Source organism: Felis catus, chromosome A1, assembly GCF_018350175.1.
Source record: "Felis catus isolate Fca126 chromosome A1, F.catus_Fca126_mat1.0, whole genome shotgun sequence".
NCBI lineage: Eukaryota > Metazoa > Chordata > Mammalia > Carnivora > Felidae > Felis > Felis catus.
Genome location: NC_058368.1, coordinates 1,076,100 through 1,220,278, shown reverse-complemented (window position 1 = coordinate 1,220,278; position 144,179 = coordinate 1,076,100). Strand labels below are relative to the sequence as shown.

At 39.3% G+C, this 144,179-nt stretch overlaps 3 protein-coding genes and 1 long non-coding RNA gene across 9 annotated transcripts in view; 2 read left to right on the top strand and 2 right to left on the bottom strand.

The window, feature by feature from the left end:
- Positions 1 to 18,705, top strand: part of GJA3 (gap junction protein alpha 3) — an 18,760-nt gene extending 55 nt beyond the window's left edge. The window contains exons 1-3 of one of the 2 annotated variants that reach the window (XM_023248653.2): positions 1 to 130; positions 12,242 to 12,425; positions 16,064 to 18,705. The exon at positions 1 to 130 is cut by the window's left edge and continues 55 nt beyond it. In XM_023248653.2, coding sequence (XP_023104421.2) covers positions 16,081 to 17,436 — 1,356 coding nt within the window. In that variant the 5' untranslated portion in view covers positions 1 to 130; positions 12,242 to 12,425; positions 16,064 to 16,080 and the 3' untranslated portion in view covers positions 17,437 to 18,705. The remainder of the gene's footprint in view (positions 131 to 12,241; positions 12,426 to 16,063) is intronic. The other variant, XM_023248644.2, reaches the window with a different exon arrangement.
- A 32,165-nt stretch (positions 18,706 to 50,870) lies between these two features.
- Positions 50,871 to 56,230, bottom strand: LOC111558556 (translation initiation factor IF-2-like). Of its 3 annotated transcripts, none has more exons than XM_023248588.2 (3): positions 53,333 to 55,053; positions 52,189 to 52,295; positions 50,871 to 51,368 (listed from the first exon to the last, which is right to left on the bottom strand). In XM_023248588.2, exons 1-2 carry the CDS (start codon positions 53,609 to 53,611, stop codon positions 52,233 to 52,235), a joined length of 342 nt encoding a protein of 113 aa, XP_023104356.1. In that variant the 5' UTR covers positions 53,612 to 55,053; the 3' UTR covers positions 50,871 to 51,368; positions 52,189 to 52,232. The 3 variants fall into 3 exon arrangements, 1 of the variants encoding a protein (XP_023104356.1); XR_002739577.2 differs by lacking the exon at positions 53,333 to 55,053 and adding an exon at positions 55,659 to 56,230; XR_006585800.1 differs by lacking the exon at positions 53,333 to 55,053 and adding an exon at positions 53,180 to 53,304.
- A 2,460-nt stretch (positions 56,231 to 58,690) lies between these two features.
- LOC123380274 lies at positions 58,691 to 61,230 on the top strand. Its single transcript, XR_006585803.1, has 2 exons — positions 58,691 to 58,846; positions 60,311 to 61,230. It is a non-coding gene; the product is annotated as an uncharacterized LOC123380274 (long non-coding RNA).
- A 6,982-nt stretch (positions 61,231 to 68,212) lies between these two features.
- On the bottom strand, positions 68,213 to 137,596 carry ZMYM2 (zinc finger MYM-type containing 2). 3 transcript variants are annotated; one of them, XM_019815643.2, is made up of 24 exons: positions 137,095 to 137,596; positions 136,740 to 136,833; positions 132,054 to 132,339; positions 130,380 to 130,545; positions 129,435 to 129,647; positions 117,233 to 117,304; positions 113,193 to 113,343; positions 112,371 to 112,486; positions 109,447 to 109,563; positions 107,128 to 107,278; positions 104,424 to 104,596; positions 97,359 to 97,524; positions 96,750 to 96,784; positions 90,106 to 90,235; positions 89,303 to 89,418; positions 88,373 to 88,544; positions 87,008 to 87,133; positions 85,628 to 85,722; positions 84,218 to 84,386; positions 83,815 to 83,966; positions 71,934 to 72,048; positions 70,890 to 71,141; positions 70,507 to 70,627; positions 68,213 to 69,081 (listed from the first exon to the last, which is right to left on the bottom strand). In XM_019815643.2, the coding sequence occupies exons 1-24, from the start codon at positions 137,584 to 137,586 to the stop codon at positions 68,889 to 68,891; spliced, it is 3,873 nt and encodes a 1,290-aa protein (XP_019671202.1). In that variant the 5' UTR covers positions 137,587 to 137,596; the 3' UTR covers positions 68,213 to 68,888. The 3 variants fall into 3 exon arrangements, with proteins under 3 accessions (XP_019671202.1, XP_019671180.1, XP_019671251.1); XM_019815621.3 differs by having other exon boundaries at positions 136,740 to 137,596; XM_019815692.3 differs by lacking the exons at positions 68,213 to 69,081; positions 70,507 to 70,627; positions 70,890 to 71,141; ... (1 more) ...; positions 83,815 to 83,966; positions 84,218 to 84,386 and adding an exon at positions 85,024 to 85,084 and having other exon boundaries at positions 136,740 to 137,596.
- Between the last annotated feature and the right edge of the window lie 6,583 nt (positions 137,597 to 144,179).

Sequence of the window (144,179 nt, the reverse complement as noted above, 5' to 3'; positions counted from 1 at the left end):
GGCCGGGTCCTGGCGCGGGGCGCACGCGTGAAGTTGCACCGCACGTGTAAGAGAAGATTCTCCTTTTCAGAGCGGCCGGGAGCCCTGCTCGAGAGGGAGCGCACCCGGGTCGCCGCCGCGGCACAGCGGGGTAAGCGCGGGGCAGCGCCGGGGCGGAAGGACGGGCGGGACGCCGGCGCCCCCGACCGCCCCGACCTGCCCGGGCGGGCCGGGGCGGAGCGGCCGGAGCGCGAGCCCCGCCGCTCGTGTGCGCCCCCGGCCTCTCCGGATCCCCGGGGGGGATGTCCGGGGAGTTGTGGGAGTGACCGGGTCAGAGACGGGGGCTCGGGAAACTTCGGGAATAGTCGGCGTCCCCGCGCGCCCCGAGAAGTCTGCGGAGTGCCGGTGCGCGGCCGAAGGCCGGCCGGCGGGTGCTTCCCGGCGGCGTTTTCCGCCTCGGGCGAGCAGGCGAGGCTCCGGGGCCTCAGACTGCGGGGCGCCGAGGCCGCTGCGGGCGCTCGAACCGCGTCGGCGGACGCACGGCGCGGGGCTGGGGTGCGGCTGGCGGCCGGGTGCCGCTGTGCAGGGGCGCCGGCGTCTTGTAGGGACGGCGTTGGCTCGCCTACTTCTTCCAAGAAACTTTTCCAGAGTCTTTTTTTTTCTTTTTCCCTAAGAAGTGCTTTAATCGTTAAGTGCCAGGACCTAGGACCTCATTTCTTGGCCCCTCTGCCTGGGATGGTGCGCTTAAGGGGAAAGAACTCACGGAAGAGCGGGGAAACCCTTCTCTGCCTTCTGTAGTAACCCCTTCCTGAAGGCGCTTCTGACAGTGAGTCGCAGTGTGGACGCCCTAGTGAACAGAATCCACCCAGGTTTCTCGGCTCAGGAACATGTGTGACCGAGACTCTAGGGACAAGTGGAGTCCTCCAGTGTTTGTTTTACCAAGAGAGCGTCAAAATATGTCATTTAAGACTGGCCGTGTGAAAACAGCTGAGACGGGAATTATGCTTCGTTCGTATTACTCGGGAATTCAAATTGGTGGTTTATGATACGCGCATCGCTTCACCGACGGCCCGTCGATGTGCTGTGAAATGTACTGCAAAACAAACATTGAAAGATTACAGAGGGAAACGGGGGCTTTGTTTTCCAACGGTCGGTGTGTTCAAAGTAAACGACAGCTAATTTGGCACATATTCCGCTGATGCAGCAGTTTGATTCATGTCGAGATAAGCATCCAGGGGGGGCAGTGCACGTGCTCCTGTAGCATAAAGTAATTCAGGAAAATTTTACTACTGTAACAAATGAGACGGTGCTATTTATATTGACCAGCTTAAAGCCATCTTGAAATAATGAAATGTAAGAAAATGTCACCGTTTGCCAATAAGAAAAAGAATTTGGCGGGTGCTTGGGTGGCCCAGTCAGTTAATTGTCGGACTTCAGCTCGGGTGGTGATCTCACAGCTCCTGGGTTCCAGCCCCGTGTCCGGCTCTGTGCTGACAGCTCAGGGCCTGGAGCCTGCTTGGGATTCTGTGGCTCCCTCTCTCTCTGCCCCTCCCCCGCCCGTAGGCGCGCTCTTTCTCCCTCTTCTCTCTCCCTCTCTTTCTCAAAAATAAACTTAAAAAATTTTTTTTGATTTTTGACACAGTTTCCTTGAATGTTACTTAAATTTTAAGTTGTGTTCATTTCCTTAACAAAAACAACTTTTACATACACACTTCAAACTTTATGTGTATGTATCACTACCATTTTGGCCTCATGTATGTAAAGAATTTAAACTATAATTAGTCTTCCAGATGCTACCATTGCTTGAACATGCCCCTAACACAGGAAATAGGATAGATTAGTTTTTTAGGATTTTACCTCAGTATCATATGTAAACGCACGAATAAACACTTGGTTTTTGTAATGTGCTAAAATATTGTCAGAACGTTCAAGACAGCGGAACGGCCTTTGAGAAGTATTTCGCCCTGTGCAGATAGCATGACTCTCAGGATCTGTGTATTAAGAAACTCAACCAAACCCAAGGTTTGGGGAGTCTCTCCCCGCTCCAATGTGGTGTGGCCGTCACCAGCACCGTGGGACGCTTGTCACACCATATTTCGATTAGTTTTGTCACAAGTCTGTCTCACCCACAGACTGTGAATGAACCGCCTGAGGGTGAGGCCGTGTCTTACTTAGCACACTGCACACACACGACAGGCGTTTGCTAAATGTTCGCCAAATCGAAGACGGAAAAAAGTCCAACGCGTGTGGCCCTAAACAGCATGCGTGGGTCTCTAAAAACACTATGTTTTTGCCATTTCCATATAATGCGTAAAAGGAATAAAATAGCGAGAAAGTTCAATCTGAGTTTTCGTTCTTACGGTGGCAGGAAATTCTTCATCGTAATAACTGGGTTAGTATTCATCCTCTGGTGCTTTTTAAAATCTCGATCTTCAAAAGTATGACTTCATAATGGTTAATGTGAGCAGTTCCTGCACCCTGACATTTCTTTAATTTGAGGAATGAGTGGTCTGCTCTAAACTTAGTGTTAACAAACTAATGATACTAAAATGTAAAAATCACTTAATTTTTTTCATTCACGACACCTGATTATCTCCATGAACTAACACTCATTTTATTCATGAACCTCCATTTTGTATTAGCTTTAAAATGAATCTTTTATTCTAGAACATACATGAGATTTCCGTGTTATATCCTAATAAAAGTAGGTTTGAATAAAAGGGAAATTATATTTATACTATGGAAATTATTATTGCAAAAATAGAAACCATTTTGACAGATGGCATCTGTGCCAGTAATATAAATGTAACCATAAAATACCATGAGTATAAGGCCGAGAGGTTTCGTTCACTAAGCAAGAGTAAAGACAGTTATCTGAATTTGCTTCAAAACGACAATTCCAGGGGTGTCTGGGTGGCTCAGTCCGCTGAGCCTCCGACTTCAGCTCAGGTCATGATCTCACGGCTCGTGAGCTCGAGCCCCGCATTGGGCTCTGTGCTGATGGCTCGCAGCCTGGAGCCTGCTTCAGAGTCTGTGTCTCCCTCTCTCTCTGCCCCTCCCCTGCTCGTGCTCTCTCTCAAAAATAAAAAAATAAAAAACATTAAAAATTTACAGGGTACCTGGGTGGCTCAGTCAGATAAGCGTCTGACTTCAGCTCAGGTCACGATCTCACGGTTTGTGGGTTTGAGCCCCGTGTCGGGCTCTGTGCTAGCAGCTGGGAGCCTGGAGCCCGCTTTGGATTCTGTGTCCTCCTCTCTCTCCGCCCCACCCCTGCTTGTGCTCTGCCTCTCTGTCTGTCAAAAATAAATAAACATTAAAACATTTTTAAATGACAATTCCAATTTATGTGATGGAGTAACGGGACTGTTAGCATGTCAGTAATATTTAGCCAAAATTTTAGCCACTTTGGACTGGGAGAAAAGAGCAAGGGCAGCTGTCGTCAGCTGAACAGTCTGCCTGGTGCATAACCCCGTGAAGTCACGCGGAAGGGGAAGGTGGGCCGGACCCAGAGGCAGAAGTCAGGAGTTTTCGTGCCGGCTTCAGCGAGCTGTGTCGCCCTCGGCAGATCACGGTACCCTCTCGGGGCCCGCGTTTCCCAGTCTGTGAAGTGAGGAGAATAGATAAACCAGACGTTTTCCCAGGTTCTTCTGGCTCCAAGATGCCGTGATTCCGTATCTCCTCGGTGGATGAGTAAGACTCCTGAAGGATGTCGCTTGGATTTATTTAGGGAGACTACCTTTTACTTGACCAGACTCTAGGAAGTCAGTACTTGGTATAGTGTTCACAGTGCCCCATCTTGTGTTTTAGGACAAGAGCCTGCTCAGAGCACTCGCGAAAGCACCCCTGGAATTTTCTTTTTCTTTTTTCAATTTCCATCCAAGTTAGCTAGCATAGAGTGCAACGGTGATTGCAGGGGTAGATTCCTTAGTGCCCCTCCCCCATTTAGCCCATGCCCCCCTCCCACAACCCCTCCAGGGACCCTCTGTTTGTTCTCCATATTTTGGAATCTTCTTTATTGTCATTCACCCGCGCCCCAAGCCACCCTTCAGGAGGTATTGGTAAATTCAGCTTTATTTCAAGAGTAGGACTTTTGTTTTCATTATTCACTAATTAAAAGTTGAGTACTGATGCGGAAATACATCAAAATTGACCCTAAAGGACACCAAAATGTGTACATAAAATGTTTAAATAAGCGAAATTTCAAATGGTATTCTTAGGTCTGTCACAGAAGGGATGTTTAAAACTTTTAATGCCATCTACTAATCGGCAGGAGACACTGGAGGCCTGCACAGGGTGATGGAACAGGGCAGACATTTGGAGGGTTTAAAAAGGAAGCCAGGAAGGCATGAATAGTGCTGGAAGACAGTCGCGTTTCTAATTATGCTCCAGACTTTCTACATTTTTCTGTCAATTGAACTGAAGCTCAACCAGCTGTTAATTTTCTAGCTTAATATTAGAACTCTAATTGTGGAAATGGTGACTTAATACTGGTTTCTGGTAGGGATATTTATTTTATTCACAGTATTTAAAGAAGAAATACTGTGGATAAAAAGTTAAGGGTATTTTTAGTGTTGTCATTCTTGAATATAAAATTCTCCAACATAAAATTCTTGAATATAGGGGCGCCTCGGTGGCTCAGTCGGTTGAGCGTCCGACTTCAGCTCAGGTCATGATCTCACAGCTCGTGAGTTCAAGCCCTTTGTAGGCCTCTGTGCTGACAGCTCGGAACCTGGAGCCTGCTTCCGATTCTGTGTCTCCGCTCTCTTTGCCCCTCCCATGCTCATGCTCTGTCTCTCAATAATAAGTAAACGTTAAAAAAATTATTGAATATAAAATTTGAAGACATTTGTTTTTAAACTAATAACAGTTGCTCCCAACTTAAAATCACCTCTCGCTCAGCTTTTAAATTACAGAATGTCAAAAACAGAAGAAAAACTGAGTTTTTCGCTTGACTAAGGATGAAAAGTATTAACCATATTTACCTTAGCCAAGTAAAGACTTTAGAGCATGTGACTTTTCAGGTGTTTATAAACAATTTAAATCCCTCCCCAAAACAATTAAAATCCCCACATGCAAGAGAAAATATAGAGATAATAGTAATAATACATGGATGGCAGGTGTTTTGCATACATTCTTATTTAATAAATAAAATAAATAAAAGTATAATTTAAGGGGTGCCCGGCTGGCTCAGTCAGTGGCTCTTGGTCTTGGAGTTGTAAGTTCGGGCCCCATGTTGCATGTAGAGATTACTTGAAAAATAAAATCTTTAAAAAAAAAGTATAATTTTATTAAAAAATAATTTTTGAAATGTTTAAAGAGAGAGAGAGAGCACGTGGGCATGTGCGGTGGGGGGCAGGGGTGGCAGAGAGAGGGGGACAAAGGATCTGAAGAGGGCTTTGTGCTGACAGCACAGAGCCTGACGCAGGGCTTAAACTCAGGAACTGCACGACCACGACCTGAGCCAAAGTCAGACGCTTAACTGACTGAGCTACCCAGGCGCCCCTGAAGTATCATTTCAAAACAATTTCATGTTTCTAGAGATTTATTCTCTGACAACAAAAATATATAATTCTAGCGGTGCTTTAAAGTTATTGATAAAGAAGTTGGAAAATCGGTGTTTTACGATTTCATTAAATCAGTCTGTACGATAGTGATGTCTCCTGCCAGAGCATTAAATTAGTGCAAAGTTAAGTAATAGAGCCCATGCACATTTTCCATTTAAAATAAGGAATCCCCTGGAACTGTAGGGTAATAAATAATTTTACACTAAGATAGAGGATACCCTTAAATTATATATGTGTATTTTATACTAATACTAGCAAATCCCCAAATCTACATTCCCTACTTAAAAGATCCATAGGAGATCTTTGGAGATTTGCTCTGTATACTGTACATACAGCATATGTGATAAGACATTGGAAAAAATAACAAAAATAAACTCTCATGCTTTTTCAAGCATATCAAAATTCTGTAAAGAAAAACTTCTAGCAAGACTTATACTTTAAAAACTTCCAATAAACAATATTTGGAACCAAACAAAGGGATCTAAGTACGGATACCATACAGTTTCAAAATCATAAGAAAATACCATAGATAATTTTATGCCAATAAATTTGAAGCTTAGATGAAATGGAAAATTTTCTAAAAGATATAAGCTATCAAAATTGACTTAAGAGTAATAGCAGCCCTATTTATGTCGATAACAGTTAATGAAGCTGAATTTGTGATCTAGGCTTCCTCCTGACCCCCTTAAAAAAAAGACATTAATTCCAGATTCTTTTATAGGACATTCTTATACAAGCTTATTCAGGGAAATGTTTAGTTTTTCAGGCTAAAATAATGTTCTTACCCAAATCCAATGGTAGTACCAAAAAAATGAGACCAATCTTAGGTATGAACAAATAATCCAAAATAAAGTAGCAAATTGAATGTGATAGTATATTAAAAATAAAATGAGTAATACGGTGCTTCACCATCTAAAAAATTCACAACAGTGGGGAAAAGAAGTACCAAATCCGATTTAGTAAATTCATGATTCAGAAACTCATTCATGATTTTCATGATTTAGAAACCAAAACCCAACAAACTTAACAAAGATTACAAGGAAACTTCCTTAGCCTGATAAAAGTTGAAACATCATACTCAATGCTAAAACCTAAGAAGCGTTCATGTTTAAGATAAAAATATCTTTATCTTAAAGATGTCACCATCATCACATTGTGCTAGGAGTGCTGGTCAGTACAAGAAAACAAGACAAGAAAAAGAAATAACGGGAATTAGAATTAGGGGAGGAAGAAACAAATCTATCCTTAATAGCAGATGAAATGGTTATATGTATATGTTACATAGAAAATCCAAAGGAGTCTCGTAACTATTTGAACAAGTAAGAGCTTTCTAACAAGTTTCTGGAGACAAGATCCGTTTATAAAAACAATGTTCCAGGGGCGCCTGGGGGGGCTCAGTCGGTTTAGCATCCAACTTCTGCTCAGGTCATGGTCTCGCGGTTTGTGAGTTCAAGCCCCGCGTCAGGCTCTGTGCTGACAGCTCAGAGCCTGGAGCCTGTTTCAGATTCTGTGTCTTTCTTTCTGCCCCTCCCCTGCTCATGCTCGCTCTCTCTCTCTCTCAATCTCTCAAAAATAAACCTTAAAAAAATTAAGGGGCACCGAGGTGAGTTCGAGTCCCGCATCCGCCTCTGCTGACAGCACAGAGCCTGGAGCCTGCTTCAGATTCTGTCTCCCTGTCTCGCTGCCCCTCCCCTGCTCATTCCGTCTGTCTGTTGCTCTCTCTTTCTCTCTCTCAAATAAATAAACATTAAAGAATTAAAAAAAAAAACTATTTGGAACAACAAATCAAACAAGTATAAATTAGGGATAAAGCTAACAAAAGACGTGTAAGACCTTTAGCTCCAGTGTCCTCAGACACTGTTGAAGGGCATGAAGAAGGTCTATGCGGTGGATCAGTTGTGCTTTATTGGCGGAGAAACTAGTTCACAAAGAGCTACATTTGATGCCACCATAAATTTCGTTTGTCCCAACAAAGTCACGTTTCAGATTTTTGTGGGCCTTGACAAGCTAAATTTCATAGGGAAGAACAAAAAAGCCAACTTTGTGAAGAACGAAGTTGAGGGCTCGTCCTACCAGTCACGTGTATGTAGGACTGTTGCCATTGGTGCCCTGCTGGTTGGTGTGACCGGTTGTCTTCTGGAGATGGAAAACAAGTCACACGTTACTCAGTCTGAAACTTCAGGGGTTCGGTTTCGTCCTCTGTTATGCTTGTCTGTGTGGCTGAACTTCTCCCGTTGCTGTGACACTGAATTGGAAGTGGCACCGAGCCAGCTTTTAAAAGCCTAGTCCCCATCTTGCTCTTTCGTCTTAGGAGCTCAGACAACACTAAGTGTTGGAGGTGAGGCTATAGTGTAAAAGAAGAGGGGGTCTTTTGTTATTTTGGTGAACTTATTTTGAATTCTGTTTCCTTTCTGAAGAGACCAGAATTATGGAAAAACTGTGGTAAGTACTTAATAACGTAGGGGACGGTCCCCATGGCATCTGGAAATTACTGTTTTAAATGTGAAAGCTTGAAATAGGCAGGTAAGGTTTAAGCCTAATGGAAAACAGTTTTTCCACCTGCTAAAAAGATAATTGGATAAGCCACTTTTCATTGCATCATATTCGTGACTGGTTCAGCCTTCCGTGTTCTTTTAAATTTGTGCCAACTCAGGGCTGGCAAAAATTGGCTTTTGGGCCACACTGCCCCATACCAAACCTTAGCAGATATTATTAATCGAACATAGAACTCTTTCCGGCTAAGCCTGTATGTGACCCTCTTGGTCCTACTCAACAATGTTCTAGGCAGTCACAGGTAACACAAAATTAATTTGCCTAGCCATGCTTCATGTTTCATTACCTCTAACTTAAAAACCAAGTAACAATATTTTTAGTGTCAATGTATTGTTACGAAAGGGAATCAAGTAAAAATACAAATGACACCTTTTGGGTGTTAATCTCCCAGAGTCCTAACTAAAAGTTGCATTTCCTAATGAGCAGCTATTCTGTAAGCTTGTCCTTCCGTACTCAACCTCCAAATGCTGGAGCACCCCACGGCTTGGTCTTCAGCCCCCTGTCCTTCTCCCCTGCCCTCAGACGATCTCAGTCCAGTCTTGGGGTTTGGTGATGACTCCCCAGTGTTTATCTCTGGCCTCGACACTTGTATGTCTGATAGATGTCTCACATTTACCATCTCCAAAACAGGACTCCTGATTTCCATGCCTTTCCCAAACCTGTACCTCCTCTGCTCTCCCTATCCTTTCTCCTGTTCGGGGTGGAAACCTTGGCCTCTCCTCGGCACTACCCGATCCTTGACCCATCAGCACATCACGCTGGACCGACCTTCAGAGTCTGTGCAAACTCAGCCATTTGTCACCACTGTCACGTTTCTGGATCATAGCACAGCCTCCTCACTGCACCCTCCGCGATCACCCTCACCCCCTCCGCCCCACAGCCGTTCTCGGCACAGCAACCACGAGGGTCCTGTGAAGATGGAAGCCGGATTACGTCACTCTTCTGCTCAAACCCTCCAGTGCCCTCTCGTCTCACTTGGAGCATAAGCCAAAGTTCTCATCACTGTCTGCCGCGATCTGTCCACCTCCAGACTTCCTCCCTGACCTGTGTCTACCTGTCTGCTCCTCTGGACTCGTCCTCTGCCTGGACTCGTCCCTCATATCTGAGGCCCAGTTCTTCACTGTGATGTCACCCTCTCACCCAGCCCTCAGCAGCCCCTGCACTGCCCTCTGTGCTTCCCCCTGCCCCGCCGCAACTCTCCGTCTACCCACAGCACGCAGCACCCGACCTCTCTTCTCTTCTGTCCCACATCTTTCCCGCCACAGCCTACGTGGCACCAGGCAGTGCTCTGTGTTGCTCAGCACTGAGCACCTCACAGGTAGTGTGGCCTTTGCTCAGTCCTCACTGAGTGGCCGCAACCTGTAGTCTGGCTGTGCGGGGAACTCGGGGAGCCCGGTCCCTTTCTCATCCCCTCTGTTCCCTGGTTATCAAACCTTTTTTCTTCTCAGGGGCTTAAGTCCTGCCCTTGCCTGAGAAGATGACCGCCTGCTCGACCCCGCCGAGAAGAGCCTTGTCATCACCGCGGAGGATGCTCGTCCTGCGTCTGCCCTCGCAGCACCCCCTCCCGTCCTTTGGCCCCGTCCTGCTGCTGGGCAGCCTGACCCTCCCCCCCTCCTCCTGTCCCTGTGACTCCGCCTCTCTGATGCCAAGCACCCACAGGCTTCCCTATCTTGAAAACACCTCCACTGGGCCTTGTTACCCATTTCCTGTCGCCCTTCCTTTAGGTTCTAGACCTACTGAACAGGACTCTCTGTGTCGTGCCTCCATTTCCCTCCCACACTCTGCCTCTTCAGCTCCCAGTCTAGGCTTTTGTTTCTGCCCCAACGCTCCCACTAGACTGGGCACTTAAAGACCATCAGTGGCCTTCTTATTGTGAGATCAAAGCCTTTGCTTTATGCCCATCCTTCTCGAACACACAAAGAATGCTGACACCGGTCGTCACCTCCTTCTTCAAAGTCCTCCTTCGGCCTCCTCGCTTCCGTGTCACCCTCGTTCTCCGGTCGTGTTGACAGCGGTCAGAGAATGTGCCTTCGGAGACATGAACGGCGCTCCAGCAGTGACGTGGGCCGTGCTCGTACTGACGCCCAACGTAATCTTGCATCTTAGTAGCTCAGACAGGGCTCTGTGTTGGGGTCAATTCGGTAAAGAAGGAAGGGTCTTCTGACATTACTCTGAAAGCAAAAGCAACTACAAGCCAGACAAGGTGAACGTGTCTGGCAGAGCTGATCGGGCCCCCGCTGGGGAAGGTCCCTTCCCTCCACACTGTCCGGGCATCGCCGCTCTCCGTCATTGCTTAGTCTCAGGCTCTTACCCAGTTGGCCAGTCCCGCGATCCTTCACCGAACACGGACCACACACGCCGAGGGCGGTGAGTCCTTTCCCATGCTGTCTTCATCCGTTTCGCTGGATTTTCCACAGACGTCCGTCCTTTGTTCTCTGCTCTGTCGTCTTCCCCCGGGAGAGTGGAGCTACACTGCGGACCCTCTCCAGCCTTTTCTGGTTCTGTCTCCAGCTTCCTCCTGGGCAGCTCACCCATCTGTCCCACCGCTGCTTTTGATCCGGAAAGACAAAACCACCAGTCTTCACCTTGTCTCCCAATCCCAAATTAGCAAGCCTCCCTCAATGTTTCTGTCTTCAAACGACCCCCTGATTTTCCCACTCAGGCTCAGAAATGTGAGCTTTGTCTTTAATTCATGCCTCTCCCTTTCACTGACTCTCGGCAGACTCTACATCCTGCTTTATTTTTGTCTCCAGACTGTGTCTCCTTTCTGTCCTTCCTTTTTCCATTTGCTGCTGCTGTCATTCAGCCCAGGCCTTCAGCACTCACTTGGAGATTATCACTCTTCCTGAGTCCCCACTGGCCGTTGTTAGAGGGGCCCCTTCTTTCCTGAACAGCACTTTCGGCCTATCTCCCGCTCTCCAAGTGGTTTGGCGGCCCTCGATGTCCTTCATTCATCTGTCCCACGCGTGTTTACTGAACGCCTACTATGTGCAGGCCACACAGCTCTTCTGTGCAGAAGCAGCCGTTTAAACTCACCGCTTCCTAACACCAGATCACATATATTCCCGCTGCCAAGGGAACGTTGTTCTGGCCTTGAAGTGCACTCCTGTCCCCTGCCCAAAGCCACCTCTCTCAATCCCCGCTCAGATTCCACTCTCCCCTGGCTAGCCTTCCCCGCCTGCATGTCCTCCTATTAATCTCCTTTTTCTCCGAGATCCCTCTGCACCTGTACAGCTCCCCGTTTTCCTGAGTTCTCCCATCTCCACAAACAGATTCCCAGATAGACGCCATGTGTTCACTTCCACTGTATTCAACAGAACCTGTGGCCCAGAGTTGAGCACAAGACGGTCACTGAATAGATAGCCACTGATTGATCCCAAGGGACGCTTAACACCTCCTGAAGGCCGAGGGGAACCTGTATACCTCTGAAAGGGAAAGTAGAACGGTCAGAAGAACGGGGAAGCAGCCACGTATACACTCGGCAGCATCAGCTCTTGTTCTGTGTTGGTGTCAGAACCAAAGTTTCCCTTGAGATAAAAGCAAAAATCAGTTAAATGCCACTTCGTGCAGGTAACTGACGTCCAGGTACTCGAGGACCCCACTGCCGCTGTGGGAGAGCAGTCACCTAGAGTGCACCACGCTCTGCGGTGAGCTCACGGGCACCTCGCGGAGTTAAGCGCTCGGCCCTGGGAGCTGTCAGGAGCTGCTCTGCTTTCGTCCCGAAATGGCCCAACACCGACAGTAAGAATAAACCCGTTTTCTCCTCAAGCAGGAAGCTGTTTCACTCGCTCACCTTGTGTCCGTGTCACTGGCTGGCAATGCTCAGTGGATCGTGAGGCTTCCTCTGGTCCGTTGCTGGTCCTTACTTAGCAGCAGAGGCTTGCTGTTCAGACCGCTTCTTCACTCCTCTGCTCTCGTCTTCTTACTGAACTGGTATGAGGGGTAGGATCCAAAAGTGGTGTTGATAAAACACCTTAAGAACGTCTGCGTGGCATCTGGAGCAGACTGGGGCGACTCTGAAGAGAGGGGATGTCACTTCTACCGTGGAGTCTCCCATCTGGATCTGACCTTGACCCATACTGCAGGCCTTGTCATAGATACTCCTCTGGTTAATGTTTTTATTCACTCATTCATGTATTTTCCAGAAGAAAACCCAAACTGTGAAGCGTGGTAGTGGTAAGACTCAGCAGCGAACATCAGGATACAAAGAGGCCGGCCCTTGCGTTGGGGGAACTCGGCAGACTGCCGTGGCGGGAGAATCCAGTTTAAGCTGTGTGTCATCAGTGACAGCCATTGTCAGGATCTGTGATGCGTCTCAGAGACCCCAGGGTCAGTCTCCAATCTGACATTGGGCTGATGTCCCATGTATCAATTTGTCTTTTGAGCGCTTACCAGGGACATGATTAAAGAGGTCGAAGGAGTAGACACCTTAATGAAAGAACAATGAACAAAGAATCAGGTTTTTTCAAAAACTAGAACTTTGAAACATGAGTCACGGTCATTAATCCTTTATGACCATAAATGTGATAAGTTGTTACAGAAAATGCAAAGAAATGGGAAAAGAGAATAAAAATCACCCAGTTCTAGAAATGCTGTGGTTCACATTTCAGTATCCTTCCGCTCTTCCTTTGCATGTATGAATGTGTGAGAAATAGCGGGTAAAAGGCTATGGTTTTGTATTAGGTTTTTGTCATTTATCAGTATGGCATGAACGTATCTTCAAGTCACTAATGATCTTAAAAGTTATGTCTAATGAATACCTTGTATTTTAGTAGTTATGAATGAGTCACAGCTTTTCATGTGTAGCTGGCCTTAACCTGTAAATAATTTAAGAGAGTGTAGGAATTGTCTGCAAGCAATAGGAAACCTAACTTGAACAAACAGGGTTTTCTCCCTTCACATAAGTCTAGAGCTTGTGTTGCGGTTGATTCAGCAGGTCCACAGTGTCACAACAGGTGCCTTGGGACTTTCTTGACCATTCCCTCATGCTTATTGATACATGCCTGCAAAGTGACTGCCCCACTCCAGGCATCGCATCTGTCCTCACCATAGGCAGATAGGGAAAGTGACGGCAAAGGTAGCCATCTGCCCTTTTATTAGGAAACCAAAAGCTTTCTCAGAAGCTCCCCAGCCAACTTCTTATACCTCATTGGAGACAACAAAAGGAGGTGGGAAAGCAAGAATTTCCCTTCCCCCGATCACATTACGGGCAGGCAAGGGAGAGGGGGATGGGAGCAGGACCGGGGTCAGCCAGATCCCGATACCAGCCTTGGGCACTACTATGTGTTTAATTGCTCATCCTTTAGTGGGCACTTCTGTTTCCAATTATTCCTTCTTATGAATAATTCACAGTCAATATCCATGTTCATCCATTCATCAAAATCTCTTGATTGTTTCCTTGGTATGATGTCCCAGGAGTAGAATTAGAGGTTAGAGGTATCATGATCTTAAGTTTATTTGTTTTTAAGAGAGAGAGAAAGCACGACCGGGGGAGGGACAGAGAGAGAGGAAGGAGAGAATCCCAAGCAGGCTCTGCACTGGCAATGCACAGCCTCATGTGGGGCTCGAACTCATGAGATTGAGATGAGATCACTTATGACAAGATCGTGACCTGAGCCGAAGTCAGACAGTTAACCAACCGAGCCACCCAGGCGCCCCAAGGTATCATGATTTTTATATCTCTTCTTACATATTACTGAACTCCTTTGCAGAAAGACCTTGTCAGTGTGTGCCGTCACGCAGTGCATCAGCAGTGGGCTCTCCCCTGCCCCCCCCACCGGACACATTCTTAGTTGTCCCCTCTTTAGGATTTCCTGAGCTTTGACACATGCCAGAGTACCCACAAAGTATGCAGATGATAACACGTTGTGATTCCGTAGCTGCACCCAGAGGTCACAATTCATTTTAAGGGTACCTGTCTGAAAGTGTTTGCAGCACCTGGACCTAAAGAACTCTGGAGAGGCTGGGCCAGCAAAGGTGAGTAACAAGATGCCACAGTCAGCAGCCGTTACCCCCTCTCGTCTGATTTACTAATTGAAGAAATGTTTCCTTGGCCCCGTGTTTCTCAACAGGTGCACAATGGACATTTGGGGCGGGCCAGCTCTTTACTGTGGGGGACGCCCCAATCATTATGGAACATTTTGCTTTCCTGGCCCTGCAGGGCAATGCCAGCAACACTTCCCAGGCCCTGTGACAAGCAGGCCCTCCCTCGTGGCATTCTGTGCCACCAGCCTTGTGGGAAGAACCCACCAGGCACATCGCATTGACTCCCTTTTAGCACATTATGCTGTGCTGGACAAGGCAGAACCTGCCTGCACATCTGGGAAGGTGGCAGGAAGAAGAATAAATTTCCCGAACTGACCTTTCCTTAGAGACTTCCAGAAATGCTACGGCCCAGCTGTTCTGCCTGCAGACATCAAGGAGGAAAGGGTGCACATGCAAACAAACCCCAACCTCAGAACTAGAATTAGGGAGAAAGTCCACAAGCAGTCAAGGTGCTTAAAGGTGGTTTTCTGTAGAAACTCTGGAGGCTGTGTGTGTCCAGGGACAGCAAGGAGGGAGGATGCCGTTCGCAGCTTAGCAAGGTGGGAGGTGTGGGAGGATGGAGAGAACCTCCTGGAATGCAAAGGGGGCAACAGTCGTTAAGCCAGGCCATGATAAGAGGAAGAGAAAACACAGGGCACCCGTGTCAGCCTGAGTTGGCCCCTCCTGAAGGGAGAGTGGAGGTCAATAGGCCAGTCCCCGCCTGGCCTGGGGCCAAGTCTGAAGTTGAAGAAACAGGACATGCAAAGGCATCAAGGCCGTCTCAGGGATCACAAGAAGCATGTGTCACCAGGGTGTTGGATCAGGGATGCAGGGCTGGGACGCACGGTCAAGGCTTCTGTCCTGTGCCCCAGGGGAAACGCTTCAGTAGAGTGGAGGGAAGGGCCATGGCTATGGGCAGAGAGGGCGGTCAGAGACATCATGACATCCGGGGTTTAGGGTAAGCAGGATGTCATCTAGAACGGTTCCCTGACACCTGACATCCTTCATGCGAGAGTGGGTTGTTTCATGTCCAATAATTCAGTTTCTACATTAAAATATTTTCCCTTGTAAGAACATGCCAAATAGAACAGACGCCAGTCACAACAGGGGCAAGGAGGCTGGTAGGATATGTGAATAGTAACGTTTCTCCAAAGACCTCGAATGACGGAAACAAAGGGTTGGAAGTTTATTCCAAGAGAGCGTTAACATTTGTTTCTTTAGATCATGGTGAGTAAAGTTATGTTTTGTTTGTCTTCACACCAGTTCATAAAAATTAATATTTGTGAACATTTTTAAAATTCAAAATGAGAAGAGTGTCCTTCAGTGCTGCCGGAACTCACCGCGTAGACTGCTCTCCTGACGCAAAGAATGGAGCTGCCTTTCAGTTCCGGTTGGAAGCGTCAGGCCTGTTGGGGCAGCAGCGACACGGAGGACCCCTTCTCATCTTGGGCCCCCGCGTCCGAGGACCACAGCTACCTCCACAGGGGGGTCCACGGGCCCTCCGTCCCTCCTCTAGGAAGCAGCTTACTGCGCATGACCCAATGACCATCGTCCCATCTTAGATGGAGACACAGGGTTTAAGGGCTTCAGTCACCTGTGGGCATCTGGTTCGTGCCGCACTCGTGTCCTGCGACAGTAGTTCCGAGTGACACCGGCGCTGCGGGCGTGGCTGTAACCCGGCTCGGGGCCTACGGTGGGAAGACGCACGCACGTGCACACACGCACACGGGCGCACGCACACTCTGCACGCGCGCGCCGTGGAGGGCTCCGCAGCGCCTCCCTCGTTTGGCAGCGGGAGGACGGCTTCGCAGGGGAGCGATCGCCCAGCGCCGCGTGCCGGCTCCCGCTCCTCCCGCGCCCGCCGGCCCCTGCCCCTGCCCCTGCCCGCCCCCCCCCCCCCCCCCGCGGCCTCCTTCCTACTAACCGGTAATGTTCCCTTGCAGGTTAGCAAGCTGAAGCAATGGGCGACTGGAGCTTTCTGGGGAGACTATTAGAGAACGCGCAGGAGCACTCCACGGTCATTGGCAAGGTTTGGCTGACGGTCCTGTTCATCTTCAGGATCCTGGTGCTGGGCGCCGCGGCCGAGGAGGTCTGGGGGGACGAGCAGTCGGACTTCACGTGTAACACGCAGCAGCCCGGCTGCGAGAACGTCTGCTACGACAAGGCCTTCCCCATCTCCCACATCCGCTTCTGGGTGCTGCAGATCATCTTCGTGTCCACGCCCACGCTCATCTACCTGGGCCACGTGCTGCACATCGTGCGCATGGAAGAGAAGAAGAAGGAGCGCGAGGAGGAGCTGCTGAAGGCCGACGGCCCGCACCCCGGGCCGGCCGCGCGCTGCGGGCCCGGCGGCCACGGCCAGAAGGACCGGCCGCCGGTGCGCGATGACCGGGGCCGGATCCGCATCGCCGGCGCCCTGCTGCGGACCTATGTCTTCAACATCATCTTTAAGACGCTCTTTGAAGTGGGCTTCATCGCCGGCCAGTACTTTCTGTACGGCTTCGAGCTGAAGCCCCTCTACCGCTGTGACCGGTGGCCCTGCCCCAACACGGTGGACTGCTTCATCTCCAGGCCCACGGAGAAGACCATATTCATCATCTTCATGCTGGCAGTGGCCTGCGTGTCGCTGCTACTCAACATGCTGGAGATCTACCACCTGGGCTGGAAGAAGCTCAAACAGGGGATGACCAACCACTACCGCTCAGACTCCCCCGAATCCAGGCTGGGGGCCGCAAAGCCTGGCGGCGCGAGCCCGCTGCCGCTCCCCTCCCCGTCCGCCCTGCCCACGGTCACCATCGGATTCCCGCCTTACTACACCCACTCCGCCTCTTCCCTGGGACCGGCCACCGCCGCGGGCTACCCCGGGGCCCCTCCGCCGGCGACCGACCTCGGCACGGCCGCCCCGTCTGAGGCGCGCGAGAAGGCTCGCCCTGCCAGATTCCACAACGGCAACCACCACCTGCTAGCGGCAGAGCAGAACTGGGCCAACCAGGAGACCGAGCAGCAGGCGGCCGGGAGAAAGGCCTCGCCGCCCGTGTCCGCTTCTGCCTCCCTGAGCCCGGCGGGCAGCACCGGGCAGCTGGCTCAGGACGCAGGCGCGGGCGGCAGCGCCCCCGGCCCGTTGGCGGACGGGACCGGCAGCAGCCTGGGCGACGACGGCAAATCGGCGGGGACCCCCGACCTGGACGGGGAGCAGGCGGGGAGCCCCGAGGTGGAGATGCTCGCGCCTCCTCTGCCCCCCGCAGACCCCGGGCGGTCGAGCAAGGCCAGTAAGTCCAGCGGCGGCCGGGCCAGACCGAATGACTTGGCCATCTAGCGGGCGTCTCTCCAGACAGCTTTATAATAACCGTTTCTTCTCGCAACCAAAACCAAAGTGCAGTTCCAGTCTGCAGGTAGACAGAGCCTGGAAGGGAGAGGGCACTGCAGTGGCGGAAGGGGAAGATCACGAGGAGGAGAGCAGGTTTCTGTGTGTCCATGCTTGCTGTTCTTAACACTGTGAGGTAGAGTGGGGAGAACGTCAGTGCTTGCTGAGAGGGGGAGGTGGGGGCAACGTGGGTGCAGGGGCTTGAAAGATGACCTTGAAAGATGTTCACGGCAACCCAAGAGTCCAACAACCTGGGCCGCCTTTGCAGGTGCTGCTGTCCGGCCTTGGGCTCCCGCCGTCTCTGTGGGTAACTGTTCCGTTGTGGTAAAGCGACAGGTGTCTTTACCTGGGGGCAATTGGCTTTTCCATTCCTACGCTTCCCCAGAGCCTCTGGGCAGCCCACAAAGTCACAGATGCCCTTAGCACTATCTCTGTTTGATACTTTTAACTTAGAGTTGAATTTCATTTGGGATATTTGCCAAACTGCACTAAAAAAAGACCTAGAGCGAGTCCGTAGACTGTCATTTGAGTTTCTGAAATTGCCTGGGAAGCCCAGGATTCCACACTGTACGCTTCGTGACGAGTGACGATGAGCAGGTACCCTCCAGGGGCGGAGATCCAGCAGGCGAGAGCCGCGGAGGTTGCTGGTAAGAGAGCAGGTAGAAACGCAGCGACACTTGGGGTAATTTTTAAACAGTTGAGGAAATTGAAATACAAGTGTGGCAGGTATGCCTTAGGTATTTATTTTTTAAATGATATTTTGTGCTTTGATCTGAATTGTACAGGTATGCCTATCCACCCCCACCCCCCGACTTTCTTTCAGGAAAAATGAAGGAAAAATAGTACCATTAAGATGAATAGTGACCGAGAGAATGCTAATTTGTCCCATTACATACTAGTAAAGATTTGGATTTTCTTTTAAAAGAAATTCTTCGACCTCAGGAGTCAGCTAATGGTTATGAGAATGTACGATACAAAATAAAAGCAGGGGAAATTTTAAGTGCATTTCAAATACTTGAAGTTGTGAAGTTTTTGAATGGGAGGTTAAAAGTTAACCACTCTTGCCAGAAAAATGATTTATACAGATGAATCAATGACCTACATTTTTTTAAGAGTAAAAAAAAAAACAAAACAAAAACAAAACCTCTTAGAGTTTCCTAACCATTGTTTGTGGGCAGCCTGTTTGCTTTCTAAAGTGTAAATAAAAGTATCTGGGTTTTACTTCCTGTGTAAATGCATGTGCTGATTTCGGATGTGCGTGCGCCTCATTTGTCACCCATGCAGATCGCTGCACTGACAGGGCTATTTCTCTGTGGGTTGTGGCTGGAAGGTGGCAGAATTTTCTGTACTGCACACTCTGCTGTCCTGTCTTCATCTCTGTTTATAGACCGATGAACGGGAGTCATGCTGAGCCTGGTCCTTCTCACCCTCCGACTTCCACTGAGTATTGTCAGCCCTTATTCAGCAAAACACCAAACACTTTCCAACTTGATTCCTTTCTCTATATGAATGAACTCCAATTTCCTGACAATTCCTCTGGAGCCACACTCTAAACGCACTTGGTGTTTTATATCATAAAGAGTGACCCACCAGCATCTGATGAAAAAGACTGTGATTCCCATTCTCGGATGAATGGGTGCAGCATGTTCATTAGAGTGTTAACGTTTGCTGCAGACGTGGACAGTCGCCCCTCCACGGCTTGAGAAATGCTAATTTCCCATACGTACGCGTTCAGCCTCTCTCAGATTTGAGCCTTACAGAAAACTGAGTGACTGCTCTCCCAGTTCTCCCTCGGCTGGGCATAGCTAGTGCCATTGTAGACGCAGACATTCGTCACATACAGTGGACGCCTTAGGCTCAGGCAGTAGGGCCCAGCCGGCCTGGCCGAGGAGGGCCACTGGAAAACCCTAGTTTGAAAAAGCATCCCGATAAAAAAAAGCTTTGGTCGCGACTGCAGCTAATGGGGAAAGCACAACTCATTCAGGGGATGTGACCACAGGTTCTTCAAGTCCTACCGTTATAAATGTTAGTAATAACCCTCTGACTTACCCAGGATGGAATTCTGAGTGGGGTTGGAGATGAGAATGAGAACTATAATTATAGTTTTTACATTTCAGTCATCTTTAAAAAGTTTTTAAGTTGCTGCACTTTAAAATTGGATTTTCTTCACCATACGTTGATGAAGATGCCAGTATTATGAATTGACCATAGTCTAATTGGCCCAATTAGTGAATGGGTAGGAGTGTGAAATTAGATTCGTCTCCTTGAAAATCACAAATTTGTTAAGAAGTAGAATTCTGCAATCCAACAGGGCCGATGGTGTTTTTTCAGGGGGCTGTTGTGATTTCCATTCACGTAAAATATCAAAGCATGCGTTACGTTTTGTGGCTATGTGAGGTATCCAGGGCCCTGGACGCTAGAGCCCTTCTCTGCCCTGGGGGCATGAGTAGTAAGTATTTCCATCACCATAAGCATCAGTAAGTGCAATAGGGTAGAAGTCACCTCTCCCTATGGTTAAGAGTCCAGATATATTTTCTCTAGCCTGTTAATTATGTGGAAATGTCACTAAAATTATTTTTTCTTGATTTAAGGAAATAAATTATAATTCCATAAAGCTTATTTTAAAACTCAAATTCTCTACCTAATAATTGTACACACGTTGTTTGTTTTTTAATTTACATCCAAGTTAGAATATAGGGCAATAATGATTTCAGGAGTAGAATCCAGTGATTCATCCCCTACTATAACACCCAGTGCTCATCCCAACAAGTGTCTTCCTTAATGCCCCTCCCCCACGTAGCCCGTCCCCCCTCCCACACGCCCTCCAGCAACCCTCTTTTTGGTCTCTATATTTAAGAGTCTCTTATGTTTTGTCCCCCTCCCTGTTTTTATATTATTTTTGCTTCCCTTCCCTTCTGTTCATTTGTTTTGTATCTTAAATTCCTCATATGAGGGAAGTCATATGATATGTGACTTTCTCTAATTTCGCTTAGCATAATACCCTCTAGTTCCATCCACGTAGTTTCAAATGGCAAGATTTCATTCTTTTTGATTGCCGAGTAGTATTCCATTGTGTATATATACCACATTTTCTTTATCCATTCATCCATCGATGGACATTTGGGCTCTTTCCATACTTTGGCTATTGTCGATAGTGCTGCTATAAACATTGGGGTGCGTGTGTCCCTTTGAGACAGCACACCTGTATCCTTTGGATAATTACCTAGTAGTGCACACATTTTTTTTAAATTTTTTTTAATGTTTATTTATTTTGGGGACAGAGAGAGAGCATGAGCGGGGGAGGGTCAGAGAGAGAGGGAGACACAGAATCTGAAGCAGGCTCCAGGCTCTGAGCCATTAGCACAGAGCCCAACGTGGGGCTCGAACTCACAGACCGTGAGCTCATGACATGAGCTAAAGTCAGAAGCTCAACCGACTGAACCACCAGGCGCCCACAACACATGTTATCTTTTAATCTGCAGCATACAAGACAATTACTTTTTGCATCTGTGTTTGCAGAAGCTCAGTTGTCCGGTTGACGCTACATAATGTGTGATAATTCTAAAATGTCCATCATTACTAATCCATTCCCAGATCCATGTATTAAAATTCTAAAACATTTCTTCTATATAATCATTCACTTTCTCCTCTTTAAACTTCATTTGACTGAATTATTATTTTCCCATGAGATTAACAAAAAAGATACCTTAAGTTTAAAAAGAAAATAGGGGGAAAGAGCAAGCCAGAATATCTCTGATCCATCCTGGCTTTCCTTGATTGTTAAGTAAGTGACTAGGTGGTGGATTTCTTATGCAAGAACATCTAGAATTAGAACTATGAATACAATTCACGCATCCTTTAAAAAAATTAACTTCATGAGATTTAGTCTCTTTTCAGTTTTTTCCTATTAACACTATAATTCCTTTTTTTCAGAAGAATCCTTTTTCTGAATTTCTTTTTCTTGTGAACTTTTTCTTCTGATATTTGTAACATGGATTTGTGGATCTCCACCAAACAAATTCTTATACCAAGTGGTGCATGATTTCAAAGTGTGTTTTTGTAAAGATCAGGAGATTACTGCCTCCTCCCCACCCCCACTTCCATGGAATCCAGGATATTCTCTTAATAACCTTTATGTTTTTTTAAGTTTATTTATTCAATCTCTACATCCAACATGGGGCTCGAACCCATGTCCCAAAGATCAAGAGTCACATGCTCTCCCACCTGAGCCAGCCAGGAGCCCTCTAAATCACTTTTAAATACAGGATAACACGTAGACGTTGTTCATTAAAGTCCGAAAATGTTATTTCTCACTCTAATTTTATATTATTGCACTGCAAAGCTCTAAGATTTCTCATTCCTCAAAATATTTTTCTTCTCTTTGCATTATAGAATGCCTTAGCAAGACTTTTTATGGTCAGTGAGGAATTTAAATAACTCTAAGAGCAGTGCACTGTTTCTAGTATGATATTGGAAGATGTTTGGTATGTAAATGTAATTTAGATCATAATATTTACAAAACTCTTACTAAAATTTTATTTTTTGTGTTATAATAGTATCTTTCGTAGCCTAAATTGTAACTGAAAATAGGCATTTTATAAGCTAAGAAATAAAAAGTGGCCATAAATTTAAATCACCAGCTCCTGGTTAATTGTTTTTATTGATAGAATCCTTGAGCAGGTTTTCAAAGTAAAAATTTTCATCTACATAGAACAAGGAGCAAAAACCTCTTTGTACAAAAGAAGCTTGAGAAATTTCTGCAGTGGCTGTTCAGGCCTCACAGGTACTTAGGAACTTAAAGTAGCGCCTTCCAAGGGTTCTTGTAGCTTTGCTACCGCCTCTTGCTATGTGTTCTGCAGAAGAAATAATGTGCATGCTGACTCTATCCCCTCCACTCTTCCTTCGTGCACGGTCCTGCTAGGCTGTAATGGGGTTCAAGAGCGGAGAGGTCACTTTAGCAAGCCTGGAGTTTATCCTTCTTGGGGAGACTTTTCTGTATTTAAGTAACCGTGTGCTTGCCGTCTGCTTTCATGGCCTCCGGCAATACCTGCAATGTGTCCGACCCTGTCCTTACCCGAGATGCAACGCCCATTTACACGGCTCCCGCTTTATGAATCCACTCTGGGCATGATCTCCAGGGACGCGGTGTAACCAAAACCGGGAGGGGCCTGGCTGCTTTCGAGGCTCTAAAGTAACACGACATTCAAAAGTCAACCCCCCCCAACACGAACTGGTGAAAAGTCTCCCTCCTTCCTCCCCCCCCCCCCCCCCCCCCCCCCTTCCAGGCCGTAGGCGCTAAAGCCTGTTCTGGACGCAGGTTCTGGAAAGAAGGCTCTGCCCTCTGGTGCTGGGGCCCCCGCGGGGCGACCCTAGGGGGAAGGGGCGGGCCTACCGCCCACCCCGGGACCCCACCCGGTGGCACCCCTGCGAGGAGAGGAGGCAGGAAGGCGGGAGGGATGGTGCCCCGGGGATTCCAAGAGGGCGACAACCAGGGGCAGCCTTTGTCCCCTCGCCGGTGCGGGCGGGCTTTCCCGCAGACACGCCGTGTGGACTTGGCTGCCGCCAGGCCTGGGGGACAGGAATGGGACACTGCGCCCGTCAGCTGCGGGCCTCGGTGACGCTTTATAAAGCACATGGTACCTTAATTAGCAGGCAGCCTCCGTCTCCTGTAAGAGGGCCCGTCCCGGGCCCCAGGACCGGGGTCGGCTTCCACACCGCTCCTTTCCAGCCACGTGACTTCAGGGACGCTGGTCAGCCTCTGACGTTGTTGACGGGTGTTCGCCTCCGAAAAATGGAAATAGATTTGTGCGGCGGAAGTGAGAACGGACCACGTGCATCGTTCCTGACCCATGACAACACTTAATCGGCCTCAGCGAGAATAAATAAAAGTCACCCCGCCACAGTGTTCTGGGGCCTGCACACTTTCACCTTCTGCCTTTATTTTAAAACAGAACGGTGTTACACATACCGTGGAATACTATTCAGCCCTAAAAAGGGAAGAAATCCGGGCACAGGCTCCAGCATGGGTGAACCTTGAGGACGTTTTGCTAAGGGAATAAGCCAGTCACAGAAAGACAAATACTGAGTGATTGCACTGATTGCACTGTGATGGGGAGGGAGAACTGGGGACAGCGCAGTTGGAAAGATGACAAATGTCCGGAGATGGATGGTGGGGATACCTGCACAGCAGTTCGAATACACTTAGTACCACTGAGTGGTAAGTTAAGACGGTAAATTTTATGTTATGTGCATTTTGCCATAATTAGAACTTTAGATATATTTTTTCAAAAGCTAAAAATCATTTTAAATGGAACTAAAATAGACACGTACAGGACGCAACACCTAGGTATACAATAAAACACATGCATTTGAACACACGTAGGTAAGCAACATGCAGAGCAAGAAACAGAACATTTCTTTATTCCAGAAGTCTCCCCTTTTTCTTTTTTACATCACCACTTCTCACCCTTTTCTTGTTGTCACTATTCAGCTAAAATTATTCCTTATGGAAACAAAAGAGACCAAGGGAGGGAAAAGGAAGGACAGCCATCCGGTTGAGTGCTGGTTGTAGAAAGAAGTCAACTTGGCAAGCTCTGAGCATACCCCAGAACACTACAATTGCCCCTAATTTGGAACCTTCTTTGAGCCATTTGATGAGTTTTCATTGCCTTTTTAGTGGGAAGAACAAAAGACTTTATTTTTTTAATGATTTATCGTTTTTATTGGATAAGGTCTCAGCAAATACGTGCTAGGTATTGAACAAACCGATATGAATGCTTACCTCACCACACACCACGGGAGCCAAACACATCCAGGCCCTTGGATCAAAACTTACACCTTCTGCGAGAACCTCCTCTCAGTTCTAATAGGTCTAGTGAGTCCCTCAATGAACAGGCTATAGGCCCCACTTTGCCCAGGAAAGTTGGTACTCATCTGTCCACGTGCAGCATTCATGTGTGTGTGTGATGTATCCAGACACGAACTTGGACGTTTTCTGCCTCCCCGCAGAACTGTAAGTTGTATTGCCTACAATACGCCCCAGCACAATACGCCCCACCACCCCCTCCCCGGTCATGATGGACAGGCTCAGAGGGCCTCCACTGGGTTGGAGGCCCCAACTATGGAACCAAATGCTTTTTTGTGGAATACAAGAGGTGCCCTTCTTTCTGATTTCCCCTGAAAGTTTAAAACAAAATAAATGGGAAAAAATAATCCTCAAAAGTCAGCCATGTCTTGCACGAGCTCAGAAGAAGCATATACATTCTTATAGTACACCTTAAGGAAACTCACACTGCCTGCCACAGCCCACGTGGACAGGAGGAAGCGAGCACTCAGGACGACGGTAGACAGGAAACAAAGGCCACCTAACATGGCAGAATTGAGGGCACACAGAGCCCAGAGGCTCAGGGCCCTGCATCTCGTGAGATCATCCCTAGCTTATGGTGTCTGCAGGGAGACAAATGGGGGTGCTGATTACCTGGACAAGGTCCCCTGTGACAGAATAAAGAATGGTCTTAAAAGCATCCCTGAATGAACAATCTTATTTCCAAGATCCTCAAAAGACATTCGGAAAGTACATTATCCCCACCTCTATTTTAGCATTTATCGCAAGTGTGTGTGTGTTTGTGTATCAGTGTGTGAGTGTGTATGTGTGGGCCTGTTCTTCCTCGTTGCACTTCCGGGTTTGTTCTTAAAATATTCAGGGCCAAGCCACACAAAACACGAGGAGGTACACGACCAAATCTATTCGCGTGCCACCCACGGCTGATAGAAGCTGCCGGCAGTCGGCAGTCGCCAGCGTGGGGTGAGCTTCCGTATCTCTTGCTCAAAGGTGCTACGAAAACATCTCTCCCCTAGGGCATCTCCCCCTAGGTGGGGGATGAGGGTATGTGCCGGGAATCAAGACAATGTTCAGAGAAAAGGCAGTGGGTCTGGAAAGGAAGAATTTTTGTTTCTTGTCTTAAGAAAAATCCAACACTGGGGCACCTGGGTGGCTCAGTGGGTTAAGCGTCTGACTCTTGATTTCAGCTCCGGTCATGACCTCACGGGGAGACGGAGCCGGTATCCGGCTCACACTGTCAGTCCCAAGTCTTCTTGGGATTCTCTGTCCCTCCCCCACTTACATTCTCCCTATAAATAAATAAATAAATAAATAAATAAATAAATAAACTAAAAAAGAAAAAGAAAGAAAGAAAAATCCAACACTAATATCATAGATCCAAGCACAAGTATGGAGGTTTCTCTTACGATGTTCACTCAAGTTTAACTTTCAGAGCCGCCCTGTCTTCAGGAGGCAACCCCTTCACCCCCTCCCACCCCCACCTTTGAAGTCTGGGAGAGCTGATGCTCTGTAAAAGAAATCCGAAGGCCTGTATTCAATTACTAATTATGAAGTGTATAAGAATGTCCAGCACTATACAAACTAAAGAAGTGAGAATGGGTCTGTGTGTGATTGGGTTTGTTTGTTTTATTTTATTTTATTTTATTTTATTTTATTTTATTTTATTTTATTTTAATTTTAGAGAGAGTGTGAGAGGGGGAGAGGGGCAGAGGGAGAGAAAGAGAATCTTAAGCAGGCTTAGCACGGAGCCTGACACAGGGCTCGATCCCACGGCCCTGGGATCATGACCTGAGCGGACATTAAGAGCTGGATGCTCAACTGATTGAGTCACCCAGTTGCTCCATCTTAACTGTGGTGGTGGTTACACCGATACACACATTTTTCAAAATTCATTAAACTGCACCCTTAAAACAGATTAATTTCATTGTGTATTACTTATATGCCTACAAAGTTGATTTAAAAGAAAACGTGTACATATATATATACACACACACATACATACACTTATATATACTCAATGAATGTAAACCTGAAATTAACTCCAAAACACTAGATCTTAAGTTTGATTGATTCTATCATCTCTATATTTAATTGGAAATAGTTCTCGTATGGCTAAGGCCTGAGAGGTGAGGCGACAGGGAATCCCAAGCTGAGGAAGCAATCGTGGCCACGGAAGGATCGTGGTTCTTCATCAAGTGTGAAAAAGGCAGAAGCGAAAAGTAAGACTGCGCTTGAATTTCAGCCAGTTTGGGACCAGCTGCCCCATGATGCGCTGGTGGACTAGTCAGAGACCGGGACCGCGCACCCCCGCGTGCCTGGGGGGGGGGGGGATGGGGGGGGACCATCCCTGAAGAGCCAGAGTGGGTGGATTCGTCTCCTGCGGCTGCTGTGACACGTTACCACAAACTCGGTGGCTTAAAACAGTACAGGTTTATCCTCACACGGTTCTGGAGGACAGAGGTCTGAGATCAGTTTCACTGGGACAAAGCCAAGCTGTTGGCGAGGCCGGTCCCTTCCAGAAGGTTCCGGGAGAACCCGCCACTCATCTCTTCCGCTTCTCCAGGCTGTGGCATCCCCGGCTCCTGGCTCTGTCACTGCAGTCAGTATCTGCTTCCATGGGCACGTCACCTGCATTCACCTCAGCGATTGCCAAATCTCCCTGTGTCCCCTCAACCTTACAAGGTAATTACACGGAGGGCACAGCCTGGTAACCCACGATCATCCCCCCATCTCAAGACCCTTAATGTGGTCACCTCTGCCAAGTCCCTTTTTCCTTTTAAGGTAATAGTCTCGAGCCCTGGGGACGGGGGTGTGGACCCATGGAGCACCATCAGCCCACCACAGAGGAGGCAGCGTTTGGGATGAGACTGGCACTTTTCACGGCCTACCTTCAGTGCTGCGTGCCCAGCCCCCATCTTCCCTCACCGTCTGTACCCGGAAGCGGATGAAGGTGCAGAGAGAGTTTATGGAATAGATAGGCAACGAGATGGAAGGGACTGGCTATGAACGGGGTGCTCAGAGTTCCCCGATACCTGGCCGTCCTGGCCCCTCGGGCTGCGTCCAACTACGTGAGTCTGCGAAGAGATCGAGGTACGAGCTGGTCTTGGCTCCCGAATCCAGCTGCGTAAGAGAGACTCCGGGCAGGAGCCCGTGTGAGCAGCTGGAACACAGCTCCCGGGAGCCAGCAGTGCGACGGGCCTGGCGCGATCAGCGACAGCCCCCGAGGCCTCCCACCTCTCCTCGGTTCCGGCGGGACCTCCCGAGATGGCCGTGAGGGTCAGTGGGGGACATTCGGCCGGGGCGATGCCAGTGTAGAGCTACTCTAGAGAGGCCTGGAAACCATAGAGGAAACTGGTGAAGGAGCTGAGAAGTCAGGCTGCAGAGGAAAGATGATCGCCATCCTGTGTGCGCTCGTGTCGGAGGTTCTGGCGTGGAAGGTGACACTCACCCGTTTGACCCCAAATGGGAGGAGACTCGAGGGAGCGAGGAGGGTCTTTGTAACAAGCACAGCCGTCCAGAGGGGACGCCGCTTCCCACTTCACCCGGGGCGGAAAGTCGCCTGCCACCTGCTGGGTTGGGGCCGCTCTGCCCGGCCTGCTGCGCGTGCTCCGCACACAGGTGCCTTCGCCGCCGCTGGCACCGCCTCCCTCGACCCCCCGCATCAGCCCCGGCGACAGACCGGCAGGCCCCGCCGCCTGGTCAGGGGACACCTGTGAGGGCGACGTTCCTACTCGGCCCACGGGACCCCGACTCAGCCTCCGGCCCCGCCGTCAGCCGTGTCACACAGACCCCGGACACAGGATTCCGGACGCTTCAAACCAAACACGGGGCTGCTTTACTGACCCCAAAGCCCTGACCTTTTTTATCTGGTTTTTTACATTCTAACATCCTTCGGGTGTCTGTGACTTAAAGGTGACTTCTTTATATTTGTCTCTATTTTCTAATTTTTCTGAGTTTATGTTGCTTTCGTAGTTTTCAAAAGGCTATTTTCATTTCTGAAAACTTCTTAAAAAAAACTTTTTTTGGGGCGCCTGGGTGGCTCAGTCGGTTAGGCGTCCGACTTCAGCTCAGGTCACGATCTCGAGGTCCGTGGGTCCGAGCCCTGCGTCGGGCTCTGTGCTGACAGCTCAGAGCCTGGAGCCTGCTTCATATTCTGTGTCTCCCTCTCTCTGACCCTCCCCTGTTCATGCTCTGTCTCTCCCTGTCTCAAAAATAAATAAACGTTAAAAAAAAATTTAAAAAAACCTTTTTTTACATTTATTTATTTTTGAGAGACATAGAGAGACAGAGAACAGTGGGGTAGGGTGGAGAGAGAGAGACAGGCTCCAGGCTCTGAGCTGTCGGCACAGGCCCCAACCAGGGCTCAAACCCAGGAACCGTGAGATCTTGACCTGAGCCGAAGTCGGGCGCTTAACCGACTGAGCCACCCAGGCGCCCTCGTTTTTGAAAATTTCTTTTTTTTTTTTTAATTATTTTTTTATTTATTTTATTTTTTTTTTTAATTTACATCCAAGTTAGCATATAGTGCAACAGTGATTTCAGGAGTAGATTCCTTAATGCCCCTCACCCGTTTAGCCCATCCCCCTGCCACACCCCCTCCAGTAACCCTCTGTTTGTTCTCCGTATTTAAGAGTCTCTTCTGTTTTGTCCCCCTCCCTGTTTTTATGTTATTTTTGCTTCCTTTCCCTCGTGTCCACCTGTTCTGTGTCTTAAAGTCCTCATATGAGTGAGGTCATATGATATTTGTCTTTCTCTGACTAATTTCGCTTAGCATCATACCCTCCAGTTCCACCCACGTAGCTGCAAATGGCAAGACTTCATTCTTTTTGATTGTCGAGTAATACTCCATTGGTAATATATACACCACATCTTCTTTCTCCATTCATCCATCAATGGACCTTTGGGCTCTTTCCATACTTTGGCTGTTGATAGAGCTGCTATAAACATGGGGTGCATGTGCCCCTTCGAAACAGCACACCTGTATCCCTTGGATAAATACCTAGTAGTGCAATTTCTGGGTTGTAGGGCATTTCTGAAAATTTCTAAGAGAAATCTATTTTGAGGTCACATTTAAAAACAGAAAAACCCTGGGGTGCCTGGGTGGCTCAGTCAGTTAAGCATCTGACTTAGGCTCGGGTCATGATCTTGCAGTTTGTGAGTTCAAGCCCTACATCAGGCTCTGTGCTGACAGCTCAGAGCCTGGAGCCTGCTTCGGATTCTGTGTCTCCCTCTCTCTCGCTCTCTGCCCCTCCCCCACTCATGCTCTGTCTCTGTCTCAGAAATAAACATTAAAAAAACTTTTAAAAAAACAGAAAAACCCAAACACTATATATATATATATATACATATATATATACATACATATATATATATGTATATATATATATATATAACTTTTTTAAAGTTTCTAATGACTTTATTAGATTTGTGCATCCATATCACACTTCAATAAAAAGTTTACTTAAAAAAAAAAAACAGAGATCACAAACTGAAGGCTCACGGGCTACACCCATCCTCAGGGGGCTTGCTGTGGCCATTCTGGATTAGAAGCCAGTATTAAAATTTCAAATCCTGGGACACAAGGAGAGTGCCTGTGTCCCACTCACTCCATTGGAATGGTCCCTGCCCTAGCCTTCCAGCTTTGGGTTCACCCTTCCCTTGCAAGAGAGAAAGACCGTGTCCGGGCGGCAACGGCCCCAAAGGGAACTGGGCCTCCCTTTTTTTTTTGCTGCGGCACTCTGGGCCACCAGGCCTCGTGGGCTTTGTAGTTTGATGCTCTATCAAGCATCAGCCTCGCTTTCTGGTGAAATGTCCACACTTCAGTGACCAATGCCAAGCTCTACAACTGCACTACCCATCAGCTCGGAGTCCCCCTCCCTTGGGGAGCCCGGTCTAGCGTCCAGCCCTGAGGCTGTCTGCTGAGAAGGAGTGCCTTTCCAGAAGGCCCTGCCTCAGCTTGTGAGCTTGTAGGACAAATCCAAGTAAGTCTGAATGAAACGGCAATGTTTATAAATTGTACGTCTTAAAGAAAGACTAGAAGGAAATAACAGTGATTGTTTCTGGGATTACAGATGAATTTGGCTTCCCTTTTCTACAGTTTTATAATAAACTAAGTACTTGTGACATCAGATATAAAGGGCAGATACTAGGATACATATTTGTGATATAAAATTCAGTGGCCAAGAGGGAGCATCCTGTGAGAAAGAGTGTGATTTTAATGCACGGATGTTGTGACATCTGTTACAGGAGACCCCAGGTACCTCTTCAAACTTCCGGGGCCATCAAGTCATTATTATTAATAACCATTACAATTAACTAGCTATATATTTTTATATATAATTATAATGAATTACGGTACCCAATTATGATTTTTCCCTTTTCCTGAGAAGTAGGCGGGTTAACAGAGGTGAACCTCACCCACAGTTCTTAAGCAAGCCAACCACGAGGCTCAGGGCCCGTTGAGAAAAGAAGTGTTGCATATCCACATTGTCACAGAACTTCTAACATTGCAAATCTCCTGCTTATATTTGCTTTGTCTAGAAAACCTGTGTCCTTGAATATATTCTCATATATACTTGAGAATTTTCTATGCCCCCCCCCAAAATAATACATTGTAATTGTCGGTCTCTATGGGACCCCAAGGGACTGACAGGGTCAGAACAACCTCCTAACCACCACCTCCCACCACACTTCCTCCCACCCTCTACGAGAAGGATTTGCCCTGCAGCTCTAATCAAGCATGCACCTCAGGCCTCTCCCATGCCTGGGTTCCCTCCAAGGCCTTCTAAGAGGAAGTGGCAATCTGTTTACATAGTCAGATGTTTTGTAAAATTCACAAAAGTGCTTAACCACAGTTGGCTCAGCCTCCAATTCTCTTTCCACTCAACTGCCAGCACGCTTCCCTCCCTCGCGCATGGAGTGCTGGAGGGCATTCCAAAGGCACTCCTCATTGAATCCATTTCTAAAGAAATACTTATTCTCGTACCTAACTTCTTTTTTTAGTTTAGGTTTTACCTATTTTTGTTTTATTTTATTATTTTGAGAGAGAGAGAAAAACACCCATACGCACAAGAGGGAGGGAGACGCCCAGTGCAGGGCCCAACAAGGGGCTTGATCTCACGACCTGAGCCAAAAGCAAGAGTCGGAGGCTTAACTGGCTGAGCCACCCAGGTGATACTTAATACCTAACTTCCTATTTGCACTTTTGCAAATACAAGTGGTGGCCAAGGGAACCAACTCTGAGGCCAGATCCATGCTGGATTCCTGGCTCTATGACCTTGGACAAGTGACTTCACACCGTGCGCCTAGCTCCTCTCTGTAAAATGGAGGTATCAGTGGGACCCCCCTCGTGGGACTGTTGTAAAGGACTCAGAGCAGTGGGGGCCGCTTAACGGTAGTGTCAGCATGAATGCTTTTGCACGTGGTCTAATTTGCACTTTGTCCCGTGTACGTTGGCGACGATACTATCATCTTGCGTGGCTGTCGTGAGGATTCAGAGATGATTCACACGAGGTACCTGACATGTCCAATAAGTAAAAGTTATTTATGTGGGAAGTTTATGAGCATATAAATGTGAAAATAATTACTTTGGGGTGATTTTTTGAAACCCAAAATTATATATTATTTCCCCATTTTCAATTTGGTTACAGTCATTTTACATATTCTCTGAGTCTCACCACAACCTTGCGAAGGAAGGATCGCTGTTTCATTGAAAGAAAGGAAGCTTGGGAAGTTTCAGTGACTCGGCAATATTCCTGTCAGAAAATAAAGGGAGAGTAAAATTTGGGAGTTCTGAAATATATTCTTCCCATTGCCGCCCGAATGCATTTTCTGTTGCTACCACAACAAATTACCACAAATTTCATGGCTTAAGGCAACACAAATTTATTATCGTTCTGGAGATTAGAAGTCCAAAGTGAGTCTCACTGAGCCAGTATCAAGGTGCTGGCAGGACTGGTTCCTTCCAGAAGCTCTGGGGAAGAATCTGTCTCCTTGCCTTTTCCAGCTTCTCTAGATGCCCTCGTTCTTTGACCTGTGGCTCTTCCACCATCTTGAAAGTCAGAATAGTTGAGTCCATCTGGGACCAGATCATTCCAACCTCCTCTCCCGCCTCCCTCGTTCACTTTTAAGAACACTTGTGATTACATCGGGCTCACCAGATAACCTACCTATCCTAAAGTCAGCTTGTTAGAAACCTTAATTGCACTAGCATCCTTAATTCTCCCTTTGCTGTTTCAGCTAACATATCTACAAGTTCTGGGGGTCAGGATGTGGACATCTTTGGGGGGACATGTTTCTACCTACCGCATCATCCAAAGAACCAAAGTAAGGGTGGGCTCAAAAGGGGGTAAGGGAGGTAGCCTTAATTTCTATAGGCCAAATGCAATATAACTTCTCAGAAAGTTGGCTTTCTGTTTTGTTGTATTTTGTTTCGCTTGCTTCAGTCTGGTTCTCGTTTATGTTCTGGATTATTAGTTGTCATATAAGCCACCTCCAGGTGTAGGAAGCGGCATCATTGTTGATATAGACGTTTAACACTTTTTAAAAATTCCAGCAGGGTTAACATACAGTGTTGTGTTAGTTTCAGGTGTACGACATAGTGATTCAACAATTCTATACATCACTCAGTGCTCATCACAGTAAGTGTCCTCTTAATCCCCTTCACCAATTCACCCATCCCCTCACCCACCTCCCCTCCGGTAACCATCAGTTTGTTCTCCCTAGTTAAAAGTCTTTTGTTTCTTGCCTCTCTTTCTTTTTTTTCCTTTGCTCATTTGTTTTCTTTCTTAAATTCCACATATGAGTGAAATCATGTTGTATTTGTCTCTCTATGACTAACTTCACTTAGCATTATATTCTCATCCATGTTGTTGCAAATAACAAGATTTCATGCTTTTTATGACTAATATTCCATTTTAAATATATATATATATATAATGGAATATGTTAATGGAATGTATATATAATGGAATATTATAATGGAATATTTCATGCTTTTTATGACTGAGCAATATTCCGTGACATGTATGTATGTATGTATGTGACTTCTTCTTCATCCATTCATCTGTTATGGACATTTAGGCTGCTTCCATAATTTAAGCTATTGTAGATAATGCTGCAACAGACATAGGGGTGCATACGTCTTTTCAAATCAGTGTTTTTGTATTATTTGTGTAAATACCCAGTAGTGGAATTACTGGATCATGTGGTAGCTCTACTTTTAATTTTTTGAGGAACCTCCATGCTGTTTTCCACAGCGGCTGCACCAGTTTGCACTCCCACCAACAGTGCACAAGGGTGCCTTTTTCTCCACATCCTCTCTAGCACTTGTTGTTTCTTGCATTTTTTATTTTAGCCATTCTGACAGGTGTGAGGTGATATCTCTTGTGGTTTTAATTTGCATTTCCCTGATGGTTAGTGATGTTGGGCATCTTTTCATGTGTCTGTTGGCTATCTGGATGTCTTCTTTGGAGAAATGTCTATTCGTCTCTTCTGCCTATTTTAATTGAATTATTTGGGTTTTTTGGTATTGGGTTGTATAAATGCTTTCTATATTTTGGATACTAACCCTTTATCAGATATGTTATTTGCAAGTATCTTCTCCCATTCAGTAGGTTGTCTTTTAGTTTTTGTTAATTGTTCCCTTCATTGTGTGGAAACTTTTTATTTTGATATAGTCCCAATATTTTGGTTTTGCTTTTGTTTCCTTTGACTTAGAAGACATATCTAGAAAAATGATGCTACAGCTGACGTAGAAATTACTGCCTGTGCTCTCTTCTAGGACTTTTATGGTTTCAAGTCTCACATTTAAGTCCTTAATCCATTTTGAGTTTATTTTTGTGTAGACTAAGAAACTGATTCTTTTGCGTGTCACTGTCCGGTTTTCCCAACACCATTTCTGGAAGAGACTGTCTTTTTCTCATTGTGTATTCTTGCCTCTTTTGTTGAAGATCCACTGATCATACAATTGTGGGTTTATTTCTGGACTCTGTATCCTGTTCCATTGATCTATGTGTCTATATTTATCCACACTACCCAACGCAATCTATAGATTCAATGCAATCCCTGTGAAAACACCAACAGCATATTTCACACAGCTAGAACAAATAACCCTAAAACTTGTATGGAACCACAGAAGTAATCTTGAAAAAGAAGAACAAAACTGGAGGTTTCACAAGCCCAGACTTCAAGATATACCACAAACCTATAGCAACCCAGTGTGGGTAATGTTGAACGCTTTTTGATGATCAGAGCCACTTGCTACACTGACTCCTAAGTGTGCTCAGACAAGAACGCGAATTCTAATCTCCTCTCCACCCGTGGCGTCAGTTTACAAGCCCACTCTGCGCCCCAGGTTGACGCAGGCAGCTGTGAGGGGAGCGGTGTATCTCTGGCTTCACCTTTTCCGCTTCTTTCCTCTCTCCCTTTCTCTCCTTGCTCCTCCCCACCCTCTCTCCTTGGTCTTGTCTCTAGCTTTTCGTCAACCCTTCTATCCTCATCCTAGCCGAAACAGCCAGGCAGGGCTGAGTAACTTGGGCATCAGAACCGGAAAGGCCTGAGTTTGCATCTGAATTCCACCTCCGGCCAGCTGCAGGCCTCGGACAAGCCATCTGACAACTCTGGGTTTTCACTGTCCACGTAGAAACATGGGAGTGATGTGGAAGCGGACCGGCCTCCCATCTAAGGACCCAGGTTTGGGAAGGCTGACCCGGCCGCCCTTCGGGCCCTGCTCGCCACTACCCACCATGTGTCCTTGGACAAGGTATTTATTTATTTTTCTTAATTATTTTTTTTTCAACGTTTATTTATTTTTGGGATAGAGAGAGACAGAGCATGAACGGGGGAGGGGTAGAGAGAGAGGGAGACACAGAATCGGAAACAGGCTCCAGGCTCTGAGCCATCAGCCCAGAGCCTGACACAGGGCTCGAACTCACGGACCGCGAGATCGTGACCTGGCTGAAGTCGGACGCCTAACCGACTGCGCCACCCAGGCGCCCCTGGACAAGGTATTTAAACCTCTTGAGCTTCCCTCCCTCAGCTGTGAGAGACCCTTACTTCGTGCGATTGCGGTGAAATTGACAGAACATGTAAAACCCAAGTGTGACCATCTCCATGAGGCGCCTGGGTGGCTCAGACGGTTGAGTGTCCGACTTCGGCTGGGGTCGTGATCTCACGGTTCATGGTTTGAGCCCCGCGTCGGGCTCTGTGCTGACAGCTCAGACCCTGGAGGCTGCTTCGGATTCTGCGTCACCCTCCCTCTCTCTGCGTCTCCCACACTCATGCTCTGTTTGTCTCTCAAGAATGAATAAACGTGGGGCCCCTGGGTGGCGCAGTCGGTTAAGCGTCCAACTTCAGCCAGGTCACGATCTCGCGGTCTGTGAGTTCGAGCCCCGCGTCAGGCTCTGGGCTGATGGCTCAGAGCCTGGAGCCTGTTTCCGATTCTGTGTCTCCCTCTCTCTCTGGCCCTCCCCCCGTTCATGCTCTGTCTCTCTCTGTCCCAAAAATAAATAAATGTTGAAAAAAAAAAAAAGAATGAATAAACATTAAAAAAAAAGTTTTTTAAAAAACAAATGTCTCTATCTCCAAATTGAAAATAGTCCAATATATAATTTTAGGTTTAAAGTGACCACCCCCAATTATTTTTACAAGTATATACTTAGCTATAAACTTCCCAAATAAATAACTTTTATTCAATGAATGTGTCAGGCACTTTACATGAATCATGTCACTTACGCCTCACAACAACCATTCGAGAAAGACAGTGTCATCGCCTATGTACCCGGGAGAAGCTGCAAATTAGACCACGTGTAAAGACATTAGTACTAACACTACCACTTAAGTGTCACTGCTCTGAGTCCTTTTCACGGCCCTATAAGGAGGGTCCTACAGGTACTTCCACTTCACGGATAGGAGCTGAGGCACAGAGACCTGAAGTCAGGAGGACACTTGCCAGGACTCCAGTGAGACGATCTGCTTCAGAGCTGGTTCTCTTGACCACCCGCCGTGTCTGTCTGAGCCCACAGGTGCCTTTCAGATCTCGTAGGAAAGTGTCCCATCTTTGGCATGTGAGTTGTACACTCCGGTGGGGCTTGGCCTCTTTCATACCATAGGGTGCAACATAAAGCCCTCACCAAAAAAATACATTTCTATTCAAAGTGAATTTTAGGGGCGCCTGGGTGGCTCACTCGGTTAATCATCTGATTTTTTATTTCAGCTCAGGTCATGATCTCATGGTTCTTGAGTTTGAGCCCCACATCGGACTGTGCACTGTCAGTGTGGAGCCTGCTTGGGATTTTCTCCCTCTCCCTCTCACTCTGCGCCTCCCCTGCTCGGGTTCTGTCTGTCTCTGTCTCTCAAAAATAAAGTAAAAACATGAAAAAAGTTTTAAGAAAAATTAAAAAAAAAAACGAATTTTAAATACAGTGTTTTTGACAAAAATCAGATTACTAATGTTATCATATGTTCCTTTGAATGAGTTCTCAACTCTGGGAAGCATTTTTAATATCACTGAAAGAATTGTTGAAAAACTATTTCTTTAACTACAAAAACAAGATCACTATCAAACTTTGGCTGCAAGACTATGTCTTTTATTACTGCCTTTAGTAGGCAGAGATGTGGCTGGTTTGGGTAAGACACAAAGCAGCTGACAGAATACTAAAAATTTGGAGTTTATCCATTTGGCAAATCCAGCTAAGATGGAAAATAGTTGCTTCTTATTTTTTTTATTCAAGACCTCATAAAATTTGGTTTTTTAATGTCTATTTATTTTTGAGAGAAAGGGAGAGATTACATGAGTATGAGTAGGGGTGGGGTAGAGTGGGGGACAGAAGATCTGAAGCAGGGTCTGCACAGACAGGAAACAGTTCCACTGGTGCAGGGGGGCAGCAGACTCATGAACACTGGTGGGGGGCAGCTAACTCATGAAGACTGGTGGTGGGGGGCAGCAGACTCATGAACACTGGTGAGGGGGGGCACTGCAAACTCATGAAGACTGGTGGGGGGGCAGCAGACTCATGAACACTGGTGGGGGGCAGCAAACTCATGAAGACTGGTGGTGGGGGGGCAACAGACTCATGAAGACTGGTGGTGGAGGGGCAGCAGACCCATGAAGACTAGTGATGGGGGGCACTGCAGACTCATGAAGACTGGTGGCGGGGAGGGGGCGGGTGGGCAGCAAACTCATGAGCCACAAGATCACGACCTGAGCTAAAGTTGGGAAACATTCTCTAATGAAAACCTGCTTGGAGGTTTCAGCTGCTTTTCCAGGTACAAACCTACTTGTCCACACTGAAACGGTGTCCTCCAGAGTTTGTATTTCTATAGACACCTGACTGAACTCAGACATCCAGGCGATTTTGTGTATGTAAGTATGGCGCTGACTGGTAGAAGACCAAAAGGTAAGTACTGGCCAGTTTCTGATTCCAGCCCAACCTCTAACTTTCCCTATGCCTCTAGAATGAGTCATTGAGGAGGGTAAGAACTTTGGGTTACAGCCTAGAAGTGGACCCAGTGAGGATAGCTCCTCCTCGCCCCCCTGTGCTGGGCTGGGACCGTGTCTGCCTGCACCATGGCTTGGCACATAGTAGGCCCTTAACAGTGACCCAATGAGTGAATGACTGAATGAAAACTTGGGTTCTAAACTTAAACTGACACAGAACAGATATCAGAGAAGCTTATTCCCTTGCCAGAGCTAATTCTTTTTCTAAATCCAGCTTCATTGAGATATAATTTGTGTTCACCACATGTATATGCCAAATGTATACTGCCACACTCAAGAACATTTCTGTCACCCCAAAAGTTTCCCTTGAGCTCCTTCTAGTCAATTCTTCTTCACCACCAACTTTGGGCAATCACTGATCTGCTTTTTGACATCATAGAATAGTCTTTTCTGGAGTTGCACATAAATGGAATTATACAGTGGGAATCAACTCTCTATGTCTGTCTTATTTTATACAACATAACATTTTCAAGATTCATCTCTGTTGTAGGTTTCAATAGCTTGTTCCTTTTTTGCTGAGAATTCCTTTATCTGTTGACTCTCCTGTTAATGAACTTTTGGGTAGTGTGTTAGGGTTCTCCGGGGAGAGGGGGGATTTATGCACGTATGTATGTGTGTATCACGAGGAATTGCCTCACATGATTATAGAGGCTGACAAGTCCCAATCTGCAGTTGGCAAGTTGGAGACCCCAGAGAGGTCTGAGGTGTGAATTTTAGTTCCAAGGCCAGTAGACTTTGAGACCCAGGAACAGCCAATGTTCCAGTTCAAGTCTGAGGGCAAGGAAAAACAACAATGTTCCAATTGAAAGCTGTCAGGCAGGAGAATTCTCTCTTACTCACAGGAGGGTCAGCGTTTTTGTTCTCTTCAGGGCTTCAACTGGTTGAATGAGGCCCACCCACATTGGGAAGAGCAATCTGCTTCCCTCAGTCTACCAATCTAAATGTTAATCTCATCCAGAAACTCCCTCATAGAAAAACACCTAGAGTAATGTTTGACCAGATATCTGGACATCCTGTGGCCCGGTCCAGTTGACTTATAAAATTAACCATCATGAATAGTTCATTTTTCAACCCAGTTTGAACCAAGTTTGGGGCTATTATGATGAACATTTGTGTACAAACCTTTATGGAGACATATTTTTAGTTCTAAGAGTGCCATGGCTGGGCTGTATGGTGAGTGTATATTTAACTTTTAAAATAAGCTTTCAAGTGTTTGCCAAAGTGGTTGTACAACTTTATATCTGTGCCAACAGGGTAGGAGAGTTTCAGGTAGAGTTGCCACATTCTTGGTAACTTAACATGGAAGATAACTATTTTCCTTGCAAATAGAGAAATCATGAAATGTATACAAATACATTTCAGATTTTTCATATGCTTTTTTTAAATGTTTATTTTTGAGAGAGAGACAGACAGAGCATGAGCAGGGGAGGGGCAGAGAGAGGGAGACACCGAAGCCAAAGCAGGCTGCAGGCTCTGAGCTGTCAGCACAGAGCCTGACCCGGGGCTGGAACCCACGAACCGTGAGATCATGACCTTAACTGAAGTCGGACGCTTAACCGACTGATCCACCCAGGTGCCCCTCATCTGCTTTTTTAATATCATTACTTAGTTGATTACATCCTTGGCAGTTGAATCAGTGGAAAAGGAAAATCCAGAGTTACCTTTTAGGAACCTGGGTGTGTCAGTTATTTATTGCCACAATAATGCTGCCTAACAAACAGTGACATAGGACAAGAAACATTTGTTTCATTTATGAGACCGCAGGTTTCACTTTATCTGGGCTGGACTGTTGGTGTCAATCAGGCTAGCCAGTAGGGCCAGAAAGCGTTCTTATCGCTGCCGGGGCCACTCGGATGGTTGACAGTCGCTGGCTGTTGGCTGACGTAGGACACGTTTGCTGGCAGAAACTTGGGTGGCTCTGCTGTGTTCTGCGTGCCCCAGGTCCCAGTAGGCTAACCGAGGCATGCCCTTGAGGGCACGTGAGGAGTAAGAGTGGAAATAGAGACACACAAGCGTTTCCTTAAGCCTCGCTTGTGTCACACCTGCTCACTTTCCGCGGCCAAAGCAAGTGACACAGCCGAACTCAGAACCAGGGAGAGGGAGAGCTGCGTCCTCTCTTTAGCGAGAACCAAAGGCTCGCGTGGGAAGGAACACAGCTGCAGGCAGGGTCCTTAAGGCAATCAATCTTTCACACGCAGTGTATCACATTTACTGCAACTGGAGAATCAGAGACCCTTCGAGAAAACAAAGTCATCAAGAGGCCCGGGACTGGGATGCAGAAGCACGCCCTTGTGCCCCAGTGTCGTCGATCTCGGCGCAGCTGATTGCTCCGAGAACTGAATCCACAGTTCAGCAATTTAGCCTGCGCTGGAGTCGCGGGAGCCGCTTTTCTTCCCCTCGGTGTTTGTATTGCCAAATGTTTTACACGCAGAGAAGAGGGGGTATAAATTCCGTCTATCCAGCGTAAAGAATCATAAAAGCTGAACACTCGAGCATCCACCCTCAGAGTAAGGAATGCAATATTACTAAGACCTAGGGAGCTCTCATTTGCCTCTTTGTGATCACCACGCCCTCCCTCCCCACAAGAGGTAACTTCTATCCTAAATTTCATGTTAATAATTCCCTTGCTTTTCTTTATGGTTCTACAGCGTTTGTAGCTATCCCTAGACAATAAACATTGCTTAATTTTCCTTTACTTTGGACTTCATATAAATAGAATCAGTGTACATATATTGCTTTGAACGTCGCTTTTTGTTCCTTAAAATTGTTTCTGAGATTTATCCATATCGTTTATCCATTAAGCTCATTTTCATCGCTGCGTATTATATTGCTGTATCCACTGTATTTACTATCTAATCTACTGTTGGTGGGCATTCAGGTTGTTTTCTGCTGTAGGCTAATTTAAGCAATGATGCTACAAACGTATTTGCACATGTCTCTTGAGCTCAAGTGCAAGAGTATGTCTACTTTATATATCTGAGAGTGAACTTGCTTGGCATTTACACGTTCAGTTTCATTAGGCAATACCAACTTGTTTTACAAAATGAGACAAGCTACAAATGAGCAGTATTGGTAATGAAGATTAAAAGCTATTTAAGAAAAATAAAAACTCATTTAAGAAATTAAAAATAAAACTTAAAAATTCCTAGAAAAATACAGATTACTAAAATAGACTCCAGAAGAAAAAGAAAACCTGAATGCTTTTATAACCATTAAAATCATTGATGGGGCGCCTGGGTGGCGCAGTCGGTTAAGCGTCCAACTTCAGCTCAGGTCACGATCTCACGGTCCGTGGGTTCAATCCCCGCGTCGGGCTCTGTGCTGACAGCTCAGAGCCTGGAGCCTGTTTCCGATTCTGTGTCTCCCTCTCTCTCTGCCCCTCCCCCGTTCATGCTCTGTCTCTCTCTGTCTCAAAAATAAATAAACGTTAAAAAAAAATTAAAAAAAAAAAATCATTGAACCAGTAGTTAAAATCTCGCCGCAAAGAAAATACCGGTTTTCTAGTTAGGTTCATAGGATGGCTCCATAGGAAAATTCTACCATTTATGGAAGAGATTCTTTTAATCATACAGTAACTTTTTGGATTAATCGTATTTATCATTTCTTTACTAACCATTCTTTCTTGAATCTCAGACATTTTCCCGCTTCCTGAAGGAAGCACTGAAATTCCTTAAGGGAAGACTTAATGCTGGTAAACTCTCAGTTTTTATTTACCCAAAATATCTTCATTCCCCCCTTCTAATTAAAAACAGTTTCAATGTATGCAGAAACTTAGGCTAACGTACTTTTGAAAATGTCGTCCCGCTGTCTTCTGCCCCCATTACTGTGGGAAAAGTGACTTGCTCTAAGCATAACTGTTCTTTCTTCCCTGAAGTTCCTCTTTCTTCACAACTGCTGTTAAGGCTTGTTCTCCCTTCCCAGTGCAGTGTCAGGAAGTCAAAGAAAAGGCCACTTTTTAGTGCTATACATTTTTTTAATGTTTATTTATTTATTTTTGAGACAGAGTGCAAGCAGAGGAGGGGCAGAGAGAGAAGGGGAGAGAGAATCCAAAGCAGGCTCCAGGCTCCGAGCTGTCAGCCCAGAGCCCGACGCGGGGCTCGAGCTCACAAACCACGAGATCACGACCTGAGCCGAAGTCGGACGCCCAACCGACTGAGCCACCCAGGAGCCCCAGTGCTATACGAAATTGTTTTAAAAACTTCTTACCTCACTTCTCCAAGGATTCTCTTGAAACCCACTTTGAGGAAAGTGTAGACTTTGGCAGATAAGCACAAGACCGTTCTCTAGTGTTTCTACAGAGGAGTTATGGACATTTTCTCATTGTATGTTTCTAAGGGGCACATGAATATCACTTGAAGCAAATTGTAATTTGGGGCAGTTAAGCACAGGTCATTCCCCATTTTTGTAAAGAGGCCTTTAAGAACACCTCTTACCGCATGTATTTTAAAAGAATTTTTTCTCTTTGGTGTTCAGCATATTTATTATAATGAATGGATTTCCCTTTAAGATTTCTGCTTCCTGAGTTGTGAGGATTGCTGTCCCTTGTTGACTTTGGAAAATTCTCAGCCATTATCTCTTCAAACATTGCCTCTTGACTTCTGGAACTCCAGTTAAACTTCTATCAGACATCTTCTTTGTAACTCCTTGTCTTATTTTCATCTCTTTTTCTCTGTCAATGGCTTTCTGCGTAGTTTCCCCTGGTACACTTTTAGCTGTGTCTAATCTGCTGTTTAACCCATCCACTGAGTTCTAACTTCAATCATTATGGTTTTCAGTCCTAAAGGGTTTTAAAAATTTATTTTCTGGTCTTATAAGTCCATCTTTTTATTTACTTTGAGAGAGAGAGAGAGAGAGAGAGAGAGAGAGAAAGCACGTGCATGAGCAGGAGAAGGGGGCACGCAGAGAGGGAGAGAGAGAATCCCAAGCAGGTGCTACACTGTCAGTGTGGAGCCTGACCCAGGCCTCGAACTCACAAACTGCGAGATCATGACCTGAGCTGAAATCAAGAGTCGGACGCTTAACCGACTGAACCACCCAGGCGCTCCTTATAACTCCATTTTGATTGCCATATATTAACTTTCTCTTTTATTTCTTTAAACATTCATTTTATGATTTCATATGATAATTCCAGTCTCTTCAGTTTTCATGGGTCTGCTTCAGGAATTTCATTCCGCTGACTCTCACTCGTATTCCGCGCATTTAGCGACATGAGTTTGTGAGCTTTTGTTGTTTAGAATTTTTTTCTGTTGGAATAGTTTGAGGTCTAGTTTTGAGTTCTGGGGTCATTATTAACTCAGGAACGTTTTGTTCTGTTTGCTGTCGTTGGGGGTGGTGGTCGTGGTGTCTCAGGTGGCTCAGGTTTTCTCAAACCACTCAAATAGTGTAGATTCTGACCACACACCATGTGAATGAGGGTTTGTGGTTTATATTTCTCAGCAAAGAGTGATTCTTGCCTGCGTGAAGCAACTTGAAATCTAATAAGGTAATATGGATAATAAAAAATAAACACGAACACGAGAAAATGACAATACTTAGAATCTGACAAGCGCATGCAAAGAAAAAGGAAACTTAGATCAGAATAAAGCAACTGGAGGGGCGCCTGGGTGGCTCAGTCGGTTAAGCGTCCGACTTCAGCCAGGTCACGATCTCGCGGTCCGTGAGTTCGAGCCCCGCGTCAGGCTCTGGGCTGATGGCTCAGAGCCTGGAGCCTGTTTCCGATTCTGTGTCTCCCTCTCTCTCTGCCCCTCCCCCGCTCATGCTCTGTCTCTCTCTGTCCCAAAAATAAACATTGAAAAAAAAAATTTTTTAAAAAATCTTTAAAAAAAATAAAAATAAATAAAAATAAATAAAGAATAAAGCAACTGGATGTCCGGTGGTGTTGCTAAGTTCACAATTATTAATGGATTCAACAGGGTAGGCCTCACTGGAAAACTAACACTTGAGAAAATCCTTAAACGAGGTGAGGAACAGCTGAGTGAAGAGCGAGTTTGCACGGCCAAGGAAACCCCAGAGGGGTCGTGTACCTTGAACGACATGGGGGAGGGGACAGTGGCAGTTAATGACGTTGGAGAGGCAAGATGTCTAATTGGAACTTTGTAAAAACTTGCTTTGCTCTAAGGGAAGTGAGCCATTTCAGGGTTTGGGTCAGGGAAGCAATATGATCTGACCTGTAACAGGTCACTCTTGCCACCGTGTTGAGACTAGACTGCTAGAGTGCAAGGGCAGAAGCAGGAGGTTCAGGCAACCCAGGCTAGGGGTGACGGTGGCTCAGACCAGAGGTAACAGTCGCGGAGGTGTGAAGTAGTAAGATCTTATTTATAATTAAAGATAAAGCCGTTATGATATCCTGCCAGATTCATCGTGCAAAATGGTGAGAAAGAAAGGGGTCAAGGATTCATCTGAGCCTCAATTTCTATGGCCTGATGGGGAACACAAGGGCTAAGGACAAAGTCCATCCAAGGGATCTGATGGGTACCCAAAATTTGGCACCCCAAACGACTACAGATTAAAAACTAGAAGAGAAAAAAAAAGAATTAAAAATCCCTCCCCTCTTCAAAGACCACAAGAAACTTTGTCTGCTTTGGTCCTTGGAGCTCAGTGGACAGGGCATCATGCCCCAGATGACTTACAGTCACAGCTAGTTCTCATGCAATTTGCAGCCTGAATTCACAATAGCAGTTTGAAAAAACCTCTTCACACTGAGAATTGGGTTTACGGTGTCTTCAAACTGGGAAAAACATCTTCAAATCCTTTGTAGAGGAATCTCTCTATCTTCATCCTACGTCTCAAAGAAACCCTTGAATGATTTTCCCGTGAGTAGCTACTGGAGAAGTAATCATCCCTTTCCCTTTCATCAGCACAAAAATCTGTTTTTTAATGTACCTTTATACAGCACACAGATAAAACTCATTACATGCACAAAAGAAATGTGACAATAAACAGAAACAACAGATGGCAGAAACAGACCTACAAAGACTGGAGATTTTAGAATTATCAGACACAGGATGTAAAATAACTATATTTACTATTTTAAACAACTAAAAGACAAGATAAAAATAGGTGCAGAGGGGCTCCTGGGTGGCTCAGTCAGTTAAGCATCTGACTCTTAATTTTGGCTCAGGTCATGACCTCACAGTTCATGAGTTTGAGCCCCACATCTGGCATCATGCTGATGGTGTGGAGCCTGCCTGGTATTCTCTCTCTTCCTCTTTCTCTGCCCTTCCCCCCACTCATGCTCTTTCTCAAAAATAAATAAACTTTAAAAAATATATGTGCAGAGAACAAGAAATTATAATGACCAAATAGAAGTTCTAGAAATTAAAAATATAATAATAATAATTGAAATTTAAAACTCAGTAGATAGATTTAACACAAAACTGAAGAAAGAATTGCTGATCTGAACAATATGGATATAGCTGAAGAAATCATCCAGGATGCTGCATGGTGAGCCAAAGAAATGGAAAGTATGAAAAGGAGGTTCAGAGAGAGGAAGAATAGGGAAGGTCTTATATGTAACCAATATACTAGAAGGAAAGGAAATGGAGAAGGAGCAGAGAAAATAACTGAAAAGATTACAGCTAAGAATTTGCCAGAATTAATGAAAGATCTGATCTGTAGATCAAAATCCCAATAAATCCCAAGTCCAAAAAAAAAAAAAATCTTCACATTATACTGAAACTACAAACACCAAATTATTAAGAAAAATATAAAAGACATTTAAAATCTCACTACCTAGGGGCATCTGGGTGGCTCAGTTTGTTGAGTGTCCAACTTCAGCTCAGGTCATGATGTCACAGTTCGTGGGTTTGAGCCCTGCTCTGGGCTCTGTGCTGACAGCTCAGAGCCTAGAGCCTGCTTCAGATTCTGTGTCTCCTTCTCTCTCTGCCCCTCCCCCATTCACACTCTGTCTCTCAAAAATAAATACATGTAAAAAATAAAAATAAATTTTTAAATCTCACTACCTAGAGATAAACTTCGCTAACATTCATTAATGGTTTTTTTGGGGGGTGCCTGGGTGGCTCAGTTGGTTGAGCATCCAATTTCAGCTCAGGTCATGATCTCTTAGGTTGTGGGTTAGAGCCCCGCGTCGGGCTCTGTGCTGACAGCTCAGAGCCTGGAGCCTGCTTCAGATTCTGTGTCTCCCTCGCTCTCTGCCCCTCCCCTGCTGGTGCTCTGTCTCTGTCTCTCTCTCTTTCTCAAATATAAATAAACATTAAAACAAAAAAAAATACTTTTTTTCTTAATATATTATGAACATTTCTCCATGTTAATGCATTTTCTTCAAAACCCTAATTTTAAGGTTCCATGATATTCCACCATATAAATAAATGTATGACAATTTGTTTAAGTAGAATCTAATTGTTGGACATTTAAATTATTTCCAATTTTTGTTTATTTTAAAGAATGCATATTATATGTAAATATCTTCCACATCACTATTTTTTTCTTTATTTTTTTTACTTTTATTTTTTTTTAATTTTTTTCAACGTTTTTATTTATTTTTGGGACAGAGAGAGACAGAGCATGAACGGGGGAGGGGCAGAGAGAGAAGGAGACACAGAATCGGAAACAGGTTCCAGGCTCCGAGCCATCAGCCCAGAGCCTGACGCGGGGCTCGAATTCACGGACCGCGAGATCGTGACCTGGCTGAAGTCGGACGCTTAACCGACTGCGCCACCCAGGCGCCTCATATTTTTTTTTTTTTACTTTTTTAAAAATTTGTTTTTGAGAGAAAGAGCAAGAGCATGAGCAGGGGAGGGGCAGAGAGAGAGGAAGACATATAATCCTAAGCAGGTTCTGTGCCATCAGCACAGAGCCCGACTCAGGGCTCAAACTCACGAAACCATGAGATCATGATCTGGACTGAAATCAAGAGTCTGACGCTTAACCGTCTGAGCCACCCAGGTGCCCCTACACCACTATTTCTTTAGGACAAATTCCTAGAAGTGGGATTGCTGGGTTGATGGATATAAACTTGATTATGACTTTTTGATTCATAGAAGACATCCAGATGGCCAACAGACACATGAAAAAATGCTCAACATCACTAACCATCAGGGAAATACAAATCAAAACTACAATGAGATACCACCTCACACCTGTCAGAATGGCTAAAATCAAAAACACAAGAAACAGCACGTGTTGGTGAGGATGTGGAGAAAAAGGAATCCTTTTGCACTGTTGGTAGGAATGCAAACTGGTGCAGCCACTCTGGAAAACAGTATGGAGGTTCCTCGAAAAACTAAAAATAGAACTACCCTATGACCCAGTAATTGCACTACTGGCTGTTTACCCCCCAAAATACAAAAACACTAATTCCAAAGAATACATGCACCCTTATGTTTATTGCAGCATTGTTTACAATAGCCAAATTATGGAAGCAGCCAAGTGTTGATCAGTAGAAGAATGAATAAAGAAGATGTGGTATGTATATATAATGGAATATTATTCGGCCTTAAAAAGAATGTAATCTTGCCATTTGCAACAACATGGATAGAGCTAGAGAATATAATGCTAAGAGAAATAAGTCAGTCAGAGAAAGACAAATACCATGCTTTCACTCATATGTGGAATTGAAGAAACAAAACAAATGAGCAAAGGAAAACAGAGAGAGAGAAACAACTCAAGAAACAGACTCTTAACTGTTGAGAACAAACTGAGGGTTACCAGAGGGGAGGTGGGTGGGGGGATGGGTGAAATAAGGGGTGGGAACTAAAGAGTACATTTATCCTGATGAAAAAAATAATGATAATAAAATAAAACAAATAAAAATTATAAAATTAATATGTGCTCATAAAATATTACCTGTTTAAAGTAAAAAAAAAAAAGATTTTTGATTCATATTGTCAAACTGCTTCCCCAAAACACCATAACGAATTATTCCCCTCTCGGCAGCCCAGGAGCACACATGTCTCACCACATGGGAGGACTTCTCCTGACTTTATTCAAGTAAATTCAGAATAGTTCGGTGAACTTAATCCCCAAAAGTTAACGGGCTTTCATTTTTCCATCTGTCCAAAACCAAAAGACCCTGGTGCTTGTGAACTGGTGTGAGAGCATCATTTCACATGCCGCTTGAGAACTAGAAGAACCAAAATCCCCAAGAACACAAAAATATGGACATTTGAAAACATTTTCAGCTGTTTTGAAACTTTGCTTCCCTGTTTTCCAAAATGACTATTCATTTACTTGCACAAAACATTTTAAAATGCAGTTGTCATCTATTCCATGCCTCCAAGAGCTGGGCAGTTTGTTTTATAATAAATGGTGGCCTTAGTTCGGACCATGTGATTGAAGGGCATTCAGCACACGTCGGAGCCTCTAATCACAGCCTGTAATCTCGTGTTCACATTTCTCTCTGGTATATCCTACTTGACCCTGCTTATTGAAGCACTTTTATTGTGCTGGTTAAAAGGACAAGGGATTGAGCAGAAACAAAAGTGAGGTCTGAGAATTGTTTTTATGCCATGTGCCCCAGTCCAGCTCTACCGCCGGATGAATAGAAACTATCTGGAATCTAGCCAAAGCCACTTGATGGAAAACTCTGACTTCCAAAAAGTGTTCCTGGTGCTTTTTAGAAGCATCACAATTTTCCCAGGTTGAAAGAGAGAGGTCTGTCCGCTCACAATGAGAGCACAGCTAGCTAGGTAGCCAGCCCTATAATCCAGCGTTCGTCAAACTTTCTGTACAGAGCTAAACAGTAAACACTTTAGATTTTGCCAGCCAGACGGTCTCTATGCAGCGGCTCAATTCTGCCACTGTTGCGAGAAAGCACCCATAGATACTATGGGACCCAATGGGTGTGGCTGTGTACCAATAAAACTTTACCCAAAAGGGCCATGGCAGGATTCGACCACCAGGCAGTAGTTTACAACCTACTACTTATCTCTGAAGTCTTTCCTACTCTGAAATTCTTCGAATCTGTCACTGGGCTCGGACTTCTGGGGCATGTGGCATTTTGGATTTGGGTTGTCCAATGTGGGCTGCTGTTTGGGATGAGGGTGGAGAAGAGGGAAGTTCTGCTAATCTCCAGATGCAAATGGATTCGGTACACCGGCCAGTAAAAACCACCAGTTGGAAGAGGCCAAACATAGGGTTTTCTCCCTTTCTCTTTTGGCTCAGATGTTACCATTTGAATTTGTTTTTCATTCAATTCCTGTTAAATTTCTTCAGTCACGGGTGCATCTTCCAGTTCTACAGGTGTGCTGAATGTGTTCCTAGACTGTGTTGTGATGAGAAGTGGCCAGTGGAACCTTTCAGCTCTTCAGACGACAGGCAGAAGGCCAAAGTGCGCAGAGGGCTGGGAACCCAAGGGGGGCGGGGGCGCGGCTGAAGTCCGGCCCCACCTCTCGGATTCTTCTACAGGGAATATGAGTCAGGATGAATCACCCTCTGACAACTGAAGTGCCTACTTCCAGGGCAGCCTCAGAAGGGAAACCGAGCTCCAATATCTCCTCTTCCTTTTCACTAGCAAAATTCTCTGGAGGGGGCAGTGGAACTTTTTCAAGTACCTAGTCTGTGTTTTTAATTCAACGTCTGTGTTTGCCCCAGTGCTTCTGACATCCTAGACATCCCCATCTTTTTTAATCCCCACCCCTGCCTTACAACAGTGTATTTACTGACCGCCAGGCTCCTGGTTGTGCCCTATAGTCTCTTTCTATTAACCTTAAATATGGTCATTCCCCAAATTTCTGTCCTTTGTTCCTTTCCGTGTATACAGTTCCCCTTTTGAGATCTCGTTCATTTCTAGGTCTGTATGTCTTTGTGATCAACCCCCGTCTCTTCCTGCCTTTCGCTTGAGCTTCAATATTTCATCTAGACCCCAAACTCAACGTGTCCAAAGCTGGATTTAGGAACTGCCTCAAACTGAGTACTAAGGGTCTTAAGGGTCCTAAGGGTCCTTTCAGTTTGTGGCATCTTTCACCATCCCAAACTCAAAACCCCAGAATAATCGTTTATTTCTCCCTCTTCTTCAGTCCAAATTGTATCCATTCTCCTGTTCCCAGCTCCTCTGCCTGGCAACCCTCACCTTCTATTTCTGCCACTCATTTCCTGGCCATTTAACTGTATTCTCTGCCTGCAGATGGCCCCTGTTCAGCCCATCTTGAGCGAAACCACCCAGATTAACATTTTAAAGCTGCATGTTGAAGTCATTTACCTATTGAAAACCAATCTGTGGCTTTTCATTTAGACAAATCCTCAAGACCCTCCATAACCCAGAGCCACGCTGCTGTTGGCTTTTTCAGCACCATTTCCCCATGTGAACTCTACACTTCAACAAATGTGGACCACTCGTTATTCTTCTGACATGCCTAGTGGTCCTTTCTTTAGTGACTGCTTTTATTTATCTCTGATACTAAAATGTCTTCTGTCTAGGGGTGCCTGGATGGCTCAGTTGGTTAAGTGTCCGACTCTCAGGACATGATCTCACAGTTCATGAGATCAAGCCCCACATTAGGCTCTATGTTGACAGCCCTGGAGCCTGATTCAGATTCTCTCTCTCCCTCTCTCTCGGCCCCTCCCTGACTTGCACTCTCTCTCTCTCTCTCTCTCTCTCTCTCTCTCTCTCTTCCTTTGCTCATTTGTTTTGTTTCTTCAATTCCACATATGAGTGAAAGCATGGTATTTGAGACACATCACTATAAGACAGTCAGTTACCTCTCCTGTAGATAATGAACTCACCGAGGGCAGAAACTGACTTGCCCATTGTGTGTATCCAATTAAGAGTATTGATCAAATACATAAGCATTAATGAGAGAAGAGTATTGTTTTTGCCATTTCTGGAGAAAAGATCCACAAAAGTCTTTGGGGGGTTAAGTTTTTTGTATCTTTTAACTTATTTCAAAGACTAGCACAGACATGAATTTCATTGGTGGGCCTTAATAAATATGAAATTCACCTTGACAACAGCAACAAGTAAAACAGAATGGCAGCCTCTTCCCAATGACCTTATGCTTAAAAACATTTTTAAGTGTGTAACTACAGCAATATTGTACATAATGAAAAACCATCAAAGGAACTATATAAAAACACATATTTCAATGAAAATGTGGAACATAAACATAATTGTATTTATATACAAAGAATATGAATACACAGATAAGGACCGGATGGGGAAATCACACGCTAAAAGATCAAATTTCAGATCTATTTGTTGTGTTAAGATGTTTCTCCCTCCTGGTTACAATTTAATATTCTTTACTGCTCTTACAAAATAATCTGATCCCCACAATTAAAAAGTCCAAAGCAGAGTATTTTACCCAGAAGAATATGAATTGTCCAGAAAGCCGTTATGCAAGAATCCTACCTCTAAAAGGTAATCAATCATTTTCTACTATCTCTGACACAGAAAGTCTTTAATGTCTTTTTCCTTCATGTCCTCGACTTCCTGCAGTTCCCAGAATGCGTTTCCATCAGCCTTTCATTACACAGTGTCAGTGCGTGGCCTGCAGTTCTTTGTTGTGTATTAGCTGAAAGCTTGACCACATGAGGGTCTCAGACATTTAATTCAGTAGGATGGAGAAGCTTCTGGTCAACATCATCAGACTGGGGGGAGAGAAGAAGAAAGAAGAAGGAAATTTAAACAATTACCTCTTCTTTCAGATGGCGTGGTTTTTCATAGAAAAAGCTTTGAAAAAAACTCGGCTAGGTCTTGAGGGCTTCTACGAAGCTACCACAGAGACTTCAGTTATAAAATAAATGCAATTCTTTCTTTAGTGACGCTCGTCCTCATCACTAGCTGAAACGTCCCTCAAACAGCGCGATCCCACACACACTGCCAAAGAGAAAACTCTCCTTCGTGTACACCTTGAGGAAAAAAATAGTTGTACGTGATGCCTGACCAACACATACAAGCTATTCAAGATGTGAAGATCTGAAGCTCTTTGAATTACCCACCAACTTAAGTCAACACATGCTGTTTTCTTACCCAAAGGAACAAATTCAAGTATACCCAGCTGGGCTCAGGTGACAACAGATAACACTTAAATATAGATCCTTTTCCTTCAGGTTCAGAAAAAATGGACATGGTTTTACCCTTGCTTTTCTTTCTTTCTTTTTTAATGTTTATTTGGGGGGGGGGGACAGGGGCAGAGAGACAGAGCATGAGAGGGGGAGGGGCAGAGAGAGAGGGAGACACAGAATCCGAAGCCGGCTCCAGGCTCTGAGTTGTCAGTACAGAGCCCAGTGCGGGGCTTGAACCCACAAACCGTGAGATCATGACCCGAGCCGAGGTCAGACGCTTAACCGAGCCCCCCAGATGCCCTTACTCTTGCTTTTCAACTGAAGAATTTTGTAAGCCTAGTCAACTTCCAATAATTAATAATAATAATAATAATAATAATAATTGCTCTTACCAACTACTTACCATGAGCCAGACATCGAGGCCTGCCGCACGGCCCATCCTCACCACTACAACTGGAGACGAGGTAGGCCAGGCGGCCTCTTGTTGGGATGCCAGTCCAGTAAAGGGCACTAAAACATGACCAGAAATGTAACTGTTACCGGAAGCTGCATTTGGTGCTTGGTGAGTGTCAGGCCAAGAGACACAACCAGGCCAAAGAATCGGAAAAGGAAGGGTTTTACTTGCAACAGGTAAAGGAAAGCCCCAGGGATCTTTCCCAAAGCAGTGTCTCCTCCAATAATAAAACAGGGGAAGTTTTAGGCTAAGGGGCATACATATTCACGGAGGGGGCGGTGCGGGGAGGGGGGGGCATGGAAGTCATCCCAAGGTGAGAGAATACAGGTCAAAGTCAGGAGGGCCAGCAAGGGTCAATGTCAACGAGTCTCTGGCTCCAGTCGCTCCATTATCTGAGTGCTCACAGGGGGTTAGATCTTGCGGAGATAACTCAAGGATGTGCGTCAGGTCAGTCTCCACTTTGGAATCAGCACTGGGAGTTTTACCACGGATTTCTTGTCCCCGGCGTGATTAGGGTTTCTCCTGGCCCGATAGGGGCTATTTATTCTTACGTTCTTTCACGAGATGGCCGGGGCCTAAAATGCCTTCTTCTTGTATCACCAAAAAGCTAAGTCTGTCTTTTTTTTGGGGGGGGGGACCCCTAACTCTCTCTCTGCTTACACCACCGCACAGAGAACTGGTGTTTGCAGACCGCCTCTCAGCAAGAGCAGCAAGGGTGGTGGGAGGATGGGCTTTGGTCAGCCGTTCGATCGCCTTGAGGCCATCCCCCAAGGACATACCCAAACCACAACAGATGGCCCCCACACTGCCTCCTCTGGAGGGCGCCTCCAGGTGACCCCTGGCCTGCCGAGTGGGGTGTGTGAATCGGAGGCCCGAGCGGACTCCCGGAGGACCTTCGGCGAGAGGCCGAGTCCTTCCTCCCGGCCTCCTTCCTACCCACCACCACTCCCAGGGCAGCGTCTCTATTCAATCCTGTTTGAAGAGCGTTATTTTCAAGGGGTCCCAGATCGTGAAGCCACCCGGCGCCGCTCGCCTGACTCCCACACCGGCTCCGTTTCCGGGGCCAGCGCCACGGCCCTCCCTCCGCCCCCACCTCCCGCCTCCTGCCGGCGGGCGGGAGAGGCAGCCCTCCGTCCGTCTCCTCCTCAAGTGCAGCCGCCGCCAGAGGTCGGAGCGCGAGGCCGGCCCGAGGCCGGGGCTCCCTTCCCTCAGTCCCCGGGCGCACGCGCCCTCCGGCACCCGCGTGAGGCTTCGCCCCTCTTGGCTCCGGCCCCGCCGCTGGGTTTAGTCTCCCCGGTGACTCTGTGACTCCGTTTTGAACGCTTCCGGAGACCGACTCGCGGTGCTCCCCACAGCCTGCCGCCGCGGCCATGACCCGAGGGCCAGCGATTCACAGCCCTCGTGCAAGTGAACCGGGTGGCTCGGAAGTGCAGTGTAGGGATCGGCCGATCTGCGGCCGTGACGGACTCGAAGCAGAGCGAAGGACGGTGCTCCAGGCGTCTCAGGCCTGACGCACCCACGAGGCCGCTTCTCCCTGGTTCCCGCGGCCGCAGGACAAACTCCCTTTCGCCTTGGAAGGCCCGACTCCAGCCCTCTGCCGCGCTGTCCCTGGTCTTCTCTCACGTTGTGTCACAGGCCCTTTTTTCTCCTTGTCCGTCCTGTTAGATTATGAGGAAGATTTTGAGGGAATACTATTCATCTCTGTTTACACAGTGCCCGGCAGGCCCGAAACCGTCGTAGGTCTTTCAATACTTCTTGAAAGAGGTAGAAATGCCCGTTCAGCGAGTCATGGAACGCCATGTTGAACACGGCTCTTTGATACACGTGTTTTTCTCAGGAGTGAAATAATGACTGAGGTCAAAGAAACAAGGTGGTGGCCATTTAATATGGAAGACAGAGACAAGATAACTTTGCGTGGTGAATGATTACATAAAATTCCCAAAATACCTCATTCTCCAACCAACGTGTAATTATCTCCTCAGAGGTGTTAATATTCCAAGTCATCAGGTATGAATTAATGTTCTACCTCTTCAAGACATGTTCCCATATCTTGAACGTGCCAATTTTATGAAATTGAAACTTTCTTGATATGATAAAATAGACACCATGAAGTTTACCATTTTAACCATTTTTAAATGGGCGGTTCAGTGGCATTAAGTCCGTTCGCATAGATGCGCAACCATCGTCGCTGTCCATTTTCAGAACTTCTTCACCTTTCCAAGCTGAAACTCTGTACCCGTTAAACAATAATCCCCTGCCCTCCTCTCCCCCCTCCCCTGGCAACCCCCATTCTACTTTCTGTCTCTATGAATTTGCCTATTCTAGGTACTTCATATAAGTGGAAGCACACGATATTTGCCCTTCTGTGTCTGGTTTGTTCCACCATAACATTTTCAAGGCTCATCCATGTTATAGCATGTGTCAGTATTTTGCTTTTCCTTTTAAGGTTGAATAATATTCCTTTGTATCTGTAGATTACATTTTTTTTATCCATTCACCTGTTGACAGACAATTGGAGAGTTTCCACCTTTTGGCTATTGTGAATAAATTTAAAATGTTTAAGTAACACATTTAAATAATTTAAAAATGGAGCAGTACTAAAAGCCGTATAACGAAAACTAGCAGTCTCCCGTCTGCCATCCTGTTGCTCTCCAAAGGGAATAACTTTCATGTCGTTAAGCTCCATTTTCTGGTCGTTTCAGCCATATTTCTAAATGCACTTGTAGTGTATTTTTTTGTTTTTAACTTTTAAAAAAATTTTTTTAACATTTATTTTTGAGACAGAGAGAGACACAGCATGAACAGGGGAGGGTCAGAGAGAGAGGGAGACACAGAATCTGAAACAGGCTCCAGGCTCTGAGCCGTCAGCCCAGAGCCCGACGCGGGGCTCGAACTCACGGACCGCGAGATCGTGACCTGAGCCGAAGTCGGACGCTTAACTGACTGAGCCACCCAGGCGCCCCCGTTTTTAACTTTTTAATGTAATCTGCTGACCACCACCCCTCCATCATAGAAAAGCTGACTCTCCTATTGCACACACCCTTCTTGTAACTATAGCTATCTCCCCTCTACCGTTGTGCCAATACAACTACATCACACATTTTGATAAAATACATTGATAGTACTATATGTGCCAATCGGGGTCCAGCTGGGAGACAGAAACCATACCAGTAATACGAACAGAGAAACTTTAACAGGAAGAATGATTAACTAGCAACTAGGGAAATACCTGAGATAGAGAGAACCCTAAAGAATACAGAAATATCAGGTGTACAGAGAAACTAATATTTCCAGGATGGAAGGGGAGTGCCCACAGAAGGGCCTGCTCAGAAAAGCCCTCTCCCCAAGGTGGACAGGGTGTGGTTGTGGCAGAGAAGTGTGATGAGGTGCTGAGGCTGGGCTAATACCCAGGAACCCACCGATGAGGTGCCGGTGAATCTCACTGGGAAGCTTCCTACTGAGAATCTGTTGGGCAGCCTTACCATGAACACGAGGAAACCAAATCCTGAAACCCAAGAGAAGCCCCTTCCTCTTTCAGTGTCCACCAGTGCCTCTTACTGACGAGGTTTGACATTGTGACATCAGCAAAAGAAATCATAGAGTCCAGCTCCAATATCACAAAGGAGGGCAAAGACGGGTGGGTATAGAGCTGAGATGTGATATAATGACAAACAGCACACCATGTTTCTGAGACATAGGTAATCGGAAACCCCCTTCACCACGCTTCATTGCCTCCCATCTAGGTTGGTGTCCTATTTCCTGGATCCATATCTTCCCTCTTTCTCCATTTATAATCTCATTTTAGTAGAAGTGTCACTTCTTGACAGCTACCTAAGAGGTAAACTTTCTGAGAACATGCATCCTGAAAATGTCCTTACAGTACCTGATAGTTTGGCTAGTTACAGAATTCTAAACTCACTTTCCCTCAGAATTTTAAAGGCATTGCACCATTATTTTCTAACTTCCAGCACTGCTGTTAAAAATCCTGATGAGGGGCGCCTGGGTGGCTCAGTCAGTTGAGCGTCCGACTTCGGCTCAGGTCTCGATCTCGAGCCCCGCGTCAGGCTCTGGGCTGATGGCTCGGAGCCTGGAGCCTGCTTCCGATTCTGTGTCTCCCTCTCTCTCTGCCCCTCCCCCGTTCATGCTCTGTCTCTCTCTGTCTTAAAAATAAATGTTAAAAAAAATTTTTTTTTAATTAAAAAAAATTAAAAAAAAAATCCTGATGACATTCTGATTCCTGATCTTTTGTACGTGATCCGTTTTTTGGATTGTTTTTCTTCCTCTGCGAAAGCGTTATAGGATCCTTTTTTCCTATATAGATTTTTGAAATTTCACAATGATGTGTCTTGGTCTGAGTCATTTTAAATTAATCTCTCTGGCCATTCTGTGCCTTTTCAATATGGGTAATCCTGTTCTCTAATTCTGGGAACTTTTCCCATATTATATCTCTGCCATTTTCCACACCTGCACTTTCTCTGTTTTCTTTCTGAAACATCTAGTTGTTTGATGTCAGACCCCCTGGTTTGAACCTCTGGGAAGCTGCCCACTGACAATCTGTTGCACTCTGAGCACTGAAAACAAGAAAACCAAAGCCTGAAATCCAGAAGCCCCTTCCTCTTGCAATGTCCTCCAGTGCCCTCTACTGACAAGGCTCGACATTGTTACATGGGCAAAGTGAGTTTCAGCTCCAATAGCATTTAGAGATGAGAGGCAATATATTTTCCTTTCTCACACTTTCCCTTTTTCCATTTTTTTCTTGGCTTTATGAAATTTTTCTCAACCTTGTTATCCAGTTTTCCTACTGAATATTTTATTTCTGCTATTGTAAATTTTTTAGTCTTTTTTGAGTGTTCTAATTTTTTTTAAGGTTTTTGTTTTGTTTTGTTTTTTGCTTCCTACACTGTGGCTTTTTCTTCCACCTTCTTCATTTTGATCTCCATATTTCGTTGAAGCTTTCCTCAAATGTTTAGTCCATCTTTCTCAAAAATGTAAAAGCACCTGAGAGGAAGCTCTGTGGGTGTGGGTAAGTTTCCCGACTTTTGGAGTTCAGTATATGTTCACTATAGATTGTGATGTCAGCGACTGTAGGTATCTGTCTTTTGTCTTGGGATGAGTGTTTCCCAGGAGGAATCCTCAGATCTTCTTGAGACCAGATAGGCTAGAAGCCTGGTCTCAAGCATCCTGGGCACCAAAGACCAGGACTCTCGCTTTCAATCCTGTTTCCAGAAAAGCCTTTCGCTCCTGCCTCAGTTATGCCTGGTTTAGTCCCAGGTCTTTCAGTCTCACCCTCCACTAAACCCCCAGACTTCTACAGGCGTAGGGAAAGGCTGCATAGATTGAGGAGAGGATTTTGCAAAGGGCTAAATGACTTCTTTTGTAGACTTTAATTATTTTAATTATTGTCATTTCTACACCCAACATGGGGCTCGAACTCATGACCCCCACAGATCAAGAGTTGCATGCTCTTCTGACTGGGCCACCAGGCGTCCCTCTTTTGTAGACTTTTAAACAATCTCCTGTATCCTATCTTCAGAGTAACTGGTGTCTCCAGTTCCTGAGACTTTTGCAGGTTCTGGGCATAAATCACTAGCATTTTGTTAGCTTATCTTTTTGCAGACATACGTTTCACTTTCTAGAAACTGTAGTGTAGTGAATAAGCACACAGTCTCCGGAGCCATCATTGCTTACTGGAACCCTGGTTTCATCACCAGCTGGTGAGCTTGGACAAGTTATTTAGGCTCTTTGTACCTCAGTTTCTCCATCTGTAAAGTGGGGATAATACAACTACTGTATAATAGCTTATATCAAGGGTTAACACACTACAATCCTCAAACCAAATCTGGCCCACAACCCATTTTTGTTTGTTTTTTTAATGTGAACTAAGAACGGTTTTACATATTTAAAGGGTTGCAAAAAACAAAAACAAAAACAAAAAAACCTGAACTCACAGAACATGTGACAAAACCTTAAGAGGACCACAGAGCCTAAAATAACCTATTTGGCCTTTTACAGAAAAAGTTTTCTGTCCCCTGGCTTATAGCGTAGTTGTATTAACTGAATTAATACAGCTGAAGCATAAGGATAAAGTCATTCATTCATTTATTCCCAAGGTAGTTTTCAGCATGTCAGTGGCATTTAAAGCCATTGAGACCACATGAGAATCCCAAAGGATTAAGTTAGACAAAAGAGGCTCAAGACCTGACCTCTGGGCACCCCAACTTTAAAGAAATCAGAGGATAAGGAGGATAGCAAAAAAACACTGAGAAGAGGAGCTCTATGAAATAGGAGAAAAATCATAATGTAGAACACTGTGAACTAAGTTTTAAATTTTTTTTTCAACGTTTATTTATTTTTGGGACAGAGACACAGAGCATGAACAGGGGAGGGGCAGAGAGAGAGGGAGACACAGAATCGGAAACAGGCTCCAGGCTCTGAGCCATCAGCCCAGAGCCTGACGCAGGGCTCGAACTCCTGGACCGCGAGATTGTGACCTGGCTGAAGTCGGACGCTTAACCGACTGCGCCACCCAGGCGCCCCATGGGAACTAAGTTTTAAAAAGCATTTCAAAAAGGAGGAAGTGGTCTACAGTTTCAAATGCTTCTGATATGTAAGTAATACGATGAATTAGAATTGCCCGTTGGATTTCACCACAAAGGTCATGGGTGACATTAGTGAGCACAATTAGTGGAATGATGGGACAAAAACCTTCTTAAGAGGAAACAGAAGAGAAATTAAAGACCATGAGAATATAAAACGATTTTGAGGAATTCTTTTAAAAAGAGGGGTGGAGAAATGAGGCAGAAAAGTAGTTAAGAGGTTTTAAAGATGAGATCCACAAGAGATAGTATGCTAATAGAAACAATCCATATGCACTTGGTGGGTAAAGGTGATGGTGGGATCAGTGGAAGTCTCTTGACTGCTTTAACATTGCATTAACTATTTTTGTTGAATTAGGAGTCAAGGTAAACGACTTAAGCAGGGGTTGGCGAACTACAGACTAGCAGGCCGAGTCTTACCCACAGCCTGTTTTTGCATGGCACACTAGCCCAACACTAGTTGGGAAATTAATTTTAAAATATTTTGTGACACATGAAAACCACATGAAATTAAGATTTCAGTGTCCACAAAGCTTTACTGGAATATAGTCACGCTTTTCATCTACATATTGTTATGGCTGCTTCTGCAATACTAGGGCAGTTGAACTGCAAGAGTATTATGTGGTGCTTTCCTAGGTTCAGGCTGCTACTCAGTGACTTAGTTATAAGAAAACAGTGTCTCAAGTGCCATGTGCATTGCCATACACCAATATTTAATTTTGGGGCTTTTTTTACCAGTACAAACCCATCGTGTCAAAACGTTTTTTGAATGTCACACTCCTAAAGCACAGTGGAGTGTGCATTAATTTATCAAATTAGAAAGCATTGCCTTTTTATGCAATGATACTATGGCCGTGCTAAAAGAATGCAACAGCCACAGACATGACCAGATGGGGCATTCATCACAGTATTTTCAACTCAGAGGAAAGCAATGGTCAGAAAAATAAGAAAACTTAATATGGAATTCCAGCAGAATTTCCTCACAAAAAAAACATTCACAAACTGCAACCAAAATAAGTTTCCAAGTGGTTCATCTGTTAGCCAAGCAAACCATTTACCAATGGCAAATTAAATCCTATCTGATTGCAGCAATGTATCCAGATAAAATAAGCTTAGTCTTTTGTCATTTAAAAATTTAAAAACAAGCTAAATGATTTCAAGTGGCTTTTCTTAGCCCTTGAGGAGTCAAAAGATTTTTTTTAAAACCAGTATTGCTTAGTTGTCTTTCCAAGCAGTCAATGCCAAGTTTGAAATGACTTAAGAATTAGCCTCTATGAACAGTATGTAGGTAACTACAGGCAAGAACATTTTCAAAGAAGTTGGGAAAACCCTAATTTAGTAAAACCCGAAAAAGTAAGATGGATGCAATTGTGGCAAAAACAAAAAAAAAACGTATATGGAGTATAAACACTCTTAGTTGAGATGTAAATGTTTAAAGCCCATGGTTGGTTGTTCACGGTATTGTTCTCCAGCAGGTACTTCAGTTGAATCTGTCATGTGTTAATGAACCTGTCCTATCAAGGGTGAACTTCATTCATTCTCATGGACTCAACCATCATCCATCAGTTCTGTGAATACGTCAGATAAGAAGCTGAATATCCTGAATATCCTGACAGCAGTCTGATGGCTTATCAATAAGGTGGTATTGTGAGGTTTTGAGTTCAGGGCCTTTCCATTGAGAAGAACCATACTCAACCACTCATATTGAACACTGAGTAACTTTGGACATTAGGTTTTGTTAGACTTGATAATGGGTCCTTAATAAATTCAACCTCGTATTACAAGGCGAAACAGTGCTTTTATAAAAAACACATTGCTGTAATTTCCAACAACTAATGTTGCTTGAACCATCCAGCTGCTTACACTTCTCATACCGTTGGAAGTTAACAGCAGCACGTTCACTCCCACATGTATCTATAGCAGGTGCGTCTTCCAAGCACAAACTACAGCTCCAGCAGTGTTATTTCAAAGATCAATGCAAGCGTAAAGGAAAATTCCAGATTTAAAAACTTATTTAACTGTGCAACTGACGATATTCCATCTAAGTTTCAATTAGAAGTGATTCATCTGCAACATGACATGCTAAAAGGCCACCATCAAGAATCTTAATTGTATAAATGCCTCCATGTGATGAAGATGCTTGGTCAAAATCATACAGTCGTGGACTCATCAGTATTTGGCAGTACTTATGTTTGAAAAGCTATTTTCAAAGCTGAAATGCACAAAATCTAACAGATGAACATCTGCAATCAACTTTGATAGCAAACTTTGAATTCCAATTAAGCAAAATACTGCCCCCAAAAGCATTCCACCCTTCTCAATAGATCTGTATTAGAAAAAGTTGTACTCTAAATTACTAGATTTTGAATTTCGTCAATAAATTTGTGGAAACGTATTTTCTCTACATAATAGTATCTACATAATAACTTCCATGTTGCCCAAAATGTAGATTCTCTGGCCTTTTACAGAGTTTGTCAGCTTTTAAGGATGGGGGATGGGAGATTTGAGAAGAGGGAAAGGTATGAAATAGTAACCTAGGAGAGTGAGACAATGAATGGACTAGAACAGTGCCGGTCATGGCCGCGTCTCTCTCTCAGGTATACCAACCTGCAGACCTGCAGGTGAGGGCAGGCGAAGTGAAGTGTTGTAGGTGCGGCAATTACTAGCCTTGCGTGGTCTACCCATTTAGCCATCTGGTTTCTATCTTCCAAAATGTTGCTGTATCCTCACCTATCACTTTTGTCTTGGCATACGCTTACTAAACGCTTGTTCTATCACTGAAAAGCAGTTCATGGATGACTGGCGTAGACCGAGGATTACCCACTTTCATGTCTGTAACAGTAAACAGACAGCAAAAGGTTAAGGAGCACATATGAGCTTTCCCATATAAAATCCTCAATTTGGATCACAGCCCCAGCACTGTTTTTGTGGCCCTAAGCACTTAACTGATCTGTGAATTGGAGAGAATACAAACAAACCTCATGGGTTATCACACAAAAAGCACACCAATAACTATTGATTTTATTCCCACTCTTCCAAAAAAAAAAAAAAAAAAGCCCCAAATTTATAGAAAAGAGGCAGAGAAATAGGTCTCAGTCCACATTAGTTTACTTATTTCAAAATGAAAAGCATGTGTCTCCATAGCTCACAATTCTCTGGAGCTCAATGTGGATAAAGTTAAGTGCCATTTGAAAACAAAACGGGAGGCTCGGAGATCAATACATCCTTCCGTAAATGTGGAGTTTCCCTTACTGAGTTTCCTAGAGGGCTTTCAAACTTTGACTGAAAAGCATTAAGAAATAGATTTTATATCTGTCACCCAATACCCAAATATACAACAAGTTTCATGAGGAAAATACCTTTATTGTGTTCTATTCCACTCAATTGTTTTAAAAAATGCTTGTGGGCCATTTTTTTTGACTGTAGGCCTTCGGGTTTTTAACCCAGGAATTAAAGATGCTCTGTGGGGCACCTGGGGGGCTCGGTCAGTTAAGCAAGCCTCTGACTCCGGCTCAGGTCATGATCTCGCGGTTCTTGAGTCTGAGCCCTGCATCAGGCTCTCTGCTGTCAGTACCTGGTCCGCTTCAGATCCCCTGTCCCCCTCTCTGCCCATCCCCTCCTTCTCGCTCTGAAAAATAAATTTTAGAAAATGCAGCTCTGAGACCCACTGTAAATCTGTTTCAATCTCCAGAGACAGGTCAGAAATCTGCATTTTAACAAACTTCACAGGTGACTTTTAAGTGTCTATATTTTGAACACTACTGCAAGTTGAGCCCTACTTCCCAATCCCCTTGGCCCTCATAAATGGAAGGTTATAGAAGCTCAAGCAGTACTAGTATACACAGCATAAATTAAAGACACACACGCCCACAGAAACACAAGCAAGTGTTCAAAGGCACACCAAAAATCAGGTGTGACTTTATGGATCGCAGGCCCTGTTTGAATGGTTCCTTTATTTTGTAAGTTAATGAATTTCAAAGTACTTATAATCAATCATTAATTCATTCAACAGACATTTGTTAACACCTAGCTTAAGCTAGGAACTTTTATAGGTGCTTGGGATACAGCAGGGAACAAAAAACTCCCTACCTTCAAGAACTTACATTCTAATAAGATATATTCTGCTGCTGCAGCATGATCATAAAAAAACGAATTGAAAAACACTGATAACCTTTGAGAAATTTCAATGTGGTAGATGTTCACTGCTATTTTTCAGTTTGCATCTTCCTCTTCACCCTAAAAGTAGCTGGCACCTCTCCCTTTCCAGAATGGGAAACAGATTGGTGTAATAGGGAAACCTGGAACTGCGGTCAAGAGGTAAAGAGTTGAGCTAAGAGTAGGATATTGATAAATGACTTGACTATTAGTTTGCTTTCTAATACAAGTGATTGTTCTTAATAAGGCCTGAGACCCTTGCTTATTCTGACATACCATCACACTTTCATTTCTCCCCAGCTATACTGTCATTAAGAGGAGGGGGTGGGTCTTATATCTTATTGTATTCTCAGCACCTGGCTTAATGCAACTAAAAAAATAATCACTCAAGTTTTTGTTGAATGAATAAATGACTGGCTCCATCACATGACTGCAGCTATTCATAAAGGTGTATCACCTATGAAGATTAATTATGCTACAAATACAAATGCAAAATGGAAAGTAAAAGTAGTTATTTTTTAAGTTTCAGAATTCAATAATGGTTCTAGAACTGCCATTTATAGTTATGCTTATTCTAAGCATTCCTTGCATGTTTTCTTTAAATCTAATATGCAAATTTTACAGAAAGCCTTCAGTTACTTCTATCAAAACTAAGCAATAAAACATAACAGATGTTTTATTAAAAGGAAAACACTAGATAGAACATTAGTTTTATTACAGGCCTGCAGGTCCTTGTTAGCAATTTTGAGATCTGAAAAAAAAAATCTAAAAATCTAGTTTTTCCTGTTTGTGACAAAAACTGACCTGAACCATGTAAAGCTTTCTATAGCCATAGTTTATTCTAGTTACTGTGAATATCTGACCTACTGCTGTAGACACTGATTATGGGGTGCTGCCCCTGGCTCCACTGAGGGTGTTATGTAATCTACGTATTTTTGAAAAGGGGAAATTTCTCAATTCTAAAACTCCCAAAGGTTTCTGATCAAGGGTCATTTTACTCATAGTAGCATTAACAAAGGGGGAGGGAAAAAAAAAAAAGGCAATTGAAACTCTGTGCTGTATACTATTGCCATCTGCTGACATCACTTTAGAACTACAAATATGTAATTGAAATGGAAAGGCTTAATTTTGCTTATAGGTTTAAGAATAGTACATCCAAGATTTAGAAAATATTTGAGAGGTTTTATTTCCAAAAGCATTTACTATGAAAAAAAATCCTTAGTGGATGAAGTTTTAAAAAAATATCCTTAATATATTGCACCTTGTGTGTTCCTTCCATCCATATAACATAACCTACAAGTTGAATTACTCACCTTGATTCAATGTGGTTTAACACCTTTTAGAATCCTCTCTAATGCATGATGAAGGTACTCTAAGCTTTTCCTTTGGGTGCTATATTTAACTACTCTTGTAATGAGTTGGCCTGAAAGCCAGAGATGAAGACTGGGGTCATCAAAATAGTCAGAAATTGTGCCACTGGCCATTTTAAACAGAGCTAAAAGCACCATCAAGAACGTTACAGGAATCCAATGTTTTATATAATTACAGGTGGTGGTAATGCTATGAAACCTACTCTAGAACATAAAAGCTTTTTAGGGTTTCTGAGTGTACACAGTGTTCTGTGTTGTAAACTATCATGACTATATTCTATATTCCCTAGGAGTTAAATATACATACAATAGTACATCTTGTTCACAACCCATAATCGCAACACTAATGTCTTTTTAATCTTTTACTTTCTCTTCCTCCTTAACTACCATGGTTGACAATAGTTCTTTGGCACAAAGGAAATATGTAATGGAAGATCCACTGTTTAAGTTTTATAACAAAACTTAAGTTTCATTACGCTGAGTTTTCTTCTGAGGAGTTACTTGAATAGGACTTATAAAAATCAGGTATGACACAGCCTGTGTTAAGTCTATTTTAGGAAAGATCTTTCCCCTCCAAGAAAATGTGTTTCTAAATAAATCATAAGGCTTCAAACATAAATCTGTAAGATTTACTACTAAGCCTCTTAAGCCATGTATCAACTATGCTTAATTTGAAACTCCAGAATCAGAAATTAAGGCAATACCTTCAGTTTACAGATAAAGAAACTGAGGTCCAATCAGAATCAAGTATGCAGCTGAAAGTCTCAGAAAGAGCTGTAATTATTCTTTTCACTGCACTACAATAGAAAATAAAATACGCTCAGTTAGGATTTACACCTGCCTTCCTTCAAAGATACAAAGACCTCCAATTCTAGACCCAACGGTCTGTGGCCCTCTCTTTGGTTCTATTCTTAATTCTTTATTTACAGAATAAATCTTAGCTTCTCTTTGGTTCTTTTTCCTCCAAAGGCCTAAATTCATGACCTTGTTTAACTCAGTAATTAATTAGGACACCATCTGCCCAGATTTTAAGAACGACTTTCTCTTGTCCAGTTCACTATAAGGCAAGGAATCACAGTAACGTATTTGGGGTGTCTAACATGTAGCTTCTAAGAAAAAAAAAAAATAGTACAAATTGAAACATCACTTTAAATGCCTCTACTCTCAAACCCAGACCAATGCAGTTAACCTGTTCTAGACATCAACTGCTATATTTATAAGATATTGTGAGTAGTATCATTTTCAAGTATGATAAACCCAGAAACAATAAAAAGTACTTAACACTGGAAAACAGTATTAAAAATGGTCTATTCCTAAAAACATAGTAAAATGGAATAACTAAATTCAAATAACTTCTCTAAAAATGAGAAAGGGGCTTATTAAGGGGGGAAATCCAAAAGTATTATAATTTAGTTAAAGAAATTTATTCTTTAAAAATATTTTAATGTACACTTTCATGACTATTTTGTTTGAGGGGAACAAGGACATTATCCTACAGTCAGTGGTAACTTAGAACAGAAGTGACATATGTAAAACAATACATTTTGGAAATAACTGGCAAAATAAAAGTGTAAATTTTTATAGTGATTTAAGACTGCATGGTATTTAAGATTTCAGACAAAATGAACCCACATTAGAGTAGTACAAACCAAAAATTTGCAATTTTGACTTCTCCATTACTGTAAACCTTCATGCTATGCATAAATGAGTTTATCTCATTTCCAGATTATCCCATAAATGAGTCACCCATTCCATATTGGCCACGACAAAGGGAAATTCCATCAGAAAAACAGTGACAAAAGTTTGAATGCACAGTACAATATGCATCTTCTTCTTTCCTGTCTCAAGATGTTTAACACACTGGTGACAACTTGTGTAATATTTTTATGCCCAAAAAAAAAAAAAAAAAAAGTTGAGCTTCTTGCCTAGAAAAATCTTTTAATGTCTTATATTACCTAATACAGTTTAAAACCTAAAAACTGTGTTAATGAAGATTCAATTTGCATGGGAAATTCACTTTTCTCAATAGGAATAAAAACTTTGATTCATTTTAAATGGTAAAACCTTCAGAACAAAAAAATATAGCATCTCCAATAGACATCTAAAGACAATAAAGTTATATTTACAGGATGCTATAAACAGAAATCACTAAGAAGCAAAAAGAAACTGCTACCATTTCACTGTCCTTTTTCTCAGCAGTCAGCTATGACCACACAAACTAAGGACATCCAGGAACCAATGAAATGTATTCTAGGTGAAATAAGTTTCACAGAACAAACAATTCTTATAAAGTTTTGTTTTTCTTTTCCCCCTGAGAGTCAAGTTAATCCTTGGATTGCATTCAAGACAAAAACAAGAGCTCTAAATCCTCAATCATGTCGAGATCAAAATTATGTAGACATTTCTGTTTTAGAAAAGCTAGTGTACAATAAAGGAGATGTAAATAGCCAGACAAGGTGCTTAACAGCACCGCGGCAGAAATGTATGGTATTTGGGAGAATAAACACTAAGTGACATTTGGGGAAAACGTTATTGCTCTTGATGGAATATAGCACCACTGTGAAGAATAAAAGATGGCTAGGATTAACCACCTTTTAATCAACAATATGCATTTATAGGAAAAGTGCTTAAAGTACTTCTGGAAAAAGGTTAAGTGTGAGGAAATTTTTATAGTATATATTTTAAATGTTACCCAGTTTTCTTAATTAAATAGACAATGAGCACTCTATTTTAGTAAAGTAACATCAGATTTGCTGTGTGATTATGAAATCAACAAATATAAAATTAAGGGACAGGTATGTTATTCAAACTTATAAAACAAATTAGGACATTATAAAGTAATTTTATGCCAAAACCATTTCTGATAATTATTGCTTTAAAATACAGTGATTATACTTGTGAATTTTTCTATATCATGATTGAGAAAATTTCTTCTGAATACTAACATTTATCCTAAGCAAAGGAGAAATACCTAAGGGATGTGTAGACGTTGCCTAATCACTGTGGAAAATAGCCCAAATTCCACCCCCCCACCCCCCGCAACAATTTTAAAAACCTAATGTCACCATGGTGAGTCAGGAATTAGAAACAAAACAATATGATTACATACATGCTCTATGAAGTCAGCCAAATGGTTTCTTTATAATAATTTGCAGCCAGCATTTTGCTCAGTCTCTATCAAGTAGGATTTTAAGTAAACTTCCTTATTCTAAAAGAAAAGGTCTAAACAGATAAATTGCTATGCAGAAGCACAAAGTTTTAAAATGCTTTTATCTTCTATAAGAAGTAATTTTAAAAGCCAAACAATCTAACATTAAATGTGATTTCCTTTGAGATAGACTTTATCCATCAGTTTCTTTCTTTGTTCTTCAATCATCTGAAATATCAGAATCACTACACTGGTAATCTTCATAGTAAAAATGTGATACTCTCTTATTTAAACTTGATCGACCTTCTGTAACAACTATTTTAGGAGCGGCATCTCTAAAAATAATTTTATCCAATGTATCCATCAGTCATATTTGAAGGCAATATAAAAATCCTAATAAAGTTGGTAAAGTTTTAGAGTACTACTCAGATACTGCAACATGATCTGTATCTTTAAGGGGAAAAAAGAAAAATCAAACTTCTATAAATGAATGGGATTTTGGATACTTATGGTTGGCACAGAAAACAGAATTTTGTACTTTCATTGGACATTTTTACAAAGAAAATGTCTCAATGATCATGTTTTCAACATCATTCTTCATATATATATATATACACACACATATATACATACATATATATATATACACACACATATATATATATATATTATTGACTGGGGTGATGCAGAAAGCCACAAATGAGAAAAGGACACTAAGGTTTTAATAAGGGGAACAAAAAGTTGTTTTCACCAGTATAGATTCACATTACAGTACACCAATATCGACAGCATTCTCTTGTCTATTTTTGGTACAGAAGATGGTATCTCTCTACATAACCTTGTAAGGCTTCAGTAACTAAAACGTAAAACAAACAAACAAAACCCCCAAAAAACAAAACAAAAAACCCAGCCTATTAGTTTACAGTTTATTTTAAAAATTCGGAAAGACACTGCAAGTTCTAAACTTTTAGTAGTGCTACCCATACACAACCATCTGGTAAAGAACCCAGTAAAAGAGCCTCCTTTCAAGGAAGCTTTGCAACAGTAGAGTTGTGCAATATGGATGTTTCTTACTACAAGAAAAAAATTATACATGGCACATTCTCATTCGTATTTTGTAATGTAAAAAGTTACAAACATACCTAATCAAATAAATAATAAAAAAAGAATTTGAATGTATTTGTTAAGTATCCTAAAACCACTACATAGAATAATGGCAACTTTCACTCACAGATTATTTACATGGTAATACCCAGTGTGGGTACACTGCTACAAAACTCAAAACAGAAGGAGTAAACTTGAAATGTTTTCCATAATAAAGATCTAGCAGCATGACTATCTAATGCTGTTTTATCCCGATTGCTTCTGAAACGTTCCTTTTTAGTCTGTGTCTTCGTCCAGTTCATAATTGTCTTTATCATAAATATCTTTTACTAAAAGAACCCGTACAAGCATATTTTCCAAGGTGTTTCGGTCCAGTGAAGTAGATGTGTACCAGACAGGGCTATCTGTAGAACTAGAGCATTCTGGTTGCAAATAAAAAACATCCATTCTCTGATTAAGATTCTGTGGACTTTGGGAGAAAGGAGAAAGTCAATTTCACAGTATATATACAAAATTCCCCACAACTTTCTTTTCGTCTTCCAAGAACAATGCTGTTACTACTAACCATATTATGTGGTCAGATCATGTCATTACTTATATTAATTTTTTTTATCATTAAGATATTTTCAAAGTTAATTTCTGTGATAAAAGATTATTTTCCCACCATTTGAATTCCGTTATTTCACTGAATCCAAAACACCATCAAAAGAAATAATATTTTTAATCATTATTTTAATGTTGCCACTAAACAAGTAGAACACTGTCAATTATAATTTTAAGTTGTATCAATTATAACATGCATCCCAGTTTCAGCGATAGTAAAATTTGAAAAGTGTGTCTTAAAATTGATGAAATATAGTAGCCCATAAAATAAAAATACCTAATAGCATTATACAATAGAAATTTAACTTTTAAAATACCAACAATACTGAGATAGGGATTTCCAAATAAGAGTTACCACCACTGGAAGATCTAACACTGTTGCAGCCGAACAGGGCTACCCCAAACCAGTCAAAAATATTACTATTATCTGTAGATGACATCATTAGTTCTTAAGAACTCATTTGGGGACCTATCTATAATTTATACAACTTAACATAAGGAAATGAACTCTTAGTTCATACTAAGCCTTCGAAAATTAAAGAGTACATATATATAAAGCAATGGACAAGCATAAAATAGTTTATGATCTCTAAACATCTCAATGGTTTAACATTTTCTAAAATGCCTGTTGGTATTAGATTGAGGGAACAAAGTGGTGGTATAGTTGAAAAGTATAGTTACTTTCAGAACACTATGTAAGACCTTCTTAAAGGAACGTTTTCTCTTACATGTAAAGATTTCATTTTCATCTCCATCTATCTATTCTACCTTTGAACATACCTTTTCACCAGGGGGTGGGTAAACTATAGCCCATCACTTGTTTGTCTCAGGTTTTAGAACACAATAAAACTGTATACTACAAGTACTATAAAAATACTGTAGGGCCATTTATTTATAATAGTATATGGCTGGTTTCTGGCTATAACAACAGAATGGATTAACTTCAATAGAGACTCTATAGCCTAAAAAGCCTAAAATATTTACTATCTGACCCTTTACAAAAAAAAGTTTGTGTCCTATGCTTTATTATTGGAATTGCTGTAATTTAAAAGATGACAATAATAGTAGCAACTTCACTAAACAACAATTTCTTAACATATGCTTGAACCTTAAAGTATGAAGTATAAGCTAGGTATTTTACAATAATGAGACTTACAAACATTAGATGTGAGTGAGAAGTGAGAGAAAAATCTAAGAAAGATTAGCGAAAAATGTCACCTCTTGGTAGTGTTAAATTCAAGGAAACTAACCTATACTACCATTTAAAAAGTTAAATATCATTAACACTTACCTTTTAGACAAGTAGCATTCAAACATTTTCACAGGACATCTAGAAGGATTGGCTGTATTTTCAATTTGTTCAAATACTGGCTCATCATCTTCATGTTTTCTTTTTCCAGTAGTAATTTTATCTTAAAAAATAAAAATTACATGAACTTCCTGAGACTAATCTTGAAGAAAGAATAGTACTATTCACTCCTTGTATCTGTTATACCAAATATGTGGCTTTTTCAAACAAAATGAACTAAGATGTCTTAAGAAGATAGAGGTTGTCTTACTTTATGAAAATGGCAGTCCTTAGAGTCTTAACAAGTGACCCAGGTGGTCTTTACTAAGGCAAAGTTTGGCCATCCCTGCCACAGACAATACAAAAATAAAAATACGTTACACTACCTTCATTATCTGTTCCACATAAGGAAGACACTTGGTATCGAAGACATGCTTTGTTTTCCATTGTTAAAGGATTTTTTTTCCAGTGCCTAAACACAGTGCCAAAGGAAAGTCTTAAGTGTTGTTCCACTGTTTTCAGACCAAAATACTTAGTGTTAAAGTAGAACAGGGTATTCAGAAGAGCTACTGGAGAGTGTGATCCCAGTTGTTTTATCCTCCAGAGATAATCTTCTTCGACTCGAGAAAATATTGACCCTTAAACAGAAATATTTTTTAAAAATTACAACAAATAAAATAATGATCATTTAACCATCTAAAAAAAAAAGTTAATTCAAGAACAAACCTATTTCAATCCTCCATTCACACCAGGTCAAAACACACTTTCAGAATTACCTATACAGCTCTATGACAAAAGAAGCTAGGGAATACACAAGACTATGGTGCTAGCATCTCTGGAATAAGAGACTAGATGTTTGCTTCTGGTCTTCTATAGGACAAGCACACAACGGTCAGAAAGGAACTTAAATCTGCATGATTGCTGGGGAAAAAAAATAGGTGATTTCCATTCACAAACACATTTTCTTCACACATCTAAAACAGATTTCTTAGAGAAATTTGTATCACAATATCCACAGCAGGGCTTAAGAATACACACCCAGTTTCTTGCTCCAGAGAAAGCAGGTCACATTTATTACAAAGTTCTTTACAAACACTAGTTATCAACTACATTCATTTCTAATTCAACAAAAGATGAACAGATGAGTTCATGAATAAGTACTCTGAAAAATACACTAATTTAAATTATTTCCTAATTATTTTTAACATACTTTCTGTAAAAATAAAAATCCCAGTAGCAAGTCAGCAACACTTTTATTTAAGAGAGGATTACCTCAAGAACCAGAATACTCATAGGAGACAGATACAATAGTACAGAAGTTACATTAAAAACTCTCAATCCTGAAAAATTTTACATATATACATATGTATATATGTAAATATACATATGTATCTCTTATATATATAAGAGAGACAGCAAGCGAGCATTACCATCTGGAAGTATACTTGGTTGCCAACTTCGAAGTATTTTATTCAATTCTTGCTCAAATGTCTGGTATCCTGGATCAATGAATATGTTGTCTTTTCGATTACTACCACACAAGTACTACAATAAAAAAAAAAAAAGTTTCTTGAAGGAAAACCAGATTATAAAGAGTGAATATATACTTATACAATATGTCTTAAGAAAGAAAGCTTTTATCTAAAAAAAAAAAAAACAACCAAAAATCAAAAACCAAAAAACCAGGCACACTAACATAATACAACAGGAGAGATTACTGGCTTTATCTATATACCTAGAAATCATAAAGAATCAAAGTTGCCAATTACTCTTTGACTTAAAAAACTCAAAGCTGAAATACAAACCCAAGAATCCAGAATGTAAGAACTAGCAGAAATCTTCAGTCTGTCAGATAAAAACAGAATATCTGGTTCCAATGTTCATTATATAGAACATGGAGAAAACAAAATTAGATTTTCAAGTAAGAGTAATTAAATTATAAATTATTACAGAAAAATTCTGAATTGGATGAAATGTTATTCTGCAGTGGTCTGAGGGTCTCTTCTAGCACTCAATTGTTAAGGAATGCTTTTTTACTTACTGCTCCTAACTCCTGTGAGTCAGTACAAACTTGACTCTAATAACTCACTATGACAAATCTTAACAATGAGAGTTGTTAAGGAATGATTTAAAAACTAAAGTTTGCAAAGTCCATCTCCAGTGGAATCTGGAATAAAATAATGTAAAAGTTAAATGTATGGCAACAACAGCACAAAGGGGCAGGCGATGAGAAACGGACATTGTTATAAGGTTCATACGTAATACATAAAGTGGTACAATAATATTTGAGGGTAGATAATGAACTGAAGACCCGTATTATAAATCCTAGGGCAACCACAACAAAACTATTTAAGAGGCAAAAAATAAACCAACAGTAGAGACAAAACAGAATCACAGAAAAATAACTAATTCAAAAGAAAGCAGAGGAAAAAAAAAACCAATAATGAACAGATAAAACAAATACAAAACAACCAATGGCAGATTCTCATCCAACGGCAGCCGTGATTATACTAAGCATAAAAGATCTAAACCAGGGTGGCAAATGAGAGCCAAAACTGGTTCAGTGCCTATTTTTGTCAATAAAGTTTCCTTGAAACACAGACACAAGTGACATCTGCATATTGCCAAAGTCTGTTTTCATACTGCAATGGCAGAGCTGAATGGGTGCATGATATATCAGTGTGGCCTGCAAAGACAAATAAAACATTTACTATCTGGTTCTTTATATACAGGGGAAAAAAAGGTTTGTTGGTCTAAACATACCAAGACAAAGATTGGTCAATTGGACTTAAAAAAAAAAAAAAAAAAGCCAGGCCCAACAATATGCTGCTTAACAAGAAACCTACTTTTTTTAAGTTTTATTTTCTTTAAAATAATCTCTATACCCAGCACGGGTTTGAACTTACAACCCCAAGATCAAGAGTTGCATGCTCTTCCAACTTAGCCAGGTGCTCCAAGACACCTAACTTTAAATATGCAGACACAGATAAATGAAAAGAATGGAAAAAAAAAAACACCATATAATAATCAAATATCAGACTAGCATATCATCATCTGAACTGATCATTATAATGTTAGTCCTGCTAGTCAGAAGGGAGACAGCATAATTTCAAAATGGCAGAACAAAAATTCGTAACTGATACCTTGCGAATAGGATGACAAACCAGGTGCCTGGCAATCAATGAAGTGACAGTGTCAGATCCCTTCCCTACTGATGAGTTAGAGGGCAGAAATTCTATAAAAATACCTGGAAATTCTCAGTGTTAGGACTGTAGCATTAATTGGTTAAAATACAATGTCACAATTCAATCTGTTTAATGTTTTTTAATGTAAAGTTGATGCCCATTATACAAAACAACTGCAGAAGTGAAATCCTCATGTTCAGAACAGCAATTTTTCTTTTGTTCTTACCATTTAAAGCAGCAATCATAATGAGAGAAATGATCCTGAAGTAATTTTCAGCTATAAGTCAAGCAATAAGGGGGAAATAACTTTTTTTTTAATGTTTATTCACTTTTGAGAGAGTGCGAATGGGGGAGGGGCAGAGAGAGAGGGGGAGACAGAAACCAAAGCAGGCTCCAGGCTCTGAGCTGTCAGCACAGAGCCCGAAACGGGGCTTTCAATTCACAGAGAGATCATGACCTGAGCTAAAGTCGGACGCTTAATTGAGCCACCCAGGCACCCCAAGGGGGAAATAATTTCTATGTACATTCAGAACCTTAACAACAAGCCAAAAACTACCATGCTTCCAACTCCACTTTACTGCAAGTAGCTCCTAAAAGATGTGCTTTTTTTGGCAATCCCTGATAAATCAAAAGATCTGCTGCTCTTATTGTTACAGAGGAATGACGATAAGCTTTATTAGTCATTGCTGTAGTATTCAAAGCAATACTATATTATGGTATAGCTGTTATTTTCCATTAAGGCAGTCCCAATTTACAAACACCCAATCTACACAACTTATGAACACCTAATCTGCCCCATCACCAAAGCGCAGTAACTTTTGCTTTTCAGAAGCAAAGGAGAAGCCATCAACACCTCCTAGGAAGTAACCCTGGAAAAAACACGGTGATGGGTCAGGCTTGTCTAAAGAGTATCAATCTTTTTTTCTTTTTTAAGTTAATTTATTTTGAGAGAGAGAGAGAGAGAGAGAGAGAGAGAGAGAGAGGAGGAGAAGAAGAAGAAGAAGAAGAAGAAAGGAGGAGGAGGAGGAGGAGGAGGAGGGGGAGGAGGAGGGGGAGGAGGAGGAGGAGGAGAGAGAGAATCCCAAGCAGGCTCCTCACTGCCAGCGCTGAGCCTGACACATGGCTTGATCTCATGAACCATGAGATCATGACCTGAGCCGAAATCAAGAGTCAGACACTTAACCAACTGAGCCACCCAAGTGCCCCAAGAGTAGCAACCTTAATAAAAATTTTTACTAAAAAATAATTACTAAATAATTACAGAATTATTTAAATTAATAAGTATTCTCTTTCCAAAATATAAATTCCTTTATAAGGGTTCTGGTTTCTCATTGCATTTAGAATGCTTTGGAACAATATTTGAGAGAACTAGAGATCCAGAGATAATTTTGGAACCACTGCACAGAGTATCATTGAGCAACAAAACATAGTGTGATCTACACATATAATTTTAAATTTTCTAAAACTTCTAAAATTTTTTTAGAAGTTATAGTTAAATATTTTATTTAACCCAATATATCTAAAACATTACTTTAAACATACAAAACTTAATCAGATATTTTACATTTTTATTTATTATATATATTTTTTAGGTTTATTTATTTATTTTGAGACAGAGACAGTGTGAGTGGGAGAAGGGCAGAAAGAGAAGGAGACAGAGAATCCCAAATAGGCTCTGCACCATCAGCACAGAGGAGCTCAACTTGGGGCTCAAACCCATGAAACCGTGAGATCATGACCTGAGCCAAAACCAGGAGTCAGATGCTTAACTTACTGAGCCACCCAGGCGCCCCTTCCTAGAAATCTTTTTTTTTTTTTTAATTTTTAAAGTTTATTTATTTATTTTGACAGAGACAGAGATAATGCGAGTGGGGAGGGGCAGAAAGAGAAGGAGACAGAATACATTTTACATTTTTAAAATATAAATTCTTTGAAATCTTATGTGTATTTTACACGTAGAGAACTTATTTCAGATGAGCTAAGTTTCAAGGGCTCTGTTCTCTTTTGGATTAAAAATGCAAAGCAGCACATTGGTAACTATCTATCTACTTAAGCAGAAATTCTGGCACTGGTATTTGAGAAGTAGAATATAAGTCTACTAACATAGTTGAAAATCATATGTTTTAGAAAATGTTCAGTCAGTAACATGTTTGTTTAGACATGAATTGTCACTAATATATATGTAATGAGAATGTTTTTAGAAAATTAGCTAAGCAAAACCTATTATACGTAACAATATGCATAACAATTTATAAATAGTATGTTGAGAATATAAGACACTCATCATTTAAGGGTTATTAGATATATTTAAGAGATTGTACTTATAGGTGTCTAAAATTGATGGTTTTATAAAATGCTACTTGCATAAAGCTTCATTAAAAACAATGTAAACACAACCCACCATTAATTTAGCTACAAATCAGCAGCTCTGCACAATAATTTGTGTTTCAGTAATATTATTCCAACCCTCAGCTGCCTACCTCCAAAGCAAAAAAAAAAAAAAAAAAAAATCAAGTGTGATCTTTAAAAAATGCTTAAAACCTTTTCCTGTTTCAACCTGGATAAAAGATGTCTAAACATTTTAACAATAAATACAGGCCCTTTGCTGCATGACTGTTACCTACTTCATATCCCACCTGCACCCAAAGCTCTCTACACTTCATATTCTACATTCCAGCCATGCCAAGCAGTTCCTGGAAACCTGTGCCCTGTATATATTTTTCTCTGTTCTTGAAATGCCATTGTTCTTCCCTCATCCCTCCTGCCTAGAATTTCTAGATTTACTTCAAAGTTCAATTTAAAGATCTTCCCCACTATTTTCTCAGATTACATCCTTATAGAACCAATTAGTCCCACCTCTGTGCCACCGACATACCATACCATGAGAACAACACTGTTTAAATATTATTTTTGTATGTGTTCCAAATCCTTGGGCAGAACATATTACAGCTTTTAAGTCAGACTGCTTACCAGATTCAAAATATATGAGCTATATAAACTCAGGTGAGCTACTTAATTTTCCTTCATCATTAAAAAATGGTGAGAAGAATAGTAAGGTTGTTGAGAGGATTAAATGACATGTCAAGCAGTTAGTACAGTGCATGGAAATCAGTAAATAGTGTAAAAAAAAAAAAAGTAATCTCTAATATCTACTCCAATGTTCAGTGTTCAGCATACAATAAACAGTTAACTAATGTCTCCTGAAGAAACCAATGAAAGAAGGTTAGCAAAACTCTGAATGCATTACACCACTGCTGTGAAAAATAAGGCAAATTCTTAAGGCCCTTCTGAATCAAAGATTAAATACATTTTAAAATGTTATACATATTTTAAGAGAATTTTTAAAAGTTCTATATAATAGAACTCAAATTAACAAGCTCAAATTAATAAGTGAGTTTACTCTAGTTTTTAATATAGTAAATGGAGATCTAACTCTTCTCGAAAAAAGCATTTTTCAAGATAAGAAATTTTGGGAAAATTTTTGGAAAATGAGAATAACTATCTAGAATAAACAAAGAATTCTCACAAATGGAAAGAGATAAACAACCCAACAAAGCAAAACTTCACAGAAAAGCTAACTCAAATGGCCAAATAAAAGATCCTCAGCACTTTTGGGAAGCAGTATCGTGATAGCTTTTACAATAAAAAGTATGTTTGGGCACCTGGGTGGCTAGTCGGTTAAGTGTCAGACTTTGGCTCAGGTCATGATCTCACAATTTCGTGAGTTCGAGCCCTGTGTCACGCTCCGCACTTAACAGCACAGAGCCTGCTTGAGATTCTCCCCTTCTCTCTCTCTGCCCCTCCCCCGCTTGCATGTGCACGTTCTAAGTAAATAAACTTAAAAAATAAAATAAAACATATGCTTTTTTTATGGTCTAATAATACCCTTTCAGAAATCTAATCTCATAGAAATAAGATCTTTAAGATCTTTAGGATCAGGGCACCTGGGTGGCTCGTTGGTTAAGCATCGGACTTTGGCTCAGGTCATGATCTCACAGTTTGTGGGTTCGAGCCCCGCATCGGGCTCTGTGCTGATGGCTCAGAGCCTGGAGCCTGCTTCAGATTCTCTGTCTCCCTCTCTCTCTGCTCACACTATGTCTCCCACTCACTCCCCCCCTCTCACTATGTCTCTTGCTCTCAAAAATAAAACATAAAAAAAAAAATTTTTTTTTTTTTGAAAAAGATCTTTAGGATCATTATGTAATATCTGGGAAAGGAGGGGAAAGAAGGTGTACACTGTTTATCTATAATAGCAAAATTTTATGAAACAAAGGGAATGCGTATCATTGTTGAAATGACTAAATTAAATGTAGTATGAAATACACAGTTAAGTCTGTTCCAGCTGACTTAGAGGGACTGCCACAATGTGCTGAGAAACAGAAGGAAGGAAACTATAGTACAAAAGTTTAATATGGCTCCATGTTCTCAGCTGACAAACTATTATATCTTTTGCCGTGTTCATAAAAAAATACAGAGAAGCATACACATTTAGCTAACCATGATGAAGTGGGGAAGGTTCAGGAAAACGGTATCCACAATTCCACTGACAATGCATTTGGTGTGCAGGGCGTGTGTTCACATGTGTAAGGTAAGAGTGGATGAGAGGAAAGAATGATCATGATTGTAGGAGTTCACATAATTTTCTTTTTTAACAATAACCGTTATCCTTGTAAAATCAGGGGGGAAAATCAGCTATTCTGTTTGTGAGCTAGAAAAAAAAATGCTGTGCACCCCCTTCACACAGTACTAATTAAACATCCATAATTATACCTAATTTCTCAATATGCAGTACAGAAGCGGCTACCTATTTACTACCTACATTCACAACACCTGGTCCTCACAACTAAAGATGTTATTCCTTCAATAAACAAATATAAAAAAAGTCCTACTTCTTTGACATTATTTTATTCCCAGATGCAAACAAAATCAATAAATGCAACAGAAAAATATGCACTCTTCCAAAAATAGCTTCTATTTCTGTACACATCCTTGAAGTAACATTAAACAGCAATGATTTCTGTAAAGTATATTTTAGATAGCTTATCTTTACACTGAGGTTTAAGATTATTTTTAAAGCTGCTTACAAATACCATACAGCCTTTTACAAAATTAAATCCAGTCTGTGAAAATATGTCCAATGATGAGAATAGTAAAAAAAAAAAACTTCTTTCAATTATGGTATAAAAACAAAAAAAGAAAAGAAAAATTTACTATCTTAACCATTCTAAAGTGTATAGTTCAGTAGCAAAAAAAATTTCTGAGGAAACAGTTTTAGTCAAATGTAAAGACCCTGTTTAAAAAGGGAGGAAATTCAGACATATGCTATGATATGGGTAAGGTTTGAAGATATTATGCTTAGTGCAAAAAGCCAGTCACAAAAAGAGTAATATTGTATGATTTCACTTATACAAGATACCGTAAGTAGTCAAACTTATGGAGACAGAAAATAGAATGATGGCTGCCAAGGGTGGAGTGAGGAGAGAATGAGTTACTGTTTAATGGGTACAGAGTTTCAGTTATGCTATATGGGGATGGATGGTGGTCATGTTTGCACAGGATTACAAATGTACTTAATATCCCTGACTTGTACATTAAAAACAGTTAAAATGGGTAAGTTATATGTTACGTGTATTTTACCACAATAAAAAAAAAATTAGAAAAAAAGACCAACTTAAAGACATAATTTATAATTCCTTCTTATGCAATCCATTTAGATCTCAAACCTCTAATAGTATTTGGAGTTCTAATATTTAAATAACCCACTCAGTAAAAAGCAATCCAGAGATTCAACTTCCTATAATAGAGTTATAGGGTAGCCAGCCAATTCTCTTTACTTAAGGAAAATGAAAATATTTTTAAAAATTTATGGAACGCAAGTAAACTAGTTGATAGAAGAAAATGTATACCTTTAAATGCTTTACTAGAAAAGAAAAAAGGTCTAAGATCAATGGTCTTAAGTTGGAAAAAAGAAAACAAATTAAGGAAACAAATGGAGGTCAGAGACTCCAAAAAAGAGAAAAGAGAAAAACAGAAAAATCAATGAAACCAAAAGCTGGCTCTCCGAATAAATCAATAAAAGAAAACTGATAAACTTTTAGCTACATCAGCAAATACAGGCAAACCAGAACCCTAGCCCCATTAGGCCCAATCCCACTAGCCATTTGTTTTTCACAATGTATAAACTAAGGGCTATGTTTTTTATCATTATAAACCATTACATTTTTAAGCTGCTATCTACCTATCAACATCAACCCATGCTAACAAATATGTGACAACTTTGATCACATGCACAAATTTCTTTAAAGACAAAACTGCTAAAATGAACTCAAAATAAAGAGTGAACTTAAATAATCGTATAAAAATTAAATGAATTGACTTAGTAATTTAAACTACCTCAAACCCCACAAAAATAAAATAAAAAAAACAAAAAAAACCAGGCCCACATAGCTTCACTGGATTCTGTCAAACACTTAAGAAAGGAATAATACCAATTCTCACAAATTCTTTCAGAAAAGAGAAGAAAGGTGGCGGGGGGGGGGGGGGGGGGGGGTCCTGGGTGGCTCAGTTGGTTGAATATACGACTCTTGATTTCAGCTCAGGTCATGATCCCAGGGTTCTGGGATCGAGCCCCACACCAGTGTGGAACCTGCTTAAGATTGACTCTCCCTCTCTCTCACTCCAGCTGATGGATGGATGGATGGATGGAAGGAAGGAAGGAAGGAAGGAAGGAAGGAAGGAAGGAAGGAAGGAAGGAAGGAAGGAAGGAAAAGCAAGCAAGCTTTAAAAAAAAAAAAAAAAAAAGTAGGAGAAAGGAACACCTCCCAATTTATTTTATGAGGCCAGTGGTATCACCAAAGCCAGGGAAAGATCTCTAGAAAACTATGGACTAGTATCCTCCATGAACCTCTGCAAAGTCATTAACAGTAAATTAGCAAGTTTAATCAGCAGTATATAAAAAAGTTAATATATCATTATCAAATGCAGTATCTCTCAGAAATTCAAGGTTGATTTAATATCTGAAAATTAATTCTCTTAAGAGAATAAGAGAGAAAAACCATATGATTGTCTCCATAGATGCAGAAAAAGCAGTTGACAAAATTCAGTAACCGATTATGATAAAAACCCTCAGTAACAAAATAAAAGGTTAAGAAAAATTCTCAGCCAATTAGGGATAGAAGTTCTCTTCCTTGGCCTGGTAACAAACAAGAAACTACAAAAAACCTATAGGCAACATCATACTTAATGGTGAAGCATCTCTCCTCAAGAATTAGAAACAAGGTGAGGGTTTCTGCTCTCATCATTTGCTTTCAATGTTGGGAGGGGGAAGGAGGCCTGACATCCCTAACCAATGTAATAAGACAAGAAAAAGAAGATATGCAGGTCGGAAAGAAAGAGGCAAAACTGTCTTTAACGCCACCTAACAAAACTAATAATGAATTGGTACATAGAGAATATAAGATGAATATACAAAAATCCATTATATTTCTATATGCAAAGTAATGTCTGAGGAAAGGAAAGAGCCAACAGAGAGTATTTGACTTCAGGGAGGTGAACTAAGTGGAACAGAGATGGGTAAGACAGAGACTGCTCATTGTGTTGTCTTTTATTACACTGTGATTTAAAATTTTATTATTCAGGTACTAGTTTTTTAAGGTGAATTTCTAGAAGCCATTTTTAAATGAAATTTTATACAGAACCCCAAAACATATCAAAAAGTAGAGCTGCATTAAAACAACACAAATAAGAGCCTAGAACTCAATCTCTTTCCTTCCTGCTGAGTTAACTTGGGAGAACCCTAATATCCTCTTCTACACTTTTACAAATGATTGATCTGAACAACTGAACTACTTCCAAGATGATGATATAAATGTTCTTTTTCAAAAAAGATTGTTCCACCATCTTAAATACATACACACAATAAAAAGCAGCAGAAAAACTGGACAATACAGGTCTATTGTGTACTAGCTGTTGACAATTATCCAGGTTAATGAGTGCCTACAATAGGGCCTGCATGGTGTAAGACACAAAGAGTAAAACCCAAATCCTATTTGCTCTGAAGAAGAGTCTTTATTATGTAACAAGTAACTTATTTTGAAACCAGACAGTTGAGATGGTTTTGCCTGCTATTCCTACTCTTTTTTACTCCTAGGTATGATGAAAACGGGGGGGTGGGGGAACACACACAGGTCTATAAACCTTGAACCAGAACCACTGAGGCCAGATATGTTTTGGAATTCATAACTTTTTTGGATTTTACAGAGGAAATTCAGGGCATGTACATATTTACATAATATTCCTAAAGTGATCTACGAAAGTACACTTTATTCCTTTAGAAACATTAACTATTCTATAGTGAATTATGTAGTTAATATTCTGTAGATGATCAAACAGAAAGTACACTAAATAGTCAAAAACTTCACAACTCTTCAACTCAGGTTTTACTACCAAATGAGTGTTTCTGAAAAACTAAAGAGTAAAATCTCTAGTTTTCAGGGATTTTGAGATCTGGAATGGTGGATGACCTATTGCCACCATCTAAATATGAGGCTAAGGTACGTATAAATCTATCAAAGAAGAATAAGGAAAAGTAAAACCTACTATATATTTTTTAGGTTGCTACTGCAAAATATATGATGGCCCTTGAACATACAATAATTTACAGCCATGTGCTACCTTCCCACTACCACTTATGTAATCTTGGGCAAATTTCTACCCTGAAGAGAACACAACTTAAAATACAAATTAAGACTGTTCTAGTTTTCTGAATAATTTCAGTGACTACATCAGTTGGCAACATAACATTAAATTCTCGGGCTATAAACAAAACTCGACGTAAAAAGAGCTCCTTCTATCATTTATCACAGCTAAAAAATACATAGGATGTTAAGCTAAGATACTTTCTGACCTCTGGGCTCAAACCTGAACAATTTGTTCAGAATTACAAGCCAACACCTAAAGTTGGTATTTATGTCTATCACGGAAAGTAGACTCAATCAAGGTTCACAGATATGTGGCTTATTTAAACCCCTAAAGAATGATCTTCTTTTATAAGATGATTCCAAAAAAATAAAGAGTAATTTACCTATATAACAAATTAGAAACATCAGGAGTGTACAATTGAAACAGATCCACTATCTGCAAAGGAACACATTTTTCTGTTTACATGTATACCAGCATGGATCTATATATACATATATAGGATCACACCTCAGGATGTTAATTCATTTATTTGCAATTTTAAGGAAGAAATGAAGCCATCCTGATTATCATATATATGGCAACAAATATACAGCTTTGCTAACTGTAACAAAAGATACATGCAGGAGTTTCAAGTGACTTGTCCCTGACACCATTTTTCTATGTTTTTTTTTTTAATCTTAATGTTTATTTTTGAGAGAGAGAGAGAGAAAGAGAGCGCGCGCACACACGAGAAGGTGTGGGGGAGGGGCAGAGATAGAGGGAGACAGAATCTGAAGCAGGCTCCAAGCTCCGAGCCGTCAGCACAGAGCCTGATGCGGGGATCGAACCCACAAACCGTTAGATCATGACCTGAGCTGAAGTTCAACGCTTAACCAACTGAGCCACCCAGGTGCCCCTAAACATGAATTCTTTTCGGTTTTGGTATGACAGTTTTCAAGAATTTGAGGATTTTGAGCAACAGATCTCATTATGAAACAACTATATACAAAGTAACTAAGAAAATCCTTTAGAATATCCTAGTATTATATATTCAAATAGATTAATTCTTTTTTCTTTCTTGGCAAGCCAAGAAATCATTATGTTCCATAAAGCCACCCTTAATATTCTTGAAACGTAACATTTTTCTCTTCCAAAACTACCACAACGACCTTTTTTGTTTTTCTTTTAAGGTTTATTTATTTTTGAGAGAGAGAGAGAGACAGAGTGCAAGCAGGGGAGAGGCACAGAGAGGGAGACACAGAATTCAAAGCAGGCTCCAGGTTCTGAGATGTCAGCACAAAGCCCAACACGGGACTCGAACCCATGAACTGCAAGAACATGACCTGAGCTGAATTCGGATGCTTAACCAACTGAGCCACCTGGCACCCCTACCACAACAACCTTTCTTATTAACATTATATCCAAAAATAGCCATCAAATTACTAACCTCCTGTATTCCAAGGCAAAGATAATAGATGCTGTCAGGTGCATAACTCTCTCCATTTGGCCGTCGGATCTCATTCACAAAATGAGCTAACCCATAGTTAAGCTCAGCCGTGGTGTGAGAGAGCAGATCCTCTTTCAACTTTACTGATTTAGCTAAAAAGAAGTAAAACATTAGTAATTATTATTATTTATTCTTAAGATTAAGAAACTTTCTCTTTTTTAAGATTAAGAAACTTTCTGAAATTGATTTAGACTATATTAGAATTTAAAAGTAAAATGAAAGCTACATTTAAATGTACTTAAAATATTTTAAGCTACATTTATGTTTTTTTAAGTAAAGGTAGTTAATAACAAAAATCTTGATTTGAAATAGGGTGTAGAGGAAACAAAATCAGAACACTTACGAGATTTTAGCTCATCTAATACAAGAAGATCTTCATCAAGTTGCCTAGTTTTGACCCAGTGTTTCCATGCGTTTACACCATACGTATATTTGAAAGGAAAGCTGCATTCTGAATTGTCAGAACTATCATCATGAGACTGGTATCCTGATACAGCCTTTCTCTTGGCTCCCTAATAGTAAAATACCATTGTAAAATCTTTTTTTAAAAAAATACCTACATTATTTCACGACTTTATGTAAGCCATCCCTCAACAAATGAAAATTAAAAGAGAAATAACATCTATTTATATGCTTAGAATTGACTGGTATTCTGAAATCTGAGAATAGCTACCTATAACATTACTTGAAATATATCTCCAGAAATGCCATACTTCGACATAATCCACTTTGTATATCAAAATCATAATAACTCCTGCTGTGAGAGTCACTGGTAAGAAAATTAAGACATAATCAATAAATAATCTGAAAAGGGTTCTAAATCTTAAGAGAGAAATTGAACTTTTCAATTTCAATTTCACTCAGCTCCTTTGACTTCCATGATGGCATTATTTACTATATAAAAGTTTTAAATTTTGATGTAGTATACCTAATTCACCTATTTTTTCCTTTTGTTCCTTGTACTTTCGGTATCCTGTCAAAGAACTATGCCTAAGCCAAGGCAGTGACGATTTAGGCCTGTTTTCTTTTAAGAGTTTTATATTTTAGTTCTTACATTTAGGTCTATAACCCATTTTGAGTTAATTTTTGTGTGTGGTGTCAAATAGGAGTCCAACTTCATTCTACTGCAGGTACTCACTCCTTTTTCAGTTTTTTTCTTTCTTTGTGGGAAAATTTGTGCAAGTCATCCTTTTTGTTTCTTTTGATCTTGCTTTATGTTGAAAATCAGAAATAAGTAAAGTTGTTGATAAAGTATTTTTTTAAATCACATCTGTTAACAACATTAAGATTTGGTCTGCCTAAACAATTAAACTGTCCAGCATGCCCTTCTATGTACTAGCTTGCGTAAAAAAGACCAGATATTACACACTGTAACTTAACCTCATAGATTAGTCTCATCAGAAATAACAGTGGAAAAAACAGATCCCTAGAAAATAGTCTCAATTCTTGGCAAAGAATGGAGTTTACTTTTTGAGCAACTATGTCAACCTTTTGTCAGGATAAAATTAAAAAGAAAAATTAAATGGCAAAAATACTTGCTCTTCTATGAAGTTACAAATATGAGACATTTTTATTACTTGGAAAATTATTACTTTCACATTAACTCTTGAAGTCTTTTTACATCTAAGGGAAAAAAGTCTTCCCATATTCTCAGCACAACTGTGGGTCACTCACTGTATCCTTGCTCTATAACTAAAGAGGTTATCACTACAAAGAGATAGTGGCTGAATGCAAGAATACTATTAATTTATACCTTTTTTTTAGATCGAGGTCTAGGCTGTTCCTCATATTCTTCTCCAAAAACAGGTGGTAATAAAAATTCATTTTCCATATCAAGTTCCTCAGCAGCTAACAATCAAATCAGAAGAACTTTTATTTCCAAATATAACAGCACAGGCTTATGTTACATAAATACAGCCAGCAACAAAGAACTAATCACAGAATATAAACAAACACCTATATACAGGGGGTAACCTGTGCTACAGGAGAGGGTGAATAGAGAATTGTCTTGAGTTCTGATAAACCCTATTCAGACTCATAAAACACATGTATACTGAATACCAATATGACATTTTCATGAAAATGTATAATATCAGAAAAATATTACAACCTGAAATTCAATTCTAAGATCTAAATGGTCTCAGTACAGGGGCACCTGGGTGGGTGAGTCGGTTAAGTGTCCAAGTCTTGGTTTTGGCTCAGGTCGTGATCTCACGATTCACGGAACTGAGCCCCTATGGGGCTCTGAGCTGACAGTGTGGAGCCTACTTGGGATTCTCTCCCTTTCTCTCTGCCCCTCCCCTGCTATGTTCTCTCTCTCTCAAAATAAATAAACATTTAAAAAAATTAAGAAGTAACAAATGATCTCAGTACAAATCTGTTTCAACATACCAAATCTTTCTCAAAATAAAATGCTTTGCATTCTTTTTTTTTTTTTTTTTTAATGCTTATTTATTTTGAGAGAGAGAGAACTCTCCACTGCCAGGGAAGAAGTCCAAGTTGGACACTTAACCAACTGAGCCACCAGGTGCCCCAAAATGCTTTACATTCTATTTAGTGTGCTTATTAGCCATCAATAGATTATTTAAATTTTTTTAAAAACAAACAATCATTTTTTTAAAAAAGAGGTGCCTGGGTGGCTCAGATGGTTAAGCATCCAACTTCAGCTCAGGTCATGATCTCACAGTTCGTGAGTTCAAGCCCCACGTCAGGCTCTGTGCTGACAGCCCAGAGCCTGGAGCCTGCTTCGAATTCTGTGTCTCCCTCTCTTTTGGTCCCTCCCATGCTTGTGCTCTGTCTCTGTCTCAAAAATAAATAAACATTTAAAAAAAAAAAAAGAAACAGTCACTTCTTTAACTTTTCTCTATTTTCAAAGTAATCTTACTTTGCGAAAGATTTTTTTTTTTTTTTGGCTCTAAGAAATTTTCTTTAAGTCCTGTGCCTCATCTCAGAAGTTAACTGTTGAGTTTTGTTTGGTAAAAAAAAACCAGACAAAACCAAATATAAACAGTAAAGGCAATAACATGAACATTAAATGGTTAATGATCATAACCACAATTATGACTCCATAACTAAATTCCATAACCAAAGTTCACATTGAAAGAATAAAACAGCATAATAGCATTTTGAGTACCTCTAGGGAAATCTATTTCGATATCCAAATCTGGTTCATATGGTACATCAGGCATACTGGACTGTGTCTCTGGGTCAGAGTTCTTCAAGAGATCTGAACCAATTATGTCTGTTTCAATAATTACACCTGTAATCAATTCATGATATAATTACAAATCAAAACACCTATATTTAGTCTGTATTTAATCTGGCAAACAGTACTTATATTTAGTCTGGAAACATATATGAACAATATATAAACAAGAATAAACACATGTATTAATAGTCATAAAAGGAAAAGTTATACAGCCATCTTGAAATGTAAAATACTATACAATTGTTACATGATCATGAGTACACGGAAACTTTTAATCCTTTAAGTTTCTGACTGCCCCTCTTCAAAAGTTAATGATAGTAAAGCAATTCCAGTATGTATGCATGATACTTCTAAAAGCAATCTCTTGTCAAAAATAAACTAATGAGGGTGGATCACTGCAATTTTCAGCACTCTTTACGAACTGTGACCTAGCTTATCCATATCATTCAATTACAACAGCTTTCTAATGTTCTGATCAGTTGCTTTCAAACATTTTTGTATTGTAAGCCACAGTAAGATATGCATTTTATCCATTTTGGTGACAGCAGACAGAAAGACACACACACACACACACACACACACACACACACACACTACCCTTTCTATGAGATTAACAGTGACATTTTTCCCATTTCACTTCCTTAAAAAACAAAACCACTGTAACCAAGTCTTTCACAAACAAGGTCACATTATGAAATAGAGAGAATTTATAGTGTTTCTATTGTACACTAGGGTAAAGTGAATTAGGCAGCGTATGGTTGAAACAGGACTCTACGTGTTACCAGAGGAGTAAGGGTAGGAATAAATATTCTAAGAGAATCATCCATGGCATACTCATCATATATACCATTTGGCAAGCACTGCCCTAACAGAAGTTGGGATAAACCCTCGTTTAGATAATGCAAGTTACTAAGTACAGCCCACAAACAAATTGGGGATAACCATTACAATATAAGAGTTTGGATCATTATTAAAGCCGACTACAAGTTGTTTTTGTGTCTGAGGTAGTCCACTAAAACAGGAAAAATTCTGAGTTAGTTAATTTTAGAAGTCAAATCCTATTATCATTAAAACATGGACCATTCGAATTCCTGCTTGAAACTGGGCTTGACAGAAGAGAACTTGTGGCTAGAGTATGGGTCTCTTCAAATACATCTTTGCTGCAATGCCTCCCCCATTCCCGTATCAAGTTGAAACTTAAGGATATGCTCTGGAACATACTTTAACAATTACAACCCTCTGAAAACCAATAATACACTTATTCACAAAGTGAAATACAGAGCAGCTCACTGTTGATGTTGGCAGCTTCCGTCTTCCCCTCGTCCTCAGTCATCATATCTGTCATTGTAAGCAGCTCTGCATCAAGAGGATCTGAGGAAACTTTGCTTTTTAGCTCCTCAACTGCTGCAGGGATCTTCTCACTGTTGTCCAAGGAGGCAGGCAGAAAAACAGGAACCGGCACCTAGTTAACCAAAGTATTTACTGTTAAGTTTACTCCATGTTAAAACATGATTTTCCAGGGGCACCTGGTTGGCATAGCTGGTGGAGCATGCAACTCTTGATCTCAGGGTCATGAGTTTGTGCACCACGCTGGGTGCAGAGATCACTTAAAAATAAAATCTTTTCTTTAAAAAAAAAAAAAGATAATTTTCCAAATTAAAAATTATTCTAACACAGGATGGATAAAAGCTTTGGGGGAGAAAACACATATCAAAACTAAGATATCAACTATAACAGAGTAAGCCCAGAATATAGGCCAGCTACTTTCTGAAATAAACATTAAAGAAAAATAAGTGAGGTACTTCTGCCCCCCCCCCCTCCCCGCAGAGGACTGGGACAGCCAAGCCGTGGAATAGTGTCTTAAGTACCACAAGTGTTTCAGGACAAAATAATGTAATTATAATATATACAAAATTCTCTTCCGTGTTTCAGTTTTAAACCTGACAACTTTACAAATGTTTTTCTCTACAATGAACTCGAATATAAAACATCATGTGCATAAAGCAGATGCAGACACTTGCTAAACTTCACCTTTAAGGATCTACTCGATTAAACACAAATCAAACACTGACAGTCAACCAAACCTAAGTTAACTGGTGAAGCTGAAGACTCAACCCTCTGTTCTACTAGCTTCACTGAGATAGTAATTACAACAACACTGTTCTCCCACTTAATGCCTGATAAACCTCATAATGAAAAAGAACCTAAAGTCCGACTTACAGGAACAGGAACTGTAGTAGGAACAGGAATATTCTGACTGTACATGTGCATAGGTACTGGAATATACACAGGCACAGGGATAGGCACTGGAACATATTCTGTCTTCCAATTATCATCTAAAAATACAAAATGTGTTTAAAAAGCACTTATATATCATTACTCAGTGTTAAAATAATTTGGTAACAAAGAAATATTTAAGCGCCTCTGTTCCCATTTAAAAGAAATTCTCAGTTTTCACAAAATTAGGTGATGTAAAAACAACAAAACTAAATATAGCAGCTGTATTAACCTAAAGAGAATAAAAATAGAATTTAGGTCTTTTTTTTTCTTAATACAAAGAAAATATCCCTTAAAAATGTTACATAGTTCCAGATAGCCTAGATTCCCCTCATAACCCCTGCAAAAATATGTATCTAATCAATTAAGATACATTTAAATCTCATAAAAACACATATTTGAATTATTTCATCGCATTCTGACAAGGAAATAGAATTGTTAACATTACAGGTCACTCTTATAGAGGTGATCTCTGAGGCAACACTAGCTTTAGTGAATTTTAGCCCCAAGGAAATTTTTAATATAGCTTTTCACCTGTGACATAATTTTTATTCTAGACCTTTAACACAGCTTTTCATTAATGATTTTAAATATTATGCTGTATTCTCAAGGCAATATCTAAAATTGGATAAGCAAAATCAACAGGGAATGACAAAGTGACCAAGCAGACACATTTTGTAGCCTATTATTTGAGACAAGCATGAATTTCGGTGAGTGAGGTGTTAAGTCAAATTTTCCTAAGTTACCTGTCTGACAAGATTTGGTCTGCATGTGAGGTTTACAGTAAGTAGCTTTCGTCATTGTTAAAGGTTTGCAGAGAACGGCTTTGTTCTTCATCTCTTTGTTAGGTGTTGGAGAAGGGGGTGGAGCTGAACCCTACAGAGAAGCAAAGGGAAACATTTTTATTTTTGCCTCTAATTTTCTTACTTCCTGGTGTTAATGAATATCTAGGTCATGTGGAGGGAACACACAAAAGTATAAGAGTATAACCAAATTATGTTATTATTACTATGTTTACCATAGTCTTAATCTGAAAGGATCAGTATGAATCTGTCCTAACTACAGACAAAGCAGTAGTAATCATTCATTCTACAGAACTTTGTGACCTTCAATGGATACCACCAGCACATTTTTTAAAAAGCCATAAAAAGACAATTGCCATTTTTAAATAAAAAGGAAAAAAAAAGCAAGGTTGTTAACCTGAATTTTGCAAATAATTAGGCTTTTTAAAATTTATTTGAGAAAGAAAAAAGTTCTTAGTTATTATGGCCATCTGATACATACTAGTTCCCTGTACTGGATATATAGTTTGTATATTTATATACTAAATTTTAAAAGTTAAAAAAAAAAAAACGATGAAAAGAATTACCAAAAATATTATCAAGCTTCCAACTATATATTCTTATACCCCAACAATTACAATTTCAGAAACTTATTCTAGATAATAGTCTCAGATGTTTTCACCATGTTAACTGTAGCATTATTTACAATTGAAAACGCTTCCCCCTTCCCCCGCCCACATACACACACATAAAATCTAAAATAAGCTAATGATCTGTCCATAAGGGACAAAACATAAGGTGCTCTCCATACCACCTATTGATCTAGGAAAAAAGGTACAGAATATCTGAGGTACTTAAGTTCTAGACGGTCACCATGAACACTACTGAACCATTACTCCAAAAGGAAATATAAGGTTAGGTTCCTGCAAGCCTCAAGCCTCTGGTCACATCAATGCATAACCTTGTTTCTGCTGAAAACACCCTTGATTTCATATATACTTCTTACAAATAATTATATGTAGATTCTTTATAACACATGATTATAGCATTTTGCGTACTGTACTAGGATTACGGACGCACTCAGGTATGTGCGCACACACACACACACACACACACACACACACACAGAGTACACAGATACAATACACACATACCATACAGTACTCATACTCAGTCCTGTTAACACACACTATATATTGTACACTAATGCAAATAAAGTCCTAGGAAAAAAACCAAAGATTAAACATTTAAAGTTTTATAAAAACATTAACGTCTTACTCTTAGTGGACCTGCAGGATGTACAATGGGGCAGTGCACTGTGTGGTTAAACCTCTCAACCTTTGGCGTGCCCATAAAAACCAAGGGAAAGGTTGTTGACAATTATTCTGCAGAAGAGGAAGAAGTCGATGAGGGTGACATGGTGACACCTGGCAGTTCTACCTCAAGAGTTTGGTTCTTGCAACTTGTGGACAATATCAGCAACTTTCCCTCCCAAACTGGCTTCAAAGAATTAAGTCAGCCTTGTCTGCTTAACTTCTCACCTCAAATCTTTTAAGCGTCTTGACGTAAGGGGCAAACACAGTGGTGTTAAATTTGAGGCTTTGTTCAAGCACAGAGTCACATTCTTCCATGTGTGTCACTGACAATTTTTCCCAAGGCAGAATTCCATTCCAGTATTTTGGCCACTGTTAGAAGAGCAATTCTTGGGAGTCTTAGGCTGACTTGCATCACTGAATCTGATGCCTTTTTTGGTCATCTTGTCCAGGTCTTCTTCGGTGGCTCTACTGCCTTCTCTACCAAAATTTCCTCCACATCTTCTTCCTGCATGGCCCCAAAGCCTTCTTCACTTACTTGGTGCAACACACATTATGTTTTTAACACTGTTCTTTTTATTTTCTGTAACACCTTCAAAGCCTCTGAAACTTTTCAACGCAGTCTGGTCAAACATTTCCCCAACAATTATTCACAGTAGCCTGCTCGATGCTGTCCTACGCTGTGCCAAAACAATCACATTGCGTATGGTGACTGACTTCCAGTAATCTATCAGGGTGGCTTCCTTGTTGGTGTTGAGAGCCTCAAAAGCTTTCTCATGAAGTAGGCCTTGAAAGCTTTAAGTGTGCCCTGATCGAGGGGGTGGATGGGAGACACAGTGTTTGGGGGCATAAAAGGAACTACACTGAGATAGGCATTTTTGAGTTCTTCAAGGCAATGGATATTATCCAGGAATAAAATCTCAAAGGCAAGGTTTTCATTCTGAAAACCATGTTCAACCTCTAGGATGAAGCAGTTGGGAGAACCAATCCCAGAATATTTTAGATAACCATTCATGCATTCTGTCCCACCTCCAATGGGCTGGCACACAGTTCAGTTTTTCCCTGTAAGCGCTCATGGATTTGGGGCTCTATGCACCACGAAGGATTTACACATAAAACCACTCTTGGCACTGGCACACTCTAGCAAGGTTGTATGGTCTCTAAATGACCTAAAGGTCAGGGGCTTTGGACACCACTTGTATTATATGGGTTCATCTGCCACTGACCTTGTGAAAGCAAGCCAGTCTCATCAGTGTGGAAAACCTGCTTGTCTGGATATCCCTTCTTCCTGTGTTATCACTTAGCTGGTATTCTTCCACAGCATCCTGGTTCTGATCTGCAGAACCCACCTTGCCTGCAAGTTTAACATTTTTCACACCATTTTTCCTTAAAATGCGTGAGCCAGCCAGCGGGAGGCAAGGAGCGTTTAACATTGCCCTGATCCTGGGAAACGTGTTGTAAGCTCAAAGTCTCACCACAATGCTATTTCATTGTTTTTTGGTTTTCTTTTTAATTAGTCCTAAGTCCATGAATCCATAAATAGAGTCACTATTCCTTCTTTTCCACAGCTTCACCATGCACTATAGGTTTTATTTTAGCACTTGGAGTTGCCTCATCTACAGATTGGTGAATTTCTTATTCCTTTTTTCTGGGTATACCATATTGTTGATTCACGAACATTAAACTCACTGTAAACTGAATGAAGCTCACCTAACACACCTTATTTCCTCTGTAAGGCAAAAAGCAGCCTTCTTGTGCTTAGGAACACTAGCCAGCACTTTAATACTATGTTTAGGGGATCTTTTATGAAGCAAAATCACCAATAAAAAGGACAAAATATGATAAAGGTGGTACACTAATTAGACTATGAAAAGGAGACCTGTTTACAAGATGAGCTGACAAGAAGGGAAAGCTCTGCCTTGTTCCACACCTCAGTAGGAAGATGCACTTCAGGAAATTCACATTTTTTTTTACCACTCTGCACATGTCTGCACATGTCTTTGAAAAGTGTCATGGGCATTGATTTAGGGGTTACAAATAAATTTTAGAGAAGAGGCAAATTTGCAAATATGAATGATGATCAATTGTACTTAAAACATTATCACTGTTTAATAAATTTATCTGTGCATATTTTAAGATATGGAAAGATATAAATTTTTAAAAACTAATACATATGGCCACAGGGCTGGTACTAGTATGAGCTTATTCTAGATTCATCAGGATTTCAAACCACATAATTAATCAGCTAAGAAAAAGAGCTGTGAACAAGAACCTAGGGAATTTATTTCTAACACTACTGCTGTGTTAACATCAGGCAACTGACTCAATCTCATGTCTCAATTTCCTCAACTGTAAAATGGAAAGAATAATTTAACATAGAGTTATTGTGTATCTATTATATACTAAGACTAGGTAAGTTCGGTCCAAACTGCAAAATACTCTAGAATCCCCACATAAGAATAAGGGGTCCAAAATCATGTATGTCCTAGATTACTCCATGTTTTACTTCCTGTCATTCTAGAAACATTACATCATGTCAATTAAACTATGTCACCTGGGGCACCTGGGTGGCTCAGTCAGCTAAGGGTCTGACTCCTGATTTTGACTGGGTCATGATCTCACAGTCTCGTGAGTTCGAGCCTTACGTTGGGCTCTGTGCTGACTCTGCGGAGCCTGCTTGGGATTCTCTCTCTCTCTGCCCCTTCCCAGCTGACGCGCTCTCTCTCTCAACATAAATAAATAAAAACTCAAAAAAATAAATACTGAAGGAGGACCCAAAACAATGAAAATTATAATGACAAAAGCTACCAATTGTTGAGTATTTGCTTCATGACAAGGACTATGTGCTATAATGTTTGTATCCTCCTAAAATTCATATGTTGAAATCTAATACCCAATGTGATGGCATGTGAAGGTGTGGTCATTAGGTGGTGATTATGTCATGAAAGCAGAGCCCTCATGAATGGATTAATGCCCTCATAAAAGAAATTCTGGGGTGCCTGGGGGCTCAGTCTGTTAAGCATCCGACTCCTGATTTTGGCACAGGTCATGATCTCATGGTTCGTGAGATCAAGCCCTGCCTTGGGCTCCGCACTGAGAATGTGGAGCCTGCTTGGGATTCTCTCTCTCTCCCTTTCAAAATAAATAAACTTAAAAAAACCCAAAAAATCCTAGAGATTCCTCACCCCTTTCCACCATATGAAGACACGGTGAAAAGATAATTGTTCATAAACCTGGAAGCGAGCCTTCACCAGACACTAGCAACTTGATTTTAGACTTCCCAGCCTTCAGAGCTGTGAGAATTTCTGTTACTCGTAAGTCATCTCATCTAGGGCATTGTGTTACAACAGCTCAAATGGGCTAAGACATTATGTAATGCACCAAATTTACATAACTCATGAAATGGGTTATTTAATTCTTGTAACATTACAAGAAGTAAGTCACTTAATCACTCCCACTTTACAGATGAGAAAACTAAGGCTCGGAAATTAACAACCTGGTAACAATGACAGAGCTAAAAATTCTGAAGTCAGGACTCAAGTAAATTCATCTAACAACAAAGCCCATGTTCTTAACTACCATACATACCGCCTTTATGAGGTCTGGAACATAGCAGCTATCATGTGTTTAATACTTACTATGTGATAACCCTGAAGCAGGCACTATCTTCATCCCCATTTTACAAATAAGGAAATTCACAGAGAACTTCTGTGAAGGGACTTGTCCAAAATTATACAGCTAGGCTCTCACCCTTTGAAGTTCATGGGTGAGGAATTAAGATTCCAAAAGCTTACAAGGAAAAAATGGGAGAGGGCTTTAGTAAGACAAAAGGTAATAGCTGCGGCGGCACACTGACTTACTCTCCCCTAGACCATCCTGTCTGTCATAATAATGTGGCTCAAGTGCTCTGAGAGGAAAAAAGTATTTAATACTGTGCTGGTAGAAGGGGTGCCTTACAGCCTTTGAAACAAGGCTAGAAACTGCCTTATGGCTGTACAAAGTTAACAAAATAGGGAGTGGCCATCCTTATATTCCTCATTTCGGATAAAAGTGCCTGGTATTGAAATCAGAGGATTCAGCCGAAGTCTTCAAAGTATTTACGAATTATCTGATTTTAAATATAATTTTCCACAAGGCAGAGGGAATGACGTATAGGGGAGGAAAGCAAAGGAGAAAGCACTCGTACTTTCTAGGATTCTAACTATTAACATCACAAGCAAAAACTGAATGGAATAATGTAAAATCACCAATTTTTCATCAATGTCAGTGATCCTAAATTGTGGTTACATATTAAAATCACCTCAAGAACTTTCTAAAAATGCAGAATTTCTGAGTTGGGGCGTAGGCATTGGAAAGTTCTGAAAACTCCTCAAGTGATTCTAATGTGTAGCCAGAGCTAAGAACCACTGATTTATTCTTTCTTACCAAGATAAAAACTACCTCAGAGGGTTAACATAATGCCAATAAATGACTCCTATAGAGGTTCCCTTGGGTAAGCATACCAGAAATACCTGCATTCCAACACTGGTGATTATTGTTACTCAGCATACAAAAGGGTATCTCAATGTGCTTCAAAGTATAGCAAAACTTTGCTTCCTCTCTTTATTCATTACTCAAATGGCCGCCACTTTCAAACTACAAAAGTCTTAAAATGCTAACATAAAGCAGAATTTGATGTATTACACCAAAAGGCTAAAGAAAAAAGAAAAAAAGTCCACAGGACATGTTATGAAAGTTATTTCTCATATTTAAAAACTCACAAGTTCTGGGCCCCAACATAGATCTTCAGATACCTATTGGAGAAATATATGCTCAAAGCCATTAATAATCTGGCCCAGCCCATCTTTTTACCCTCATTTCCCTTGAGTTCACCACAGGTCCCCCTTAAGTTTGGCCCTAATGAATAGTTACGCAGGCCCTTAGCACATTTCTCCTACTTTTCATCCCTTTCTACCTGGCAACCTTCTACTAAATTGTTGAGAAGTTTTTTCACAGCCACCAGGAACAGACACAATCATTCAGTCAATCATTTCAAACATACTATTGCTACTGCCTTAAAGATTACAGGCACTTCAACTTCAATACCATTTATATGTCTATCTCCTCCAATGTGGGTAGAGACCATAAGTAATTCAAAGTATCTGTGTTAATGCTGGGTACTTCAGCTGAATACTTCAACTGTCCCAACAGGGGAAAGTAAAATTATTTTATTATTATGATCAGATTAAATTGGACTCTTTATTTATACCCACATTAAAAAATCAACACTTAGTACTTTACTTAAATGATACTTACTGTCATTTTGGTTCGGGACGTCTGACAACCCTGATCTAAAAACAAACAAATTAAAAATAAGACAAGTAACACTTTCTGCACAATGTTCTAAATCTGTATTTCTCATTAAATGTTACTGATTTTTAAAAAGAGTTAATGAAGAAAATATTTTAAGCTATTTTAAGTAAAGAATATCAAATGTGAGAGCTGCGACACAAAGCTAAATAAGTGGAATTAACCCTTTTCCCATTTTGTCCTCTCAAAAAGTATTCGCTGCTTTGGGGTCAATACTATGTTCTTATGTTTAACTCTTCAATAAGTCACAACTTGTAAAGAGTTTTTATTGTTCCTCCGAACCGAGTTTCAGCATATACGATGTGCTAAAAAATGGTTTTCATTCAGAATTGCATTGCTTTTAACTAGCACTAAAGTTTTAAAAGAGGATAAAATAAAAAGCAATAAATCTACAGAAATATCACGTGGGGCACTTCCACCCAGAAAAACTATGAAATCTGCTAGTAAACTATGTCAAAAATCAACTATTCATTATCATTACTTTGAATTCAGATCAGTTAGAAACTAAACACTGCTGTACAGGTTTTTCAAGTTACCACCTAAATTATTACATACCATAATGTAAGTTTTCAGGTCCTTTCTGAGTTGTCATGTTGGGCTCATTTTGCTGACAGTAGAAACGTAGTAAGCAGTGTTGATCACAGAAATGTTTCATCTCCCCACGCCACTGCACTCTCTCTTTAAGTGTTCCTTGAGATTTACAACAGTCACACCTTGCAGCCTTAATTAAAAAAAAAAAAAAAGGAAGGTATCAGACATTTCAAATTAGAAAAATTTTAAAGTCAGATATATATTTTAAAAGATTTCTAAAAGTTTATCAGTAATTCTGCCAAATGTGATAAAACAATTTCTGATAAAAAATGGTATGAATCATAAACATACAATAAAATCCACAATAAAAGTGAAAAAACTGTAGCAATTTACCTAATTATCAAAATCCTTTCTATACTTACCAGAAGTTAAAGACCAGCATTACAAAGATAGGATAACCTAAAAAAGTGAACATTGGTAGACCAAATAGGTACAGTATATTTTAATATTTTAAAATAATTTTGAGGACTCTAATGACATACTGTAGAAGTTTTCTACAATCATTACACTGAAAATCTCTGAGTAATAAACAGATTTCCTGCGTTCAACTGATAGCTCATGAAAAATCAATTTAAAGAAGTTGTGTAAGACCAGAAAAACTCTGAAACAAGCTCTTATGAGAAAATCATGCGTGTTAAGTTGAAGTGTATTCAACAGTTTAATAAATTTAAAGAGCTTTATTAAATACACTGATTTAACTATTAACAAGAACTTCAAGTTCATGTTTCAAATACTCAAAATATTTAATTGATTGAAAAATAATTATACTTTAAGACAACAAATTTGACCTACCTCTAGGAACACAATTCACCCTCAACTAGTCTAACAACTTCACAGGCAAAAAAAAAGAAAAGAAAAAAAGAAAAAAGAAAGAGGAAAAAAAAACCCACAAAACAAAAATAAAATCCATACATAAAAAGTTAAACCTTATGATGGTGAATCCATAATAGAGAGACAGATTTTTATTTTTTAGTGATCCCCTAAATTTTGCCTATTTTCACTAATTCTTAACAACTTGATCAATGAGTGGACCAAAGGATATGAATGGTTAATTTCAAATACAGTTCTTTTCATAATTAAGTATTTGATCCAGTTAAAGTAGAAATAAATTACCATATTTCTTAAATCACCCTTTGGTTTAACAACTTATAAGTTTTGATAAAGCAATACATATTACGTTCATAATAATCACGTGGTTTTTCCTCGTTACTCTACGTAATCTATGGTTCTATACTGTGGGTTTTGAAATCTCTCATTTTATGTTTCAATAGGAGTTCTATGAATAAATACTGTATCAAAATTCCTAGTCAGGAATATTACAAATGATTTTGTTGATAAACAGGTCTTATATAACAAACATACCCCAAGGTTAGAACACAGGCTCTTTTTTTTCTCCAGGTCAGGTATTTCTCCTGCTGAATAAATGTTAAATGAATGAAGATTTGTAGTATAAATTATGACTATTAAGTGATGCCAATATCACATCTCTTGTCCAAAAAACTGTGACCTCAAATTTTATATTGCTGGTAAGACTATGTGGTAACTTCAGTATAATTAGCACTTACTATCACCCAGGTCATATTTTACTCAATAAAGAAAAAGGTCCCCGGTCACCACCCAAAAGCTGTTCTTTAAAATAACCTCTGAAGTATTAAAAGCTTCAGTGTTTGGTTCCCTTTTCACATTTTACACTAAAAGACAAAGCTCAAAGGAAGAAATCAAAAGCTTAACCTTCTAACCATTGAGTCTAAACAGTGTAAGAACATAGCATAAGTGAAGTTGTTGCCTTACTACCTCATTCGAGAACCTGAAAAATAAAAGCCCCGCATGTCGTATCTACTCCCTGGAATCCTCAACACAATGCTGGAAACTAAAGTCCAAACAGATCAAGTGACTTGTGTAAGGTCAAACATTAAAAATGCAGAGACAGGATTCAAGGCAGACAATCCAAATCAAACAAGTTACAAAGACAATGGAAAGACAAAATGAATTAATATGAGTTAACCAGAGAATACAAATCCTAACACAAGTAAAATGCTGCAAGGTTCTCCATGTAATATCTAAAACCCAAATCAATCTGTGTAAAACTTACTCAAATCACTACCTATACTATGCTAACTCTTAAAATACTTCCATTTCCACAGTAATTTAGAAGGTCAAGGACATAAAGCCCAGCACATTATATTCAAAGAATCTGAACAATGAAATCACTTCATGATTACTATAGACATTTGGATTTTGTGCTTGAAGCTCCTTTCTTCCAGAAAGATTCAAAACAATTTGAATTTGTTTGAATTAATTTGATTTCTCTGTATCTGAAGAGGAGCAAAATTAATGCCAATGTGCAAATGGAAACAAAACGTGTATACACATTTTCAGATGGAAGGATAATAGCAGTACTCAATCCTAATCCCAAATTTAATGCCATAATCTGTTTTAAAAGTTGTAAACCTTTTTTCCATTTGGTTTTTTTCTTTTACAACCACTCATGCAAATTCTGGATGCAAGTGTTTGGAATTGAGCTTCAAATACAATGACTAATTGGGAAACATGGTTAAAAATGACCATCATTCCTTTACCAAAACCACTTCTTCCCAACCACAGAAGAGAACTCTTAGAAAAGCTGAACATTTCTATGCAAAAGAACTGAAGTATGACTTAATTGCTGGTTTAAAAAAATACCACTTCATCATCTACTTAGTGGTTTCCCTGTCACTGTGGAAAATCAGGGATTGTCTGTTATAAGGGGTCGGGGTTGGGGGGGGGGGGGGAAAGTGGGTAACAGTCAACAGTTCAAACAACCTAAATACGCAGGTGCTAAATTCTTTTTTTTTTTTTAATTTTTTTTCAACGTTTATTTATTTTTGGGACAGAGAGAGACAGAGCATGAACGGGGGAGGGGCAGAGAGAGAGGGAGACACAGAATCGGAAACAGGCTCCAGGCTCTGAGCCATCAGCCCAGAGCCCGACGCGGGGCTCGAACTCACGGACGGCGAGATCGTGACCTGGCTGAAGTCGGACGCTTAACTGACTGCGCCACCCAGGCGCCCCCGCAGGTGCTAAATTCTTAATTCAAAACTCTTAATCCAACATCTCAGCTAATACAGGAATTTCTCCTTCAGTAACTGACAAAGGGTTATTCATTCAGCCTGTACTGATGCAGTCCCTATTATTTGGCCATTTCAAATTCTCATTTTTGGGTGATATATATACATCTTTGTAACTTTCGTATCTACTTGTTTCCTATTTTATCAATCAGATCTAAAGTGCTAGGAATTCTTCAGTTATCCAAAAAGCGTATCTAAAGTAAGAATATTAGATATTCCCTTTCTAAAATTATTTCAAAAACAAATAATCTTTTAAAATCAGTACTTACAGCAATTTTTTTTTTACAAAAGACAAAATTTTTAAAGCCCAATCTTTTTTACTGAGCTCCTTTTATGACTCAGATTTACTAAAACAGAAGTATTAATTTGATCAAAACCCATAAATCATACTTTTATACTATCAGAGGGTATTCACATTAAAGCCTTTAATACCCCTACCATTTACTACTGGTTTGGACAACAAGTCAAAACCTGTGTTAAAACACTGTAATTTGAAGTAATAACATTTAAATCAAGATTATTAGTTCTACTAAGTACTGTGAAGTATTCTGAAGAAACAGTAGGTCTTTTAAATTAACTTTACATTAAACATATCACACTCCATTATAATACTAACTCCTTTCTCTCCCCAAATTTTTAACTTATAGAGATCGAAGAACTATCTTCCCACCTGGTTTCACAATATGCCTGGAAACATTTATTTTGAGGAAAAGTAAAATCTACTTCCTTCTAAAGAATTATCTGGGAGAAGAAAAAAATGTTTGTTAATTTTATTCTCAACATCTTTTGGTTGCATGTGTTCCAATTTAGAAGAGAAGAGTATTTAATAAGCCTCTATTTAAATCCAAATGTAAACCATTATAATGCCAAAAACAGATCATTCAAAACATCTTGTCCAGTAAAACAAACATAAGCCAAAAAATGTTAAGGCGTAAGAATTATAAATATTTAATTTAAATAAATAAAAACATAAAGTTACTTGTACTCTAGATAGTCTCTCCAGCTGAAGCACAAAGCTAAGAGAAGGTGGAAACTGCAATGTATGTGCTCCTCTGGTTAGGTAGCAATGCTCATGACTAAAGGTGAAGTTAAACTGGGTTGGCTAGCCGTTGCTTTCAAAGTTTCCTTGATGCCACACTTTTTAAAAAATGATTTTTCTAATAAAAGCTGGATGGACTGTACAAAGGGTCTCATGTTTTAAAGAACTAAAAATGTAAAACTTTTGAGTTCTTAAATTTCAAAAGTGGAAGAGGAAAGAAGGTCAAAATAATCAAAATTTGGTGGTGACTCAACTTACTATGTTTTTGAGAGGATGACAGGATGCTAGCAGTGAACAGAAGAGACTCATGGGAGGTGTAAGAAAATACAACGTGACTCAAGTAGAAAGCACACAGAGCAAACGTATTCCCTGATTACAGTGTTGGCTGCCTTCACAGAGAAGCCTATGATGAATGAGGGGGGCAACTCTTCATCTCAAAGCTGGTATTCCTACTGATTACACAGAAAAATCGTCATTACTTGCTTTAAAAATCCCTACCACATGACAAAAATGTTCTTACCTTTATTCCTCAGATTAGTATAGTATATGATAATGTTATAGTGCATATTATACAAACATTTGTTGGGCTTAAAATAAGACAAATAATAAATATGTGTTTAAGGTATAGAATACTGACATTAAACCAACAGATAATAACTGGTTATTAAACTAACATGTTCTTATATGTTCTGAAATGCACTGCCTCACCAAAATTTCCTCATTAAACAGTGCATAAATAAAAACATTAGATACAATTATCCTTTAAAATAAATAGCAAAATGGAACAAATGGCAACATCTAGAATAATGTGGTCATTTGCCAAAGAACACTTCTTTGCTTTCCCAAAAAAAGGGGGAGAACCCACCAGAAGATTTCTCTATTTTAATATAAAAGGAAAACAAGAATTCATTCAAAGAAAGAAGCCAAACAGAGAAATACTGTCAGTGTCCTTTGAACAAAAAACAAAATCCTCCAAAAAAAAAATTTTTTTTTTAATTAAAGGTTTGGATTCACAATTAAGCAGAAATTTATACAGTGAAATAACAGAGAAATCATCATTATCACATGGTAACAAGTTTGCCTCTCAAACTATGAAATAAATTATCAAAAAGGTAACCGTAAGAATAAAATGGAATTCTCCCATCTGTAGCCACTTTACTGTTTTGAGGTTACCCAAAACGAATTTTCAAAAATAAAACCTCCTAAACAGTGGACAGTGTTCACGTGTGCTAAACTAAAATTGAGGTTTTAAAGGTACTAAAGTAACATTACGAGCGATTGTTCTCAAAGTTGCCACTGTCTATAACAAAATAAGAGGTTGGTTTAGACTAAAAGAAATGCATGTTAGAGGGTGTTAGTATGTTTGTCCTGTATGTTTCTTTTTTTTTTTAATGTTTAAAAAATGTTTGTTTATTTTTGAGAACGAGAGCGAGAGAGAGAGCGAGAGACCATAAGCAGGGGAGGGCAAAGAGAGAGGGACACACAGAATCCGAAGCAGAATCCAGGCTCTGAGCTGTCAGCACAGAGCCCGATGCAGGGCTCAAGCTCACAAACCCAGAGATCATGACCTGAGCCGAAGTCGGACACTCAACTTACTGAGCCACCTTTGCGCCCGTCCTGTGTGTTTCTAAAATTTGAACCTTAACTGTAAGACTTAAATTAGTCAGAAGCAACAGTGAAATAATGAAGTGCACCAAAACTCTTAGCCTCCACAACTCTTACAACTTGGAAAGTATCTTCTTTTTATTTAAAAAATGTTACTTAATATGTTGAGCTGTAGACATTCAAGAACTACACCAAGAATTCTCCTAAATAGTATCATTTAACAATAATCACTTGCACTAAGTGAACTAAATAATATTCTATATGTTTCAGCCATTTTACTCTATATTTCTTTTAGCAATATTTCAGTTTTGAAGTTATGATGATGTCTGTCTTCACATGCTTTAGAAGTGCAACTATAATGAAGTTTTAACATTGACATGGTTTTCCTTGTTACGGACATATGAACTAATAACATTTTCTTGGGTAATATCTGACTAAACAAAGCTCAAATATACACTCATTTTTCTTATATAGAAAAAATACAGCGGACAACAAGTGACTTATCTTCACTCTTCTAGAAGTAGATTTTAATAAGACAGACAGACACACACACACACACACACTTATTCACAGTTTCAAATTAAATATTTTTGGTCTCTATTCATATAGTGTCTTTTCAATTTGACAATTTAAAAGGTAAAAAAGAACAAAGTGTTTCAAAACACATCATAAGTGCCTAAAACAATTACCTGCTACTGTTCAACACTGATCATGTTCATCAAAAATACTTCTATTTGTGGGGTGCCTGGGCGGCTCAGTTGGTTAAGTGTCTGACTTCGGCTCAGCTCATGATATCACGGTTTGTGAGTTCAAGCCCCACATCAGGCTGTCTGCTGACAGCACAGAGCCTGCTTCAGATCCTCTGTCCCCCCCCCCCCTTTCTCTGCCCCTCCCCTGTTCTCTCTCTCAAAAATAAACATTAAAAAAAAAAAAAGTTTCTATTTGGTGAAATAAAAACCCAACAAATTTTAAAGAAATAATCTATTTTGTTTAAGCAATATAGTTTAAAATGAAAACAAAGATTCTGTTTTGCTGAAAACAAAGCTATATCCTAGTTTTGGGGAATAGCTAAGTTATAAAACAAGTAAAAATGCTATTCAAGTTATAAAGAAAAACTGAAATGATAAAAATTTTAATGAATTTCATAATCTGGATTAAGCTTAATGTGTGCACATTTTTTAAATACATAAGCTACCATAAGTGTAATGATAATAACTGTAATGTCTTATCAACGATTGGTTAAAGCAGCTGCTGTAATAAAAAATTTTAGTTACTTGCCTTGTAGTACCAATCCTGAAATTTCTTACAGCAGTCTTCACTACAGAAATCTCTCACAACACCATCAAGTTCTTTAGTTGCTCCCTTCTTACACAGCTGAGAGCAATAGTTGCAAGTAACACATCTCAGTCCTAAACGTCGTGCAAAATCTTGTTTATACAATAGTTTGCAGCCTGAAAAACACAAGGTTTTCATATTCAAACAAACAAACAAAAACACATTAAGAAAGTACTTAGAGGTCAAATAGTTCATTAGCTTTATAGAAGAGTCTATAAGTTTGCATATAAAGTTCTCTTTTCTCCTGACCAAAACTGAAATCTAGTATGATCAGCAACCTGTAAATATTGAAACAGAATATGGAATACTTTATTAGATCTCATGTGAATTCAAATAATTAATGTTCTAAGACTTTCAAATCTAGCAATGCCTCATAACTATTTTGTTTGCTCTATTTAAATAGAAGTATCATACAGCAAACACACCACAAATAGGCATTAGAGAAATGAAACAATGTAGACTGTTGAGAAGCACTGAGTAAACATAAAGATATACTCAGCTAAGTAGGCATTTTAGCCAAAATTTCTAGCCTTACCTTTCTGTCAACCTACAAGGACCTTCAGAAAAAAAAAAGTGGTATATAGACTTGTTTAGAGAAAACGTTGTTATTCTTATTAATAAGTATTTCCTTTGTCTATTATATGAATGCAGCAGTTTAAGTGTTTTCACGTATCAGCCTTAATCTCTATAATATCTCTGTTAAAGTTTTGGGGCGCCTGGATGGCTCAGTCAGTCAAGTGTCTGACTCTTAATTTCAGCTCAGGTCATGATCTCATGGTTCGTGGGTCAAGCCCTGCATCAGGCTCTATGCTGGAAATGTAGAGCCTACTTGGGATTCTCCTCCCTCTCTCTCTCTGCCTCTCCCCCACTCATACTCTCTCTCTCTCAAAAATACACTTAAAAAAAAAAGAATTAAAAAAGTTTCCATACTTTTACTCATGCTGTGCCACATAAGAATGCCCATGCACTCATATCTACTGAAATCCTACCCATACTAATAAGGAGCTCAAATTACGCCTTCTCCACAAACTCTGTACTCTAACTTAGTTTTAAGGGATCCTACTTATCTGTGAACTCAAACTGTTAATTGTTTTTCTATTACTTTATTTGGCAATTATTTATGTACTGTCCTATGACTTCTTTTCTGTTATCTTGAAATTTAAGTCTTTTTAATATTTTACCTTATTAAAGCTTTATCTTTCTAATTAGATTTTGATGGTAGTATCAGGTATTACATGTTTTGTTATTTCTGCCAAGTTCCAGCAGAGAACTAGGTGTAGTCAGAGAAAGCACAAAATAGATTACTGAACAGGAAAAAGACACACATCCTTTTGAAACTTTTATTGCCTAAAGATAGAAGTCCCTCTAATTGAAAATTTTCTTTAATGTCAATTCTCTATCCGCTGCTATTGTCTATTCATTTTAGTAAAATCTACATTACCTAAAGGATACAAGATCACGTATGGGTATATTAGCCATCAACACCAGTATGTTCAGACTTAATGAATCACTAAAGATTGTCAATGCATACAAATTCAGGTATAATGAGCAAAATAAAGAATCAATCTTTTCAGTGAAACATTATGTCACTTTTCATCACAGCTGTGATCTTAACAGTAAACATGTTTACCTTTCTCATTCCAGGTGAAATGTACTCAATTAAACCTATAAAAACAGGAATGCCTTGTTTTATAAGCAATACCCTCTTTTATACATAATCTTATTATGTGAAATGTATAACATATTAGATGAAGACACTAACTGAATGGACAGATAATCTTCTGGGCTTTTGGTCATTCACTACTGCTGGCACTTAGAGGACTCTCCAACCTTTTTCTTGCCCCTAACAGTAGAAAACCATATAAAACATGGATCAGGGGGGGAGGAGTTGAATCTAACTAGGAAACACAGATGAGGACAGCAGATAGAACAGCTGCGAGAGTTCAGTGCCTAGGACCAAAGAAAGAATAGAAAGTGAAAGCCAGTGTAGAGCAAGAATGTGTCACTTGGGGGGGAAAGTAATAATAACCAAGAACCCCAAATCCATAGTTACAATACTGGTTCCTATCTCTGAACAATCAGAATCAAGAACAGGAGTTCATTTCTATAATCAGCTGCCTGGCACCAGAGCAGCAAAGGTGCAAATGAGAAGAAAAAGAATTCTTGAATATACAATAGTAAGAGCCAGTGTTTGCCTGTTTAAAACCTAAAAGTATTTTTCCACTGTAGTAATGCCACATATGGTTTTCTTTCTGGTATACAGAAAATCTCTGTAGGCTAGGCAGTAAGCTGGGCAGGAAAACAAACCCAAAGGAAAATAATTCTATTCCACTTGGAAAATCAACTTTCAGATCACATTGTCTATGCTTAGATTTGACATATGATAATGTTTTTATTTTCAAGACTTCCTTTTAATGGAAAAAAGGTTATCAAATTTTTAGAGAGAAAACACCTTGAGGCCCAGAGGTCTACAAATAAAAATAACAAAACAAGTCAGTAGAAAATCAAATTCAATTTTTTTGTTCAGCTACACTAAAATTGCACAGCTACCCTGGACATATGTAGTTAATATATTTGAGAATATTTTGGCACAAAATTAACATTAAATATTAATAAAAGTTATGAACAACACTGTATATACACTTGCCTTCACTACAGAAAGGTCTCTTAACGCCAGAGAAATTTACTGTTTCATGAAGAGTCTTCTCCTCTTGACAGTATTCGCAATATGTAACTATGCAATGCAACTTCTTATAGTCATCTGAACAAGTTTTGCTGCAGAATTGATGCACTTTGTTCTAAATGCACAATGGGAACCTTGGTAAGTATATGACAACCACCTCAAGAACAAGTTTAAGAAATAAACAAGCCACTTTTACAGAAATAAACTTAAATCATTTACCTAGTTAATGTGATTGATAATCCCTGGGGATACATTTTCAATAGGCCACAGACAGCTAATTTAACTAATTCACTGCTATATTTAGACATAATTCCACAAACTTCAATACCATTAACTACCCCAAAATTACTCAGTAAAATAGTAAAGGTACCACTAAAACAAGATGGCAGTCTGGTGTTGCTAAGGGAACTGGATTAATGGGTAGAAAACAATGAAAGATAAAACATGGGTAAACTAAGAAAAGATGAGAAATATGACATTAACACCAGTTTCACTCAAAAAGAAATATTCTTCATAGGTACAGCCAAGCAGACTCAATCACATTCCTATCACAGACCTATGATGGATAAAGTATTCATTTGGGGCCATCGTAAGTATGCTGCTAAACTTGAGACTCAGTTGGTTCCCTTGAATGGAGCTAGGTTAGTATTATTAGTTACTTCTCCTGGCCCCAAACCTATAAAGCCAGAGCTACACTCTCCAAATATGCAGCCAAACACAATCAAGTTAAAATTTACAGGGCAGCACCTTTTCCCCTTTGTTATTATGAAGGATACAGACTAGGTCTAATCTATCTACCTAACGCTTGGCAAAGATAGCTGAAGACCAAGATAAGGAAGGTGAAAGAGTCTAGGAAGCAACTCAAGTAGTAAGGCAATCATCAGTGGAAAATTGCCCCATCATGGACATCTAACTTATAAGAGGAAAAACAGCAACAAAGAAACCACAACTGCCAACCATGGAATGAGAAGAACAAAGCCTCTGAATTCTCAATCACCTGAGGGAATGGCTCAACTCTAATTCAGTTTGATAGACAATGTTTATTAACTCCTCCTAATACTTAACCTTCATGTAAATAAAATCAACACCAAGACTACAAAAGCCAGGTAGTTCTAACATGGAGATCGACAGAAAGGACCTCCATTTCATCTAGTATGATCAAAATTCAGTTTAGGCAGGATCTTTATTCCCTATATGATATTATTCCATGTGCTTGCTTATGGATTTCTTTCCTCATTCCCCACCATTCCTTTATTCTTACTAGGCCTTCAACATTTTTCCTGTTATGATTTAGAGAGAGTTACAGTCACTAAAAGTCATCACTGGGTACCAACAACAGTCTCCAAGAATTGGTTTAAGTGCTCTTGAGAAAGCACCAAACAAATTAACAAACTAAACAATTTTCTAGGGACTAAATTTAAAACAATGAAATTCCAGATTCCCAGAATACTTTAGTATTCATGTAGTCACGTTCTGGTTACACCTTTCTCCTAAGACTCAGATACTGAGTGACTGCCAATAGCCACTAACAAATTTTGGTTCAAGAGCAATTTATTGTTAATACTAATGTCTTATACACCATTTTATTACATATTCCATGCCATCAAAAAAGGAGAAAAGAAAGAATGGCCAAGGGTGAACACTGATCAAGAAAGCAATGTTCAGCCAGGTCCACCTGTCTGTTAATCCTTCCGTCCGTCCGTCCACCCACCCATCCATCCATCCATCCATCCATCACTGTTCCCTTATTTAAATAAACAATAACGATAGGACTTTACTAATGGCAAAAGTGTATGTCAAACTGGTAAAAGCAAGAGTGATGAGAAGGGAAAATAAAATAAATTTATATTAGGATTCTTTTATTAAGACAATTATATAATGTTAAATGACAATATGTTAAGTGACTAAGAAATTTTAATTTATACAGGTAGCAGGCAATACAAGATATTACAGTTCAAAGACAATATTTATAAGGATGAGAGTAAAAATGAAAAAACACGGTAAAACAGATGTTCCAGATATGTAGCTAAACAGAGTAACATTCCATACACTATCACAAACATAATGTCAATATATGAATATGACTTCAATAATTTTTGTTTGACCTAAAAATAAACATGTCCTTTGTCGATGCTATTCCCATAAGAAAGTAAAGAATTCAATCATCACAAATTCTGAAGAATCCCTATACACTAAGAAATAGATCCTCAAATTGAAACACCATTATTAGTTGACTATACTCTCATTTAAGCAAGATAATATACATAACAAAATTGAACTTACCTCCCATTCCAGGATTTCTGGCTTTGAACAAAAGGAATTTTTGCAATAGTTGCATTTCAACTGAATATCACTTGGAGCTACAAACTGGCCATTGGAAGATGACTGCATACTTAGAGCCTAAAACAAAGAATAAAAACATTCTGAGCCTGACACAGATTTTAGAATTTTTATTTGTAACTACTGTCAAATATTGACTATGTCCAGAAAACAGTATTTTGCTTAAATATTTCCTCAACACATAAAATTACATTTCTCAATTTTGTCTTTAAAAATGACACTAGTGAGGCACCTGGGAGGCTTAGTAGGTTGAGCATCGACTTCAGCTCAGGTCATGAGCTCACAGTTCATGAGTTCAAGCTCCCCATCAGGCTCTCTGCTGTCAGCGCAAAGCCTGCTTCAGATCCTCTGTCCCTCCCCCACTTGTGTTCTCTCTCTCAAAAATAAAACATTATAACCAAATAAATAAAAACTACACTAGTAAAGTTTTATGAAACAAATTCTTTTACTACAGGATTACTAGTACTTATTTAAAATAATATGAAAAAGGACAAAATACCATACAGTTCAAGTATGATTTTTTTCTCTTTAAGAAAACGTAAGCAAATAAGAGTTAAGTTCACCAAGTTCTGAACTAGTAATTAAATCTTTAAAAAAGCCTAGCTCCTAGTTTAAGTAGTAATTTGTCCTACATGCAATATTGCTATCATTTTTACTCCAATTCCATCAGGGAAAACAGCCTATAATACCTTTTTAAATTGGTCATTTCTTTTACAAAGTTAGGCAGGGGGGAAAGATGAACAGACTGGTATTGATAACAATAGTCTTAATTTTACGGCATTTTTAAAAGTTCAAACAACTTACAGAATAGGAAAAGATATAAGCATAGATGGGTTTTAAAAGTTTTGTTTGAGTTTCTAACGTGAGTGGTGAGGATGCTGTAATCTTTATTCTCTAATATATTACATGGCATATATAATCTTCAGAATATATTAAAGTTAAATTTTTTTCAGGGTGGCAGTTAGGAGAGGAAAAAAAAATTATTTAAAAAAAATTTGGGGCATGTGGGTGACTAGGTTTAGCATCTGACTCTTGGTTTCGGCTCATGTCATGATCTCAGTTTGTGAAATCAAGCCCCGTGACAGGCTTGGGATTCTCTCTCTCACCCTCTCTCTCTGTCTCTTCCCTGCTCGCACGCACGCGTGTGCACTCTCTCAAAATAAATAAGTAAACATCTAAAAAAAGATGTTTTTTAAACATTTCTTAAAACTTCTGCATACAACATACAACACAATCAAGATTTGTGAAAAAACAAAACATGCAGAATTAAGACAGTAACCATCAGGTGAATACATTTTTTAAATAAAAACCAGCAAGTGTCCTTATACTTCAAAAAAACTGCAAGTCCATTAAAGTTAAGTATTCTTTCAAAACAAATGAAATACTATCCTATTACCTTATTTTGAAATGGAAAAACATCTAATAAAGACATAAAGCTCAAAATCTATGGTTTGCTTTAAGATACAGAGAAAGGAAAAAAAATGCTGCTTGTCTATTTGTCAACTTTGTATTACTTTTACGCCGTTATAGTGAGGAGGCTGCTTACAGGCTTATCTGGCTATAAGAATCCACATTAAGTATTTACAAGATACAGTGTACATACAATGCACATATACGAGTGGTCTCATCAAATCATGGGCAATACAAGTTTCAGTTACATGAAAAAAGTAGTGAAAACATTTTTTAAAAAACATTTTCCACTAACACTTCAAACATCAAAAAGTAATACATAAAGGTGAAGTCTGAGAAGCAGCATGTCAAAGACTCTGTCATTCTCTCATCTAATTAATCCTTCCTTATTCCTTAATTTCTAGTTTTGGAAAAGCCAAGTCAGAAGCAGTATTTTACCACTCTAAAGGATTTCTCAATTGCCACGATCCCAGCTTCCAAAATAAAAGTTTAGTTATGAATATGGCTTATTAACTTAACCCAGTGGAGGATATAACTATTAACAAAAACAACATTTACCTGGTTGAATTAAAAACCACCTGAATTTAAGTGATAATAATGGTTACAACTACTGTCACATACTTAAGAGACTACATTTTCAGGCTATATAATGCAGAATACAGTACCTACAACATTGTGGAACTGCTGGAAGATTCACTATCATGAAGCATCACTTTATGTACTGGATTGAATCTTTGAATTTTTCACATAGGTATTTCATACATATTTCAAGTATTCACAAGTATTTCAAAAACATTTTGAATTTTTCACATAAGTAAACCTACTCATGCCACTTAACTAGTGCTGAATCCCATTTTCAACTATTCCCTCCCAGTGGTCAGTTTAAGTCTGAACACTTCCAGTAACACATCTTCTGAAATTATCCATAACCCCAACTTTGAAGAAGTATGCCAGAAAGTTCTTTACCTTTACAAAAATGAAAAAGGTCTCCCTAAACTGATTTTGTATTAAATTAGGGCCCACTGTAACAAGTCCAATCCCCTTTTTAACTGGCAGATTTCTGACAAATAGTTGTCGTATGTTTTGTTCATGTTGGTCATAGTTTTGTCATAGTTTTTTGTTTTATCATAAAACAGAAGTCTCCTTCAGAGTCACATGTTATTGAAACCACTAAGAAAATAGTACACATCAGGCATCGCGCTCAATTATACTAAAACTTATTTTCCTTCAAGTCTGTTCTATAAATAACAGCTGAAAAGTCAATCAGAGTCTCCATGCCACACAGTAAGCATCTGCAGCCATGTCTATTACCGTGACCCTATGACCTCCGCCTGCAGTCTGGCCCTCAACAAACAACACGCAAGTTAACATATTAAATAAAGATGAAGCATATTACACTGTTTATTTCCCGTGTGTATTTTGTTGGGAGTGGGAAAGATCCAAAATAAATAACAAACCTGAAATTTAGCCACACAACTGGAATTGCAGAAGTTATACAGTTTCCCATCAGGCATTGTGGCTTGATATTGAGGTAAGGAGTTTCGCTTACAAAAATGGCAAATAATTCCCAAACCTAGGAGAGAAAAAGTACATATCTGATTTCTTTATAAAGTAATAAAAGCCTAAAAACAAATCCTACTTGACCTCTGAGAGTAATTTTTAATGGAACCTTCTGTAAACTATTCTTTTATTAAAATAAATTTCCAAGATCATGTCCACCTTAAAATATACTGTTATAAAGAGTCCAATATCATATCTCTAAAACAAACATGAATATATGAAACAATCTCAGTTTTAATCTCTGAGGGAAAAACAATTTTGCTAAGAATGCAGCCATGGACAGAACTTCACCAATCACTTTAAATTAAAGAAAATGAAAGATATATGGAATGGTTAAAAACCACTAAAAAAGTCTGCAGTGGGAGCATGTGGGTGGCTCAGTCAGTTAAGCATCTGACTTCAGCTCAGGTCATGTTCTCGCAGTTCGTGAATTCGAGCCCCGATGTGGGCTCTGTGCTGACAGCTCAGAGCTTGGAGCCTGCTTAAGAGTCTGTGTCTCCCTCTCTCTGCCCCTCCCTTGTCACACTCTGTCTCTCTCTCAAAAATAAATATTAAAAAAAAATTTTTTAAGAAGTCTGCAGTAAGAAAGTTTAATGTGATGAATAAAAATAGTTTATGCAGTTAAAAACAAGTATAAAAACAAAGTTAAAGGGAAAGTGCAGTTAAGAAATTAGTCATGTTATTGAAGTTTTTTAACTTTCCAAATACCTGAAACTTACTTTGTGATTTTGCATATTTTGTCTTGTGACTGTTCATGCAAGCAGTTGAACAATATGGCTCCATATATCCATTAGGACCTATACACTGAGTCATATCAAAAAACCTGCACTGTGTTCGGCAACCAGTACAAGTGGTCAGTTTTCCATATTTCTAAAATTTGAAACAAAAAAGAAAATTAAGAAAATCACAATTTAATTAGAAAAAAATTCTATTTTTCAGTACACCTTTTCTCTCTGCAAAATAATTCTGTTAATCTCTAATCAGGTTTAGTGGGTCAGAAATCTTCATCTGGATGCAAACTGTTAACTGCAATGCATCTAAATTAGGTTCAAACAAAAGTAATGATCTCAGCTAAGTCTCTTTCAAAAACTGGATTTTTCCCCTATTAATTAGTTTAACAGAATCCCTATATATACTTAAGTAAAAACTGAAAACAACAAAGACACAGTGTTTTCTATTGACCATGACACACTTCTTTGTCATCTGACAGAAGAAATTAAATGTGTCTATAAAATGTAAGCCTTAATAATCAAATGACTATGGTCCTTCAGAGAAAAGTCTGATGTTAAATACTTTTTGCACTGAGCTGTGCTGCTGTCTCAAAAACTTATGGAACTTCTCTTAAAACCAATTAACCATACCTTTGTATTCTACATTTAAAACCTCATTCAACCACAAAACACCGTATTTAAAAATTTTTTTAACTAAAACAAAGTCATTCAACATGATTTTGGGCTATTAACTAAAGCTAATAATTAGTCCACAGATAAGAATAGTCAATCCTTCTGGCAAGAGTGAATATTTGCCAACACTAATTCAAAGCAACAAGGTAAAATACATGATGGTAAGACTAAAGGAGGTACACGTTGAAAATTACTAGACAAAAGCAGTATTACTGAAATATAGAGTCTTACAAAAATACAATTCGGATGAACTGGTATGTGTATATGAAAAACACAAATAGTCACATTAGAAATCAAACATACGGAAAAGTGATAGGTGCAACTTGTATTTGAGCTGTCTTCTGAGTGGTTATACAATCATCATAACTACTTAGATCAAGTATCACGTATCATGTTGCAAAATAATTGTATCCACCTTTCTACCTGGTGTTGAGATTATTTCTCCTCATCATACCCCAAAGCATTCAGTACAATATGATATTAAAAGGCCTTAAAATAGATGACTGATAAATAGACATCGGAGAAGATAACAAGCAGGCCAAAAATAAGAAAATGGGTAAATTGCATGGACAAATTTCATGAGCGCCACAGGGTTTTAGGAAATAAAGGTAGTAAGTTGAAGGGAAAATAACCAAAACAAATAACTAACATCCACATCAAATAAAGAAAAAAACTTTCTTAGCATGCAACAAACAGAAGAGGTATTAAAAAAAGCAGAGCTGTTTATGTGCCAGGAATGTATGTTATATGCATTCTGGTACTGTGAGAAAGTAACCAACGCTGTCTACTCCTCATTTACTTAAGTCTCATATTACTTCAACATAAGTCCTAAGTTTTACTTTTCAAAGTAGAAATCAACTCCTTCTTCAACATCTGACAGACTGCAAAAGGAAATACTTATCAACAGCAAAAGAATGGTAACAAGGAACAAAAAAGAATAGCTGCAAACCTATGAAATCTAATTATGACTCTCCCAATGTTACAAAGAGGAGAATGCTGGTTTTTGTTTGAAATGACAAAATATTTTCCTGAGGCCTATATGATAATTTAAATTTTTATAATGGGGAAAGGATAAAAGAAAACATCAATAAAACAATGAAAGAAAAAAAGAATGTTTAAAATCTGGCACCACAGTACAAATTAGGAATACTAAAATTATCAGGACACTTGCCATTAGATCACAGGATTATAGAGAGATAAAGCCAAGTAGCTCTCAGTAGATGTTTGTACAAGACCTGCATGTAGCAGCACTCATAAAGATTTCTTTTCCCAATATAAATGAAGTACAACCATCTAATCTAATCTCAGATTAGATTTTTGTTTTAACTTATTAGAAACATCCTTTAAGTTGACAATAATTTTATTGGCAGAATGGTTAAGTAATTAGTAAGTTTTAAGACGTACCAATAAAAAGTAGACCAGTTGAATTGGGTCAAGTAAACAAGGAGCTAAGCAACTGGTCCACACTGACAAATACTTTTATCTGAAGAGAATGAGAAAGTACTATCAGAAAGATAGAATCATTAATATTGAAAATATTTTAACACAGCCACTTTCACAGCCACCACTACATCAAAAATAAAAGGACTCACTTAATGAAAGAACATCAGCAAAAAAAAGGACATCCGTTCATGCCATGTTTTCTGTTTTATATGTAAACAATCAAAATAATCATATTTAAGTTTCATTCATCCTATAAATTATACATTGAGTGATTTTTAAAACAAAATTAACTGTAACAAATTCACCATTATTATATTCCTCATTCGGGCATGGGAGAAAATAAACCTACTTATAAATTCAGTGTAAAAGAATTAAGGTAGAACTAATTAAAACGAGATACTGGTAAGGCAAAAGGTAAATATGATGGGGAGTTTATGGCAGGTTGGTTCATTTTCAGTATACTCATTGAAAAATGGTGCCTTACATTTCAAGTTTAACCAATTCCATATGCACACCAAAATTAATCATCACATGATTTTAAAACTTCCCTTTAATTTTTCCTTTTACATGTTAATTAATACATTTCTTTGACTACATTTTGACCAAGTCGGTGAACCACGTGGGAAGGTACTCAAGAGATAAAGGTTTAATCTACTTGACACTGAGGGCACTCTATGAAATGTCCTACAGGATTCAAAAATGTCAATGTCATGAAAGACAAAGACTAGGGAACTACTTCAGATTAAAGCAGACGGGACTTCCACTCCAGCCACGATGGGAGTATCCGAGGCTGGATTTAACCTCCCACTTTTAAAAACTAGAAAACTATACCAAATATATGAAACAATGGCTTTTAAACATTCCACAAAACAGAAAATAACTCATTATGTAGAAATTAAAAAAAAAAATCAAGCTGTGGAAACAGATCTAGAAATGACAGCTATGAAAATAGTAGGCAAAATGTTAAAAGCGCTATGATAAATATGCTGATATATTCAAGAAATCGGTAGAGGAAAACACGAACATAATGAGGCAAGAAAAAGAAGATATAAAAAAGACCCATATGGAACTTCCAGAGATGAGAAATACAAGAGCTAAGATGTAAAACACACCACATGGGACTCACAGTTGATTAGAAAAGATTAGTAAAATTAAAGACACAGTAAACACTGTCCAAAATGAAGAAGAAAAAAAAGAAAGAAAACCAATAAATACAAGAGCCACACGGACCATGGAACAATAGCAGGAAATCTAATATATCTGGAAGTCGGGTCTCAGAAGAAGAGGGAGGGAAAAAGATACACATTTTTAGAGAAATAATGAATGGCCTATGATCCTAGACTTGATCCTAAACAAGAAATAATTGTTTTTCATTTACATAAGGGACATCAATATTTTAAAATTCAAATAAGGTCTACAGATTAATCATATAGCAGCATTATCTCAATATGAAATTCCTTGTACTACAGTTACTATTAGTTGTATACATTTATCATTCACATATTAATTTATACACCAACTTATTCATCTGGATTAAGGAATGTGAATTTGGAAATTTTTATGAAATAAAGGGTTTGTAATATCTTTGAAGTAGGCACAAAAGGGCCTTTTATACCTTAAATTTAAGTGCCTATTGTAGACAAGGTACTGTGCCTAAATTTTATCTGGAAATAATTTTTCATAACAAATACCTAAAAGCAAACAAGCATACCACAAGAAAATACATGTAAAGTTTAGTGAAATAAAGTTTGCCTAGAATAACATAAGAAAACAATCATCATCTGACATATTTTAAGTTCATAAATTTTAACATAATACTTTAAAATGCCCGTGATTTTTCAGATACGTAATAAAGACAGTAAAGCAGTATAGGGAATTCTCAAGGGCTTAACCAGAGACACATTCCTGCTTACCTCAGGCTGCATTAAGAAAGAGTCCTGCATGTGATCTCGAACCTCCTTCAGGAAGCTTGGATGGCTACCTACCTGAAAAAAGATTTTAAGACTTTATAGGAAAAAAACCTCATTTGATAATAAAATAATACAACAACAGGTAACAAATTATCCACAGACCCTTAGACTTGACTTGCCTCTATTCTGACATAGCCAAAAAGAAAAATTACTTATTTCTCTTAGGCGACAATGTATTGTAAGATCTCATTACAGCCTCTGGTACCTCAAAGCATTCTAAATGAAGTGATTTGGAAAGTATGTAGTTACAGTTTTCATTATCGGCAAATGGGTTGTTTTGGAAACTTTTCAGAACACGTGACAGCTTACAGCACATACGAATTTACACCTTTATTCCTTGCTGAAAAGCATCCTGCTTTCCATTAAAATCAAAATACTATGCAAGAAAATGGAAAATAAAATACTGGAAGAGAAGTGGTAAGTATCATACAATCTCCGCTGCCAGGATCTAAATTATTAATTACCTGTATCAGTATATCCCAGAAACTAATTCACCAAGGGGGGGCATAAACAACAATGGTAGCCAAGTTAAAATGTTAGAGACAAAGGTCAAAAGGGGAGGGGAAGGCAAGGATAAGATCACCACTCAATTTCAGTTTCCCCAGGCTATAGGAAGAGACATTCACTACAGCATCATGTGTAGGGCTCTCCAAAAATGTCTGTGTCCTTTTATCAAGTAACACAGTATGCATGGATTTCCATTTGCTTACTTGTAAATTATCAACATGCAATATATGAATTAAACATGAAAATGATATTTTATAGAATGAAAGATGAAACATTTTTAAAATAATTTTTATTTTATTTAACGACAGTATAAAGAGTATTTTCTATACCCACTAGAATAGGATCATTTGGTGTCAATAGAGGCTAGGTGAGGAGCAGTGAGAAGATATTCCTACTCCTCCCAGTTAGGGTGGGTCCGTCAAAGCCCAGAGGGGAACCAGAACTCCTACCCTCCTCTCCAAGGTAACAAGGAGCTCTTCCCACCTCATGGGTGTCAACAGAGGCCAAGTGGAGAGCCTGGATTTCTACCTGCACCTGGCAATACTGAGGCCTTCAGACTCCTGCCACAGCAGTGTCAAATAAAGCCAGCTAAAGCAGAAGGTTTAAATAAGATCCAGAATATAACAACATAATACCCCAAATTTCCAGGCTTCTAACAAAATCAATCAATCAATCAATAGATCGATCAATCATGAATCCTACCAAAAACCACAAAAACAACAATTTAAATGGAAAAGGATAATTAGTAGATGCTAACATAGAAAGTACAGAAATGTTAGAATTATATGACAAAGATTTTTTAAATATTTATTTTGAGAGAGAGAGGGAGAATCTCAAGCAGATTCGGTGCTGTCAGCACAGAGCCCAATGCAGGGCTTGATCATATGAACCACAAGATCAGGAAATCAGGAAATCAGGAAATCAGCTGAAATCAGGAGTCAGACACTCAACCCACTGAGCCACCAAGGTGCCCCAACAGCCATGATAAAAATGCTTCAATAAAGAATAAAAATATTTAGCAATGAAAAATAGAAATTCTCATCAAAAGAGAAGAAAAGAAGACATAAAGAACCAAATGGAAATTCTAGACCGAAAAAAACTATTAACAGACATTTTAAAAATCAATGGATATATAAGATATGTCAAAAGAACATAGGAATCAAGTGAAAATGCTCCCAATGGCCAAAGCTAGAAAATTTTGATTAACAAAAGAAACCTGTATTTTATTATAGCCCCAAATTATAAAATACCCATTGATGTGATAACGTTGGGGTTTAGCAGCAAACAGTCAAGAAAGAATTCTTGAGGTGTCTTTGGTGCAAAAGGGGTGTTTCTGTTTGTTTGTTTTTTTAATGTTTATTTATTTTGAGAGAGAGAGAGAGAGAGAGAGAGAGAGAAAGCAAGAGCAGGAACAGGGAACAGTAAAGACAGAGGGAGAGAAGAATCCCAAGCAGACAACGCTCTGTCAGCTTAGAGCCTGAAACAGGGCTCAATTTCACAAACCACGAGATCATGACCTGAGCCAAAATCAAGAGTTCAGATGCTTAACCAACTGAGCTGCCCAAGCACCCCTATAAAGTTGGTTTTATTAAAGCACAGGGATAGGACCCGAGGGCAGAAAGAGCTGCACTGGGGTTGTGAGGAGTGGCTGATTATACACTTTCAAGCTGGGAGGGAGTTAGGGATAACATAAGACTCTAAGTTTGGAAGCAAGGTTTCTGGAACCTTGAGGGGCTAGTAGCCAGCTGTTGTTAGGAAAAGGTCATTTACTATGGTCTAGTAAAACCTTAGTCAGGAGACCTTTCAGATAAATATCATGGAGACATAAGCTTGGAGGATGATTACTAACATACATCTTGGGGGTAGAGATAAAAGGAAGCTTCCAAAGGAATTTTTACATGTTAAAGGAGACTTCTAGGATCCTGGAGGCAAGCTAATGTTAAGCTAAAGTATTAATATTGAGTCAATTGAATTCCTAGAGGAAGGTCACTCTGCCTGTCTCAAGGACTTGTCAATGGGCTGTAAACTGTAAATAAACTGAATTGTTTTTCTTTTGCCTTTTGTTGCCATGTGACCCAGGAGTCCCTACTGATATTAATAAATGACTGAATAAAGTAATAAATGTAAGAGAAAAGACAAATCTCTTATGCAGAAAAAGCCCTAGTAACTGTATACTCCACCCTAAAGGAGACAGTGACTTCATTTTCAAGAATACAACATGGAAATGGGAGGAGGCGGGCTTTACAATGGAGAATCCTGACAAATGCTACTGCAGCAAGGTGATAAACATCAACTTCAGTCATTTTAAATCATGTTGATAGGAGCACCCTTATGATATGCTGAAAACGTCAAAACTGTAAAAGGTAAACACATCTGTGACATTCCTCCTAAAAACTTACAGCTACAATCTAGTGATGAGAAAACATCAAATTCCAATAGAAAGGCATTTTACAATATACCTAAATCCTAAAAACTGTTAAGGCCATTAAAAACAAAACTATGAGAAAATGTCACAACCAAGACTACCCTAAGGTTTCATGATTACTGAGTATAATGTGGTACTCTAGATACGATCCTAGAACAGAAAAAAGACATTATATAAAAGTTAAGGAAATCCATGGGCACCTGGATGGGTGGGCCAGTTAAGCATCCGACTTCAGCTCAGTTCATGATCTCACGGTCCATGAGTTCAAGCCCTGCACTGGGCTCTGTGCTAACAGCTCAGAGCCTGGAGCTTGCTTCAAGATTCTGTCTCCCTCTCTCTCTGCCCCTCCCCTGCTCATACTCTGTCTCTCTCAAAAATAAATAAACTTTTTTTTTTTTTAACTGAAGGAAATCCAAATAAACTATGGACTTTCCGTAATGCGAGTTCAGTAAATGTAACAAATATTACCTTACTAATTTAAGGTGTCAACAGAAGACCTTACCATGAGAACACTGTACTATCTTCTTAATTTTTCTGTAACACTAAAACCATTCTAAAAAAAATTATTAGTAAACAACAAGAAAAAAACAATAGCAGAACAAAGAGGAAAGAAGCAGTGAAGGAAAATACAGAAATTATCCAATCTGAATAGAAAGAAAACAGGCTTGGATGGAAAAAATAAAAAAGAACAGAGCCTCAAGGATCTGTAAGACTGTAACAAATATTTAACTTTCATATCACTAGAGTCCTGGAAGGAGAGGAAAAAGAGGATAAAGCTGAAAAAGTTCTCAAAAAAATGTCTGAAAACACTGCAAACTAGGCAGAAGATATAAGCCTACAGATAGAAGCTAAGCAAACCCCAGGAAGGATAAACTGAAGGAATCACAATATATCAGAGTCAAATTTCTGAAAAATTTTAAATAATATTAAAATTTGGATAAAAATAAAAACAAAGGAAAAAAATCTTAAAACCAGCAACAGAAACGACACAGCTATAGGAGAAATACAACTGGAATTACAACCTAGAAGGACAGAAAACTTTCAGTCAACAGACCCTCCACTCAATCCAAACACCACAGGAGCAATGTGGCACCAATCCCACCCACACTAGAAAGGACAAGTAGAAAGCCTAGACTCCACCTTTGCCTGGCTATAATGAGGTACCCCACGCCAGCAACCCAGCTAGGGTGACATAAGAAAAGGTCAAGTAGGGAGCCTGAACATCTTAACCTATCAGAAAGTAACAAGGTACCTTGTCACCTACCAGTCAAGATGAGAACTAGCAGAGTCAAACTTTCACCAGCAGTACTAAGGCCAAAATTGAAATTAAATATAGTCTAAAGAACAGAAAGAAAATGAAAAAAAAAAAAGTGAACAAAGTCTAAAGAACCTATAGGACAAATTAAGCAGACCAACATGTACATTATGACAGCTCTAAAAGAATAGAGAGAACAAGCAAATTTTTATTTTAACAATGGCTGAAAACTTCATAAATTTGATGATCGTAAAGAAATCCACAAACCTGAAAAGCACAACAAATTATAAGTAGGATAAACTCAAAAAGACACACAACAGTACAAATTATAATCAAACTGTTGAAAGACACAGAGAATCTTCAGTAGCAAGAGACAAGCTACTTATCAAGTACAAAGAAACCTCAGTAAGATTTTCCACCAATTTCTCATCAGAGACCATGGAAGCCAAAAGGCAGTGAGAGGACATATATAAAATGCTGAAAGAAAAAAAACTTTCAAACAAAAATATTATACCCGGCAAAACTGTTATCCAAACATGAAGGACAAATAAAGACATATCAAATAAAAAACTGTGGGAATTTGTTACCACCAGACCTACTCTAAAGAATTGTTAAAGACAGTCAAAGATTTAGGCTGAAATGGAAAGGAAACTAGACAGTAACAGAATGAACAAATAAGACTCTTTAGCAGGGGCGCCTGGGTAGCTCAGTCGGTTGAGCGGCCGACTTTGGCTTAGGTCATAATCTCGCGGTCTGTGAGTTCGAGCCCCACGTCGGGCTCTGTGCTGACAGCTCGGAGCCTGGAGCCTGTTTCAGATTCTGTGTCTCCCTCTCTCTGACCCTCCCCCGTTCATGCTCTGTCTCTCTCTGTCTCAAAAATAAATAAACGTTAAAAAAATTAAAAAAAAAAAAAAAACTACATGGGCAAATATAAAACGTAGTACTGGAATACTTTAGCTTATAAATCCACTTTTTACTTCCTACATGATTTTAAGGACAAATGTACAAAACATAACTGTAAACCTGTTATTGTGCAAACAATGTTTAAGATGTAATTTATTGTAACATAAATGGGGCTGGAGCTATACAGGAGCAGGAGCAGAGTTCCTTTTTTTTTTTTTTTTTAAGTTTATGAGAAAGGAGGGTGGGTGGAGGGAAGGAGAGAGGAAGAGAGTCCCAAGCAGGCTCCACACTGGCAGCTCAGAGCCCAACGTGGGGCTTAAACTCACAAACTGCAAGATCATGACCTGAGATGAAACCAAGAGTCAGACACTTAACTGTGCCACCCAGAAGCCCCTACAGGAGCAGAGTTCTTAAATGCCAGTTAAGTTGTTACCAGCTTAAATTAGATATAAATTTAAGAGGTTAAACGTTAAGCAAATTCAGCAGCATACTGAAAGTATTATACAACACAGTCAAGTGGGGTTTATCTTAGTAATGCAAAGAGTGGTTCAACGTAAAATAATGAAAGTAACAAACCACATGATTATAATGAAGGCAAAACCACATGATAATCAAATGGTAAAGAAGTTTGACAAAATCCAACATACTTTTATGACTAAAACACTCAACAAACTAAGAATATTAGAAAAGTACTGTGACATAATAAATGCCATGTATGAACAACCCACAACTAGCATCAGACTCAATGGTCAAAGATAGATGGCTTTTCTTCCAAGATTAGAAGCAAAACAAGGATGCTCAATTTCGTCACTTCTTCTAGTCAATAAAATAGTGAAAGTTCTAGCCAAAACATTTAGGAAAAAGAAAGAAAAGGCAACCAAATTAGAAACAAAGAGGTAAAACTACTACTATTTGCACATGACATAACTAGATGGGAAAAATTCCAAGGGATCCACAATAAAGCTACTAGAGCTAAAAAACAAATTCAACAAAGTTGCAGGGTACAAGATAAACACTTAAATATCACTTGTATTTCTAAACACTAGCAGTGTACAATCTGAAAGGGAAATTAATAAAGCAATTACATTAACAATTGTGTTAAAAATAAAATGCCTAGAAATAAATATATCCAAGAAAATGGAAGACTTGTACACTGAAAACTATGAAAAAACTGCTAAGAGAAATTAAGAAAGGTCTAAATAAATAGGAAGACAACCCATATCCACAGCCAGGAAGATTTAACACGTTGAAATGTCAATAGTACCCAAAGCAATCTACAGGTTCAATGCAATCACTATCAAAATTCTAATAGCCTTTTCTGGAGAAATGGAAAAGCTAATCCTCCAATTCACATAACATTGCAATGAGTCTAGAATATCCAAACAATCTCTAAAGAACAACAAAGTTGGAAGACTCATTTCCTAATTTCAAAACTTACTACACAGTTATCATAATAGTGTGGTTCTTGCATAAGAACAGACACGTAGATGAATGGAATATCCAATGAGAGTCCAGAAATAAACCTACTCATCTATGGCCAATTAATATTTCACAAGTATAATAAGTCCATTCCATGGGAGAAACAATACTCTTTTCAACAGATGATGCTGCTGGGACAACTGTATTTCCACATACAAAAGAAAGAAGCTGGATGCCTATCTCATATCCTAAACAAAAATTAATTCAAAATGGACCAAAGACCTAAACATGAGTTAAAACCATAAACGTCTTGAAGAAAACATAGGGATAAACCATCTTAACTTTTGATTTTGCAAACAAATTCTTAGGTATGGACCAAAAACATAATCAACAAGGAAAAAAGAGGTTAACTGGACTTTATTAACATCAAAATTTTTGTACATTTAGATGACATTATCAAAAAAGCAGAAAGGCAACACACAGGAGACGACATCTGCAACCATATGTCAAATAAGGGATTAATATTCAGAACATATAAAAAACTACTACAATTGAAAAATAAAAGGAAAAACAATGCAATTCAATCAAAACGGGCAAAGGACTTCAATACTTTCAAAGATACACAAATTGTCCATAAGCACATGGAAATATGCTCTACAGCATTAGTAATCACAGAAATGCAAATGAGAACTGGAGATACCACCCCACACCTACTGAGATGATTATAATAAAAAACAAATGTTTAAGTGAAATAAACCAGACACAAAAGGACAAAGTAATGTATGATTTCAAGTATATGAAATATCTAGAATAGGAAAATTCATAAAGACACAAAGAAGATTAGAGATTATCAGGGATCAGGGAGGTAGGAGAAAATGAGGAGTTACTGGTTTGTCAGTTTCTGTTTGGGTCATTGCAAAGTTTTGAAAATAGAGGCAATGGTTGCACATTATGAATGCAATTAATGCCACTAAACTGTATACTTAAAAATGTTTCAGAACAATTGGAAATTCGGTTATATATATTTATCACAATTTTTAAAAATTTTTCAAGTTATTTTACACCTTTTTTATGCTCTGGAATGATTTAAAATAGCACTCAGATTACCTAGTTTAAATCTGATGGAATTTTCCTATGAAACCATCTGAGTCTGTTTCTCCTTGTGGGTTAGTTCACGGATAACTATCTCTATTTCTTCTAGGGAGATTCTCTGCTTTACTGTATCATCTGGAGTCAATTTAGGTAAATTAGATTTTCACACACACAAAAAAATTATTTTCACAGAAAATTACTCAGTCTGGGTTGTCAGTATTTTTATATAAAGCTGCACACAAAGTAGTCCCTTATAATTGATTTTCTTCAACTTCCTCTGTTTTGATGCTTCAGTCTACCTTGTCACTTATTTTTGTGAAATTACCCATTTTTTAAGCCTCTTTTCCTGATTAGATTGATGATCAGTTGGTCTAGTTTTTCACAGACCTGATTTATCATAGAAGCAGTATTCTGAATTATTTTGGTACTGTTTTTATTTCTTAACTCATTAATTTCTACTTTTACCTTTATTTCTTTCTTCTCCTTTTAGTTTGTTCTTTTTACAACTTTTTGAGTTGAATATTTAATTCATTTATTTTCATTTTTATTGTTTTAAGCATGTATGGATTTGAATTTTACTCAAGCATTTTTTAAAATAAATATCCTATTGATATCTTAAAAGAATGCATCCCCCCAAAAATTAAACATGATGTCACTTATGAATACTAATGGGAAAATACTAAATAAAATATTAACAGTTCCAACTAAACATTTAAAATATAACAATGACCTGGTATGGCTTATTCTAGCAATGCAAGAATGGTTACATGGTTTAGGAAATTCATTACAAAAAGTCACATATTAATAGATTTAAAGGAGGGAAGAAATCACATAACACTTCCATAGACACTGAAAACCTTCAAAACTCAACATTCATTTTTGGTGAAATACTTAATAAAACAAAAATCAGTGGGTACTTCTTTAATATATTTAATATATATTGACCTCAACCCTAAAGCCAAATAATTTAATGAGGAAATACCAAAGGCATTCCCACTGGAAAAACAAAAAGATACTTCCACTCTTTATAACTCTACTGGAGTTATTAGGAAAGCCATTATGCAAGACAAAATAATAATGGGAACAAGAAATGTAAAGGAAGATCTAAACTTTCTCTACTTGCAGATGATACGATGACTTAGTCAAAAATCCAAGAAAATCAACCAATAATGATGATTTAGTTAGACAGCAGCTATTTAAAATCAATTTAAAAATATATGTAGGCATACATATATGTACCTACATATATGTACATATACACACACAATAATGGAAGAGAAAACCTCATTTAAAATAGTAACAAAAAGATAAAGTATTTATGAGTAAGTGTAATAAGAACTGATCTAACAGAATGAAATCCCTTGTTCTATAATGGGATATTTTGACATAAAGATGCTGATTCTCAATGACAGTCTTTTGGATGGAAAAAATATTTGACCCATAATTTAACAATATACCAGAATAAATTCCCTTACATGCATTAAAGATTTAAATATTAAAATGAAGGCTTGCAAACATTAGAAAGAAAATAAGAAAAGCATTCCTTTATAGTCTGGGAGTAAGGAAAGTATGTGAAACAAAATCCTGAAACAATAAAAAGAAAAAAAAACTGTTAAATTTGAAAATAATTAAAAATTTTACATTACGGGTGTCTGGGTGGCTCAGGTCATGATCTCACAATCGTTGAGATTGAGCCCCAAGTTGGGGCTCCAGGATGAGTGGGGCCTGCTTGGGATTTTCTCTCTCCCTCTCACTCTGCCCCTCCCTGCTCACTCTCTATCTCTCTCAAAATAAATAAATAAACTTTAAAAAAAGATTCTTAAAACCAAATTAAAAAAATAAAAATTTTACACGGCAAAAATTTTTATAAGCATCCAAACACAGTTATTTATAACATGGTAGGATATCATTACTTAATAAACTTTATAAAAAGTCAAACCATGTTAGAAGTCAAAGACAGTGGTTATCTTTAAAGAGGTAGAAGGGGAAAGTCACTGGGAGAGGACACAAAGGGGCTGAATTGGTAACGTTCAGTTTCTTGAAGTAGGATCTTAAAAATCAAGGAGGCTCAGATTTCACGTTTTAATAACACTATGCGACAGGGATTGCTACTTCCACAACTTTACACATGGTGAAATGAGGCAAGACACAAAGGAGGTTAAATAATTTGCCCAGGACATAGATGACTGGTGGGGCCAGGATTTTAACACACGCCAACTAACTAAAGCTAGCACTCTTAACCAAACCTTCCATGTATAATAAAGATAATAAATGCAACATAATCATCAACATCAAACATGACAGTGAGGTCTTGGAAGATTATAATTAGTCTGATCCTTACACTAATGAATTTGAAGTATGCCACCTCAATGAAAATCCTATGAAAGCAGGATCTATGTTTACTTTCCACTATACTATTTCCAGCAACTAGGACAATACTTGCAACATGGTAGGGGCAATTGTTTGTAAACAAACTACAAATGCATTTTGCTCATTAAAATAAATGTTCAATTTAATGGAAAAAACGGAGAAGATCAAAACCCAAAGAAAAAATGTGTAAAAGATAAACAGTTCACAGAAAAGGAAAGACAAGTAGCTCTGAAATATGAAAAAGTGCTCATCATTCCTAATAAAAGGAATATGAATTAAAACTATATCAACATACCATCTTTCCCAATCAAAACTATGTGTTAATACTCTGTTGGAGAGGGAGTGGAGACACAGGCACTCAACACTACTAAGAGAGATACAAACTGGCACAATTACAACAGAAGGGGATTTAACATGTCCAACTAACTAACATATGCACTCCTTTGGCAAGCAGCCAGCTTCTAAGAGTCTACCCTAAAACCATACCTCCACGAATACAGAGAAAATACATCAGGTTATTCACCACCTGCTATTTATAATAGCAAAGTACCAGAAATAACCTGAAGACCATCCAATAGCAAAGTGATCAAATAAACTATTATATAGCCCAGTGCTGTCTGGGACATGGTTAACCACTAGCTCTTAGATTAAGGGAGACCCCATAATCGGCAACATTTGTCATGAAAACACTCCCACTATGGCTAATTTCAGCTACAAAATAAAACCAAACATGAAACTGGAAAGAGACACACAGAAGCACACCATTATTTGTAAAATGTCCATTGTATAAACATAAGACACAAATAACCTTAAGAATACAAATAATATTAAAATACATTAAACTAATTAGGAAGTAATAGGTTTTGTGTACTTCTTTTATTTTCAATATTGTTGAGGTTTGAATTGTGTTCCCCCAAAATTCATCTTTTTTTTTTTTTTTTTAAAGAACGAGAGGGCACAAGTGAGCAAGAGGCGGGGGGGGGGGGGGGGGGGGGGGTTCAAGTTTGATACTTGAACTCCTAGACTCCAGAACTGACTCCAGAACTATGACAAAAGAAATTTGTTTGAGCCCTCTAGTCTGGCATTTTGTTATGGCAGCCCTAGAAGACTAATATAAATTTATCTATGTTTATACAATTTATTTTTAATGTTTTGAATAACCAGCTCATAGTTTTCCTGAAAATTTAACTTGAACAGCCATTAAAAAACAGAAGAGAGGAAAGTCCATATATCATTGATAGACAATGATTTCCAAGATACGCTGTGAAATGAAACATTGAAGAGGCAGCGTAGTACATACAATATGTTGCCTTTTGTATAGGAAAAAGAGAAACGAAGAATGAATTACATACTTTCTTAATTCTTCATAAAGAAGAGAAACTATAAAAGAATAAAAACTGAAAAACTGATACCTATAAAACATAAGTAGGAACCAAAAGAAGATAGAAACAGGAGCTGGTTTTCTCTGAACATATATTTTAACGTACATTTTACTTTTGAATATATTCAAAAACAAACTACATCAAAAGACCTTAAAATTGAAATATAAATAATCTTCTTAAACAAAGCTTTTTGAAAAATCATTATTTGCAACACCTCTCCTCCAACGCCCCAAAAATATTTTTTTTTTTTTTTTAGTTTATTGATTTTGAAAGAGACAGAGACAATGTGAACAGGAGAGGAGCAGAGAGAGAGAGAGAGAGAGAGAGAGAGAGAGACAGAGACAGAGACAGAGACACAGAGAGAGAGAGAGAGAGAGAGAGACAGAGAGAGAGAGAGAAAATCCCAATCAGGCTCTGCACAGCCAGCGCAAAGCCCTATACGGGGCTCAAATTCACAAACTGTGAGATCATGACCTGAGCCGAAACCAAGAGTCGGACACTTAACCAACTGAGTTACCCCGGCGCCCCAGCAAAAAATACATATGTAATATTTCAAAAGAGTAATCATTCTGCTAGCATTTACCATTATATGAAAAATCACAATTTCTAGTAATTTACATATATCAGTATTCATTTGAGATATGTTATCTCCAAGAGATGAAGATAACAATGGAATTAAGTGAGATTCCAGGATAAATCTAGAGTATAAATAAATGCTGCTAAAATAAAGCTATTATAGCAATTTAAAACATATTCAAAAGAATGGCCAATTTTGATTAGATCATGAGTTACCTGTTTGTATTCACTGACACAGCTTTGACAGCAAAATCTTTTCTGCTGACCATCAATCACCAGGACATTATTTCCAGCACCTTTGCTGGGCAGGTACTCTCCACACTGTTCACAGCAATTCATTATTAAACCATTGGCCATTCTGTATCTATTAAAGCAGTGGTCACTGCACAGCTTATGAGTCATATTTTTAAAGCTAACTTCATGGCGAATCTAAAAACAAACAAAATTTTAAAAAATAAATGAGTATCACAAGTAGCTAAATAACAAGGTGCTCCAATAGAAAATGCCTCAATAATTTTTCTGTGGAAGGCTTATTTAGGGAAAAAGAAAGACAAAGTACTGTTCGTGATTCTTTGAACTTATTTTTATACACACAATAAATACACTTATGGCAGAGGGGTCAGCATTAGCGACATCACTACGAACTTCTCTAGAGAGATCTAAAAATGATAGGAAACAACCCAGTTTGGATAAAACTTCTAAAACAAAGAGACTGGAAATCTTTAGACAAATCCAAAAGGAACTATAAATAAAATACACTGCTCTAGAAAGGTAGGAGAAAACCAATGTTATAAATAATTCAGATGAGGTATGTATAATACACAGGTTTCTTTTAATATAATCAAATGCAAAAACTTTAATACCACATGAATAATGTTAAGGTATTAAAAATATTTCCTCCATTTGTTCTCTTTCTTAAGAATGGTAGTTTCGAGTCAAGTCTATATATTTAAACACTATGGTTGTCTCTACATGCTCCAAACCTCAGGGAAAAAGTATTATATTTTAAAATTTCCTAAATCATTCTCCCACAGGGATTACATAATGGAATATACATCTCCACTTTTAAAGAACTATATACTGATGACGTCGTAACTATTAAATAAAGCTAAGAATATTCACATTAGTTAGAACTAAGAGAGAAGGCACAAAAATACAAACCTCTGTTAGTTTACCACAAATTGTACATCTTGATTTATTTAGAGCTCCTTTAGTAGGATTCTGTTTGTCTTCATAGAGAGACAAACAAGATGTACTACAGAATTCCTGGAAGGATTCGCTTGAATCCACTTGAGCGACAATAGTTCCTTTCATCGTAGTTATATCTCTGAAAAGTAAGTGAACAGCTTAAAGTCAACTTGTATTTAAAAAAAATCAAACGTAAGAGTAATAATTAACATTTCTAATTTCCACATATTTTACCCTGGGAATCAAACACCATTTTTAGATCCATTAAATCACGTTTACTATTTAAAAACTCTTGGCAATAAAATGTGAACACAGAAGATAAGGAACCAAAATGATTTCATACTATTAAATCTTTGTCAGTACCCAATTTATCTTCAAACTCCTTAACAAGGCTTTCAGACATTGGAAACACTTTAAAAAATAAAAGTAAAAAAAATCAGTTGTTATTATTTATATATGGAGTTTAACATCAAAGCCTAATTTCCTGAGATACAAACTTATAACACCTAGTCAATTCCTTTCCCATAGGTAAGTAGAAAACTTGGAACGATCTAGGTCACAGAAATATGACATATATTCTAGAGGATATATGAACTTATTTAGGTACACCCCTATAGCCATAATCCAAAAGGACCCCACCTACCATTCTGTACAGCTCTGTAATGCAATTCGAAATGGTAGGAAACAAAAGTGATGACCTGTGAAGTTTTCCTTTAATGAAATTCTGAATTTCAAGATCCTATACTACAGTATGTAAAAGTCTACTACTGTAAAGCAATCTAAAAACTATGTAACCGTTCCAATACTTGCATTTATTAAACTTGTACAGAGAACCTTTTCAAAGTTCTAAGATCTAAACTATCTTCCCAAATTTGGGCCGCTCCAAGAGATGGCACAGAAGGAAAGCCCACCTGGTTCGACCGTGCACATAATATACCATGTTCCACTATTTTTAACTAGTGAAGCAAGAACTAAAAAATAATGTAAGACAGAACTGTCTCTCCCCAAAGCTATCCAAAAACTGCTACTTGTGTCTTAAAACACTGGCATTGTAATGACTGAATGTTCAAAACTAACATAAAAACATAAAATCCAAAGACTTGCCAATTTAAAATAATCTTAATATGAAGATAGTACAAAATTTGACCTATTTTAATGTGATATAAATTGCAAAACAATTTTATCTGGCTAGAATTCTAATAATTAATAATGCAAATAAACATGCATTTTGACAAATTCAAGGAGTTCAATGGAGATTAGAGCCAAAATTAATTACAAGGGCCTGGTATCTAAATCAACCCCAAATAAGAAGCCTTTTAATCATCAGCCACCCAGAGGTAGTAGGTAATCCTCCAAAGCCACTGCAAATCTGAGTTTTGCTTTAAGATTCAAACAACTAGCTTACCAATTTTCCAAACATCATAATTTGCCTCTAAGACTCAGAATTTTCCTAAAATTATATACCACCAATATTCAACCACATGGAATTATGCTGAAAGGTAAACCTTACCTACACTTGTGGTGAGCACAGCATAACTTAGAGACTTGTCCAATCACTATATTGTACACCTGAAACTAATGTAACGCTGTGTATCAACTGTACTTAATTTAAAAAAAAAAAAAGAAGGAGAGAAAGGTAAACCTTACTTTTTACACATAACACAAAGTTTCTTTGGAGCAGGCTTGTGAGAGAAGGAAGAAAGGCAGGTGGTAGAACAAAAGAGATGAGCTGATCCTTTTCGCTGATAAGCCGTCTGTCCCTTCTGTAAAGGTTTTTTACAGTTTGCACAAGTGACTTTAACTGGTTTAGTGGGTTGTTGCTGTGCAGAAGGCTGGAAAATTTGTTTAGGAAGTGAGGCCACTGGTGATAAAGAATCCACCCCTGGTTGTTTCTGATTACGAGGAAATGAAGCTGACTGGGAAATCCAAGAATCTTAAAAACAAAATGCACAAGGAAGAATAAATGAAACAGGTATTTATACACATTGGGATCTCTATCAAAGAAACAGTTTTAACTTCCCATCCTGTACAAGTTTAAGACATTAATAAGGCAGCAATGTAGCAGAGAGGTAAAAACCCAAGGACTAAGAATGCCTAGTTGACATTTAGACTCCACCTACTAAACTGGAAAGTTAAACTCTGTACCTAACTCTTCTCTAAACTGGAAATGGTACCAACCTCATAGGAATGGTAACATTAAATAAGATAATACATGCAATAAAACATAGTAAGTAGCATAGAGGAAGCATTAAAAAATATTAGCCATTATTGATTAAACAAGAATTTACAGAATATTCCTTTAAGTAAGGAACACATACATAAACATAAAAGTTGATAATGAAAGTTATAATAAAATTTTGGCCAAACACTTGACAAATATAATACAGGTCTGATAAACTGTATATATGATTATATTCAAAACACCTTTTCAAAAACAGCTTTTTCCAAGGTGCCTGGGTGGCTCAGTTGCTTAAGCATCCAACTCTTGATTTCAGCTCAGATCATGATCTCACAATCCTGAGACAGAGCCCCACGTAGGGCTCCACACTGAGCGTGGAGCCTGCTTGGGATTCTCTCTCTCCCCATCTCTCTCTGCTTCTCCCCACTCATGTACCTGCACGCATGCGTGCACGCTCTCTCTCTCTCTCTCTCTCAAATAAACATTTTTAAAAATAAAAACAGCTTTTCCCATGTTTAGTTCCATGGCCTCTAAATAGACCACATAATACCAAAAAAATTAGAGTGTTACACAGAAATGATAAGCCAACGTATAGTGACTCATCCAACATCATTATTACGGTCTCACTGCAAACGGTTTCAGCATAGCACAGAATTAAAAGATATGTGCAACATTAACAGTAGAGTGCAGAATTTATTTTTTCTCTCTTAAGCTGGTACTTAGCAGAAAGTCTCCTGCTTACTACACTAGTTACTGCTCCACAGATCTCTCACTACACTATCAATACCATAACCTTTTTCCTTTTGAAACTTTACAGGCCACCATTTCTAAATTCTACTATTGTCTCTAGTAATTTTTTTCTTTTCTAGGTTATTCCAAATTTTCAACTTCCATACATAAAAAGTTACCCTTCTATATGAAAAACAATGGTCTTTTTCCTTCCACAGGAAGTTCAAATTTATCTAGAGCTCAGGGAAACTTCTTTATTTTCAAAACCTTGAAGAGGGAGATTTCCTGGTTCTGACCCAGTCCATCAATATAATTATTTCAAGGGGCTACATAACACTGCTACTGAAATTTTACCTTAGTCTGTAATACCCCTCTCCACAAAATTATACTTCATACGTTGAATAAACAGTGCATTCTGGAATCCTGTTATTCTGCTATCATCAGGGTAATAGACCAGTTTTAATAAATAGATACAAATATTAATGACTACAAAGAAAATACAGTTGGCTCTTGAACAACATGGGTTTGAACTGAGTCCACTTATATGCAGATTTGTTTATAGTACAGTATTGTAAAAGTATTTTTTTATGATTTTCTTAATAACATTCTTTTCTCTAGCTTAGTTTACTATAAGAATACAGTATATAATACATATCATACAGAAAATACATGCTGTTATCAGTAAGGCTTCCAGTCAACAGTAGACTACTAGTTAAAAACAAAACAAAACAAAACAAAACCCGAAGGCTACTAGTAGTTATGTTTTGGAGGAGTCAAAAAATTATACATGGATTTTCAAGTGCATGGGGGGTGGGGAGAGAGGGGAAGTTGACACTCTTAACCCTTACTATGTTTTTAAGAGCCAACTGTAGTCACTAATTGAAAATTCCACCTTATGAAGGCCCTCCAATCAAAACTTGTATTTGAACATATGCTCAATTTTGTAGGTTTATCACTTGAACATATTCTTAAAGAAATGAGTTAAATTTAAGGGCATCTATTAACTTGATTTTGAAAAAAAAAGGCATACTTTTTTTTCTAATTTAGTTTTAGACCCTGTATAAATAATATGTCTCCATTTATCTATTTTTCAGTTCTTATATATTTCTGCTACCAAATTTTCACATCCTCCAACATGAAAATATTTTTAGGAAGATAAGTTTTGTCTAAACCTTCTATTTTATTCAAAGGACATCAGGGGGCAGCAGATCACAATTAGTCTGACAGCTAGTATAAATAGCCAAGATTTTATAACTCCCTATTACTAATAAAAACAGCACATTTAACAAGAGCTAATTCAGAAACAAAGAGCAAAAAGGTATATCTGTTCAGTTTTTTTCTGATAAGTAGTATACATTCCCTTGTATAAGAGCTTGAGTAAAAAGGAAGACAATTGGTTTTTTTTTTTAAGATTTTTTATTTTTTATTTTTCTTAAGTAATCTCTACATCCAAAATGGGGCTTGAACCAATAACCCCAAGATCAAGAGTAACACACTATACAACTGAGCCAGCCAGGCACCCCCAGAAACACAATTCTTACAATGATATGCCCCTTTGACTCAACAATATCCCTAAAGAAATAAGTATTTCAAGATACAGGCATAAAAATATCCTTAAGAGTTTTTTAAATAGTGAAAACTGGAACCAAGCTAAATAGAGAATAAATCAAACATATAGACTTGATATGGCCAAAAGTTCAAGATGTTTTGTTAGGTATTTAAAGGGGTAGGAGGAGGAAAGAGTTTACAAAACAATACCTAAACTATGATCTCAGGTTAGAATTAAATGTACTATTCTCAATGGTGAGATTATTTCCTTCCTCATACTCTTATGTTTTTAAAATATTTATAATTACAATAAAGACAAAATACTTATTTTCAAATTAATTTGAGCATTAGCATCTTAAACTTTTATTTGAGCCTGAAAGTTACAATGAGAAAGAAACTAACATACATAGACAGCTGACGTGTAAGTTTGTAAGACTTTTCTGGATGGCAATATGACAGTATATTTCTACAACTTTAAAATGCTCATACAAACTCACAGATACATGCCCACACCCAGACTCGCCTACGAAAATACATATACACACATAGAGGGAAAGGGTCTTGGAAGGCATGAGATATTTTACAAATTGAATAGTAAGGAACATTATTTCTTCCAAAGTCATTATAAGCCAGATAGATTTTTTTTTCAACCAAAAGTCTTTGGAAGGATAGGGACAGTGATATCGTTTGGCCTTGTAACTTCATTTCTAGAAATATACTCTAAAGAAATAATGAGAAATTTGAACAAAGATGTTCATCATAAATCTATAATAGCAAAATATGGGAAACTGTAAACACCAAATATGGGAATGATATATCCATATCCACTATGCAGTCATTAAAACTTGTATATAAATGTTATTGGTATGAGAAAATACAACATAATATTAAAATGGGAAAAAAACAGGAAGCAAAATTATTCAGAGTTGCATGTCAACCAAGTGATAATGCAAAGGAAAAAGACTGAAAGAAAACCACTCAAAGGACTGATGCGGTAATCTTCAGTTAATAAAACACTATCAGGGATTTAATTATAGATTTTCCAAACATTCTTCAACAATTAAACATCACTCATAACCAAAAAAAATAAGTAAAAAGGAAAAATGACCAGCATTTTATAGCATTCTACACTAAGCTTTAGTCATTCTTTATTATTCTCCACAATTTCTAGGCTGATAAAGTTGCTAATAAGCCTAAAAGGATGAAAAAATGAGAGAAACAGAAAGAAGGATATATGAGAAAGACAGACATATAAAGGTTTAGGGGCAGAGGTGAAAGATAAAGGGACATACAAAGACATGGTCATCAAAAAGCCAGAGTTCTTGTAACTTCTCTTTTTAATGTTTTCACAGAGCAAAACTGTCTAAACAAAAATTTTTCAGATAGTTGCGAAATTTACCAGCCTTCAAATATTAAAATATAAAATGCTAGTAAGAAAAAGTTAAAATCAGATAAGAGTCAAAATTAAACACAAGTAAAGTAAAAACAAATCTAAATGTGCCTATTATACAAGGTTGTTACATAAGTGTGTTTATCTTTTTTTCACTATTTACACATTACTACTAGACAGAACTAAAATTGTATTAGCAAAAAGTAATTACATGACAAGTAAGATGCCAAACTGTTAGACTTCAGTGGTAGTTAATGTAAAAGGCATTTTTCTCCAATCCTTTAGACATAAATTTCTGTGATTTTCTAATAATCTGCAGAGAAATACATGGTTTTACATCTCTTATTAGCTAAAATTTCAAACTTACAAGTCAATAGAATTAACTTATCTTACATGAGTAAACTAACCGAGGTAGCACCAATTACTACAATAAAAAAGGAGCAAACAAATAAATTCATTTACATGGGGTAGATCACGTACTGCTTACCAGGATTATGATGAGTTGCAGATTCTCCATTCTGAAATACGTCTCCTGCCACATTCATTCTACCAGGATTAAAAGGTCCTACTCCAGTCTTGGTCTGTGAAGTTAAAGATGGGGTGTATGTTTGTATATTAACACCAAAATTACTTGACTGCAGTCCGTTAGAGACATCTCCCAAGTTGGTATTCTGCAGTGATGTTACATGTGTAATCATTAAGTTCATATCTCGCCCGTCAGTATTTTCTAATTGGCCATCATTCACAGAGCTTACACCTGTTTCTAAGGTTGTAACATTAGCAATCTGAATTTCAGAGTCTGGTTCTGTGGTGATACCACTATTACCCATTCCTGCATTTACCTTACTTCTTGAAAAACTGGAAGTGGAGAAATCCACATCATTGGTTCTGTTTTTAGATTCAGGAGGTCTCCGTTCAATAAAATTGGAGGAATTTTTCTCTTGCCCTTGATTTGTTTCCATGTCCTCTTCATCATCAATGACAATTGTCTCACTTACACTTCCCTTCTGAGAAGCCAACTCTTTTGAGGATGGAAGAATTTTGGAATCATTTCCTTGTAGTTCTTCATTTTTTGATGATGTAAATGTTACAGTCCTTTGATCAGCTACCACTGGTGCAGAAGGTGGGGGAGGTTGTACGGGTTCGATAAAAACAACATCATCATCATCTTCCACTGATGAGTTTTGAAATTTATTAGATCTAGAAACTAAAGGATTAGGTGGACCACTAAATGAATTTCCTACATTGGTGAGACTAGTTGCCATGGCCGTACTCCCTAATAAAACAGGAGTCTGATCAGTCAATTCTAATCCTCCCACTGAACCTGTGTCCATGCCAAAAAACCTGTCAAGGAGATGGAAAGAAGAAAAAGAAAACAAATGTCAGTATGATCTTTTGTTATTCTAACTGAAAGATTTATTTATTTATTTGGTTTTTATTTTTAAAGTTTATGTGTTTGAGATAGGATGTGAGCACATGTAAGCACGGCGGGGGGGGGGGGGGGGGGGGGGGGACAATCCCAAGCACGTTCAGCACTGTCCATGCAGAGCCTGACGTGGGGCTCAGCCTTACAAACCATGAGATCATGACCTGAGCCAAAATCAAGAGTCAGACGCCCAAATGAGCCACCCAAAGCACCCCTGAAAGAACTTTTTAAAGGTAATTTTCTTTTTTATTCTAAATGACAATTCTTATTAAATAAAGGAAAAATTTGGTATCCATTCTATGATGTCATTCACTAAATTTCATATAGTCTCCATGGGAACCTCTTGCAATATAAAAAGGTAATCCTCCAATTTTCAGTAATGATATGTAGTATATTCCCACTTCCACCACCACCTTTCTACCATACTATTTAAGCTATAAACTTTACCATTGGAAACATGGATAAATCCTTCAATATACGTTTGAGCAGGAAAATAACAAAAACCTGGCAATAAAAATCCCTTGTCTATACATTTATCCTATGTATCTACTGTATTGAGTAAGGTGACATGATCTAATCCCTAATTTCCCTTGCCTCATCTTTTTTTAATCCCTTTTTTTTCATATTCCCTGGCCCCCTTACAACTATATAATTGAATCCTTCTGAGAATCTGAAATCCTTGTTGACCTTATCCAGAAAGCTTAAATCCTTATTTGCCAGGCACTATTGCTGTATGCTTTATATCCATGTATCAGGCTGAATAATGGCCCCCAAAGATATCAGATCCCAATCCCTGGAACCTGTAAATGTTACCTTACATGGTAAAAGGGTCTTTGCAGATATGATTAAGGTCAAGAATTTAGAAACAGATTAGCTAGGTGGGCCCTAAATGCACCAGTTTGCAAAGGGAGGTAGAAGGAGATTACAAGCATAGAGGCAGATCAGAGACTGAAGTGATGCAGCCAAGGGATGTTGGCAGTCACCAGAATGTAGGCAAGGAATGGATTCTCTGCCAAAGCTTCCAGAGGAAGCCTGGCCCTGCTGACACCTTGATTTGATCCCTGTGTCACTGATTTCCAACTTCTGACCTCCAGAATTATGAGAGCAAAAATTTTCTATTGTTTTAAGCCACCAAGGTTATGGTAATTTGTTACAATGGCCACAGGAAATATACACACTATACTTCCTAGTTATATCTTCAATATAACACGTGATATAGTTATAATTTCTGTCCCATTTTAATGAAGAAGAATTTATGTCTTGGAGATGCTAATTAACCTGCCAAAGTCACACAGCTAAAATGCATACCCAGGTCTTTATAACTCAGTAGTCCAAACTCTTCATTACTCTGCTGTATTCAACCAATTATTTTCTGAGCTCCTGATAAATATGCAGGGCTATGCTGAAGCCAAAGAGACTGCAAAGAGTTAACAGTGAAGAGCCAGAAAAGAAAGAAGATAAGTTCTTGAGCAATGGGAGAAGATGAGGTCATGGACACAGGTGGTAGCAGAACTAATCTTGAACATCAATCACCTCAGTTTCAGTGACTAAACAGGAAAGAAAATATAGAACAGGCAGAGGATAAAGGGTGGATATAGATTGTAGGTTAAAAAAAAAAAAGGGACGGGGGGGGGGGGTGTAGGTTAGTTTGGAGACAAGGTGGACGGGAATTTGAAGTGGTTTATACATGGTAGCCTAATTTTCATAAAGTAGGTTTTCTGAGATGGTGAGAAAACAGTGGTTGTACAAGTCTTAAAAGACTGGTTCAAGAGCCCCAAGGCCAACTCTTGAGTCTTTTGTAATCCTCTTTCTCTAATAAAGTCATTTAGCCCGGTTTAAAAAAATAAAACACAAAACGGGTGGTTTAAGAACATTTACTACTTCATATATGCTGCCATTTGCTTATTTTGCTATAAAGAGCTTCTGAAACAATGAAGATGACACTACTATACATATCACTTTGGCAGATGGTGTAACAAGGACAGGGATAGAGAAATTGTTCATTGTATATTTCATTGTTTTTCTTAATTTTTGAACACAATTTCTCACTTGTTTTTAAAGCAAAATTTAAAGTTTTTAACAACAAATTGGTAATAGAGTTATCAGAGAAGACCTCTTTGGCCAGGTGACATTTACACTGAAATCTGGAATGACAAGAAAGATTCACTGTGGCAAAATTGTAGGAAGGGCATTCCTACATTCAAGCCTGAAGGCAATGAAGCTGGTGAATCCAAGCAATAAAATAAAGACCAATGTGGCTGAACAAGGTAGGGAAGAATTGTAGGAGATATAAAAACATGCACAGAACAAGCTTCCAATGACAACAAGTTAATTCATTAACTGCATTCAACAAAGATTTACAAAGCATCCAACCTAGTATGCACAGGACACTGATCTGGACACCTGAGGGCGGTGGGGGGAGAGTGGGAATCAACAAACAAAACACATCCCTGCAATCAGAAATCATGAATTTTAAACACAAGTTTGGATTTTACTGTAACAGGTTGAAACATTGCAGTGTTTCCACCAAAAGGTTAACATGTCACTTATGTTTTTAATACATCTCCCGGGCTGCTATGTGGAAAATGGATGAGAAGGCAAGACTAGAGGCAAAGAAACTAGAAGGCCATTGATCCAGCTGAGAGATGATGGTAGCTGAAAACAAAGGTGACAACAGGAGATGGAAAAAAACTGAACAGATTAGGGTTTTTTAAAAAGCAGATATTACTAACATGAAAAGATCAGTAAGATTACTGTGGACCAAAAAAAAAGTTACAAGAAAACAGAGTATTATTACTACAACGTTATGCATTCCCCAAAAACCCATACACACACATATTCTATTTTTCCTAAATTACATAACTTTTATGTAAATTCATGAAAAAAAACTCTGTAAGGATCACACTATACTGATAGACATTGCTTATGGGAGAAGCAGGGAGTCTGAGTAAGAGAGGTGACCAACAAGTTGCACTTCAGATTTATTTATATTTTTTAGAGAGAGAGAAGAGAGAGAGAGAGAGAGAGCGCACAAGCAGAGGAGAGAGGCAGAGGGGTAGAGAGGTAGAGGGACAGAGAAAGAAAGAGAGAAAGAGAGAAAGAGAGAGAGAGAGAGAGAGAGAGAGAGAGAACGAACCCCAAGCAGGCTCCATGCTCAGCATAGAGCCCAACACAGGGCTCATTTCCATGATCCTGGGATTATGACTTGAGACAAAATCAAGACTCAGTCAATTGACTGAGCCACGCAGGAGTCCCACAAGATTGTACTTAAGAGTCAACATTAATCTAAAAAGAATTCCAGGCAGCTAAGCACCCGAATGAATAATGGAAAAAACAGGCACCTGGCTGGTTCAATCAGAGGAACATGTGACTCTTGATCTTGGGGTGATGAGTTCGAGTCCCACATTGGGTGTAGAGATTATTTAAATAAATAAATGTTTTTTAAAAACAAATAATGGGGAAGACAGGAGTCAGTACAGAAAATAATAAAAAGTTGATAAAGCATTAAAGATGAAGGAATTATCACCAGATATAAGAGGAATACAGGTTAAGCACTTTTCATAGACATTAAATAGGGGTATATCAACCATTTTATGAAAACACTAGATAGACCATAACTAACTGCTCTTCTCACTGCATGTCTAAAATAGTGCCTGGGCACAGAGTATACACTCAGTTTTCCCAAATATTTGTGGAAAGGCAAGAAGTCAAAAACCCCTATGTTAACTTTGATTACCAGAGTTATTTTTAAGTAACCTTTACTTATAAAATTCGGATCCCTTATTTGATATATATTGTGCTATTCTCTAACCATTAAGCATCTTACTTAAACCAAGTTTAGTTTCCAGAGGGCATCACATCCTATTTAACATAGTAATGAAATGTTTGTAGTAACAAACAGTATTTTATAGGAATGGCTATTGTATTTTCACTTAACTGTGACAAAAACCTCTTCTGAGTTAAATAAAATAGATTTTAACTTTTCTATAATAAAGCCATACTTCAATACATTAAAACTACCCATGGTTCCAAGACATCAGAATTCAAGTACTATGTATAAAGCTGAATTCCATAGGAATGCAAGCTGGTGCAGCTACTCTGGAAAACAGTATGGAGGTTCTTCAAAAAACTAAAAATAGGACTAACCTATGACCCAGCAATTGCACTACTAGGTATTTATCCAAGAGATACAGGTGTGCTGTTTCGAAGGGACACATGTACCCCATGTTTATAGCAGCACTATCAACAATAGCCAAAGTATGGAAAGAGCCCAGATGTCCATTGATGGATGAATGGATAAAGATGTGGTCTATATATACAAGGGAGTATTACTCGGCAATCAAAAAGAAATCCTGCCATCTGCAACTACGTGGATGGAACTGGAGGGTATTATGCTAAGTGAAATTAATCAGAGAAAGACAAAAATCATATGACTTCACTCATATGAGGACTTTAAGAGACAAAACAGATGAACATAAGGGAAGGGAAACAAAAATAATATAAAAATAGAGAGGGGGACAAAACAGAAGAGACTCATAAATATGGAGAACAAACTGAGGGTTACTGGAGGGGGTGGGGGGGGGATGGGCTAAATGGGTAAGGGACACAAAGGAATCTACTCCTGAAATCATTGTTGCACTATATGCTAATTTGAATGTAAATTAAAAAAAAAAAATTAAAAAAAAAAAAACAAAAGGTGAATTCCAAAACCAGTCTCAAAATCATTGCTCTGAGAGCAAGAGCTGTATGTGCACCAGTGTGGATGACATGCTAATACTGAAAAATGGCAGAAGATACATTTATATCTGCTTTAAAGAAAATGGATAATTGTATCTAAAACTGTAAGGGGTGACTACTTGCCTTTCACAAAGATCTACAAATTACCATTCCACACTCTAAGATGTTTTAAATATTTCCAAAAACTAAAATATATATACACCATTACTCTAAAACAGTTCCTCACTAAGGAAGACTTCTTCATGGTAAAACAATAATATATACTAAGGGAAACCTTCACATAAGGCCTTCACATAAATTTAAGTAAACATCAAAAAATTTTTTAACATTACCAGTCTACAGAAGGTATTAAAAGTTGAAATATGCTGAATAACATTGATTCAAAATTTTCATAACTCAATGAAATTTTTTAAAAATTAGTGCATCCATCCAGTAATATTTAACATTTATTTGATGCTTGTTATGAGCCAAATATTCATGTTAAAGCAAATCCATGAAGGAAATCACTTTGTCTTCTTTATACAGATCTAAAAACAAGAGATGCTGGCTGGCTCAGCTGGTTGATCATGCAACTCTTGATCCCAGGGATGTAAGTGTAAGTCCCACGTTGGGCCTAGAGCTTACTTAAAAAAATAATCATTATCATCTTCAAAGCTAAGTTGCCCAAGACCACAGACAAGAAGTTAGATGTCAGGATTTGAATATTCATGATATCCAGTATGTAATTAAATATTAAACAATAAGATAATATAGCACAGTTCTTATTAATAAAAAATTCAGTAACACAAAAACCAACTCAATATTCAAAATATGCAAGTATCCAAAAGAAGAAATATCAAGCCTGGGGCACCTGGATGGCTCGGATGGTTGGGCGTCCGATTTCGGCTCAGTTCATGATCTCACAGTTCATGGGTTTGAGCCCCGCGTTGGGCTCTGTGCTGACAGCTCAGAGCCTGGAGCCTGCTTCGGATTCTGTGTCTCCCTCTCTCTCTGCCCCTCCCCCTCTCATGCTCTGTATCTGTCTCTCTCAAAAATAAACATTAAAAATAAAAAAAAAAAAAAAAAAAAAAAAAAAGAGGTATCAAGCCCAAGTGCCAGGCTAAAAGGGATTTAAAAAAACAAATGAACTTTAATTTGCAGTTACTATTCATGTGCCATAAGGCAGGAAATATCCTTATCAAGGTAACAATTTTCGGAGGAATAAGGCATAAATCTATTGATGTTATGATATGAAATGTATAGGCTTTTAATGCAGGAGTTCTCTGGATCCTTTCTATGGTTTTAGCACACCTAAAACAGAAGACGATTTCCAAGACAGAAAAGCTAGAACTGACTTCCCTCTGGTGGCTGGCTGCTAGGTACCAATTCATTCTTCTCGGAAAAAAACAGTGGAGCAGAGAATAGAACTTTCTTTACCACAGTTAGTTCTCTGCAGTAATCAACTTCTCAAAAACAGAGTAAGTACTCAACTATAACAACTGTTCCCAAATCCTAGACTGTAAATAAATTTCGCCACCTCTATATGTCACTGAGAATGTTTCAACCACCAAACACTTAATTTACTCCTTTTATCTGATTAAAAGTTGACCTGATTAAATCTGATTTAAATCTGACTAAAAGTTAACCACTTCTACATTATCTATATAAAGCCTATATCATTAGGCCCTTTTCTGCACCGAGTCAATTCTAATTAGCTATTTTACAATGAGCAAATTGTTTTACTTCTGTATGTTAGCTACCTTGACAATAAATTATATTTAAAAA

What these genes read in the sequence shown, in the direction of transcription:
- LOC111558556 (XM_023248588.2), bottom strand. Translation starts at nt 53,611, where the DNA reads ATGGCCGCGGCGGCAGGCTGTGGGGAGCACCGCGAGTCGGTCTCCGGA. An exon ending in CCGCCGGCAGGAGGCGGGAG is followed by an intron (nt 52,296 to 53,332) that starts GTGGGGGCGGAG and finishes GTCATGTTTTAG; the next exon opens with TGCCCTTTACTGGACTGGCA.
- ZMYM2 (XM_019815621.3), bottom strand. Translation starts at nt 137,586, where the DNA reads ATGGACACAGGTTCAGTGGGAGGATTAGAATTGACTGATCAGACTCCT. An exon ending in GGAAGCTGCCAACATCAACA is followed by an intron (nt 87,134 to 88,372) that starts GTGAGCTGCTCT and finishes AATTGATTACAG; the next exon opens with GTGTAATTATTGAAACAGAC. An exon ending in GACCTCGATCTAAAAAAAAG is followed by an intron (nt 84,387 to 85,627) that starts GTATAAATTAAT and finishes TTTTACTATTAG; the next exon opens with GGAGCCAAGAGAAAGGCTGT.